The sequence below is a fragment of the Bombyx mori genome, chromosome 28 (assembly GCF_030269925.1).
Source record: "Bombyx mori chromosome 28, ASM3026992v2".
In the NCBI taxonomy this organism is placed as follows: Eukaryota; Metazoa; Arthropoda; class Insecta; order Lepidoptera; family Bombycidae; genus Bombyx; species Bombyx mori.
In genome coordinates this window covers 6,475,165-6,619,343 of record NC_085134.1, presented here as the reverse complement: position 1 = coordinate 6,619,343, position 144,179 = coordinate 6,475,165, and the positions used below count along the sequence as shown (strand labels likewise).

Sequence of the window (144,179 nt, the reverse complement as noted above, 5' to 3'; positions counted from 1 at the left end):
TGAGTCCGCACGGGTAGGTACCATCGCCCTGCCTATTTCTGCCGTGAAGCAGTAACGCGTTTCGGTTTGAAGGGTGGGACAGCCATTCTACTGTAAAAACTGAGACCTAAGAAGTCATATCTCAAGGTGGGTGGCGGTATTTACGTTGTAGATGTCTATGGGTTTCGGTAACTACTTAACACCAGGTGGGCTGTGAGCTCGATCACAAATCAAGCAATAAAAAAAAATGCCAGGTCCATATTTCGATACTCAAAGACGCAAATCAATAGATTTCGGTTCGTTTTATTAAAATTAATAGAGTTTCGTAAATTATTATAAGACTTTAGTTTGTAAATGTCTATAAATATTTCTTGTTGTTTTCGTACTGTTTAATAAGTTTAAGATTTACGTTTCAGTTTTTGGAGTCGATCCATTTTCGAAGAGGTTAATTGTTTTTATTGGTACCTACATAGATGAGCTCTTAATGCTATATGTTAGAGGAAGTCTGAAAATGGCACCTGTGACAGAGAAGCTGAGAAGTGCGCGTTTGGGATGGTATGAACATGTGATGAGACAAAATGAAAATGAGGTTGGTAAGAGAGTGTTAACTTTTTTTTTTTTTTTTTTTATGATTGAAAGATTACTGGTGGCCCGGAGGCCTTTCCAGCTTCACCAGGACAGGTGGGCGAGCAAAGGCTCAGCCAGGAGGGGCGGGATTTGGTAACAACTGCCCGAGCGCCTCCGAAGGAGACCTAACAGCTCAAGAGCAATTGCTTCGCGAATGAACCTACTACCGGATCGGAATCGCGACCCACTGAGAAGATCCGGCGAGAAACTCAGCGGGCTGATGCATGGGTTAGGTTGCACGTCGACCTCTTTGTCGAGTTCGACGAGTACGGTTACCGAGGTTCCTCAGCCTGCTCCTAGTGTTAGAGCTGAAGGTATCTAATGCAAGAGTTATTGGATCTGATGGATCCGTAAGGACGTGTCTAGGGCGACGACGGTGACTTGCTCCTGCGTGATCAGGATTCGGGGAGTAATCAGCGGCGGCAACGATAAGGCGATTATCATGACGCATAGCCTTATCGAAGTAATGTTCCGACACTAACTTCATGTGTTTGCGGATCGATTCGAGGCCCAGGTCGTCGTGAAGGTCGACGTTCCTCACGAACCACGGAGCCCCGACGGCTAACCTGCAAAAGCGGGATTGTAGGGATTGGAGGGTGTCTATGTGTGTGCGGGCCGCGTGAGCGAACACCACACTCGCGTAAGTCATGACGGGTCTTATGCAAGTTTTGTAAAGTGTCACCTTGTTCCGAAGGGACATTTTACTCCGCTTACAGATCATGGGAGTGTTAACTATGAATGTGGAAGGATATAGAGGAAGAGGTAGACCTAAGAAGAAATGGATGGATTGCGTGAAAGACGATATGGGTAAAAGGGGAGTGAGCAAAGAAATGGTATATGATAGAGGAGTATGGAAGGAGAATACATATTGCGCCGACCCCAAGCGACTGGGAGAAGGGCAGGAAAATAATGATGATGATGATAATGATGGATAAGTTCTTAATGCCGTCGAAGGCAGGTTGATGCCCCACCCAGCGGTATGTGTTTGCCATTAGCCATGGGTGTTTTACATGTCGAGGACATAGCCAGATCGTTTCCTACCAAGATGGAATATTTTTAATCCTCGTTTGAAGAACATCTCACATCGCTTGGGAAGCACCAAGGAGGGAAGATAAACTTGAAAATCTTGAAGTCCGGCTCTGAAGCCAGATGTCGTGAAAATTATATCCGAAATCGTGTTTTAGATGAACGCTGTGGTTCCAAGCAACTGGGATTAATTTTGCGGGTAGAATTTAGTGGGTAGTTCGATGGTAAAACTTAGATGGAACTTCAGACTTTTTGGCGGGAACGCGAGGAGTGCAGTTGTGTGATTTGTTTTATTTTGTCTATTTAGTGTTTCTTCGGGTTTAAATGTGTAATAATGGTGGTTTATTAACTGTTTAATATCTGTGAAATGCACAAATGTGGGAAAATGAAACAAAGCTGCTGGACGTAACTTTCGGGTTCCTCCAGGAAGTCCACTGAAAAAATCTCAGTAAATAACCACCATTTTACTGCGATTATATTTCATCCCATATCATCTCATTAAATTTCATCCCAGTTGATTAATGTCTCAAATCAATCATCTTCATTTCATTTCACTCCATATTATCATTTTCCATAAAATTAAGAATATAAATTAAAATAAGACATGACTTAAAGGTCTTAGTTACCAGGTCATAAAATATCTTAAAAAAAAAGATGGAACCTCAATATAGTAATTCACGGATCCCTAAAGTATTTTGGAGTTTTATAGTTCGTCGATCTTGGGCCCAGCGATGTCGGCGCAATAAGTCCTGAATGTATCGATTAGGATTAGACGGTATCTTCGTAGGCTAGTAAAATATGCATTTACTTTTGAAAGTAAACAACGATTTTACGTTGCATTAACTTTTCGTAATGCTTGGTGCGCTCATAAAGTGAAGTGCTCTCTGTCTAGACTTAATAGGTTTTTTAACATGGGCAAAGTGCTAGATTTTTTTTTTTCATAAAGTATAGGATTTAGGTGATGATAATAATATGTCTTTACGAATAATATTAGAGCTGCGAGCCATTAGCCGTTCTATGTATTTAATATGACACTAAGCTATTATGTATGTATATGTATATATATGTGTATGTGTGTATATTTCAATGAATAGGTTGACCGCATGTAATTTGTTTTGCAATGATTCTTGATTCTTGTACACCTGATGGTTGTTTGGAAGGATCACTCTTAGCGATAATAATTGTACATTTTTGTATTTATTTGTTTTCGCTTTTTTTATTTTGTATACAATAAGGCATACTCTCTCTCTCTCTCTCTCTCTCTCTCTCTCTCTCTCTCTCTCCCTCTCTCCCTCTCTCTCTCTAGTTTTAAGTAACTTCATATTTAGTAATTCATACAGTAGAAAATTTTAATGTTGTGTGGGTGTGTGCGTGTGTTTTTATTTTCTGATGACAGCTACTAATGAGTATGCAGTGTATTCTAGAGTCTTTAATTTTGACTTATTTAGGCAATGACATTGTTACTGCGGCATGCGCAAATCTTTATTATTACCTTCAATTCATGAAAGAAAATCCGCTCTGCCCGTTTAAATCAGGAAATTTATTAATACTAGAGGTCCCGCAGTAGTAGAAATTCGACTATAATTAATTGGAATTGTAAATTTGTACACTATTATGATTGTATTTTATACTTCTATAATCACAAATTCCACCAAGACTACACTATAAAAATATTAACAAAGACAATCAATATTTAATCTCAATTTGACAACAGACGTCAAGAACAAAATTTGACAATAAATAGTATGCATGCGTGTGTACGTCAAACACATGGTATGTAGTGTGTGTAATGTTTTCTTTATTGATTTAATGTATCTTTTATGCATTATTTAAAAAAAATATTAGCATTGTGCACTTCTTCTCTATATTCTCTATAAGTGTGGAAAATTTCATACTCCTCCGTCCGCGCAATTTTCGTAAAAAGGGATACAAAGTTTTTGCTTCACGTATTAATACATAGATACTGTATAAACTATTATATGTATGTATGTATGTATGTATGCATGTATTTGTAACTTAATATAAATTTTATTGCACCTACCACTATCCACTCTGCACTACCTTTGGTTGACCGGTAGATAATGCCTTAGGCATTAAGTTCGCCAATGTAAAATTTACATGAAGTGTAATAAATAAATAAATAACTAAATTAAATAAATCAGAACAGAAGAGTTAAAACATAATTAAAATGAATTTCAAATTCTTATAACATTGTTAGAGACAAGTTGACTTATGATCTTTTGACTTCTCGTCTACAAGAAATTTAAATTAATATTTCCTTCGGTTTTCACGACACGTGGACGTAAATTGAAGCTTAAATTTTTCGGTTTTATCTTGAATTTTTTTTGGTACCGTCAATTTATTTTCAACTTTTCGAATACTGTACAATTTTCGTGGTCACCAAAATAAGATTTAGTGACGTAAACGGTAAATGTTTTTTTTTTTTTATTGCTTAGATGGGTGGACAAGCTCACAGCCCACCTGGTGTTAAGTGGTTACTGGAGCCCATAGGCATCTATGACGTAAATACGCCACCCACGTTGAGATATAAGTTCTAAGTTCGCAGTATAGTTACAACGGCTCCCCGCCCTTCAAACCGAAACGCATTACTGCTTCACGGCAGAAATAGGCGTGGTGGTGGTACCTACCCGTGCGGATTCACAAGTGGTCCTACCACCAGTAATTACGCAAATAATAACTTTGCGGGTTTGATTTTCATTACACGATGTTATTCCTTCACCGTGGAAGTCAACCGTGAACATTTGTTAAGTACGTATTTCAGAGGCAGAAATAGGAAACGGTGGTGGTAGTCCTGATTAAAGTAAATGAGTAGACGGTCACCAGCCTGCGGGAAGACGTGGACAAGCATAGTGCGTCGAGCGATCAACTTCAAGCTAGACACGACCTTCAGCAATGAAAATACCGACGAAGATGAAAATGAGTTCTGCGAGTTCATTGCCCCTTTTTTTTATTGCCCTAGCAGGCAATACCACCTGATGGTAAGTGGTTACCGTCGCTCATGGAAGTCAGTAATGCTAGGAGCAGAGCCAAGCCACTGCCTACCGCTAAAGTGTTCTTCTTCTTCGTCGCTTTCTTCATTGCTGAAGGTTGTGTGCCTGAAACTTGACTGTGGCCTGTCTCGTGAGCTGTTTCCATCTCCTCCGGTCCTCAGCTTCTCGAATGGTGGTTGCAACCGGCAGCCCAGTTAGGGCGGTTATTTGATCACACCAACGGCCGCGGGGTCTCTTTCCTTCTACTTTGCCCGTCACAATCACTTTGTTCCAGTTACCTGACTGTCGGCGGGCAATATGACCGAAGTACCTGAGGATCCTCTGGTAACAGATTGTTGAGAGCCCGACTCGGATGCCAAGCTGATCCAGGATAGATTTATTTGTACCGCTAAAGTGTAATGAGTGCTTAAATAAACATATATGAAAACAGAACAAGAGAAGAAAACGTTTAATGATACAAAGAGAAGGAACTCGTTACGGATTTGTGCACGCCAATATCGACAGGGTCGTTGTAGACCGACGTCTTTATTATTCTTCAATGAAATGATAATATTTTTAGCAATACGATGGGTTTGATAAATTTGAATGCAACGGATAACAATGACAGTGGAATGGAAAGCTAACTCTTTCTCTCTGCCGGAAAATGTTTCAATCAGGTGTCGGAGTTCGGAAGAGTCTTTTTGAAGTTGCTGCTTCTGAGCTTATACTCTGAGGCTATTGAAAACTATGTGCTTTATAACGTGTATGGTATTAGGTGGGTAGGATGGTCGTACGAATTAAATTCAAATAAAGCAGACGTAACCAAGGCTAACGACAGAATGCCACAGCACAGCTTAAATGCTGCGATAGTGCCTTAACCCTGAATTGAAAAAGACGTGAATTTTAATACAATTCATAGCATAGAAATATCGGTTATGCATTGTTTGAATGAAGACGAACCTCTATGCAAACTAAAGTGACAATCAAAGCCAAGTTTAGTTTTGCGTGTGCGCGGCACGGCACACAATGGAACCAGCGGGCTGAGTTGTATTTAACTAGCCAGTTTATGTGGATGGGAGCAATTGCATTAATATCTACAGAATTCGGAAGCCAGCTATGATATAAGGTAACACTATAATTTAAGAACTTTCTCTTGGGCCTGGTTTACATCTAGGCCATTTTTCATGTTTTTTTTTAATTTGCATTGAAGGTTGATCATTTAGAGCAGCCTTTCCCAAAGTGGGTGATATCACCACCTTGTGGGCGCTGCCAGTCTAAAGGGGCACGGCAAGAGACCCAGAAAAAAGATGGGGGCGTTGTGTATAGGCTTGGAAGGCGATTTGTAATTTTATCTAGGATGACTTTTAGACTCATCTCTCGCTACAGTGGTTTTTAAGTAGGTGAAAAAATCGGGGCGCTAAAATAATTTATTCTCAAAGTGGGCAGTAGACAAAATGAGTTTGAGAACCCCACATATTGCATACTAGCTTTTACCCGCGACTTCGTCCGCGTGGAATAGTTCACAAATAATGCTTTATTTTAGAACAAATTTGGTTAGCATAAAAAACGTTATAGTGAGCCAACCTTAACATATCGACATATGCTGTCGCGGACTTTTTTAGATCTTTTAAAGGGGAACAATTCTGTCATACAATATTTTAGCGAAACTTTAACCGTTTCTGCAGCGCATGCAGCGGAAGCTCTCAAAAGGTAAAAATAACATCGATTTAGAAACATTATTTATTGGTGATCCGCTTGTATTGATACTATATATAGCCTTCCTCCATAAATGGGCTATCAAACACTGAAAGAATTTTTCAAATCGGACCAGTAGTTCCTGAGATTAGCGCGTTCAAACAAACAAACTCTTCAGTTTCATAAATTTAGCATAGCTTTTAGAGCACGTCACACACACTTCAACGACGCTGCGTCAAAAAAATCGCAGCTTCCAAGCCGCTCGTTTGTGGAAACCTTAAAAGTGCGTCATCGATGTTCGTTTTCGTGCAAACAAAAAAAAAGCTGCAAAGCTTTTATTGTGTTATTTTGTTTCCTTTCAATCACGCGAAATCGATAGGTGTACACATAAAAAAAGGTTTTTTTTTCGTATATACACTTTTTATATAGCGATTAAGAACGGGTGAAGTTACAACTTTGACTACAGCCCGTAGTTATGCTTCGGACTTCGCGAGTCGTAGACACAAAACTGCTTTTACGGCTTGTTATCGCGTTTATTATTTGCAGTTTTATTATTTACAATTACAGTTTTCGTGGTCACGTTAACAGACTCATGTGTTAATTGTAGACGTTTGAGTATTGTGCTAACTACCGTCTGTTTTTGTATAAAAATATTTATAGACTAATTCTTTTTTTTACAGCCTGAAGTAACATACCATTCTATTAGATATTATGTAACTTCGTGGTGCGTCTTGGTGGTAGGACGTCTTGTGAGTCTGCACGGGTGGGTACCACCATCCTGCCTATTTCTACCGTGAAGCCGTAATGCGTTTCGGTTTGCAGAGCAAAGCAGCCATTGTACTGTAAAACTGAGACCACAGAACTCATATCTATGGGCTATAGTAACCACTTAACACCAGGTGGGCCGTGAGCTTGCTATAACCCACCTAAGCAATAAAAAAATGCTATACGACATGGTATAGCTTCTTATTGACGTTTTAAGGGCAGGTTTGGAATCGTCACCAAGTAATTGTGGTAGATATATATTATATACTAAAGCTATGTTTTTTTTTAATTTTTTTTTTATTGCTTAGATGTGTGGACGAGCTCACAGCCCACCTGGTGTTAAGTGGTTACTGAAGCCCATAGACACCTACAACGTAAATGCGCCACACACCTTGATATATAGTTCTTAGGTCTCAGTATAGTCACAACGGCTGCCCCACCCTTCAAACCAAAACGCATTACTGCTTCACGGCAGAAATAGGCGGGGCGGTGGTACCTACCCGTGCGGACTCACAAGAGGTCCTACCACCAGTAATTACGCAAGTTATAATTTTGCGGGTTTGATTTTTATTGCACGAGATGCATGTACAAGATAATATGCAATGTTATAATTAAACAATCTTATCTGTGTTGCATAGACGAATGCGTGCCAACTCAGACGTAAAACTAGTGTAACTAAAGCCTAACATTAATTACTTTTCTAATAATAGTTTTCTTATTCTGTTCAACAATGCGATATTATCGTCTGACGGGCATGCGGTTCATCTGATAGTGAGTGGATACTGTCGCTCATGGGCATCGGCAGTACCAAGGGCGCAGTCAGGTCGCTGCCTATAAAGATGGAATCTTTTTGTTCATCTTTCGAAGAATATCTCATAGCGCTTAAGAAGCGGGTGGGAAGGCCATTCCGTAGCCCGATTTAGGTATTTGTTATGTTTCTGAGCAGTTTTCATACCGTTTTGTATGTACCTATAGCGCCCGTAATGCTTTTAAGTTGAGAATAATTTATTGAATACAGATGATAAACTCTGAGGAAAATAGTAGAGACAGTGTCTCTTGAGACAATGGATAAAGCGTCAGGTGTACTCGCAATAATGCGACAATACTGGGCCACAAATGCTTTGTCAACCGTACTCTTGGTACGAAGAGCTTCTAAAACTTCTTCTAAAACGAAGGAATCTATAGGAAGCGCCTTGGCTGTGTTCCTAGCATTCCTAACGTCCACGAACGACGGTGACCACTTGCCATCAACTGGGCTGTATGCACGCCTGCATATAATTGCAATAATAAAAATTAAATATCGTGTAACAACAGAGAATGGTTAAAATTTTCTAAAATTGTATTAATATTTGAGCGTATTGTCACCCGTACGGATAGGTACCAAAATCCAGCTTTTTTATGCCGCGAAGCCGTCGTGTGTTCCGGTTTGAAAACGGGGAATTCGTTAGATAATACAACAGAGGCCTCCTTTTTCAGGTCCTACTCATGAATCAAATGTTAATCTGTGTTGTGCTAAACACTAAACAGAAGGAATGTAACTCCAGCTGCTTTTGCCATTTGAGCAGCAGCAGCAACTCACGTATTTTCCTATCCAATTCCTAACTTCTTGTTACTATTTTTATATACTGGGCGCAGTATAAGTTTCTTATATTATGAACTTGACTTGAGAGAGGTGTTGTGTGTTTATAATAGAACAGTGGGGAAGTTTGAAATTAATTTCCCTTCGTCATAAACAATTGTTGAATTGCGCTGGACTTATAACAGTTATCCAACAACTTTAACATTGAGGAAACAGTTAACTCTAACCATCTTAGTTAAGGGAATAGCAGGGTTGCGGCGATATATCTATACTATAATATTATAAAGCTGTTTGTTTGTTTGAACGCGCCAATCTCAGGAACTACTAATCCGATTTGAAAAAAATCTTTCAATGTTAGATAGCCCATTTATCGAGGAAGGCTATAGGCTATATAACATCACCCTAAGACCAATGCAAGCGGAGCACCAATAAATAATGTTTCAAAATAGGGGTTTAAATAGCTCCTTAACATTCTATAATTCAAAAATATTTTAACTTTCTACGTAAATGAAGTGGTAGCTAAAATTTAGCGCTACGCCATAGTAACTATTCCATTGAGTCGCGCGCAAAAGCTAGTGTATAATATATTCCGCTTAATATTCGAAATATTCCCACAGTACACAGGGCAGACGTATGATAATAATTCCGATACAATTAGTCCGGTCGAGTGAGCAGCAATGGTATCGGGCGATAGCATTCTGTGCGGTCGTAGACTGTGAAATTTAACGGACGGGATAGAGACTTCAAAACGTTGACATCACGATTGACTCATCACGATTGGGACCGTTGATTCGTCACAGGCAATCGACATTATTGTAGATCAGACAATTGTTAATATCGAATGAAATTGTGTTGGCGCAATGAGGACTCTGTGCTGTTTTTGGAACGAAGCTCCTTACGGCAGGCTTGGAGGGGATAGGGATTTTGCTGCGCGACCGAACTGAAAAAAATGTGATAGTAAAAGCGTAAGAAAAAATCCGTGGAAAAAAGTGCGTGGAATAAAACCGTTAAATGAGACTTGCCGACAGTCGTATACACAAGCGAGTAGTGTATAATACCTTTCTCTTTCTCCCTCTTTCTTTTCGTTCTCTCATACCTTCTCTCTCTATTTTGTAATTATTTCTATTTCTATATAATTTTATGTTGTCAAACAAAAATAAAGAGACATATTTTGTTATTTTAATTGATAATTTGAATTACGATTTTATTTTTATTTTACGTAATTTATTATTTCCTAAAATACTGAATTTCCTAAATACTTTCCTGTACTTAAATAAAAACTAATCAGCAAAATTTAAGAAAAAAATTCAAGAAAACCAACATAAAATTGAGCACGATTTTTTTTTTGCAAATTGTGTCGATTCTACATTAGCCGAAGGAACTGGTGTCCCACGATACCACATTTGCTTTTTTTTATAACTAACATTATATTTTCTAACTTTATATTTCCTACTAGCGACCCGCCTTCGCTTCGCTTCGGAAACGAATTTTGATGCGGTTTTTTTTTTAATAGACAGAGTGATTGAAGAGAAAGGTTTATATGTATAATAACATCCATTAAATAGTGGAGAAATCAATAATAAATTACAGTTTCCGAAGCGAAACGAGGGCGGGTCGCTAGTTCATTATAAATATTTTGTAGTGTCGCGCATAAATCCTTTTGAAGTGAAAACTTCTTTAGAATCGTTGTGATTTCAAACCGGATGCAACGGAAAAAACGACAGGTAAGAGACACAAATACAAAAATGTGTAGGATGAAGCCAGCAAAGAATGAGACAGAAATATACATACTATTTAATACAGCGCCATCTGAGAGATTTTTTAATACTAACGTGTGTATGAAAGCTCCTGTAGTGAATTTTAATTTAGGATTATACGTGAAATTAAAATATAAATTCACAGAGGGCGCTACCTTACAGTTATTTACTAATGACAAAATTTTACATATACTTAAGACGTTTAGGATAATTGTATTTTAATTTTGGAAGGTTTCACTTCTACCACGTGTGAATTGCACACATGTTTTTTTTTTTCTAAAGAGTTCGGCCTTCTCACTTCAAACAGCGGCAAGTCAATCGGCCCACAACAAGTGACCAATGATTTCTGTATCGAATTCTGAAGCGGACAGCTGATGATACAATTCTCTCTTCAACGACGTGTGAATTTATCATAAAAAATGTATTCGTTTGTAAATAAACTCGTAAATAAACTCCATGGTTTTGGATTGAGGTCTTTTTTAATGGTAAATAGCGTGCGCGATAGCTGCTGCTAATCTGTTTTTAGGCTGCGGTAGTTGCAGATGCCTTACTGGTGGTAGGACCTCTTGTGAGTCCGCACGGGTAGGTACCACCGCCCCGCCTATTTCTGCCGTGAAGCAGTAATGCGTTTCGGTTTGAAGGGTGGGGTAGCCGTTGTGACTATACTGAGACCTTAGAACTATATCTCAAGGTGTGCGGCGCATTTACGTTGTAGATGTCTATGGGCTCCAGTAACCACTTAACACCAGGTGAGCTGTGTGCTCGTCCACACATCTAAGCATGAAAAATAAAAAAGATGCGTCTAAGATTTACGCAATTTAAATGACAAAACTTTTTTTTTATAAATGAATTTTAAAAATATTTTCGGGACAATATATAGGTAGTTAAGCCTTATACTGAACGCTGTTTGGGAAGGAGATCATGTACCGATATCTATACTAATATATAAATCTACGGTGGTTTTATAACTACTGAACCATGCATCCGATTGACTTGAAACTTGGTATCCATGTAGAAAGTACATGTACTTAATGGATAGGCTAATATTTATATGAGCGTTGGACCCCCTAATAATGATGACAATAAATGATAATGTTAATTTTAAATGCCCAGCGAAGCGGGCGAGTACGGCTAGTCTATACTAATCTATACTAATATTATAAAGAGGAAAGATTTGTTTGTTTGTTTGTATCGAATAGGCTCCGAAACTACTGAACCGATTTGAAAAATTATTTCACTGTTTGGAAGCTACACTATTTCCGAGTGACATAGGCTATATTTTTTTTTTTTTTAAAATTAGGGATCCTTACTAAAACTCCAATAATGTAATCCAAAGTGTAAAAAAAATACCTAAAATATTCTTATAAGTGTTCTTTTTAGTAAAGACCCGAGCGGAGCCGGAGCGAGCCGCTAGTTTGCTTATAAAAACAATAAATAATTTCACACGGTTCGTTAAAGATACACTCATTCTCCAACTGGATAAATCGCGGCGATAAAATAAAAGCGATACGTTAAGTCGGCGTCGTATTACCTCGTAAAATATAATTTATATCCAATGTAAGCCATTCCAGGGTGGCAAGGGTTATTGATAACCGGTAAATATTTATTATTGTCCAATAAATAAATAATAAATTTATTTAGGGCCCCGCTCGCAAATGTTAAAAGCGTTTAACATCTTTACAATTAATTCTTTGGACGCGTGTATTTTTTTAGACCGATTGAATAATCGGGTCTTTATCACGCAATTTGGGGCAGAGGATATTTCTCAGCTGACGTAGTTATGGTATCTGGACATGTTGATGTCAGGGGTAAGTGAAATGTGACGAATCAGCGAAAAATGTCTCTGAAAAAGCAATATTCGGGAACCATGTTATGGAATTGCAATGAAGATAGTTTCAATGCATTAAAAGACTTTCTTCAAAGCGTTTTTTTTATTCCTTAGATGGGTGGACGGGCTCACCTAGTGTTAAGTGTTTACTAGAGCCCATAGACATCTACAACGTAAATGCGCCAGACACCTTGAGATATAGTTCTAAGGTCTCAGTATAGCCACAACGGCTGCCCCACCCTTCAAACCGAAACACATTACTGCTTCACGGCAGACATAGGCGGGGCGGTGGTACCTACCCGTGCGGACTCACAAGAGGTCCTACCACCAGTAATTACGCAAATTATAATTTAGCGGGTTTGATTTTTATTGTACGATGTTATTCCTTCACCGTGGAAGTCAATCGTGAACATTTGTTAAGTACGTATTTCATTGGAAAAATTGGTACCCGCCTGCGGGATTCGAACACCGGTGCATCGCTCGATACGAATGCACCAGACGTCTTATCCTTTAGGTCACGACCACTTCAATCGTCGACTTTAATCGGGTCTTCATCACGCAAATTGGGGCAGCGGATACCTCTCAGCTAACGTAGTCATGGTAATTGGACATGTTAATGTCAGGGGAAGTGAAATGTGACGAATCAGCGAAAAATGTCTCTGAAAAAGCAATTATAGAGAAATGAAGATAGTTCCAATGTATTAAGAGACTTTCTTCAAACTAAGTTCACCTTGGAGCAAATTGAGATAAAGATACACCCAGCAAAACAAATACATAATTGTAGATGTACCTATGCTCATAATAATATGTTTCCTTGGGTGTCTCAAAAAAATTTAGGACTGGATAGCACCTGTCTAAAATACTCTAGGTCATGATGTAACTCGAAGATTTTGTTTGCAAGAAGTGAGAATATGACCTACTCTGTAATTAGATGGGCTAGCCCGTGAATTGACATCTTGGGCAATAGAAATCCAGACCAAGATGTCTACAGGCTCTTATTTGCAAACACTTCTAATAGTCACTAGAGCAGTCTTGAGAGGATGATGTAAAAGATACTAAAGATGACATGTTGCTCTTTGCCCAGACCCTAAAAAAGAGTAGGAAAAGATATGATGCGGCTGTGTAACTGGAAACCACTAAAATTCCATCCGTCTCTTTTTCACCTGTGCGTTACATATGCCGAGAAAATTCGATTGATATTAAAAGAATAAAGTTACATACAGTTTGAAGCTATGCGTGTGATATGTTAAAATGTTTTTTTTTTTTTGCTTATATGTGTGGACGAGCTCACAGCCCACCTGGTGTTAAGTGGTTACTGGAGTCCATGGACATCTAACCGTAAATGCGCCACCCACCTTGAGATGTAAGTTCTAAGATCTCAGTATAGTTACAACGGCTGCCCCACCCTTCACACCGAAACGCATTACTGCTTCACGGCAGAAATAGGCAGGGCGGTGGTACCTATCCGCGCGGACTCACAAGAGGTCCTACCACCGGTAAGTTTGTAGGCGTGAATATGTTATAATGTGAAAACCACTGTAAGCATCTATGATACGACATTTTTATTAAAAACGCTCCCATGCATTCGAAAACAATGATGAATGTTAAAAAAGTATAGACATGATTATACTATGAGTATATTTTACTTTGATAGTGTCACAATTTATTTAGATTCTTTTTTAATTTCATTCTTGTTTCAATCTTGTTGGCTATTTTTCTGATTGATTAGATAACTTATTCACTATGCTATTACTGGTGGTAGGACCTCTTGTGAGTCCGCACGCGTAGGTACCATCACCCTGCCTATTTCTGCCGTGAAGCAGTAATGCGTTTCGGTTTGAAGGTTGGGGCAGCCGTTATAACTATACTTGAGACTTTAGAAATTATATCTCAAGGTGGGTGGCGCATTTACGTTGTAGATGTCCATGGGCTCCAGTAACCACTTAACAACAGGTGGGCTGTTGGCTCGTCCACCCATCTAAGCATTGAAAAAAAAAAGAATTTATTTAGATTTTTTTTAAATTTCATTCTTGTTTCATTCTTGTTGGCTGTTTTTCTGATTGATTAGATAACTTATTCACTATTTTCTGTGCTTAGTAAACAATAAACAAAACAAATCCCACCACATAAATCGTACAAAACGAGGTGCAACGCTATAATATTAATAAAAGCCAATACGTCGGGATGTAAAGTCTTACAGTTGTTTGACACGCGATTTCGTGTCAAACAATGCTTTTGTTTCGCGTCAATTTGAATATTGTAAGTGGCTTTGAGCTGTTGAAGTGATTATTAATTATTAACGTGCTATCCGATCGTTTTGAGCACGCTATTTTATTTTTCTTTGTCTGTTCGGTTTTGGGGGTAGCGTTTAGGCTCTATTAAAGGTTGTAAGTTGGGCTGCGCTAATGTTGATAATTTAAAATTTAAGTGACGATATTTTTGAAACGACGTTCCTTATGGGACGATGCGGAGGGGTACACTAACCGGGAAAAAACGTCCGTAACGTAAGATTTTTATTAGTAATGCACACAGTGTACGACTTAACTTTGTAATAACGTACACATACTTTTTTAATGTACTTTTTTAAATTTTTTTTAACCTAACATATTTTTTATCATTCATTGATCATGATCTCAGAACGTTCGTTTGCGCAATGCACTAACTCTTATGCAAACAACCCTGAATGAAGTGTACCACAATAAGTTTGCACGTTATCGAATGACTGTGGGTTGTTGCGAAACCTCCAGTTTTTTTTTATACCTCGATAGAACTTAAAATTAATATTTTTAAGGTCAGGCAACGAATGTCAGGGCCCTGAAACTGCGATACTTTAAGACAAATATTTTCTTTGTATGAAAGCTAGCGACATCTTGTAGCGGATGCCCCTAAACATATAATATAACTTAAAGTTAAGGCATTTCATTATTGCACAACTAAACATAGAAAAAAAAATCATACAAGTATTTATTTGTTATAAACAAATTGTTTAAATTTTATCATTTTGTGGTTTCTGAAAATTTACAAAATCCTTCATTAAAAATAAAATATAGGATAAGTAATATGTTACTGACATCTACAAGAGTAATGAGGGACTAATCGAGGCGAAGCAATGTAGTGGCCGACGCCCGTAAAAATTTTTGTTGAGTGCTTGAGTTGCTTATCTATAACTAATTTTTGTGTCTATGTTCACTCTTCCTAATCTAGGCAACGAATGTCTCTCGGTTCCACTCGAGCGATGACATCTCTCTCTTTGCCCCAGCACTCCGCCCGAACTGAGTCGACGTTTGACGATTGAAGTCGTCGTAGCCTAACGGATAAGACGTCCGGTGCATTCGTGTTGAGCGATGCACCGGTGTTCGAATCCCGCAGGCGGGTACCAATTTTTCTAATGAAATACGTACTCAACAAATGTCCACGATTAATTTCCACGATGAAGGAATAACATCGTGTAATAAAAATGAAACCCGCAAAATTATGATTTGCGTAATTACTGGTGGTAGGACCTCTTGTGAGTCCTACCACAACACACCATCTACAACGTAAATTCCGCCACCCACCTTGAGATATGAGTTTTCAAACCGAAACGCATTCCTACTTCACGGCCAAAATAGGCAGGGTAATTAATTGCGTAATTACTGGTGGTAGGACTTCTTGTGAGTCCGCGTGGGTGGGTACCACTACCCTGCCTATTTCTGCCGTGAAGCAGTAATGCGTTTCGGTTTGAAGGGTGGGGCAGTCGTTGTAACTATCTTGAGACCTTAGAACTTATATCTCAAGGTGGGTGGCGCATTTACGTTGTGGATGTCTATGGGCTCCAGTAACCACTAAACACCAGGTGAGCTGTGAGCTCGTCCCCCCCCATCTAAGCAATAAAAATATAAAAAAGTTTCAACTAACGCCCACTAGATGGCGCGCTTTCATTTGTCGTGTCCGGCTGTGACATGTATATTAAATTTTCCCTACCTCATATTTAAAGGTGGTTAGTGGCATTCACTTGTCAATGGAACAATGTGAAATCGCTTACTCAGTGCAAAAAAAAAATATTCAAAATTATTTTGTCGATTACATCATTACAATTTCTCAGAACGGAATGGATTGGGAGCCGTTTCTTGTTGCAAGCTTTGTATAGAATGTTTCTGTTGATATTGTTTGTCTGGTAGTAAGCGGAGCGTGGAAATTCAAAGGAAAATCATTTTCTTCCTCTCAACCTTCTTAATACATTGCAATGTACTCATTGAAAACAAAATGTATACAATGATATGGAGTATTTCAGAATGAATAAACAATAAAATACTTAATTGTTTTTTCTGTGATTTAACATCAAAACAATATTTAAAGCCTTTAATCTCTTTTAAAATTAATATTCAAAATTAAACAGTATTAATAAACTATACAATACTGGATTCTCTTTTTACTGAATCACAGACTGCACTCCATGACATTGAAGAAAAATCATCATTTTTAAAAACTAAAGAGTTTTAATAATAAAGGTTTTTTATTATTTAAATATTTTTTATTTATATCTCCTTATTTTTATAAACTCAGAGCTTGTTAAAACATTACGATTCGATTCTGTGATTTATTCCGGAAACACAGATAGAGATGGAGATTAGCCAAATCAGGAGCAACATTTCACAGTCCGCCTGTTCCTAAGTAGTCTCGGACTATGCAGAAGTCACAACTGAAATACTGCCGTTCGTATTAAGAGATAAAGTTGAAATTTCTATTTCTTCAATTTTGAGGGATTCTTGGGAATCAGGGTCTTATCATCTAGGGCTGAGATACTTCACATATGACATATGATTGCGCGCATGTTATTGCTTATGCATTATGCATGTATTAGTATATGATTAGTGTGAATTTGTTATATTCATTTTTGGAACTGGAAGTAAATAGCTTTATAAAAGAACCATAGTCTATACTGAAGCGAAAGCCTATGTTAAGCCTGGCTTAAATTGTGCAGAGATAATGTATGCGAAACATGCGACTGTTATTAGCGCAGTAACTCATTGTTCGATAGATTCCGTAATAATCTTGTACCATTCAACGCTACTTTCACAATACAGGAAACATGAGTGATCTGAGGAATTATTCCAGATGATCCCCTCATCTCCTTTTTATAATCAAACCGCTCGCCACTTGAGTAGAGCTCATCCATACTACCTGGAGCCACCGGGTTCATCCACAGTGCATTTCCAGAGATCTTTTTTGTCACGTACCATCCGGCTTTGGAATAATCTCCCCTGCACGGTATTTCCCGAGCGCTATGACATACTATCCTTCTTCAAACTTCAGGCTTGTGGAGAGTACTTAATGGTAGGCAGCGGCTTGGCTCTGCCCCTGGCATTGCTGAAGTCCATGGGCGATGGTAACCACTCACCATCAAGTAGACCGTATGCCCGTCTGCCTAAAAGAGCAATAAAAAAAGCGGTATAAGTGCAGTCTAGAACCTTTGTGCGAAATACACTCTTAGTTCCTATGAGTCAGGTGATAGAAAAAGAAAATATTAATAAAAAAGAACTTGACTTTTAAATTGAATAAAGTAGGGTAGCAATAAATCAGTATGGCTGGCGTTGAGTTATCCGGGAAATTCTCGAAGTTGTCCGCGCTGCTGGTTATCCCCGGATAAAATCCCTTGCGTACACACTGGCATGTGCATTGTCGAGCATATTCGCTATTCTTTAATTGAGTTTTCTTTATTGGTATTCATATAAAAGGACACCACCCTATTTCTTCTTGGGTAAACTCCTATGACAAAGAGATTCACATGAGAATGGACAGCAGCGATCTCGAAGCATTATACCCGGGTTCTGTGTACGATGACCGGCACATACTGTTGGTAAGGTATTATAACGCTACACGGGTAGGTACCATCGTCGTGTTTGTTCCTAACATGAAATTGTCATTCCTTCTGATTCGAAGAGAGCTCTTAAATTGAAACAATTGCGACGTCTATTTGTCAGTTGTCATGATTGTTGTCGGTCATTGTAATGCGTGGATTAAATTCACGTCTATGAGGTTCGATGACCACAACAAAATCTATGCATTAAATAAATAAAAGAAACAGTTCTTGACAGTACTATCGGTGTGCTTCATTTCTCTGTGTGTTCATCTATCTAATAAAAAATAATAATAAACTCACTGGCCATTTGACTTAAACATTTTTTCCTTTCCCATTCTTGTTGTCTGTGTGTCACCCATTCGTTGCTTATAGAACTTGGCTGATTTTTCAACGCAAGTCTCAGTGAATCCGAGGCATTAGATAAAGTTGTTTCGGCGACAATGTCTTTTTATTTAATGTAAAATGTCACTTATTAAATTAGACACCTTTAGTATTTCGACTTGGCTTTTTTATGCATTCTTCTTTCTTCTTTTTTCTACCTTATCCCACTAGATGGGGTCGGCACAGCTAATTTTTATTTTCCATTCTATTTTATCAGCCGCCATCTCAACACTCATCCTCTCTCTCTCTCATATTGTCATTCATACACTCCTTCCATGTCTTCTTCGGTCGACCTCTTCCCCCTCTACCTTGCACTACTTTATGTAATGTACATCTTAAAACAGTGGTCCGGACAACAAAGAACTTTGGCAGGGTGTGTTGTCAAAATGGGTTCATAATTACTGTATGGCTATTACTGCCGCCAAATCCGTCATTCTGGACGAGGTATTATTTTAAAAAAGTTACATGAACGCGGGTTTCTTGGGCTACGGGTGGTGGTAGGTTCATCATCTAGTTTTCCTTCTGAAGTGCCGCTTATTGATTTACAGGATAGTAAGCAGGTTATGTCGGTATCGAACTAATATCTTGTCGCATCTGAATGTCGGATGGGACAGAACTTTGGGGCTTAATATGAAATGATTCGCGGTCAGCCTCACCTCAACTCTAGTCCCGTGGTCCTTCAGTCCAATCGGAATCGGCCTAATAACCCCAGCCTCCTAAGCCTGGATGCAGATAGCTCTGAGTTTCAAGCTCATTCTCCTTGATTTCAGTTGTCGGGATAAAAAAAAAATGATTTAGTTTTTTTATTAGAAGAAGTTATTCTTTAATTCCGTTAATTTATTTTTAAGCACTGGTAGCTAGGCATATAATAACTGCCTTACAGTTCACAATCTAACACAATCATACAACATATAAAACCCTCAATATTTATTATTACAGATAAGTTTGTGACATAAAGCTTCATCAAGTTCATAAAAATACTATGAAAGTGTTATCCGAGCTTTCATTTTAAAAGGTATTTACGTTGAAATTGTCGCGTACGAATGAAACTTCGATCGTGAAACATTCACAGAAGAATATAACAGTTTATTATCCTATCTGGCGGCCATGACTATTCATGGCACAATAAGAGACCTCCGTAGTATTTATTACCCCCTCTATTTAAATACTGTTAAGCACTACCACGAGGAGTTCTTCCACGTCCAAAAGGTATTTTTACAATCACACCGCCCGTCACCTGAGTAGACTTCATCCATACTACCTGGAGCTACTGCGTTCATCCACAGTGCGTTTACAGAGATCTTTTTTGTCACATACCATCCGGCTTTGGAATGAGCTCCCCTGCACGGTGTTTTCCGAGCGCTATGACATGTTCATGACATCATCAGGTAGACCGTATGTTTGTCTGACTAAAAGGACAATAAAAAAAGAACTGTCATCATTTCAGTTGAGAGTTAGCTCTTTTATCTGTAGTTGGACATTTGTGAACTTGGACCTCCGAGCCATTTGCCTACGCAGAGTTTTTTGATAGTTTGGACATTTTGCCAGAAGTGTGGATAATGCTTTGAGAAGCTCTGCGTTACGAGACAAATTAAATGAAAGATACCGCGAGAATGTCTGTACTGATGATTCAAAGATTGACCTTGTAGTTACTAAATGTTCCATTCGAACCTAACCCCCCCTGGTAGCCTAGGGCTCCGAAAAGCAGCACGAGGTGCCCGTCGAATCACGTAGTACACTTAGGATAATGGGTTTTAGGGTGAGGATGTGGTAAGAAAAGTATGGGTTGCTGAAATACCGTAGCGAAACCGACATGACATCTATTTTTCCGTTCGAGAACTGATGTATGTCAAGTTACGAATGCTCCGTCAATTCGCGACAAGTGTTGCCGTAGTAAAAACTCAAAAACCCACAAAAGAGTTTCGAATACTAACTCTACTACGGGATCTGGATGTACTTATTCTTATGTCTGTAGCGACGACTAGGACGGGTGTATACATAATGGAAAAGGAAATCTTTCGGTGAGCCGGTAAATTATGCCCAATAGAACAATGGTCCAACAAATACTGTTCCTTAGAATTTGTATGTACATGGTCCAAATATTGTTTCTCACAAATTGTTGAAGGCAAGTTTATATTGAAAAGCTATAGGGATATACAGGATTTTGTCTAATTTATTCAGTTACTTGTCAACAGGACTATATTGAAAATCTACGATCTTTCTTTTTTTTCCTTCCTATGCTGATAGCCTTGAGAGGCCATTTCAGCGTTACCCTAGCGTGTAGGTGAGCTCTCGGGGAACAAACCAGAGGTGTTGTTAACACTGGCCCTAGCAAGAGCAGTGCTTCGCAGAATCTACCTCCGGATCGGAAACGCGACCCACAGAAGATCCGGCACGAAACTCAGTGGGCAGCTATTTCTGACGTCAAATACTAATGCTTTTCATTTTGAAGGGCTGAGTTTTACTATAAAGACTGAGCATTAAAACTCGCGTCTTAGTTGGGTGGCGGTATTAACGTGATTGATGTCTATGGTTTCCGGTGACCAAAAACACCAGATGGACCCTGAGTTCGTCCAACGACCTTGGCAATAAAAAGGCGTATCAGCATCATGTTTCGTGTCGTCATGGTGAGAATTACTTTTACCTTTAACTTTAACTCTGTTATCAACGGCTGTCTTTTATACAACTTTGTTGAAGCTAGTCGCCATTGCGTTAGCTGCGTTGTTTTAGATGTGTATTGGTCTCCGATAAGAGCATTCAGTTCTTCTCTACGTTTTTTTTTTCTTGTTTAGATGTGCGGACGAGCTCACAGCCCACCTGGTATTAAGTGGTTACAGGAGCCCATAGACATCTAAAACGTAAATGCGCCACCCACCTTGAGATATAAGTTCTAAGGTCCCAAGTATAGCTACAACGGCTACCCCACCCTTCAAGCCGAAACGCATTACTGCTTCACGGCAGAAATAGGCAGGGTGGTTGTACCTACCCGCGCGGACTCACAAAAGGTCCTACCACCAGAAAAAATATTTTACCACGTAATTATTTACGCCGTATTCAGGTTCAACAAAATCAATCGTCTTCTTCTATATAAATAAAAATGAATTGCTGTTCGTTAGTCTCGCTAAAACTCGAGAACGGCCGGACCGATTTGGCTCATTTTGGTCTTGAATTATTTGTGGAAGTCCAGAGAAGGTTTAAAATGTAGGTAAATATGAAAATGCTTGGAATTAAATAAAAACAAAAAAAAATGTTTTTCCTTTGATGTGTCTCCCGTCGGACGGATTCCTTTTGTTTCTTTTAAGTTTATTTTATACAAAAGTTTAGATCTTTTATTTATTGATTGAGGCACTACAAAGTCTGCCGGGTCAGCTAGTCTATTAATAAAATAAGATGATTTTCTGTATATGTCTTACAATCAATATCCGTAAATTGAATAAGTTTCCTTTAAGCTCAAAAAAATATCTCAAAAGCTTCGATTCGTTTCGGCAATCGTTTGATTTCTTTGATGCAGACGCCCGAAAAACAGTCAAATCATTCTGGCTGCCAATCAACGCAATCAGAAACACTGCGGCCGGCCTTTGTTACATCGTCACGTAACGTAATATACAATATGTGACTATACTTGAGACCTTAGAACTTATATCTCAAGGTGGGTGGCGCATTTACGTTGTGGATGTCTATGGGCTCCAGTAACCACTTTACACCAGGTGGGCTGTGAGCTCGTCCACCTATTTAAGCAATAAAAAAAAGCACTTCTATCTTCCTTGGTCAATGTCGCGTTGTAGATTGTATTTGTATAGAGCGTGGATTGTATTTTTGTGTGCTGATTTCAATAACAATTGGATTCTTCAAAGCGAAGGCTTTTAATTTCTTGATGCACATGACGTGCATCTACGACCAGAATGTTTTGTGCAACCGCAACTATCTGTGTTGCCATGCTTATTAGTGTGTTCCCGTATTTAAAAACAATCCTATAAAATTTGATGTTTCTTCTTCGTCGCTTCGTCATTACTGAGGGTCGTGACCACCTTGGTCCAGTTTTTGCATCAGCTTCCTCCAATGTTGCCTGCACTCGGCCTGCCTAATGGCGTCCGGGATCCTGATGTTTGTGGCCTCCTTGACAATGTCCGTCCACCTGGCTGGCAATCTTCCTCGACTTCTCTTTCCTTCCTCGTGACCTACAACTATTAATTTTTCCACGTTGTTAGGATTTTGTCGGGCCACGTGTCCGAAGTATTATATAGGAATGCCCTAAACAGTATTAAAATATCTATATCACACATGGCATGAATTATTGAAGTATAGAGAAGTAATATACTGTTACGCGCTAGGGCTCGAGATAAATAAATGATCCACCAAAGTACAATTTCAAACTGCATTTATCACTTAGGGCACTCACAGAAAACTTTAAAATTCTTAATTCACTTCTTCTGCTTCGTTTCAGGTGATCCGTTCGCTGTTTCACTTCGAGTAGTTCCGATTACTGCCTGACTGCGTGCCATCTCTGCAACGCTTTTATAGTCGATACGACATCCCTAGAATCGTCGAGAATATTCCCCACAAGTCGAGTACCTTCGACGTGTGTTTCCGCTATCTGACAATAGATGGCGTTGTACTTCTTGAGCAATGTTAATAGATCCTTCGATATACGTTCGGCTATTCGACGATAGATGGCGTTACTTACCTGCGTAACAATACTTTATGCGTATACTGGTCGAAGATTCAATGACAAGGAAAATAAAAGGTATTCAATTCAATGTACTCTTCGAAACGAAAGACGAGATTGGTTCGCGGTACAAAAAAGGACAGTATGTAATACGTCCCACCATCGGTATTCCTGATTGTAAGCATAAGGGGTCATTGATAAAGTAAGATGAAGAATGAGGACACTTTATTAATATCCTAATAATGTAATATAACCTCTAATAATTTAATTGTCCGAATTATTGAACAAATTTAGTTCATTCTTTGAATGTCGTTGAAATAGGAAGCGAAGGTCGCTTCGTTCCTTGTCATCTATTTAGGTATTCGAAGAAGGGCATTAAAAAATATCCACTGCCAGTGAAGGCTCGTCTTAACGTTTTTTTGTTTTTTTTTTGTGCAGGTCTCGTCAAATCACACATGTCAAGTCTCTGTCTTAGTCTATGTCTAGTCATTTTTTGTATGTCCTGTCAAAGAGGTTGCACGCCACGACAATTATCTAACGCTGGACGTAACTTCTAGGGATCCTCGAAAAAGTCCACTGAAAAAGTCTCAGTAAATGACCACCATTTTACAGAGATTATATGTTTCATCCCATATCATCTCATTTCATTTCACTTCATATTATGATTTTAGGCTGATAGGCTAGATTAGGCCACGTCCTTACGGATCCATCAGATCCAATAACTCTTGCATTAGATACCTTCAGCTCTAACACTAGGAGCAGGATTAGGGATCCCGGTAACCGTACTCGTCGAACTCGGCAAAGACTTCGACGTGCAACCTAACCCATGCATTAGCTCGCTGAGCTTCTCGCGGGATCTTCTCAGCGGCTAGCGATTTCGATTCGGTAGTAGATTCATTCGGGCAGCTGTTAGCAAATTCCACCCTTCCTGGCTGAGCCTTGTTCGCGCACCTGTCTTGGTGAAACTGGAAAGATCTCCGAGCCACCAGTAATACTTAAATCATAAAAAAAAAATTAGGCTATATGGTATGACATCTTTGCCTTTCCAGTTCGAAAAATAAAACTACCACTACTACTACTAGCAACTATCTAAAGTTCATTTATTGTCCATACCAACGGTGTGAGAGGCGGCAACCGAGCCGCAATCAATAGAAGAGGGAAACAGAAAACAAAAGGATTCCTGGTCTGTAGCAACGCAACATAGCTGAATACCTTTTGTCATTTACATACAAGCCAGCGTAGACAAAGACGATATTAGCTCAGAAAGATATTGGCTTATGGGGCCGTAATTATTTTTGTTTAACTGTTTATTAGTAGTACTACATGGTCGTTTCGTTTATTTACAAGATAATTGTTTAAATGTGTGAAATGTGTGAAATTTAATAAATTTCCTAAACTTATCTATATATACCTATATATATAAAAATGAATTGCTGTTCGTTAGTCTCGCTAAAACTCGAGAACGGCTGGACCGATTTGGCTAATTTTGGTCTCGAATTATTTGTGGAAGTCCAGAGAAGGTTTAAAAGGTAGATAAATATGAAAATGGTCGGAATTAAATAAAAATAACAATTTTGTTTTTCCTTTGATGTGTCCTCCGTCGAACGGATTCCTTTTGTTTGTTTTAAGTTTATTTTATACAAAAGTTTAGGTCTTTTATTTATCGATTGAGGCACTACGAAGTATGCCGGGTCAGCTAGTAAAAAATAAATAATAAATTACAAAAAAAAAAAAATACACTTTTATAGAAAATCCAACTAAAAGATAGAAAGACACTTTAATAAATTTGAGTTAAAAATAGTGTAAGAATACATGATGTTGTTTTTAAAAAACGGTGGGGTGCTTTTCTGAATGTTATCAAAATATTTATAACTATTGATACGGTCTTGACGCAGACATTTCGGGTCTCAGGAAATCAAAAAAATGCTAATCCTGATTATCCTAGTAAGGACCAAATTGTTTAAAATATTGAATTGTCATCGGTCCATAATAAGTATGTCAAATTTCGAGCTAATCCGACGTTTTGTAGGGGGTCAAAACCATGTTCCAAGATTCCGTTACATACTAACATACATACTAATATACGTATGAAGCTATTAAAATATTAAAAGCGTATTAAAAACAATTATAATTGTTTAAAAAAAAAAACATTATTAAAAATCTAATTGAATATAATCAATTTGTTTATATCAATTAAATATATAATCAATGTTTACTGGTGGTAGGACGTCTTGTGAATCCGCACGGGTAAGGTACCTCCACCCCTGCCTATTTCTGCCGTGAATCAGTAATGCGTTTCGGTTTGAAGGGTGGGGCAGCCGTTCTAACTATACTGATACCTTACAACTCATATCTCAAGGTGGGTGGCGCATTTACGTTGTAGATGTCTATGGGCTCCAGTAACCACTTAACACCAGGTGGGCTGTGAGCTCGCCCACCCACTTAAGCAATAAAAAAAATGTATTTTAGATTTTAGATGCTGACGATGCTCACTTTGTGATTGATGTTCGTGGTTTTCGGTTGTAACCTACCAACACCGGATGAGCTCATCTGATTTGGATGTTGAGGTCCCCCAAGACTGTTCAGAATTAAACCACCGTTAAAAGGTAATATGACATTTCTATATTAATTTAAAATTGCGTAGACCTTTCTAATGTACAAAGTGATTTATGTATTTTTGTCTTCGATGAGTTTTTTTTGGGTACTGGGAACAGATTATGCACGATCAAATTATGATTCCCTCTGTTATGGGTATCAGAGACGGATATACATACTAATATACACATACTAGACAAAGAGCAATATTTTCCTGATGTGGGAATCGAACCCACGACCCTCATTGTCACAACAGTCATTAGCGCTATCTACTGCACCACCGAGAGTCATAAAGAATATTCCTTCAATATTCCAAATGCAATTCAGGACATTCAAGCTAATCACTCTGTATACTTATTTCGTAGTAGCGACTCATGCGATTTCATTAAATTCTTTCTTTAGTTTAATGAATGAATGATTTATTTTATTTCAGACAAAAATAAGTCCATATGTGTACATATAGGTAGTATCATTGAAACACACTCAAAATTAACAAAACCAATCAAATAAAAAAGATACATTTATTAAAAAGTAATTATCAGTTGAATACATTTCAAATATTCCCATTCAACTGTTACTTACTTCGAACCAACCATTATTATTATTCTTTATTAAACACTGCCACGCCTGGGAAGACGGCAGGACACACTCCGGCGAGGTGGGCAACAATCGGCCGGAGCGTTAGGGACTATTGGGAGAGAAACCGGCGAACTATACGGGCATTGTCGAGCAAGACTGCTTTTTGCATTTGGGCCACCACCGACTTTTTGTTGAGACCAAGCCTCTCGAGATGTTTTGAGAGGCTTTTAGGGACCAAACCATTCACCGACACAACTACCGGGATTATTTCTGTATTATTATTATTATTTAGTCCGCAAGTGAACCATGGTACAATGGTTCAAGTTAGGTAGCGGCTTGACTCTGCCCCTGGCAATGCTGAAGTCCATGGGCGACCGTAACCACTCACCATTAGGTGGGCCGTATGCTCGTCTGCCCACAAGGGCAATAAAAAAAAAAGTTTCGTTTCCAAAGAAAAAAAAAGTTTGGGAATTAAAATGAGGATTTTAGGCTCTTTCGGGTCAGTCCTCCGTCGTGTCCACAGTTGGACCAACGGAGATATCCACCAGTCCGGACGCACCCGTCGATGATCGATGACCGTGCGGCTACCTAGACTGTTGACTTGGTAACGGAATAAGCGATTTTCGTCTCTTTTTTATTTATTTTTTATTGCTTAGATGGATGGACGAGCTCACAGCCCACCTGATGTTAAGTGGTTACTGGAGCCTATAGATATCTACAACGTAAACGCGTCACCCACCTTGAGATATACGTTCTGAGGTCTCAGTATAGTTACAACGGCTACCCTACCCTTCGAACCGAAACGCATTACTGCTTCACGGCGGAAACAGGCGGAGTGGTGGTACCTACCCGTGCGGACTCACAAGAGGTCCTACACCAAGTGATTACGCAAATTATAATTTTGCGGGTTTGATTTTTATTACACGATGTTATTCCTTCACCGTGGAAGTCAATCGTGAACATTTGTTGAGTACGTATTTCATTAGAAAAATTGGTACCCGCCTGCGGGATTCGAACACCGGTGCATCGCTACACACAAATGCACCGGACGTTTTATCCTTTAGGCCACGACGACTTTGAATCTCTATAAAATATTATACATACATACGTGATTAATTAGAAACAAAACTGAAATCTATAGAGTATAGACTATTTCATATCAATGTCTACTGATTATATGTATTTCCTAGCGCCCTCGCTTCGCTTCGGAAACATTAAATTTTATTATTGATAGCTGATTCCCGCGATGTTACGTGTGACGCCGCGGGCGAAGCTAGTCTAAAAAAGTAGCCTATTTATACTGTTGCTGATATATGCAGCCTTCTTATATCATCAGCTACCTATCAGTGAAAGTCTCGTCAAAATCGGTCTAGCCGTTCCAGACATTAGCCGGAACAAACAGACAGACAAACAGACAGACAGACAGACAAACAGGCAGACAGACAGACAAAAATTGTAAAAAATGTTATTTTGTCGTATGTACCGTATATATATTAATATGCATGTAGTAAAAAGCGGTTATATCAATATTACAAACAGACACTACAATTTTATTTATATGTATAGGATATGCACTGAAAAATGACAAGTAGGGATTCCGTGCGACTTTGAATTTTTAGTGACGTTAAATTCACTCGTGCTACAAATGATTTCAGTTACTTTACATGTAATTTATATGTTGTCAAAACATTATTACTGAATATTTCAATCTTTAAAAATCATACCAACCGCAAACCGTGTTGTCTAACGGAACCTCCATAGACTTTTAGAGTAAATGTTTGGAAGTGGCTCGGCGTCTAGCTAACATCTTCTGGCAGCTATTTTCAAACTAAGAACCTTAATACATAACACAAAAGGTCGCAATTAAAATGAATTTGTTAATCTACTTGACGCTGCCATTTTTAATCCTCTTTCATTAAGCCAATTTTAAGACTTTTATTGTCATAGGTTTTTGAATTCAACGTTGTTCAAGCTTTCTTTTAATACGCTTTTATTAGCTTCGGACGCAGGTATGTTAGTATGTAACGGAATCTTTGAACATGATTTTGACCCCCTTCAAAACGTCGGATTAACTCGAAATTTGGTATACTTATTAAGGACCGATGACAATTCAATATTAAAAATAAATTGTAAAAAATATTGAATAAATTAAAATTAAACTAAAACATAAAAATAAATAATGGTTTAAAAAAAACTAAGAAAATACGCTTTTATTGAAAATCCTACTAAAAAACAGAAGAAATTTTAATAAATTTGAATTAAAAATAGTGCATTACAAAATTATTTTGTTGTAAAAAAAGCGTATTTTTTAGTTGGATTTTCTATAACAGCGTATTTTGTTAGTTTTTTTAAAACTATTATTTATTATATCTATTCTTTTTTATATCAAAACTGGCACTTTTATTTTGGATGTTTCATGATATTCGCTTTTCACATTTCATTTAAATGCTCTTTTTCGAATTAGTAAAACAGTCAAATTAGACTATGAGATGTCATGTGATAATTTAATTAAGTAATAGATGATTGACTTTTTGCTATCGCTTAGTTTCATCCATCGTGTCCTCTACCTTTCCGTACTAAGGGCTATGAATAAAGCATGTATGTCTCCCAGCTCCGACCCGTGTAGCCTCCGTATGACAAAAAGGAAAAATGCCGTTTTCTGGTTGAATTTTATCGGAATTTATCACCCAGCGAACCTATGTTTATGACTGTTTGAATTTATTTACCTTTTTATGCGAACGGGTAAGGAGCCGATGATATGTGTCTGAGAGGGAAAATAATATAATATTTTATGTTTATCTTTTTCCTGTGATGAAATTTTTTGTACGTTTTATTGTATTTAGAAATGCGAAACAATTCAATGTTTCACTAAAATAATCATAGTTTAAAAAAACGTGGGGTGTATGCTATCAGTAGTTATAAATATTTTATGAACAGATATGAGTAGAAGGGTTATTTTGATAATATCCTGAAAAGCACCCCACGCTTTTTTTACAATAAAATCATTTTTTCTTACACTATTTTTAATTCAAATTTATTATAATTTTATCAATTTTTTTTAAATATTGAATTCTCATCGTTCCTTAATAAGTATACTAAATTTCGAGTTAATCCGACGTTTTGAAGGGAGTCAAAATCATGCTCAAAGATTCCGTTACATACTAACATACATACGTCTGAAGCTGATAAAAGCGTATTAAATATATCACTACCGGCAATTCAGTTTTTAACTAATTCTATGTTATTGCGAAATATGAAAGGGGCTCATAACCGCAAAAAATCCTCTGGACATTAAAGGTTGTTTAAAGAAATTATATTTCTAATTATATTTGGATAGATGCTGCTCGAACTTAAAAAATAAATATAGTTTAAAATAATCTAATTGTAAATCTAAATAAATCTAATAATAAAATGCTAATATATTCAGAAGAATCAAATAAAATATAAGATTTAAAATAGAAATAAAATATTTGAAGTAATTATATCAAGGATCGATTACACTTTCTAACTATTGTTACCAAATTAAGGGAAATAATTAAATTAGTTATTACTTTGCTATTAAGGTTTTTTTTTTTTTTTTTTTTTAATTTTAGCTATTTTGATTTCATAATCTTTACAAAACGTCGATCAGACGTTGGGGTTAGGGCTTGGACGTAATTTTACACAAAAATTACGTTTTCGAATATTTTTTGCACATTCGCAATTTAATTTAAAAAGTTGCTATTTTGTAGTCATAATATGTCCGAATGCAATAAAATATTTTTTTTTATTACAACAATACAAAAATATTTCATTGCCATCCGTTTATTTTACATCTGCTACATTTATTTATATTTACATTTAAAAAAGTGACAACAAAAAGACGACAAAATGTTTTTGGTTTTTTTTTTAAATTAGTTAAATTCTTGGTGATTTGTTTTATTACACTAATTTGTGTACTTCATTGCCGATCATATTAATTTATGATTTAGTTGAATACTGTCAAATCTTTTTGACGCTATGTAAATGTAATTATATAGTCACAAAAAAGTCTGGACCGATCACAGATAATTTTGAAGTTGAGCTCCTCAGGACTAACTTTCAGAAATTACTAAAATAAACAATGAATTCTCTTAATACAAAAGGATCTTAAAAATATCCCTCCCGATCCAACTTTACTGACAGCCTCGAAGTTCATAATCTCCGTTTTAATTCACCGCCAACTTTTATCGCGAGTAATGAATTTACAAATCCCTCAGGATTATGTCTTGAGTTTAGGAGTTTGGTGACCTTATTCTACGGTTTAGGGTCCGTATTCGCGGCCTCTCTTAGGGTTAAGTAAATTTTACGGAGTCCCACTGAATATGGAGGCCGGGAACGAGATTGTGGACTGCGTTTCAAGTTTTACCAAGGCACTAAATCGCTCGAGGCTTTTTAGAGACGGTACCCTTTTTCATTAGATCACTTTAAAACGCGGTGAACGCAACGAGGGTACTTCAATAAAAAAAACGACAGAAAAGCAATCGAAATTCAAATTACGTATTTTTAAGTAATTTTATTTTTGTAAAACGAGATCTCAGTGGTCATTATTTCACGCAGTGATGTTAATGGGTAGTTTACTGCTATATAACTGTACTGTTAACGAGTAACGCATTCGCATTTTATAGTGAGAGGTTGAATGCTCCGATAATGTCAGGTTCCCTACTACAATCTTTGCTGAAGAGAAATAATAGGCAGGGTCGTGATGGTCGGTAATTACGGAAATGAAAATTTCTGCTGTTTACGACACGTTGCTATTCCTTCATCGCCTAAAACATAGGTATTTTATTGCAAAAAATGTAGTCCTTTTTTTTCCGGAAATTATATTGAACTTAGGCCGAGCTTCCTGCGAACTTACAGGCTTGACACCTCCAAAATTACTTCACAATCACTACTATACTTCGCATTACATTACGGGCTCACTAAACATTCAAGTTTTATTCCTTAGAAAAAATAGTTTGTATTAACTTTTAGGCTCGTAGTTCGTTTCTGCTTCGGTTCTTTAAAAACTGTTTGATATACACAAATCGGTATAATATGCGTGTCGTTAATAATTTTATAAAAGAACCTTCTTTTTTCCCCTAACTTCACTGATAGTCTGTGGGGCTATTTCAGCTACAGGGGTTGCGTAGCTGAGCTTACGGGCTCAACCTGAGAGAATTGCTAACAACCCTAGCCCTAGCCGTAACCCTAACCGCAGCCCTAGCCGTAGCCGTAGCCCTAGCCGCATCCCTAGCCGTAGCCGTAGCCCTTGCCGTAGCCATTGCCGTAACCTTTGCCGTAGCCCTTGCCGTAACCCTACCCGTAACCCCAGCCGTAGCCCTAGCCGCAGCTCTTGCCGTAGCCGGAGCCCTTGCCGTAGCCCTTGTCGTAGCCCTACACGTAACCCCAGCCGTAGCCCTAGCCGCAGCTCTTGCCGTAGCCGGAGCCCTTACCGTAGCCCTTGCCGTAGCCGGAGCCCTTGCCATAGCCCTTGCCGTAGCCCTAGGCGTAGCCGTAGTCCATGCCGTAGTCGCAGCCGCAGCTGCAGCCGTAGCCGTCGCTGTAGCAATCATCGGTGTGACTCACTGAGAAGACCCGGCAAGAAACTCAGTGAGCCAACAGAATTTTCCCCGGCAACCAAAACCATACCTATACACTGCACGAGCATTGGGTTGCAATTCATTAGACCAACCAACGCTCTAAGCCGCCGGGCTCCCATTTTCTAATCCCAAATATAGGCTAGAATTACTAACATTTTAAAGAGAAGCTTGCTACTAAGATCTGAAAAAAACACTATCTTAATGTAGAACACAAGCAAACAAAGCAACGAATACAAGCACACAAATTATATGTTAGTAGATGTAATATATCAATTGCATTATTTCTTCCAGAATATAGCGTGAGAATGAAATGTGGCTTGACCTACATTCTTAGGCAATTACATTTCTGTCGGAGAAGGTCCGAGCTTTTTATAGACTTTGATATATTGGTCATAACGATATTGGATTGAGAGAGATTGAGATATTGTTAAAAAAAAAACAATAACCTTTATTACAGAGTGAACGGACTAATGGATCGCTTACAGTAAAGTGATTACATTTGGAACTTTGAGGCCTGAGATCGAAGCCTCAATTGTATTGTTGAAAGGTTGTCCGAAACGAATGATTGCCTCACAGCAGAAATAGGCCGTATTCTTGATCTGAATGATCCATAATAAAGCTATATTAGTAGACATAAGGCGGGTAGCCATCATATAACGCAAGATAATTGACAGATGCTTGAACCTCGCTTACGACATTCTCATGATAAAGCGCATATATACAAATTCCGAACAACAACATTTGGGCCGTCGGTCTACCGAGCAATATCACCCGCTCGGTGGAAGATCTTTCCCTTCCGTCGTTAATCCCAATTGTATATTTGTATCAATATCATATTATAGTTTTTTTTTTTATTGCTTAGATGGGTGGACGAGCTCACAGCCCACCTGGTGTTAAGTGGTTACTGGAGCCCATAGACGTCTACTACGTAAATACGCCACACACCTTGAGATATAGTTCTAAGGTCTCAGTATAGTCACAACGGCTGCTCCACCCATCAAACCGAAACGCATTACTGCTTCACGGCAGAAATAGGCGGGGTGGTGGTACCTACCCGTGCGGACTCACAAGAGGTCCTACCACCAGTGAATACATAAAAATTCCATCGAGCGGATTTTCGATAGACAAACTGTCCAATATTGTCGTTTACAACTTGTGTCTATATCAGAATTCTAGAAATTTTCAATGACATGATTAACGTTGTTGTCAGATTACATGTATTTGCCTATAGCTGTATGACTATCATTTTAATCTCTGAAGTTGTTTGTGAGCACATGTCGGATATTCAATACTGTACTTAGTAAAGGGTCACGAATACCTTTAAGATAAAATCGCAGACCCTGATGCGTGGCGTAAGTTAACAGATTATTTTTCTATTATTTTTTTGCTATCTTAAATATATAGTAAGGCTTATTTAATATTGAATTGAAGTCAACATCAGAGCGCTTTGTAGGAGAATTGCTATTTGGCATAACGCAAAATTTTACCCGCCTCTTCATTTACGTAGAAAGAGAAAATATTTTTAATTAATAGAATGTTAAAGAGTCATTTCAGGTACCAAAAACACGCTTTTTAATGAACTTCAAAAGAGACTCTCATACATTAGACAGATACAGATACAGAGAAGACTCTCATACATTAGTTTAGCGAAACTTTAACCGTTTCCGCAACTTACGCAGTGGAAGTTCTCAAAAGGGATTAAAACCCCGATTTTGAAACATTCCTTATTAGTGCTCCGCTTGCATTAGTCTTACCGTGATGTTATATAGCCTATAGCTTTCCTCAATAAAGGGACTATCTAACACTGAAATAATTTTCCAAATCGGACCAGTAGCTCCTGAGATTTGCGCGTTCAAACAAACAAGCTCTTCAGCTTTATAATATTAAGTATAGATTTTATTAAATTAGTATTAGCACAGATTACTAAAGAACTAGTCTTTTCGTTTCTTATGCCCTGTACTTACACGACCTACTGATATAGATTTAATATTGTTTAGACACACATAATTAGCCACGAAGGTCGGAACCACTAGACGCGATTGACACCTTGACGACACCTTGACGCCTTCCGAATACAGAACTATATTATTTTTCCCATATTAGTTTTTCGTCTCTCATGACGTGTACCATACGCGCTCTCCGCCCAAAACCTATAGAGAACACTTAAAGATCAGATAGCTACGGAAATTGGAATCTGTCGCCACTCAAACTCGACCCGATCATCTTTTGATGAGTTTTATCGGACACAATCGCTACGTTCTTTAAGATAACAATTTAATTAACAGGACGTCTCTTCATCTCCTGTTCGTCGAATTTTCGAGACGCTACTAAATAAATAGTGGTCTTTGTTTTCGAATCTGATTGAAGTGTTCATTAGCATTATTGTTGAAGATTACAAGGGAGGTGAATAGCTTTTGTCGTTTGGTGCACGAAAACAGTTAATTATTATCAAAATTTGGATAGTCTTTAAATAAAATAGATTAATGTTTAAAATCGATATATTTATTATGTTTATCTTAGCAAAGCAGTTTGTAACACTAAAGTCTACTTTTTTTTTTTTAAGAGATTTTATGACCTGGTAACTAAGACCTTTAAGTCATGTCTTATTTTACTTTATATTCTTAATTTTATGAAACATGATAATATGGAGTGAAATGAAATGAAGATGATTAATTTGAGACATTAATCAACTGGGATGAAATTTAATGAAATGAAATGATATGGGATGAAATATTATTATAATCGCAGTAAAATGGTGGTCATTTACTGAGATTTTTTCAGTTGACTTTTTGGAGGAACCCGAGAAGTTACGTCCAGCAGCTTTGTTTCATTTTCCCACATTTGTACACTTTCACAGATATTAAACAGTTAATAAACCACCATTATTACACATTTAAACCTGAAGAAACACTAAATAGACAAAATAAAACAAATCACACAACTTCACTCCTCGCGTTCCCGCCAAAAAGTCCACTAAAGTCTACCATTAGGTTTACGCGAAGAGTAGACATAATTGTTGATATTAAAGAACATCTGTGCAATAGTTGTTCGCTCCGGGCCTTTCAATATTGTAGTAATTGTTACGTTATAATACTCATTGTAAAAAAATCATATTTAAAAAAAAATCTTATATTAAAAAATAAATAAATAATAATTTCATATTAAAAAAAAAAAGACATGCCCGCTGAGTTTCTTGCCAATTCTTCTCAATACGGAGGCTAGTTCTTGTGAATTGGCGGTAGTTCTTTTGACGTTCAACAAGTATGTACTTTCATTTATGTTGAGTAATTTTTTTTTGATTTGATTTGATTTGGTATTTTTCCAGTTTAATATCCCATTTTCACTTCACGGTTCTCCTTGACCACGAAAACTGTGGAGAATGCGAAACATCGGATACAATATAAAGAAAATAAAAATCCGAGATTAAACCCTAAAAGTAATTTTAATTAAATGTGCCACAATCCCGCCTATTAGGGCTGCGAAGCAGTCATGCGTTCCAGTTTTGGGATGAGACAACTTTATACTTACTGTAGTGATACAACAAATGGAAAATCTCTTTCCAAGAGCATGAAATAGCTTCATTGATCACGTTGCTAAATGTTGCTCTTTCGGATTTGCAGTGTATAGGCAAGCTTATTTTGAAAATGTCGTTAGCTATGACAGCTCGCTCTAACCGACGCCATCTAGGCGGGCTTCGGATAGCCTGCTGACCAAGAGGGCTGGTGGTCATGGCGCCGACGACTGCCGGTCCGGCGTCCCGAGAGGGAGGGTGATGGAAAAGATGTGCGCCATACTAAACGCTTCACTTTCCCCCCTTTGCCTTTTCATGGGTTCTGTCTCATGCGAGGTTTGGACATTGGTTGTTGAGCGACAGGAGGTTTTAGTCGGTTCGACTCCAACATGCTCCGTCCGCCAACCCCAGAAGAGGACGGAAGTCAGGCGATTTCCTTCTGACCAAAAAAAAAAAGCTATGGCAGCTAATGTTCAGTATTGTACAATAGTAATTCACCTTCGTGTTTCAGATTAAGTGGCAGTTTTCAAATGTCCGAGGCCTTTGGTAGCACCACTTATAAGTCGTGAGCACTTTGTATATATCAATAATAACTCTCTCATCAAGCTGTGGTAGGAAGGTTTCGTTATTCTATACAAAATCATATTCTAAAATTTATTTCATCTTATAATTTGGCAACCACTAAATTTGTTCAACTCAAAGATAGACAAGTTTTGATTATATGTTGATTCTACTAAGAACATTTATTTTTTTATTTTTTTATTTAGACACAAAACATTCAAGCTTAAAATTAGCAGGTATAAAATTAAGTACTAGTATGTAAGCCAGTTACAGGCATGTACAGCAATCTCTTATAACACACTATGACATGTTACAACAGTGGAAAAATAGGCTAAACTTAAACGTTAACAGTACGACAAAAAAAAATTGAAAATAACATGAAAACAAGAGATAACTACTTAACATTCTCTCATCAATTATAAACAACAACAACAACAACAACATTAAGTTTACGAAATAAAGCCATGTTCATATATAATTCTATCAGTTCAAAAAGCCCTGCACAGCTTACGATAGTATTCGGCATATTCATTACTAGCGACCCGCGCTCGCTTCGCTTCGGACACATTAAATTTTATTATTGAAGGCTAGGCCCGCCATGTTGCGCGCGGTACGACAATAAATGCGGGTGACGCCGCCGGGCGAAGCTAGTCTAAAAAAAGTAGCCTAAGTTACTCCTTATATCATCAGCTATCTATTAGTGAAAGTCTCATCAAAATCGGTCCAGCCGTTCCAGAGCTTAGCCGGAACAAACAGACAGACAGACAGAAATTGTAAAAAATGATATTTTGGTGTATGTACCGTATATATATTCATATGCACGTAGTAAAAAGCGGTTATTTCAATACTTCAAACAGACACTCTAATTTTATTTATATGTATAGATTTAGTTAAAGTCTGTAATATCTCTTCAGTGAGGCATTGAGGTTTCAGGTACCTCTTGGTAAAATATTGAAGTTGTTGTACTTTTGTTCTTCAATGAATTAGCTTCATTATGTATGCATCCGAGTATTAGTATCAGAGCTAGCATTAGTTAGTATTAGTAGACGATTCTTCTTTATGTACTTGTATTTTAGAAAAAAAAAAAATACGCTTAAGCTTAAATGCTTTTGCCTCTGTGGCGGTATCCATCATACACAACAAAGATATTTAACAGCAGCCTGAATCTCGCTTACGACCTTTTCAAGATAAGCTTGCATATATACAAATCCCGACTAACAAAATTCGGCCCGGTCATCGTTCTCGTCGAACCCGTTGCTTGCGACGAAGAGCTCGGCGAGTAAATTAACCCACAGACACAGCCCACTGAGTTTCACGCCGGATCTTCTCAGTGGGTCGTGTTTCCGATCCGGTGGTAGATTCTACGAAGCACTGCTCTTGCTAGGGTTAGTGTTAGCAACAACGTCAAGATTGAGCCCCGTGAGTTCACCTACCAGTTAAGGCTAGGCTGAAATGGTCTCTCAAGACCGTTTAGGAAAAAATAAAAATTCTCTATGTCTACCGAGTAATATATAATACCGATCGATGGAAGATCTTCCGTCCGTTGTTAAACCTTCCACACCTCCCAAAAGCTAATGTAGATTTAATGCAAATAGCATCTCCCAATTTTTGTGGTGCTTTTTTTTTTATTCCCTAGATGGGTGGACGAGCTCACAGCCCACCTGATGTTAAGTGGTTACTGGAGCCCATAGACATCTACAACGCAAGTATAGTTACAACGGCTGCCCCACCCTTCAAACCGAAACGCATTACTGCTTCAGGGCAGTGTGGACTCACAAGAGATCCTACCACCAGTTGGGATAGGCATAATACAATACATTTGAGATAAGTACCTGAAGGGTACTGGTGACGCTATTTACTTAAGAACTCTGATAAATAATGAATAATAGTTGTGTCCTCAACTCTTTTTTTGTTGAGGTAAAGCGCTTCAAAAAAAAACAGATAAAATAAACATCACAAAAAACTTCTCTTAAACATTAATTCAAGGTAGCTCTGCGAACATCGGGATCATGATTTAACATTTCAACTTGTACTCAGGAGACGTAACGCATTAGCAGCGTACATTTTGTACCCAAGAGATTGGTCGTAAGAAGACCCGAATAATAGATTGACTTACTACAAACTTTTACGTGATTCAAAAATCGTTTGTTCGCGTAATCCTAATCATTAGCAAAAGAGTAAGCCTCTTGAACGGAACTATCATTGTTTTCGATGCCACGTACTCAAAAAACAAATTTAATTTAAGATATTAAGTTTTTTTTTTATTGGCCTTGTAGGCAGAGGAACATACGGCCCACCTGATGGTGAGTGGTTACCGTCGCCCATGGACTTCAGCAATGCCAGGGGCAGAGCCAAGCCGCTTAATACTCTCACAAACCTCTTTTAAAGAAGGACATGTCATAGCGCTTAGGAAACATCGTGGAGGGGAGCTCATTCCATAGCCGGATGGTACGTGGCAAAGAAGACCTCTGGAAACGCACTGTCGATGAACGCACCGGTTCCAGATGATATGGATGAACTCTGCTCTAATGGCGGGAGGTGCAATGATAAAAAGGAGATGAGGGGATCATCTCAAACAATTCCTCAGTGACCGGCTTTATGTCAAACTTATGTACATATTATTATGTCCTCTCATACCTCCAGCTAAGCCACAAACTTATAATAGTAACGGCATGTATGGAACTAGGATCAATGCGTCAAGCACGTACCAGTTGTTTCTAATAAATACGAACATACCACGAATGGCGTCCACGTTAAGGAATACCGTCCAGGAAGAAATTCAAAGCCGCAAAGGACCTTATTAATTTTTTGAAAGGCAGTTAAGTTGCGTGTTTTTCTACCTAGCTTTTCTATTTAGACCAAAAAAGTACGACACGAATACTGCAACGAAATATTACTACAAGTAACATGCAGTTTCGCAGAATCTGGAATACAAAATATCAATGGAATGAATTTAACAATGGACGGCCTTATTGGATCTCTTACGGAGAGCATTATTTCGAACACAAGTATCTGGCTTTCAACATCTATCTTTCTAATAACTTGTTGCAGTAAAGCGATGAAGTTGTTACTGAAGGAGAACTTTAATCAATTTTGTAGTTATTTAACTTGCTATTGGCATAAATGAAAATGAGGTTGGTAAGAAAGTGTTAACTATGAATATGGAATGACATAGAAGAAGAGGTAGACCTAAGAAGAAATGGACGGATTGTGTGAAAGACGATATGGGTAAGAGGGGAGTGAGCGAAGAAATGGTATATGATAGAAGAGTATGGAAGGAGAAAACATGTTGCGCCGACCCCAGGTGACTGGGAGAAGGGCAGGATAATGATGATGGCATAAAGAAGTAGTAAATCTATTATTTGAAAAAAGATTTGTCAGGTATCAACATGTTGGTGTCCTTGGCATTGCCAATGTCCGCGAATTTCGGCTACAATGATAGTTATAGTATCGAAATCTATCAATCTAACCATCTACGCCCCACCACATTAACTACTTCATATTCCTAGAGCCCCTCATTATTAAATCAAACATCTATCTTAAGGTTCCAACAAGTACTGAAGTCCTTGATTGATGAACCGAGCCGAAAGTTAAATTGGAGTTTACGAAGTTTTATTATCCGGTTTGAATATTTGATAGGGAATCTAATTTAATGTGAACAAAGGGTAGAAATGAGACTAAGGGATTTCATTTTATTTCGATCATGTTTTTATTAGTATTAGAATTATTGGGTCCAAAGTAATGGAACTCTTCTCGAAAATAACGTAAGGTGGATAAATTCTAACCCACTGAGTTTCTCGCCGGATATTCTCAGTGGGTCGCGATTCAGATTCGGTAGTAGATTCAGCGAAGCACTGCTCTTGCTAGGACTAGCAATTCTCTCAGGTTGAGCCCATGAGCTTACCTACCTTATTATGATTATGAGTGGGCAGGTGTCTGCTACGAAGCAATCATGCACTTCAGTTTCAAGAGTGGCGCAGCCTTCGTGAGATACAATTAGGAGTTCAACCTGTTGTCTTAAGGTTGATATTCGTGTACTGTAAATATTTACTATCACGTGGTAGTTCGTCTGTCCGTATAAAGGTGCAGTATACATTATTGTTATATTTTTATTTCCCGCCTTGAGTCCATAGATATCGTAGATGAATATTTCCCTGCATTTTTTTTTGTTGCATTCAATGGAAGAAGAGTTTAACATTCAATTCTATGACGGCCAGACCGCTTCTTAGAGTTAGGTCGTAGACTCAATTGTTCTTTAATAATGGTTACCCTATCCTCCAAACAGGTACCCTCGTTGAGAATTATTCATTTTGGGTTGGGAAATGAAGGTTAGAGGCTCATTTTGAAAAGGTTAAAGTGCAAAATAAGTTGAAATCAAATTGTTAATCTCATGTTGATTGGCCGGACAAACCAATTTCTCATTTATTGTCTTAGAAAGTAGGCAAGTATACAAGTTGATAGTTGATGAGAACATTCCTCAGGGGTCTGCTAAGCTACTATTTGAGGACTCTTTTCGGGCTTTGGAAGATTGAGATTTCGAACTATTTAGGCAGTCTCATGGAAGCTTGTTCTATAGAAATAAAGCACGCGTAATATAAGTTCTCATGAAACGCTCTGTGGTAATCGTCTAAAATCGGTTTCATATATTAAAAAGCATCTCTGTTGATACTTAAAAAGTTCAAAAATGCAATGACCACGCGAACATGTCACCAATCAATCGCTTAACTGTAAAGTAAACAAAGTTGAATTCGATCAAACTAGACAAAACTGGGCCCATGGTGCTAGCCATAAAATCCGAACTCATTTTAACTTTTCCACGTAAAACACAAACCTATCTGCGTTGCCATGGAAACGATGATATTCGCTGTAATCTTATAGGCAGGGAAGATTTAGTAGGAACAATGGAAGTAATCACAGTGTGTGCCTTTTTATCAGTCAACAAGAATATTGTACATACTCAACATACACTAAAATCGAGATAATCTATTCGAAAAAAAGTTGAGAAATCGGTTTTTTTGTTTCTTATTTTAACCTCTTTGGTCTACTGGTATTGTAAGCCCGTTCAACGAATGTTTTGGCTATTTATACCGTGAAATTTATTTGTTATGGTACTGGTTATTTCAATGTATTTGGGACGTCATCTTATATTTAATGTTTGACTGTGGAATTTACGTAATAGTGTCCAATTATATAGTCAAACATGAGATCATTTTCCCATCTTTTTGCACGAACTTATATACTACTAGGTGTACCCGTCCGCTTCGCTGGGCATTTAAAATTAACATTATTAGTTCTCACCCCCCCAAAGATTATCATCATTAATGCCCCCACAACTGGTGTAGGGAGTCCAACGCTCATATAAATATTAGCCTATCCATTAAGTACATGTATTTTCTACATGGATACCAAGTTTCAAGTCAATCGGATGCACGGTTCAGTAGTTATAACGAAACATTTTTTACTGGTGGTAGGACCTCTTGTGAGTCCGCGCCGGTAGGTACCACCACCCTGCCTATTTATGCCGTGAAGCAGTAATGCGTTTCGGTTTGAAGAGTGGGGCAGCCGATGTAACTATACTGAGACCTTAGAACTTATATCTCAAGGTGGGTGGCGCATTTACGTTGTAGATGTCTATGGGCTCCCGAAACCACTTAACACCAGGTGCACTGTGAGATCGTCCACCGATCTAAGCAATAAAAAAACCGTAAAAACCACTGTAGATTTATATATTAGTATAGCTTATATTAGATACCGTAGACATAGTGTTATTTAAAGACAATAACAGTACAATATGACGTGTTAAAATGAAGCACTCTCCCAGCGACGGCGCGGATTGACGGCTTTTAACGTATCGCTGTTGCCACGGAAGGACATGATTGATCACGTTTCAACCCTACGCAGCGGCACAGTCTAAATGTATGTACGCATTCTCAGGAAATTCCGTTTTTCGCGCAACAAACAGCTCTTGAGACAAATTTAGACAGCATCAACATTTATTTAGAATCAAGCGGACGTGTGGATCACAAGACATCCTACCACCAGTAATAACAAAATCCTGAATTGCGCTAACGACATCTGCAAGAGAAGTTTTCCTATACTATTACACAAATTCTGAACAACAATATCCGGACTAACCAAGGGCGGACCCAGCTTTGGCGCCAGGAGGGGGTCACATAGTCAAATTTAGATGCGTTCGTTCCCAAACGTTTGCCATTATACAAAGTTATTATATTATATTAAATTAATTAAATATTGAAGGTATGTAGTTACATAAAATATATAAATAAAATCATTATATTCAATTAGTGGTCCACCTAAGTCCTGGACCCAGCTCAGGGGGTGGTCATGACCCCCATGACCCTCCCCCTGGATCCGCCATTGGGACTAACCATCTACCGAGCAATGACGCTTGTCCGATGTAAGACTTCCCTTTTTCACTTACTCATTACGATACCTTAGCGGTAGGTAGACTTCTTTCATGCAAGATCTTTCACTTATTACTTTGGAGCAGATTTTTTTTTTATTGCTAGATGGGTGGACGAGCTCACAGCCCACCTGGTGTTAAGTGGTTACTACATACGCAACCCACCTTGAGATATAAGTTCTAAGGTCCTAGGTATAGTTACAACGGCTGCCCCACCCTTCAAACCGAAACGCATTACTGCTTCACGGCAGAAATAGGCAGGGTGGTGGTATCTACCCGTGCGGACTCACAAGAGGTCCTACCACCAGTAAACTGAACAGAAACTGAAAGTCTTGATCTCCGAAACTCGGTGTACCAAGCTAGACATTCTAAGCTCGAATTTGTACAACTGCAAATTCTGCACTGTGTCAATGTACTTACGATTGGTTACAATTTCGAATGCTTCTGCATGGATGTCTGTTTTTGTTTGTTTCGTTCGTGTCGACGCCAACTGCAATCGATGTGGGTTCCCATCGCATTGCCTGAACAGATAAGAGAACAGTATTGATGAAACTTGTTCAGTTAAACCAATATGTGGCCACAGCTAACTGTCTATTCTATCATTGAAATTGGATTCGGATTAAATAGTATCCTCTATTTATGTTTTGAATAATCAGTCTGTTTTTTTTTTACGTGGTAACAAATTTCTGAAAATATAAGATAAATACAAAAAATCATTACACACAAAGCAACAAAATAACTAGTTGTTATAATCGAATGGAAACCGCGCGCTTTAACTAGTGATAGCATCATAACGACCATAATATAAGGTATTCGTTGGTACCAGAAATCAAATTCTTTCTAGAACATCCGATAACAAAAGCCCACAACATAGGTGCCTAGAAATTTCGAAAAAAAAAATACATTAGTGAACTACGGGGCACCTCCGAGTTCTCCACTAAGTAGTAGTGTTCTTATTTGTACCCGCAACATGTTGGGATACAGATTTTTAGTCCATATTTTATTATTGCTTAGTTGGGTGGACGAGCTCAAAGCCCACCTGGTGTTAAGTGGTTGTTCGAGCCCATAGAGATCTACAACGTAAATGCGCCATCCACCTTGAGATATAAGTTCTAAGGTCTCAGTATAGTTATAGCGGCTGCGCCACCCTTCAAGCCGAAACGCATTACTGATTCACGGCAGAAAAAGGCAGGGTGGTGTTACCTACCCATGCGGACTCATAAGAGGTCCTACCACCAGTAATTACGCAAATCATAATTTTGCGGGTTTGATTTCGGATTAGGATTTTAATTGTCAAATTTAATATTGGTCTTTGCAGTCTGGTATCCTTGTTTATGTTAGCAGAAGAGTCCACAAAAGACGCGACTTTGACTTTGCAGTATTCACGTGGTCCGGCAACGTCGTATATGTCGCAATAAAAGCTCGAATTCACAAAGCTCGAAAATTCAAAACAATAATGCACTAATTTCCGCAAAACTATGAATTTCCAACAACTTCACGATAAAGCGCGACAATTTGCGGGTTTCACGAGAAACAAGTGTTAGTGCAACCGTGTAATTAAACCGTACTCGGGTATAATCAGTGCTGCTTATGTCGTCGCAATCTCCTTGAATTACATGCCGGATACAAGTACGGGCCATGACATAAGCGTTGAGCGATTGGAATTTTTAACTGCTTATTTAGAGGGGATTTTCACGGTGTGTACAGAAAATCTGGCGCTTGAGTAGAACGCATGGGTAGACTCGAAGGGAAAGTGTGCTAATAGCTTCTTGACCACTTAACACCAGGTGGGCTGTGAGCTCGTCCACCGAACTAAGCAATAAAAAAAGGTACAATAGTTCAAAGGCAGCTGCTTCACAAGTGCATCTACCATTAGATTGGAATCTCGATTAGGTCAGAAGATCCGGCAAGAAACTGATCGGTCTCTTGGTAGGTTAAGTTTTCTTATTTTTTATTGTTTAGATGGGTGGCTTACTGGAGCCCATAGACATCTACAACGTAAATGCACCACCCACCTTGAGATATAAGTTCTGAGGTCCCAAGTGTAGTTACAACGGCTACCCCACCCTTCAAACCGAAACGCATTTCTGCTTCACGGCAGAAATTGGCAGCAGGGTGGTGGTACCTACCCGCGCGGACTCACAAGAGGTCCCACCACCAGTAAGTTCACGTTGAACTTTTCAACGTGTACGTTGGCTTTGGTGTTTGGTGTTTTGGTTGCTCATACTTGCTTACTTAGTTTGACAAGAAATCCCGTATGATGAGCACGGGACTATCCGGTACGAACGCCCATGTTGAATAGTTTGAAGATCAAACCGCTGTACCAAAGTTTGTCGAACGCTTTGGCGAAGAAAATAGAGCTCCTGTGTAGAACGGTTTTGGTCGACTAAACCCTACGAGAATGTGCTCCGTGAGGCGGTGCGGCTGTTAAACGCATGAGTGATTCGTGCGGAATCTGAATTGTTCATCGATGAGAATGCTCTTGGGTGAGACGCAGTCTTTGAGATCGAGTGGCTATTACTTTACTAGGAATAGGCAGTGGCATCTACCTGTACCGACCTACAGCACGCCCTATTACCAGCAGAGCTTCTTTGGAATCATTTTCGAAAGTATGACTAGGTAGTCGCATTCAAAATAATGGCTTGATCACTGCATTGTCGTATCACTCGATATTAACGCGCCAGGCATCTTACTTGTAAGTCTGTGGATGCTTCAATATGCGTTATTATTATCAGAGTTAAAGTTTATCTCTTGCACCACTCGCCTAGCTAATCGCAAGGCAATCAAGTGCATATGATCGGTGCATTTCTCTGATCGCTTCGCTGAGCCTCACCTGCCCTATATTTTATGGTATTGGCTAAACAGTATGGGCATTTAATTGCTTGGACGAAAAGGAAATGGTCTGGAATAATTCCTTAAATTTATCATGTGTGGTTTTAGCGTTCACAGTCACAAGTCTGTGATCAGGCAAGTACCAGTTTCAATCGATTCTACCTACAGTTCTATCTTCGATCTACCTATTTCATTCTAGAGATTGAATTCGTAAGGCATAGAGATAAAACAACGAAGAAATTCATTTAGAACTATTGAACTATTTGAAGATGCGAATTTTTTTTTCTTATTTTCAAATACAGAGTTAGCTAGTCGATTAGATCCTGAAAAAACATTCCAATTAAAATTATTTAACCTACCGAATGAGTGAAAATTGTCAAACACTTCAAGTCCGGCACACACGGAGGATCGGTCGGAAAATTTTTCATAATTGGCTTAACGCAATGTAAATTCTATGTCGTTCGGGAAACTCAATTATGAAATTTTCGTTTGCACAAAAAGGGCTTTTTTTGTTTGTTCTCACACCTTGTTTTCGGATTCAAAAGAGGATAAAACTCTTTAATGGCCTAAATATGATTTGGTGCCTTAATTTAATAACTGTTTTGCTTAAGCGGGTTAATTTCATTGTTCTTTTTAAGCTCGAGCTAAACGAATTGAAGTACTTTGGGGCTTTGGATTTATAAGTGTCATGCGAATGCAGCTTATTTCACAATGGCTACCGTTGTTTTTGGTAATCAAATTATGAGTTTTAGCTTTTAAATACGGTATCAAACGATTTCTATGAGTTTCGATGGAATATACCAAATAATGAGGATTATAATTGTTGCTACGTACCTATGCGAGCTTTATAAATTTCCTTTAAGCCATCACTAACTTAAAGTTACTGTTTCAAGTAAATTACTATAGCTCAATTCAGTGAGAGAGTTACTTGGTTGAAGGGCATTGAACGTAGTACCATCGGAAATTCCACAAATCTGAAATTATTAAATCCGCAGCCTTTCATTCCTGAAATATCTCAATAATATCTTCGTACAATGCCTTTTCAATAACCCTTGTTACACACGGTTGTTTAGAGCTCGAAGTCACTATGAATTGTGTGTTACTTTTCAAGATACTGACTCGGTGGTGCAGTGGTTAGCGGCCCTGACTATTTGCCGCGGGTTGTGGGTTCGACTCCCACATCGGGCAAACATTCGTGTGATAAACATGTGTGCTAGCTCTTTGTCTGGGTGTTTATTATCTATAAATGTATATATTTGAACGTATATAAGTATCAGTTAGTCTCTGGTACCCAGATTACAGGGAATCCTAACTTCGGGTCGGATGACCGTGCCAGATTTGTTTTCAATTATTATTTATTTATTACTTAAAAAAAAAAGGAATAGTGGATTCCATACAAAAGTATTTTTACGTGCATCTTTATATCGTAGTTATGAAGGCGCCTCAGCTTCGCCATATAAGTTCCGGCTGAAAATCAACGCTGCATCATAACGATAAGTCAACCGCCCATTTAGTGCCAAAGTTTTTGTGCGTCTTTTTGTGCGCAACTAAAACCCATACACATGTTATATGAATATCGGCCCACTTAAGGTCTGAAGAGTTGCGTATCTTCCAAAGCAGAATGAGAGATTAATTCAGAGACAGGATGGCAAAAGTCGCATGCCGAAACAGGTAAGTTAATTGTATATTTAACAGATATTTCTGCCGTGAAGCAGTAATGAGTTTCGGTTTGAAGGGTGGGGCAGCCGTTGTAGCTATACTTGAGACCTTAGAACTTATATCTCAAGGTGGGTGGCGCATTTACGTTGTAGATGTCTATGGGCTCGAGTAACCACTTAACACCAGGTGGGCTGTGAGCTCGTCCACCCATCTAAGCAATAAATAAAAGATTACGTTACAAGATTACAAGGCAAGGTTTTGGTGCGAAAATATATTTGTGTCCTTATCAGGTTCCTGGCCGAATTTGCGGACCGTGTGTTAGTACAGCATAGCATACCTATAAATCGAGTAGCCCTCCGACCTTTCCCTTAAATGAGATTTCTAGCGGCTTTCAAACGACGCAAGGCTCGATTCAAATATCCTGTATGTGTCACGCGCGTTATTCACGGCATATTAGGGTTTGTGTCGACATTGGATTGTCAGTGGAAATATGGTTTGAAATCTTAAGCTTTTGATTGATTGGTGCACTGGTAGGTCAGATTCCTACTTCCTATAACCATTAACTGTCTATTGGCTGATATAAGAAGACCCGTTCTCCGTTGAATCTTTCAGTTGCCTTTCACGTCATTTACATGAATAATTTGAATATCATTATCATTATTATTTATTATGCTCTATAGGATTTTATTTTGGAATATAGAAATCTCACAAGTTGTGTTAGTGGCAAGCTTATATATTTAAAATGTTAGCAAATCTAGTCTGTGGTTGGGGTTAGAAACGACTGCGGCGTCTTTGAGCGTTGGTTGGTCTAATGCAGCCCAATAGGTATCAAATATACTGTAATTTTTTTGCAATAATGCCGCCAGAATATTCTGGGCTTCGTTGGCGCAGTCCATTTCCTCGTTATGCCATAGAAGTCATTGACGTGAGCTTCTATGAACACTAGTAATGCGCTACTGTAGCGAGAAAGTACTAAAGGCATCATTATATTTTATGTTGAACTGTAACCGTCCGCTTCGCTGGGCATTTAAAATTAACATTATCATTTCTCACCCCCACCAAGATTCTCATCAGTAGGATGGTGCGGTCCTGTAATACTCTTCTTGCTTATTTCATCAGTTGTTATTGCATTTTTCATAGCACTTTTTCTAAAGTTTTTAACAAAAGTTTTATTGAGATTTTTATACCGAGAAAAATCTATCTGTATGTTGTCTATTTAAGTTCATTTGCTTATAGACTTTTTAAGTATCTTTTTCATCAGTGATACCAATTTGAAGTGTCAACTAGGAATGAACAAAGGTCTGTATTGTAATTGTGGAGACAACGTTGTTCTAAGTTGACTAATAGCTGCGAAACTATTCTATTCAAGTCGGGGCCCACTTAAGCATTCTGTTTTAGCTAAGTTCAGAACTCTCGAGATGCCACTTGCTTAGTTGTGACTTACAATTGCGCGGTGCAGGGAATCATGTTCTGTGATTACGACGAAACATTAAGTATTTTAGTTTGTAACTCTTTTGTTTAACATTTACGTATTCGATTTATTTTATTGCGTCGATGGGCGAACAAGCTCACCGCTCACCTTGCGTTAAGTCAAAGTGAACTTCCCTCTTGTGACACAAGAACGAAGTACATTGTATTATGTCTAATCTAATATCAATTGTATTAAATAATGGCTGATATAACTTTCAAACGTGTAACCACCAATAAAATTTCTAAGTAACATAACTTTTGAAGATCTATCGAATAGTAGTAGTTAGGATCTAATAGATCTATCTAATATTTGACAAACATGGCTTAGTATTTAAGAAAGAAGAGTTTAGAGAAGAATTTGATAGATTATTGTGTTTAGAATCAGATAATGATGCTGCTAAGCAATTGACTTGTTGACTGCCGTTGCTAATGAACTGTCTCCAATGTGTTCTTAAAATCATTATCAGTAAGCATTTTAGTTAGAACTTGTCAATGATAGTGAAACAAACAAAACAGTTTTTGTTTTTATCGGTTTGATAGAAGCCGAAGTGATGCGGTCATTTCTCAAACGAGGTAGCCGAGAATACATAAATAATGGTATCGACTCGATGCGGTTTTGCAAGTCATTCTGCGGCTACATAGATGCATAGCTAATAGATAGGTCTATTTTATTAACAAAGTTATAGGAAATCGTAATTCTAACTTTATCATCGTGATATTTTTTAAATTTAATGTAAGCTAGGAAAAATACGACGCTTGAAAGGCAAACGTGACTAAGCGACAATAACTGGTTTATACATAAATGATAGGCAATAACCATATTCGATGCGCAAAAAATATATATTTCTAGGTCTATTAAAATTATTTCAATCCTACAGCTAGATTCGTTAAAATGTAATTTTTTCCAGGTATTTCAACTTCAAATTAGTCTACTGTAAAGTTCACGCATTGTCGCTTAGTCAAGTTTGCATTTCAAGCGTCGAATTATTGTTACGCGCTGGGGCTGGGGATAAATAAAATTTTCACCAAAGTACAAATTAAAACTTAGAACACTTAAGGAGCACTTTATAATTCGCAATTCACTTCTTCTGCTTCGCTTCAGGTGATCCGTTCGCAGTTTCGCTTCGAGTAAGTCTGAGCGAGCATCAGCAGTTTTTGATTTACTGGATCATTGCTGGTTTTCTTTTTAGTAATGTATTTTTTATGAAACTATCGATCCATTTAGCTGATGGAACGTATATAAGCTAATAAAACGTTTTTAATATATGATTTTTTTTTAAATCAGTATCCTTTTTTTTCCTTCTCATCATCAAAGGTGTCATTAGTAGGTACTATCTTCGTTCTGTCTTCGTTTTAGGTTTTTGATTTTTTTTATTGTTGAGTAACGCAAGCATATGCCAAATTTTCCTTTGATATTTAAGCAAAACATAACTTGTTTCTAGTACCCTAATGTAACAAAACCCAAATTACTAGGATCATAATGTCGGTAGCTATTGTGTAGCGTCAGAACGACAGATGGCCTTAATAATACGCTCATATAATTTATTACTGTACCATCCGTGAATGTATAGACCGTGTTTACTGTAAATACAACACTACGTACCAAAATTGGATAACTTTTTTTAGGACAAACAATTTTTAGGTATCGGACAAACGGGCCAATATGACTTATTGTTAAAGTTATTGCCGTGTCTGTATTTTGTGCTACTAAGCTAATTAATCTGTAATCTAATTTAAGCTGACTACTAACAAATTTTACGAGAGAAATATTTCCTCCTTATTAGTTCTTTTTACTAAAATACAAAATAATAACAAGCATCTCTAAATAAATTATTGTTACGCCGGTAAGAGCATCGCCACCTGTTGTCGAATAGCAGAAACGAATATCAAAAAGACTCGTAAAATCGAGAACGCTCGAGAAGTACAACGCCATCTATTATCAAATAGCAATAACACATATCGAAACTACTCGATCTGTCTCCTGACATTATCGAGAGCACAGCAATGTTCTCGATTCCAGGGATGTCGTATCGACTATAAAACCGTTGCTAAAGTAAGTAAGCTAAATTAATAGAAGCGAAACAGCGAACGGATCACCTGAAGCGAAGCGGAAGAAGTGAATTACGAATTGTAAAGTGTTCTGTAAGTCTTAAATTTTAATAGAGTTTTAATTTATACTTCGGTGAAAAAAAACGGGAGTTTATTGTACCATTAGAGATACATTTATTATTATGTATACTATCGAAAGCTTGTGAAAGTATTATTAAGGTATGTGTTTATTTTATCAATAAAGACAGAGAGCCCGTTATGTACAAGATGGCGATGAAGTCATTTTGTGAATTTTGTTCTAGACCACTCAAACCTCACCACAAATTGTCTCGACACGAAAGAAGTATTTCATCTTCTTCTGACAAAGAATCTAATTCAGATTTCAAACGTGTTTTCGGTTTTATCGTTTTTAATATAACTAGAGGTCCCGCAGTAGTCGAAATTCGACTATAATTAATTGGAATTGTAAGTTTGTACACTATTATGATTGTATTTTATACTTCTATAATCACAATTTCGCCAAGACTACACTATAAAAAATAAAACATTAACAAAGACAAACAATATTTAATCTATTCTCAATTTGACAACAGACGTCAAGAACAAAAGTTTGACAATAAATAGTATGCATGCGTGTGTGCGTCAAATACATGGTATGTAGTGTGTGTAATGTTTTCTTTATTGATTTAATGTATCTTTTATGCAATCTTTTAAAAAAAGATTAGCATTGTGCACTTCTTCTCTATATTCTCTATAAGTATGGAAAATTTCATACTCCTCCGTCCGCGCAATTTTCGTAAAAAGGGAGACAAAGGTTTTGCTTCACGTATTAATATATAGATAGTTAAAAACATTTACGATCGTTTCGTGAAACTATCGAAATTCAGCGATTACGATTACGTCACTAAATCCAGGTTAGAGTTATAGTCGGAGTCAGTGTGTGTTAAAGTTTTGAGTAAAAGCTATGAAAGTTTTTTCTATTTATGACCCATTTTATTCAGAGGTAATTGAGCCTTTTTTTTTTATTGCTTAGATGGGTGGACGAGCTCACAGCCCACCTGGTGTTAAGTGGTTACTGGAGCCCATAGACATCTACAATGTAAATGCGCCACCCACCTTGAGATATAAGTTCTAAGCTCTCAGTATAGTTACAACGGCTACCCCACACTTCAAATCGAAACGCATTACTGCTTCACGGCAGAAATAGGCGGGGTGGTGGTACCTACTCGTGCAGACTCACAAGAGGTCCTACCACCAGTGACTTCACTTCACTCTGATGTTTTACTTTAAATGATAAAATTTATTGTAAGCCCACAAAAAATGTCAATTCATGAATAAAATTTAATCCTTTTATTGCTGAGCTTATTTTCACATATTTTGCAAAAATTGCTATTGGATTTTAAAAAAAGTGCCTTAATGAAAACATTAACATAAAAAAATCATAGTAAAGTAATTTTAAACGGTTATTTGTAAATATTACTAGCTTATTTAAAACGTTAGACATGCGTGCGCTAAGGCACATCTGTACAGGTCGACACCTGATACATTTATAATCAAACCACACATATAGTCTGTATTCCGACGCTCCGAAATCTATAGGCATTAATAAAGAGTCGATATATCGACGGTTCGCACTAAAAATAAAGTAATGCCTGTTCTAGTCGAATATAATCCGCGAATCGGGCAGATCATGAGAGTTCAGAATTAAAGTTTCCAGCTAAGTCATTACAAGACATTGTTTGTGGTAATAGATAAAAGATAGGCAACGGGTATCTTACGAAGATTATTTTCTCAGGGGATAATTGGATAATAGCCCGTTTTGTTTTTGCCGAAGGTTAAAATTAATAATCGTCAACGCCTTGCTTTATGAAATGATTTAATATTATTTTGCTGTTGAGACAGAGTATGAGATGAAAGCTAAGCGCAACAGTAATCAGTCTACCGGGTATAGCCAATCTAATGGGTAGTAGGTATATCAAGCCGAAACGTGGCTACAGTATCAACAATGTAGATGATGATATAATTGAAAAAAAAAACTCAAAATCCTAATTCTTAGTTGAATACAAAAACTAATTTATTAATAGTTTCAACTGTTTGATGACAGCCCTAAATAAATACAACAAATGTACTGTTAGCCGTTCCTTCGGTTAAGCGCGTCAGAAAGAGATAGACAATAACAAATTCGTTTAACTCATTTCAAATAATGAATACGACCATATTACTAGATCTATAAAGTTCAAAAACTCAAAATAAATTTATAACTTATTACGAGGAATGTAAATTTCACCTTTATTGCCATGACAAAAGAAGCTGTTTGATGTGGTTCCCCGGGTGGATTCCTTTCGACTTTTTATTAGTATTTTCGTTTGATAAAAGTTTCTATATTTTATCGTAATAAATCGACGTGTCCAGGACTGTCTTTCTCCTCTTGTGCGTGAAGATGAAAATTCAAGTCAAATAAGCGGCCAGAATTGGAAACTGCCAGATAACAAATTGGCACTAGTTAGCACAATGTTCAAATATCGTCCTCCGATCTATATCGACGTGGTAAATAATATAAAAACAATAAGAAAGTAGATATTATATCTTGATTTATACTTTAACGATTTTATTTCGCGTTTTATTAAAATAGAATAATCTACATCTACACTAATATTATAAAGCTGAAGAGTTTGTTTGTTTGAACGCGCTAATCTCAGGAACTACTGGTCCGATTTGAAAAATTTATTTCAGAGTTAGATAGCCTATTTATTGAGGAAGGCTATAGGCTATATAACATCACGGTAAGAATTTTCTTTTTTTTTTATATTGCTTAGATGGTGGACGAGCTCACAGCCCACCTGGTGTTAGATCAATACAAGTGGAGCACCAATAAAGAATTTTTCAAAATAGGGGTTTAAAAAGCTTCCTTAACATTCCCTAATTCAAAAACTTTTTCACTCTCTACGTAAATGAAGTGGGTGGTAAAATTTAGAGTTATGCCAAAGTAACTATTCCACGCGGACGGAGTCGCGGGCAAAGGCTTGTTTTCTATAAAATTTGACGATAGTCATCACAATATCCAAAAGGTCGACGAATAATCCCTTCCTAATCGTTGGTGGTTTAAAGGGCTATTCCAACTTCGCGACGACCGGTATATGAGCTCGCGGACTCACCTGAGAGAATAACACTAGCTATAGTAAGAGCAGTGCTTGGCTGAATCTATTACTGGATCAGAATCGCGACCCATTATGAAGATCTGGCGCGAAACTCAATGGGCTGGGTCTATGGGAAATAACAATCTCAGCCGACCGTGACCACGAAAACTGAAAAGTATTCAAGACATCGGAAATAATACCACGAAATTTAACTATAAAAATTTACAGTTTTAAGTATATGTACGACTCGCGAAAAACTAAGAAATTACTACGCAAAATTAATATGTTGACGTAATTTTAGAAGGGGTTGCAAGCGTTTTGAGGGCGCAGACGTACCACCATCCTGTCTTATTCTTCTTTAAGGCGGTATACTACCATTCGAAGAGTAATATCGGCATTGTATAGTTATACTAAAACAGTTTTATAAAACTACTAGCTGGCCCGGCAAACGATGTTTTGCCATAAATTATGTTCGCGACGGACATAAATAAATGCAGCTTAATAGATATTGTTCGCGACGGACATTGATAGTTTAATAGATAAATAGTTAAAATAGAAAATATAGTCATAGGTTGGCTGTAAAATAATAGAAATGTCCGTAACAAATAAATAGATAATATGTTAAAAATAGGTTAACATAAATAGAGAACGATGTAAATAGAAATAAGTAATTTGTAAATATTTGTTTGAAAATAAAGATTGGTCCTCGTGGTCTTTAATTTGGCGTGGGAACGCAGGAGCGAGTCACAATACGGGCGACTTTTTTTTTTTTTTTTTTTTTTTTTTTTTTTTTTTTTTTTTTTTTTTTTTTTTTTTTTTTTTTTTTTTTTTTTCCTACCTATGCTGATAGCCTTGAGAGGCTATTTCAGCTTCGCCCTAACTTTAGTAGGTGAGCTCGCGGGGCTCAACCGGAGAGTTGCTAACACTGACCCTAGCAAGAGCAGTGCTTCGCAGAATCTACCACCGGATCGGAAACGCGACCCACTGAGAAGATCCGGCGAGAAACTCAGTGGGCTGTGTCTATGGGTTAGTTCGCTCGTCGAGCCCTTCGTCGCAAGCGACGGGTTCGACGAGGACGGTGACCGGTGCTTGTGGTGCCTAAAAGCACCGTTAATGGATCAGGAGGATCCGTAATGACGTGCTTTGGGCGACGTCGACGGTTTACCATTCGGTCTACTGGGTCGGGTATGTAATTTCCAGCGGCTACGATGAGAGGGTTCTCATGTCGTGCCGCCTTCTCAAAATGGCGCAGCGATGCCGACTGTAGATACTTACTAAAAGAGTCGAGCTCCAGGTCGTCGTGGAGATCCACATTCCTAAGGAACCAAGGCGCTCCGACGGCTATCCTGCAGAATCGTGATTGAATAACCTGAAGGGATTTCAAGTTGGTGCGGGCTGCGTGAGCGAACACTACGCTTGCATACGTCATGACGGGGCGTATACAAGTTTTGTAGAGAGTTACCTTATTACGGAGGGACAGTTTGCTTCGACTACAAAGCATTGGATAGAGTCGTCCTAGAATAAACGCGGCGCGGTCGCGTACCGTTTTTATATGGGGACGGAATGTCATCCCTCTGTCGAGGGTGACGCCTAGATATTTGACCTTCGAGACCCACGGAATGGGCTGGCCAAAGAGAGTGATGGGACTAACGGCGGAGGTGTTTGCGCGCCTACTACGGAGTGGGATGCTCGAAGTGATGTTCGGAGGGCGACCCCTTTTGAAGAGCACCGCTGCGCTTTTCGTGGGGTTGATGTCTATTCGCCACTTCCGGAACCACTGTCCCAGGGTGGCTACTGCGATCTGGAGTCGCCGATGAAGCAGCGACATCTTCCTACACGAGTAGTAGATAGCCGTGTCATCGGCGAAGAGCGCTAGATGGGTCTCCGGAGACCGGGGTATATCATTGATATACAAACTAAATAATAACGGGGAGAGCGCGGAGCCTTGCGGGACTCCGGCGGTCAGTTGACGGGGACGAGAACGAGTTCCCTCTACTCGATATCGAAACGAACGGTTCGACAAGAAGTCTCGTATGATGAGCACGAGTCTGTCTGGCACTCCCATGTTGTACAGTTTATAAATTAAACCGTTGTGCCAGACTTTGTCGAACGCCTTCGCGATGTCGAAGAAGAGGGCGCCGGTCGGGATTTGTTTACGCCTATTTAGTCCTATCAGAATGTGCTCCGTGAGGCGGTGCACTTGTTGTACGCACGAGTGTTTTGAGCGGAATCCGAACTGTTCGTCTATGAGAATTTTGTTCGCGGTAACAAAATCCCAGAGGCGTTTTCTAAGGAGACGTTCGTAAATTTTTCCTATCGTCGAGAGGAGACTAATCGGACGGTAACTAGAAGTTTCGTTTCTCGGTTTGCCCGGCTTATGTATACCGATAACGTCCGCTTCTTTCCACACCGCGGGAAAGATGCAGTGCGTCATAGCGGCATTTAAAATTGTAGCCAACATTGCTATCAGTTGGACTGGCAAGAGTTTAAGCGCGCGGTTGTGGATGCCGTCGGAGCCGGGTGCCTTCCTAGGTTGTAGGTTGTGGATCGCGTCTCTAACTTCGTCGGTGGTAATGGGGGGTAACGCGTCCGAGGGCGGCAGGGAAGCTCTGCGCTCGACCTCCCTGTCGACTAACTCGGTGTGTTCGGGGTCCGCGTGTTGAGTGCTGGTGGTGCACTGCTCTTGCAGTGCATCGGCCAGCAGCTCAGCCTTGTCTTCGTCATCGAATGCCGGTGGTTGGCCTGAAGGGCGTACGAGGGGAGGCATAGTAGCGGTAGTTTCGGATTTGAGAGTCCTAGCTAGTCGCCAGTATGCTTGGTGGGAGGGCGCGAGTTGTTCTAAATAACTATGCCAATTATCGTTACGCGCGTCGCTTAAGCGGGAGTGGACTTCGCGTTGTAGGCGACGCATCTGAATCCGGTTTGAATGCGTGGGAAGACGATCGTAGGCCCGGATTGCCGCGTTCCTAACTCTTAAGAGATTCCTAAGATCGGGAGACAGTCTGATGCGGTGGAAGCTGTCCTCCACATCGACTTCTTTAGAAGATCTAATGATCGCGGAAGAGATGTGATCGGTAATGATGTTTACGGATTCGACGGTGTCCTCGGGGGATAGATTCGAATCCGGGCCGTAAGGGAGGATTGGCGGAGCGGTGTCGGCTAGGCACGTGCCCAGCTTATTCCAATCCACCATGGTCCTCGTAACAGTGACTGGGTTGTGGGGGCGACCGAGCTGCATAACGACAGGTCGGTGGTCTGAGTCGAGCTCTGACATTGCTTCGATGGAACGCAAGCGCAGAGTTACGTTCCTAAGCAATGCCAGGTCTATAGTGCTCGGACGGAGCGCGATGTTATACGGATAACATGTTGGAGTTGGGGGACCGACTATTTCAAAGGTGAGGTCGTCTATAAACGCGTCGAGACGCCTACCGTTAACGTTAGTACGATGGCAGTTCCACCTAGTGTGGTGGCAATTTAAATCGCCTGCCAGGATGACGGAGTCTCCCATGCCGAACAGTGACTCGATGTCACTGCTCAGAAGGGGCTTGTCCGGGGGGAGATAAACGGATGCGATGACGATCGGCTGGTGTCCCGTCAGCGAGATACGGCACACTGACGCCTCGATATGTGAGAGCGAGGGAGTATCGAGAGGGACAACGTGCAGGGCCCGCCTATAGTAAATGGCAGTCCCGCCTTTGGAGGCGGTGAGTCTGTCATTCCTAACCATGACGTAGTTCGCGACTTTCGGGTCGCGACGCGAGGGCTTCAGACAGGTTTCCTGCACTAATAGAATATCTACAAGATTATCGCGGAGGAATTCAAAAATTTGATCGCGTTGCCGCGCGAGTCCGTTAGCATTATAGAATGCTAACGTAAGGGAATACGGTTTTTCTCTACCTTTTTGCGCCATTGATTACCGGTAAAGATTTTATAACGTACGCGACACGGACTCGTAAACGTCCATGTGATCGAACGCGGCCGCGAGCCGCTGTTCGGGGGTTGTCGACCTACGGATAGCGTCAGCGAACGATCGCAGACGGTCGAAGTTCACCGCGGTGACGAAGTCGCGCACGAGCGCGAAGTCGTTGGCGGCAGAGGGTTGCGGGGGACGGAACGCGGGCGCGGGGCGAGGTGCGAGCAGGGGCTGAGGCGCGGGGCGTGTCGCGAGCGGGGGCGGGGGTGCGGTTTCCGTTCCCGCCTTCGTATACGGCAGCGGCTTTTTCCACGCCGAGACCGTGGGAACTGCAGCCGGCACGAAGGCGGGTTTCGGCACTGAAGGTGCCGAAGTCTTTGGGCCGACGGTTCGCGGAGCTGGGTGGGTTGGACGTTTCCGCGGAGCCCTGGGACATCCACGGTAGTTCGCGGGGTGCCCTTGCTTAAGGCATAGGACACAGCTGGGAGGTTCGGTCGCGGTTTCCCTATCTCTAACGCAATCTAACGTAGCGTGATCGCCGAGGCATTTCACGCAGCGGGGGCGCGCGTGGCAATTACGCGCTGAGTGGCCATAGAGTTGGCACCTGTAGCACTGCCCGGGAGTGCCACGCTTATGGGGGGCTTCGATCGAGATCCCGGATAGGCCGCAAATTGTCGTGAGACATGCGATCTTCTTTTTGGCCTCCGGGGTGGGTTCTAACGCCACGAGTATCATATTATAGGGCTGTTTGCCCCGCCCGCTGTGCATCCGGTGCACACTAACTATCGGGAGGGCCTGAGCGGTCAGATCCTCCTTAATGTAGTCTATTTCTAGCTCCTTAGGGACTCCGCGTATTACTACGCGGAGCTCGCGGTCCTCCTGAAGAGCATAGGTGTGGAAACCTATGTTCTCCTTTCGGAGGTATGCTGAGAGGGCCCTATGGTCGCCCGGCGTTGCGACCTTGATCTGAATCCCATGCGCGACGTTACGCGCATGGGTGTAGTTAATTTTATTTGCCTGAAGGGCCTGGGACACGCGATTCCACGCTGTCTTCTCTTGAAGTATCAGCGGGGGCGGGGCAGCTACTTTGGGAGCGGGCGCGGGCTTGGGACGCGGCGGTGGGGTTACGCGGCGCGCGGAGTCCGACTCCGGTGTAACTACTACTTTTGGTCGAGAGGCGGTCGCGGATTTAGTCTGTTTCGTCGTGGAGCTCCGGGACTCCACGGCGCGAGTACGCTTTTTGCCGCGCGCTACGGTTTGGAACCCATCCGAAGTTCCAGGCTGAGGGCTTGACGCGGATTCGAAATCCATCTCCGATTCGGTATCGGAGCCTGAACTCGAAACGATCGAGGTCGCGACGGACGAAGCGCGCGATGACGTAAACGACGCGGGCGCGGGGGTGGGGGTAGCGTTAGGCGCTATGTGAGCCGCATCGTGGGAACGTGCGCTCGAACTTGACGCGGCGGCGGGGGGCGCGCGGCGTGCCTCCGAGGCACGGTTAAGAAACGCGGCGACGGACGCGGGGGGGGAGGGATTGCCACGAGCGGCCCTATAGCTGAGATACTCGGCCCTAATTGACGGGTACCTATCCCGGAGGAACCCGACAATGTCCCTAGCACTTTCACTGTCACACACAAAATCTTCGCTCATCTTCGGTCTTCTTGCCCGGGGGGGGCGGCCCCGGGACTTTTGTTGAACTCGCCGAAAGGCGAGGCCCCGGATAGGATTTGTAACCCCCCTGTGCTGCAGGACAGCAAGGAGCAGGGGGGGGGAATGCCTATGCCGTGAAAACGGCAATCGGCGGGGAAAAGGAAAGGAACCCGCTCGGGCTGTATAGTGCTACAGCAGGCAGAATCGCGAGCGGGGGTCTAGTCTTGAAAAAGACTGTTGTTTTTGGGAAGGGTTAGGAAATCGCTAGCCTGTGAGTGCCACAGGAAGCTGAACGTAGCGATTGGTTTTGCCTTGAAAAAGGCAGTTGGTAAGGGTGGGTTCGCGGTTACAAAACTTTAGCGCACAAAAATGGACCTCGATACGCAGATCGCAAGCGACCAACGGATCGGCACGTCCGCACTACCGAATTGTACGCACGATGTATTCACGATCACTACACTGTCGAGCACAACTGTGAGTTCAGAGACGCGGCTCGCAAGCGGGCCACGGATCGGAAAGCACGTCCGCGCACGACCGAGTCGTGAGCGAGAATGACGGGCGACTAATAGAGCGACTAGGCAAACAATAGGCGAGCGAGGCGGCCGAGAGAACAATAGACGCCCACCGTGCTCGGACTCATAATAGCGCTGGCCGAGTGCGTGTGGGCGACCATAAATAAGGGGCCTACCTCGCTGCAAATTCAGTTCGAGACAGCGAGCCGACGAGTCCAGACCTCTCCAAAGAAGAGGAGAGCGCCAACCGAAGAAGAAGAGACTCGCTCCTACGCCCTGCGCCGGTCAAGCCACGAGGACCGTGTGAACGCCATACTTGAAGCCTTCGTTATTTTCCTCGAACCAATCCCAGCACCCGTTCCGCGACAGCCACTGCGGCAATACTCGAGCCACCACGTTTCAACGAGAGTAAGAAGTCTAAAAATCACACGTGGTGGCCGAAACCTGAGCGGTGGCCGTCCGGAATATTGGTCCTTCGAGAGCCGGATTCATTTGAGGAAGATCGAAGAAAATTGAAGATTGAAGATTGAAGAAATGGTGCTCACACGGTCCGAGAAGATGAGGTCGTCACGCCTTGACCGGCCCGGCAACGAAGCTGTCTCGGGCTCAACATCGCAAGACGCACAGCAACGAGCTGTGTCGGCCGCGCCACGTTCGGGAGTGACGCAGGGACCGCCACCGATGGCGGCAACCTCCTCCCAGTCAACCGCGCCGCGTTCGGGAGTGACGCAGGGACCGCCACCGATGGCGGCACCCTCCTCCCAAGTGGAAAAGTGTCCGGGAGTGCCGCGGGGCTCACAAGCGATGCCCCCCTCCCGCCAAATATTGCCTACGCAATACTCGCCGGCGTCGCCAACGGGACCGAACAGCGGGGTCTGTCGTCGAGTGGTCAGACCTCCCAGCACCGCGACACCGGCAACAACTTCAGGCGACGCAGCAACGGAGAGCGTCGTATCCGCGAGCCAGAACAGAAAAGAGTCAGCGCTCACGGCCAATCCAATTGTACACGGGTCCCACATCACGGACGCCGCTGCCAAAATCTCGACGACAGAAGAAGGCTCCACACTCCGCGACGGGATGGCGCCACCAGTGCGAGGATCTTCGAGAAAGTCGAGTCAACAGTCACAACGGCTGTTGCTTATGGCGCGCCTCAAGGAAGAGCATCTTCGCGCCAAAGAAGAACAAGCCCGACTCCAAGCAGAGCTCGCCGCCGCCCGCATCTCAACGTTAGAAGCCGAAGCGCTCGTTGAAGAGGAGGAAGATGCGCGCACAACACTCACGGAGGACGAGAACGAGCAAACACAGCGCGTCGATACATGGCTCAGTCAGCAACGATCGATCGCGCTACAGGGAGTCGAAGAAAGAGTAATGCAGTCAACACACGGATCACCAGCCACCATCGAGCAACCGCAACTGGAACTTCCCGCACCAATAGAACAGCTGAAGCTACCGGCCCCTGCCGCGGCACCGATTGCCGTACCTGTCGCACCGAAGAGCGACATCGCCGAACTAGCAGCTGCCATCGCGACGGCCGCCCGCCAAGCCAGGCCCGGACCATCGCATCGGTACTACGGGGAGCTTCCAGTGTACAGTGGATCGCATCAAGAATGGCTCTCCTTCAAGGTCGCCTACGCCGAATCAGCGGACAGCTTCAGCGCCGCAGAGAACACTGCAAGACTTCGGCGTACGCTGAGAGGAAGAGCAAGAGAAGCGGTCGAAAACTTGTTGCTGCATTACACCGAGCCCGCCGAGATCATGCGGACTCTAGAATCGCGCTTCGGACGTCCAGAAGCAATCGCCGCAACGGAGCTGGAACGACTGCGCGCGCTGCCACGCTGCACGGACACACCGAGGGACATCTGCGTATTCGCGAATAAGGTGAACAACGTCGTCGCCGCTCTGAGGGCCCTCGACCGCGTACATTATATGTACAACCCGGAGCTCACCAACATCACATCGGAGAAGCTGCCGTCCACTCTACGCCACCGCTGGTTCGAATTCTCAGCGACTCAACCGGCGGGAGAACCGGACCTCGTCAAGCTGTCGCGCTTCCTGCAACGCGAGGCGGACCTGTGCAGCCCATACGCACAGCCGGAGCCAGAGACGAGAGTGGAGAACACCAGCGGTCGGCGGAAGATGGTGAATACGCCTCAGAGGACGCACACCACGCAAGCGAAGGAAGAGAGGAAATGCGCAGCATGTCAGAAGCCGGGGCACATCCTACAAGATTGTCCCGAATTCAAGAGAGCAGCCGTCAGCGAGCGCTGGGATACGGCGAAGCGCGAGAATTTGTGTTTCCGGTGCCTACGGTTCCGGTCCCGGGGACACGTGTGTAAAAAGAAGAAGTGCGGCGTCGACAGCTGTGAACGCACGCACCACGAGCTGTTGCATAAGAAGCCAGCATGGCAGAAGCCGAAGGAAAAAGAAGAGGCGGTCACCTCGACGTGGGCCGCAAGAAGTGCGACAGCCTACCTAAAGATGGCGCCAATTACTGTTATCGGACCGGCGGGAGAAGCAGATACATGGGCCCTGCTGGACGACGGGTCAACGATCTCGCTGATTGACGAGGACTTCGCGAGACGAGTGGGCGCCAAAGGACCGATCGAACCCCTCTTCATCACTGCCATCGGAGACAACAAGATAGACGCAACACGCTCACGACGCGTCCCGCTGAAGCTATGCGGACGCACGGGGGAACCGCAAGAACTGAATCTACGGACAGTCAACGGCTTAAAATTAACACCACAGCGACTGAACATCGAAGTCCTCGCGTCGTGCCATCACCTGACCGACCTCCGGCATCACTTCAAAACGAGCTACGCCTCGCCGAAGATCCTGATCGGCCAAGACAACTGGCACCTGCTGGTGACGGAGGAGATGCGGACGGGACGACGCGATCAACCAGTGGCGTCTCGTACTCCGCTCGGGTGGGTCGTGCACGGAGCACATCCGGGAGGCAAGAGACAGCGCGTCAACTTCGTCGGACACGCGACGACGGTCGACACGAACATGGACGAAGCCCTCAATCACTACTTCGCGATCGAGGGACTCACCGTCGCCGCCAAAACGCCGAAGAACGATCCGGACGAGCGCGCGCTGAAGATCCTGCGAGAGACCACTCAACAACAACCCGACGGCCGCTACGAGACCGCACTGCTGTGGCGTGAGGAGAGCCTGAAGATGCCCAACAATTTTGAAGCCGCAATGAATCGCCTGACGTCCGTAGAAAAGAAACTGGAGAAGGATCCAAGTTCGAAAGAGCGCTACAAGCAACAAATGGACGCACTGGTAGCGAAAGGATACGCCGAAGTAACTCCGTCGACGGGTACGAAGAAGCGAACCCGGTACTTGCCACACTTCGACGTAACACATCCGATGAAGCAGGAGAAGCCTCGCGTCGTGCACGACACCGATGCGAAAAATAGAGGGAAGAAGCCCAAACGACATCCTGCTCACCGACCCGGACCTGCTGCAGTCGCTGCCCGGAGCGATGATGCGCTTCAGGCGGCACGCCGTTGCCGTCTCCGCGGACATCGCGGAGATGTTCATCCAGATAGGCGTCCGAAGCGAGGACCGCGACGCGCTCCGGTACTTGTGGAGGGAGAACCCTTCACGAGAACCTATAGAATACCGGATGAGGTCCATCGTCTTTGGCGCGACAAGCTCGCCTGCAACCACCATCTGCGTGAAGAACCGACTGCAGTACCCGGACGCCGCCGACCTCAAGCTCCACACGTAAGTGGACACCAACAAGTACGCCCACGACGCCGCGTTGTACTGGCGCGTGGAGACGCCCGACGGGGAGATGAGGACCTCCCTAGCCAAAGACTGAGTCACAACCGTGAAGCTAACTTCGATACTGCGTCTCGAGCTACAAGCCGCCGTGATGAGCAGCCGCATGGCCGCGGCCGTCACGGAAGAACACAATAGAAAGCCAGACACGAGTGTTCTGGATCGACAGCGCCACCATAGAAGAAAACTGCACTGTGGAGGAATGGCGCTGGGTCCCCACAAGAGAGAATGTCGCCGACGACGCCACTAGAGAACTACCCGTCGGCTTTGAAAGAAACCACCGCTGGTTCATAGGCCCGGAATACCTAAGACGGCATCCGGATGATTGGCCCGTACAACGGACTGCAAGAAGGGCAGAAGAGACGGGTGAAGAGAAGTGCGCAATGCTCGCCGTGAGCAGAGAGAGCCTCGGCGAAGCGATCCCGGACCCAAGACGCTTCTCCAAGTGGGAGAAGTACCTGCGTGCAACGGGGCGAATACTACAATTCGTCAGCCTATGCCGCAGGAGTCGCGAGCGCACTCATTACAAGAGGACCAGACGGAACCCGCGTTCGGACCCGACGTGGGAGAAGAATAGAAAGAAGACGACTTCGAAGACCCCGCTGAACACACCGCGGACGCCAGAGCAAGCAGTCATTCAATGGAAGACTTTAGACGCCGACACGCTTCGACGCGCCGAGACGCTCATTTGGCAACAGAGCCAGCGGGCGGCCTTCGAGGAAGAGATTTTGACGCTCCAGCGAGGGAAACAAATATCCCCAGCGAGCCGACTGCGAAACTTGTCCGTAACTTACGCGGACGGGATACTGAAAATAAACGGACGCATCGGCAACATAGAGGGAGCTGACGTCATCACCTCGCCTCTCGTGCTAGACGGATCCCGACGCGAAACGAGACTGATGATAGACTTCATCCATAGAAAGATGCACCACGCCGGAACCGAAGCTACGATCGCCGAGTGCCGACAGTCGTACTGGGTCTTACGCCTACGCCCAGTGACACGGAGCGTGATCCACAATTGTCTTCCGTGTCGTATCCGCAAGGACACTCCACCGCGTCCAGCCACAGGCGACCACCCACCGAGCAGACTGGCACACCATCGGCGACCATTCACATACGTGGGCCTCGATTACTTCGGGCCCTATCAAGTTACCACCGGCAGAAGCACCCAGAAGCACTACGTGGCCATCTTCACATGTCTCACTACGCGTGCGGTGCATTTAGAACCGGCAGCGAGCCTCAGCACGGACTCAGCGGTGATGGCACTCCGGCGCATGATCGCGCGCCGGGGAGCCCCGACGGAGATATGGAGCGACAACGGCACCAATTTACGAGGTGCCGACAAGGAGCTGCGCCAAGCTATGGACAAGGCGACTGAGCATGAAGCGAGCTTAAGACTTATCCAATGGCGCTTCATCCCACCGGGCGCGCCTTTCATGGGCGGCGCCTGGGAAAGAATGGTGCGGGCGGTAAAGGCCGCGCTCTCGGCCACGGAACAGCCGAGGCACCCGACGCCCGAAATATTTCACACTCTGCTAGCGGAGGCAGAGTTCACAGTGAACAGCCGACCTCTCACCCACGTATCGGTGAGCGCCGACGATCCCGACCCTCTAACGCCAAACCACTTCCTGCTAGGAGGCCCGGCGCGGGTCCCCGTGCCGGGCAAGTTCGACGACGCCGACCTCATAGGGCGCGCACACTGGCGCGCAGCTCAACGTCTGGCAGATGTGTTCTGGAGTCGCTGGCTCCGGGAGTACCTGCCCGACCTGCAGAACCGGCGGGAGCCCCACAGCCGCGGGCCCGCCCTGAAGATAGGCGACGTCGTGATAATAGCAGACGGAACGCTCCCACGGAACACCTGGCCACGTGGGATCATCCAGGAGGTTTACCCGGGGGCCGACGGCATCACTCGAGTGGTCGACGTGCGCACCGCCGGCGGTATATTGCGACGCCCGGCAAAGAAGATTATCGTGCTGCCCACGATGTCCGCCGCTCACCAAGGAGGATGCAGCGACGTGAACGACGCTGCACGGCGGGAGGATGTTCGCGACGGACATAAATAAATGCAGCTTAATAGATATTGTTCGCGACGGACATTGATAGTTTAATAGATAAATAGTTAAAATAGAAAATATAGTCATAGGTTGGCTGTAAAATAATAGAAATGTCCGTAACAAATAAATAGATAATATGTTAAAAATAGGTTAACATAAATAGAGAACGATGTAAATAGAAATAAGTAATTTGTAAATATTTGTTTGAAAATAAAGATTGGTCCTCGTGGTCTTTAATTTGGCGTGGGAACGCAGGAGCGAGTCACAATACGGGCGACTAATAGAGCGACTAGGCAAACAATAGGCGAGCGAGGCGGCCGAGAGAACAATAGACGCCCACCGTGCTCGGACTCATAATAGCGCTGGCCGAGTGCGTGTGGGCGACCATAAATAAGGGGCCTACCTCGCTGCAAATTCCTTCCCGGGGTACCAGTGCGAGTGACGGACGTGTGAACTAAGGCTGTGCTGACTTGGATGCTCTCCTCATCGCGAGTGTACAAAATTCTTGAAGTTCTGTGTAGGCGCGCTGTCAACGCTCCGAACAGAACAAATTCGGGACCCGGGACCAGGTAAGTCGAACGACACTTTATTCTTTAACATTTGTTAATTGCGGGTGGGTGTCGTTCATACCTGTGTAAGCTGCGTACTCACTTTATTCTAAAGAATAAAACCGAGTCACGTTAGCGCCACTGAGTCTGGCCACCCGTGTCCGTTCCCAGTCCTCCCCTACCCTTCGGGGTTAGGAGGGGCTGCAAACTAAACCCGAATTGGCAGTCGGATCGGAGCTAGTTAGGGTGTAGGTGTCAGTGCCTAGGTTAGTTAGTCCAATAGTTAGTTTAGTTAGTAAGTTGTTACATTTAATCTTAATCCAGTTTTGTAGTATTAGTCTCAGTATATAGTAGTTTAGTCCATTCAATTTATATTAGTTCACAATTATTTTATCAAATTCATCAACTTTATCCTCAAGACTGTAGTAATAACGTAATAGATTTCTTTATCGTTGATTCTTATCGTACCAGCTGTTCATTCTCACCGATCTCGACCAATAGAATTTGTTGTTGTAATTTAGATCGTAGAAACAAAATTTTATATTCGAAATAACAAAATTTTTTCAGAACAACCCTCGTTTGGTATTACATTTTCAAATTCATAGTATAAATTCTACAATATTAATACATTCCGACTGACAACTGCCCCTATTACATTAAGTTATCCTTCACATTATTATTATATTATTTAGACAAACTATCACTTAGCATACTTTATTCATTACATTCATCTAATTAACCGATTATTATAGCATAATTAAAATTAATTGTATTGTTTTGTTTGTTTGTACGAAAAGGCTGTCTCAACTTTGTTGAGAACAGATATTTCCCTATATTCATTCTTGTTTTGTGGGTCGCATTGGATCGGCGAGTGAGTTTGGTGAGGGTGTGGCGACCGTGGCTGTGTGGCCGTGGGTCTCGGATTCTGATATCGGAACTCTTGGAGATTCGGGTATTGGACCCGGGGCACTCAGTCGGGTTAGCGTTGGTGGCCCGCGCCTGCCGACTACTCGTTGTCCCAATATAGGACCTTCTTATTGTGTACTGTTTTGTCCCTAGTTTATAGTTTTCTTTCCCTTATTGATGATTATTGTTCTTATAAATTAAAGTTTCTATCAGTAGACTAGACTTGTACATATATGTATATAATACTACTTTAATTATTAGCAGGATATCTATTATTATTATTAAAAATTAAATATTAACATCTGTCGGTCGGTATTACAGTTATCCCTGTGGGTCGATCGGGATTGCGGTGCTTTTGTTATATATCACACCACCACTATTCGCCTACAAGGCACAGATGTCCAAGGACCCTGCTACCCCCATCTAGTACGGCCAAAATCATGTCTGGGGGTTCATCTCCCCCCATCATCAGCACGCCCGGCCCGTCTCACAGGGGACGTCAAGCGATGGCGGGAATTTTCGCCCATCGCTCCCAACCTATCGGCCTGGAACCGGACTCCGGAAAGGACGATCGGCCCGGGCCTTCGGTCGCGGCCCAGGGGGTTCCGAGGATTCGTCCGGAGGAAGCTTCGTCTCCCCCTTTGACGGATCGCACTGGGCCCCCTCGGCCGCGGAAGAAGGCCAGGTCCGAGTCCGACCGGAGTTCTTCCGAGGCTATAGACAAACGGCCACGTATTGGACCTTCGTACAAATCTATTAACGAGGACGATGAGGACGAGGACACTGAGGAGACGCCCTCCTCCCATGAAACGTCCGACTCAGAATCCGAGACCGATTCAACCAAATCCTCTCATTCTTCCTCATCGAGGGCGAAGTCCCTTACACCCCCCAAACCAACTCCCAAGCCGAGGAAGCGTACAGGGACGGCGGAAGTCTATGCAGCCAAACAGCTGCGTACGCCTCCTCGGTCTCCTTCTCCTACCATCTCCCCCATCCTGACGGACAGGCCCAGGGGTGCCCCCACCACAGGCTGCACGGTGGGCAACCTGGAGTCAACCAGGTACATGGACCTAGAGCCAACAGTCTCCAACCCTCAACCCAACTCCATCCCCAATCCCCCCCCCTCCCCAGTGCCCTCGACTTCATACGCAACCATTGCAGCAACGCGACCGGCGCCTACACTGCGCCCACAATTGAATGCCTCTGCTTCAACAAAACCGCGCGCCGGGGACGAGCCACGCCGCCATCCACCCATTGTAGTGGAAACGCTCCCCAATTGGTCCCGCCACATGGCGGCCATCAGGGAGCGCTTAGGGCGGGCCCCCTCTGTGCGCCCTTACGGGTCAGGCTTCAGATTTCTGCCGGCGTCGGCAGAGGAGTATAGGGTGGTCCAAGCCTATCTCGCGGGAGCCTCCTCCGCTGACAGTGCCATTAAATGGTACTGTTACGCATTGGAGGAGGATATTCCCGCGAGAGTGGCAATTCGAGGCCTACCTGCCGACACCGACGCGGCAGAAATCGTAGACTCTTTAAAGGAGTTAGGGTTTCCGGCTCGTTATGCTCGGTGTATACGGGCCAAGAGAGGGCGGCCGGGTTGCGTCTTTTACGTAACCCTGGACCACCTCTCCAAGGATGACCTCGCCCGCTTGTACGCAGTTGAAGAACTGCTGTACTTGCCGGGGGTGTCAGTTGAGGGATGGCGTCCAAGCCGAGGACCTGCGCAGTGTCATCGCTGCCAGGCCTTCGGACACGCCTCCAACAACTGCCACCGAGCGGTCCGCTGCGTGCGATGTGCGGGTGAGCACATTGTGGCGGACTGCCCGAGGCCAAGGGAGGGACCCTTCATCTGCGCCAACTGCGGGAAGGGCCACGCCGCTGTTGACAAGCGGTGTGTGTTCTACCGCAGGAGGGCGCGGATGATGGGGGTCACTATTCCTCCCCCCGTACCGCCAGCGAGGCGCGCCGGTCAAGCCCCTACCCCTGCTCCACGTCCCGCACCAAGTCCATCTCGGAAGGGCAAGGGCAAGGGAAAGAGTTCACAAGCCCTCCCTTTCCCTCCGGTTAATACCCAACCTGCCACTGTGGAGGCCAGCGCAACAGCGGCTACCCTGATGGCAGAGGCGAACCCTCAACGACAGGCCATAAAGCCCCGCCCGGCCCCCCGTTCAATCAACAAGGCAGGGACTGATCTCCAACTCACTGTACTGACCAAATCTCAAAAAAAAAACAAAAAGAAAAAAATGAAAGCCAGAGAGAAGAAAAAAAAAGAAAAGGAAGAAGCAGCCGCCATGGGTGAAGGACAAGCTGCCCAGACGATCCAACCTCCATCTCCCATGGAGATAACAGTCACCGACCCGCCCCAGAACACGAATACTCTGGGCGACTCGCAGCCCCCACTTCCTCCCCGCCCGCAGCGGGAGAGGCGCAGAGATCGGCAGGACACGCAGCCTGTCGGCCTCGCTGCCTGGCTCCTCTCCCTGTGGGAGAAACTGTCCGAGGTGATCTCTGGAGTAATCCGTGAGATCGCCTCGGGAGCCAGTCCCTTCGGGGCCTTGCTCGCGGGGTTCTACCGGATGTTAGCGCAGCTCAATGGCTAGCCAAGAGCTGCGCATCATCTACTGGAACCCCGACGGGATAGGGTCCCGGAGGCCGGAGCTCATCCGACTCGCCCAAGAGTATGACCCGCAGGTCATCCTCTTGGGCGAGACCAAACTCAAACCTCGACAAGATTTTAGGATGCCCAACTACTTCGTGTACCGACGGGACGAACTGACCTCCAACGGGCGCCCGTTCAGGGGCACTGCGGCGCTCGTCAGGAGGGACGTGGTGCACGAGGAGCTTGAGCTACTGACCTTCACCTCTACCAGAACGGTCGGGGTGAGGGTCCACGTACCGGGGGCCGAATTGCGGATTTATGCCGCGTATCGACCCCCGGGTCCTGATTTTGTCGAGGACGATATTAGACGGGCCTTGAACCATGATCGCCATCCGGCCTTGGTGGTCGGGGACCTCAATGCGAAACATGTCGCTTGGGGCTCCCGAATCATCACGGCGCCCGGAAGGCGATTGTACGAGGATGCCGAAAGGGGGGACTACTGCGTGGTCGGCCCCAACGAACCCACCCACGTTCCAACGTTGGCCCGGTACCAACCGGACGTCTTGGACGTGTGTGTTCACAAGGGGCTACGGTGCCCTCTAGCGATAGAGGCACTGTACGACCTGAGTACCCCTCACCTACCGATCTTGGTCACGGTGGGTTTGGGGCTCACTCGGGTCGCGACATCCCCTCTCAGGCCTAGGGTCGACTGGCAGTCCTTTACGGGACTGCTGGCCGACCAATCCTTGTTTCAAGACCCGTCTACCCCTGATGAGGTCGACACGGCGGCTTCCCGTCTCGTCGACACCATCAGGGGAGCCCTGGACCAAGCGACGACTCTGGTACCCAGCGGGGGGCCCAGAGCGGAACTCCCGGTGCACCTCAAGACGTTAATTCGTCGGAAGAGGGCACTGAGGAGGCTCTGGGCGACATCTAGGTGTCCCAGGATTAAGCGCGAGCTAAACCGACTTGAGGATGAGCTGGTGACTAAGATGCGGACTTACCGGGGTGACACCTGGGAGGGGAGACTGTCGGACGCGTCCGACGACCGTACGATGGCCCCCCTTCACCGCATCTGTCGCCGGCTCACGAACGAGCCTTTCCCCACTTGCCCCTTGGAGGACGAGGGGGGAAGACGGTGTTTTACACCGTTGGCTCGTGCTGAAGTCCTGGCCAACTCGCTGGAGCGGCAGTTCACTCCGAATGTCTCTGCACCCTCGATGGTTGCATTCCATCGGGAGGTGTCAGAGGGCGTAATCCAACTCCTCAAACCGGAATCGCCGGGAGTCGAGCTGGGAGGTGACGATCTAGTCACTCCCAGGGAGGTGCGCCTCCTCATCAAGCTGATGAAGAGGCGCAAAGCCCCCGGCGAGGACGGTATTCCCCCCCTCGCCCTACAAAATCTCCCTCCTTCAATCGTGTCAGCAATGACACGATTGTTTAATTCCATTCTCAGGGTAGGACACTTCCCTGGAACTTGGAAATTGGGCAAGATTATCGTCTTGCCCAAACCCGGCAAGGACAGGAGAAAGCCCTCCAGTTACCGACCGATTACCTTGCTGTCGCACGTGGGCAAGTTGTTCGAGCGGCTGCTCCTGAGGAGAATATCGCCGTATATTCTCCTCAGGCCGGAGCAATTCGGCTTTAGAAGCGGCCACTCGACGACTCTGCAACTGACCCGTGTCCTGCATCACTTGGCGGACCGGCGAAACTCGCGCCAATACACGGTCGCGGTCCTTCTCGATATCGAGAAGGCCTTCGACCGTGTGTGGCACGAGGGGCTGGTCCACAAGCTGCGGGACGCGGGCCTACCGCACGCCCACGTGCGACTGCTCGGGTCGTATCTGGAGGGCAGAACCTTTTTTGTCGCGGTCGAGGGCGCACGGTCTTCCGTGCGTCCCATTACGGCCGGGGTTCCCCAGGGTAGTGTCCTATCACCTATCCTATACGCCCTCTACACTAATGACATCCCCACACTGGAGGGTCACCTTCGGGCGTGGGAGGAGGACGTGAAGTTGGCCTTGTTCGCTGACGACTCGGCCTACTTCTCGTCCTCTCCGTTCCCCTCTGCAGCCATTATGAGGATGCAGAGGCTTTTGGATTTACTGCCCCAGTGGCTGGACCGTTGGAGAGTCGCGGTCAATGTGGGAAAGACCGCGGCCTTACTCTACGGTCCGGTCCGTATCAGAGTCGTCCCAAAGAAACTCAGCCTCCGAGGTGTGAATGTCGAGTTCAGGACCACGGTCCGGTATCTCGGATGCGACATCGACCGCTCCTTGAGCATGGTCGCGCACGTCAACCGAGTCATCGGTCAGACTCGCGCGGCCAGGTTCTTGTTGCGGCCGGTGCTTGCGTCCGGGCTTCCGACCAGGACCAAACTCGCCATTTACAAGACATACGTCCGTTCCCGCCTCACATACGCTGCTGAGGCCTGGTATCACCTGTTGTCGCCGTCCCAGCGATCTAGGTTGCAGGCCCAACAGAGTCTTTCCCTCCGCATTATCGTCGGGGCCGGGCAGTACGTCAGAAATGACGTTATTGCCCGGGACCTAGGTGTGGAGTCGCTCGTGGAGTTTGTGACTAGGCTCGCCCGTAATATGTACGAGCGAGCCGAAAATGGGCCCCATGAGCATCTCCACAACATAGCCCCGCTGCACGCCAGACCGCCGGATGGTACGGCGTTGCCGCGGGAGCTATTGGTACCCCCGACGATCATTCGGAGTTAAAGCTCCTCGCCGGCTGTGAGGCCGGGGAGGACCTATGAGCGCCCCTCTCGGAGCTGAGTTTCATCAGCCTCTAGTCCCACGCCTCTTGCCCGTTTGGCGGGTCTCCCGTATGGGGACCGCGGCTGCAGGTGCAGCCTCATTTCCATTAGGGGCTTTGACCCTACCCCCCACCCCCTTTTGGGATGGGGTGTTCATACCCGCTACAGTCCTCCCTCCCATCAAAATTGTAACAATGGGGAGAGGAGGGGGAGGACTCTAGCGAGGAGTGCGGCTTGCTCTCTCCCCCATGCTAGGTTAGATTAGGTTATGTTAGGTTAAGTTAGATTAGGTTTAGGTTTAGGTGTGACGGCGCGCGCTGCCCCGGCACTCCACGGAGTGCAGGAACGGCGCGCTGCTGTCACTTAGATGTAAGTTAGGTTAAGTTAGGTTTACTTTAGCTTAAGTTAGGTTAATATTAAATTGTAAAAAAAAAAAAAAAAAACCATGGTGAAGAGAAGCGGCCGCCCCCTGCTGACGACGAAGAAGATAGAAGAGAAGGAAGAAAGAAGAAAAAGCGATCCCACCCAACATCACAACTCCAAGCCTGCTTCACTCAGTCCTGCAGCGCACCACCCCTGCCTCGATAGGCGGGGAGTTATATGCCCGGGCAAAGGGGTTTCCCCGAGGCCCGCTCCGTGCCCCCGCAAGGGGGTACGACGACCCCGACTGCTACTGCTGCAAATTCAGTTCGAGACAGCGAGCCGACGAGTCAAGACCTCTCCAGAAGAAGAGGAGAGAGCCGTCAAACAAGAAGAGACTCGCTCCTACGCCCTGCGCCGGTCAAGCCACGAGGACCGTGTGAACGCCATACTTGAAGACTTCGTTATTTTCCTCGAACCAATCCCAGCACCCGTTCCGCGACAGCCACTGCGGCAATACTCGAGCCACCACGTTTGCCACGAGTAAGAAGTCTAAAAATCACACGTGGTGGCCGAAACCTGAGCGGTGGCCGTCCGGAATAAATTATTTCTAGGAAAGATAAATAATCTAGATAACGATTGCAGTGCCATCTGCCGGGCTGATTTGTAAACCATTCTCGAATCCACCTGAACGTACACAGAAAATTTCATTAAAATCGGTCCAGCCGTTTAGGAGTTCAGTGACAAACACACACACAGAAGAAATATATATATATATATATATACAGATACTACATATATCCGAGCGCTATGACATGTCCTTCTTCAAACGAGACTTATGGAGAGAACTTAATACGCAGCGGCTTGGCTCTGCCCCTGGCATTGCTGACGTCCACGGACAACGGTAACCATTCACCATCAAGTAGGTGGTATGTTCGTCTGCCTACAAGGCCTAAGGCTATATATATGTGTTATGTATATATTATTTATAGTACAATACAAGATAGTTTTATAAAAATGGTACATTAATTTCATGTCTCAAAATATGTACCCTCAAAATGTACAAAGGTTCGATTTTCTTGTTATAGCGGCCGAAACAGCTCAAAAACAAATTTCCATATTTAATAAATACGAACAAACTTTAAAGGAATCAATCCGCTTATGCGCGACATTAAATATTTCTCATAGTAAATTTGTGAAGTCAATAGTAAATCAGGCGACATCGCCACCTGTCCTCGGAGGCTTTATTAAAAAACTTCCCATTGTTCAAGAGAATTTTATTCAAGGGTCCTGACATTAAGGAATTCGGGAATTAATTCTTCTATCTAAAATTTTCAGTCATCGGCATTATATCCTTCAATGAGATTATGATTTTATGAGATTTTTTCCCGCAAAGTCTTGGATTGCGCGAAATGAAATATTTATTGTGTTTTTGTGAAGCGATAAGTCCCGTTTTGGTGTTTTCCTGTTGAAGATTTAATTCTACTAGAGGTCCCGCAGTAGTCGAAATTCGACTATAATTAATTGGAATTGTAAGTTTGTACACTATTGTGATTGTATTTTATACTTCTGTAATCACAAATTTCGCCAAGACTACACTATAAAAAATATTAACAAAGACAAACCATATTCTATTCTCAATTTGACAACAGACGTCAAGAACAAAAGTTTGATAATAAAAAGTATGCATGCGTGTGTGCGTCAAATACATGGTATGTAATGTGTGTAATGTTTTCTTTGTTGACTTAATGTATCTTTTATGCATTATTTAAAAAATATATTAACATTGTGCACTTCTTCTCTATATTCTCTATAAGTGTGGAAAATTTCATACTCCTCCGTCCGCGCAATTTTCTTAAAAAGGGATACAAAGTTTTTGCTTCACGTATTAATATATATAGGTAGATTACAAAACCTGATGACTGATTTACAACAGCCAAGACAGTTGGCACGATAAATATAAAGTTCTCCATTTCAAACCTCGCGACCTACTGACCCCAAATGGGTTATTAGCACGATATGTTCAAGAGTCATTTGTTATAAAATACGTTTCTTTTTTGACTTTGTACGGAGCGTCGTTTTTTCTCAAAAGAAAGCATGGAGTGCTTCCTGAAAAGCAGTATTACGGAAACATCGCCTAAGGTATAAAGTACTTTAATAACTTAATTTCAGCTAATTAATTTCAATATTTACGATCGTGAGCGATTTTATAAGCGCTCCGAGTTCACTTTTTTTTTTAAATTCGTTTTATTGGCTATTTTAATGAAGAATTAAGTTGGCCCAAGTTTTTCAAATATCAGAAGACCAATGGTTCAGTCATTACAAAAATTAGCGTCTATGTAAGTACAGAAAAAACGATGATTGGGTATGATGCTTTGAAAAAGTTTTCGGTTTGGCTTAGACATAATATGCACAGCAACTTTTGAACAATTTTTTTTTATTGCCTAGGTATGTGGACGAGCTCACAGCCCACCTGGTGTTAAGTGGTTACTGGAACCCATAGACATCTACAACGTAAATGCGCCACACACCTTGAGATATAAGTTCTAAGGACTCAGTATAGTTACGACGGCTGCCCCACCCTTCAAACCGAAACGCATTACTGCTTCACGGTAGAAATAGGTGGGGTGGTGCGGACTCACAAGAGGTCCTACCACCAGTAATTACGCAAATTATAATTTTGCGAGTTTGATTTTTATTACACGATGTTATTCCTTCATCGTGGAAGTCAATCGTGAACAATTGTCAAGTACGTATTTCATTAGAAAAATTGGTACCCGCCTGCGGGATTCGAACACCGGTGCATCGCTACATACGAATGCACCGGACGTCTTATCCTTTAGGCCACGACGACTTCATTCAATTCAATTCAAACGACAATTCCTTTTTATCTAATGGTATACAGATATGATTTTTTTAGTAGTTACATTTAATTTTATATAGTCACTTACTTACTCATTACCATTAATATTAGCGGCTATATATCCATTAGTTAGATATAATTTGGTACAAAATGCAAAGGAACTTAGACCATTTGGTTTTAGAACCGCAATGATCTTGGTAATAGGTGAAGTTACCAAACATATAGATAAGATCCAATATACATTAATGTTGCACATTGATTTTCTTATATTTTGTTGAGTCGTATGATTGCTTTTTTAAGTACTCTCTTACATCATTGTTTTAAAAGGAATGAAACCATTTGCGCAGTCATAATGAGCAGAATTTAGGCTCATGAAATTTGAACCATGCACAGCTTAGATTTAATTTTGGGCATATTGGTTAATACGGAAACGCTTACAACTATTATTCGTAATGTATTAAAATTTCAACACCTAATGTATTATGAAACTGTACATTGTAACAAGATATTATTTTTAGAGCAGCATCAACTTTGAGTCCTTTCTCTCAAATATTTTACGGCATCAGACAATCTAGTAATTTCATTCACAAAATTATTTACTAATCTAAACCAGGCAAAATATACATTATCTGGGAATAGAGAGGATTCCCAACACGACCGCAGTGTCGTATCGTCACAGAGTCATGTAGATGCAGTACGTTTATTTTAGTTTTAGTTGGACGTGCTTGATAAAGAGAATTAATAGTTAACTTTAAAAAAAAACGCCCTTCGTAAAGGGAATTTATTGTTAACAAAAAAAACCCAGTAAGATGCGATCGTGGTCCGGTTCTCTCCGCTGTCGAAAGATTAGGTAAATAATTAGTCTTTTTTTTATTGCCCTTGTAGACGCAGACGAGCATACGGCTCACCTGATGATGAGTGGTTACCGTCGCCCATGAACTTCAGCAATGCCAGGGGCAGAGTCAAGTCGCTGCCTACCGTTCAGTACAGTAGGGCGGTAGTTAGGTAGTTACCGGAGCCATAGGATGAAGAATATAATATATTGTAAGGTTAAATTCTAAATTGAAATAACAGCAACGAATAATATTGGGGGTTTCAGCAGCTACTTCCAAAACTCTTCTAGAAACTTCAGGATCTAACACCCACAATACCTATCGGCCTGTCTTAGTGTCAATGGATATCACATTGATTTTTCTTATCCACGACAAAAAAGATTGATTAAGATTGATTTATACTATGCTCAGTTTTGGTAGTTGTATCAATAGCTATATACATTTTAGTTGGTTTTTGGCGGCCTGTTCATGTTTGCCACAGATTAAATAACTTTAAGGTAGTGATCGTTACTAGTGGCTGTAAAATCTGCTACAAAGGTATTACAAATACTATATTAATTAGTTTCAAATGTTAAGAATCAGCTGAAGTTATGTAGTTACAGGAAAAATATTCGAACGTGACGGGTACATAAAAATAATATAATTTTTTTTTTATTGCTTAGATGGGTGGACGAGCTCACAGCCCACCTGGTGCTAAGTGATTACTGGAGCCCATAGACATCCACAATGTAAATGCGTCACCCACCTTGAGATATAAGTTCTAAGGTCTCAGTATAGTTACAACGGCTACCCCACCCTTCAAACCGAAACGCATTACTGCTTCACGACAGAAATAGGCGGGGTGGTGGTACCCACCCGCGCGGACTCACAAGAGGTCCTACCACCAGTAAGAATTATAAATCTTTAACTTTGGACTACTGGTATTTAAATAAGCTGTGTCCGCTTAACCGCAAGCCCGTTCCTAAGTTCGCCAATTCCTGTGTGTGTCGTTAACTTAGGATCAAATTGTTGAATGTCTACCTTCTAGGGTATCTAAAGAGAACTTGGAATACGTGTCTGGAAACTTTCCACGTGTTTTATGGTGATTAATCTTGCGTTCGGGGAACGGTCAAGATGCATTTAACCAATAAGTGTGTTTATTTATAGCCAACAAGAGGATTTTGAGAATTCTTAATTTGGGACATTTGTTGCGTAAATGTTATTATACTTATATTATTATGAACTAGACGATATTCTTTTTTTTGATAAATTGTGTTTTTTAGAAATTATATTTAAATACGAATTTCATATTGATAAAACGATGGAATATTCCAAGATCCTTTAAGCATTTTTAAGTGAACACGTGAGTTAAAAAGACACAAATAATATTAATAAACAATTCATTTTCTTGGTCTAACCTTAAACCAAACACTCTTTGGCTTCGGGTGGCTTAACAACGCCATCTGCTGAAATAGCTATAGTGTTATTATGCCTTGCTCTCAATTATGAAAAATAGTATTATTATTCGCCAATAGATGTCGGGAAGAGTCATAAAGTTGATTATTGAAAACACGAATAAAACAACATTTTCTGAAAATAAATCGTTGCTAGATCGATTTATCGCCCCCGGAATCCCCTGTATACTAAATTTTATGAAAATCGTTGGAGCCGTTTCCGAGATTCAGATTATATATATATATTAATACACAAGAATTGCTCGTTTAAAGGTATAAGATAACAATTTTGTTTTCCTTTTTTTTGTTTTAAGTTTATTTTATACAAAAGTTTTATTTATTTATTTATCGATTGAGGCACTGCGAAGTCTGCCGGCTCAGCTAGTCAATAATAAGATTTAATGTTTGCGAAGCGAAGCGAGGGCGGATCGCTAGTTTATTATAAGGTTGGCCAGTTTTGCCAACCCTGGCCGGTTATGTATCTTGTATTGAATCAGCTTCAAACACAATTGGTCAAAACAATTATAAGGTGTAAGCTAGTTATGCTTGGATTTTATCAATAATAATACAATTATGGGAACAGCCTTTTTTATCAAAAATAAATCGTAGATTTAAAGTGAATTAAGAACTTTTAAGTGCTAGTAATTATAATTGAGTTTCGATTCTGGGCGAACACTAGCTTAACATAAAAATACAATAGTATTTTTTTTTTATTGCTTAGATGGTTGGACGAGCTCACAGCCCACCTGGTGTTAAGTGGTTACTGGAGCCCGTAGACATCCACAACGTAAATGCGCCACCCACCTAGTAATAACAATAATAATATTTTGCATAATTAACATTACAGAAATACGCGCAATGTATATTAATATGATTTAACACGCGTCCTGGATGCGTGACTGGAGTTGTTAATGTGATACAGTAAAAGCCGGGAGCGCAGCGCCAATAAAAAGCGTTAAATACCCGGTTTAAAATCCGGTTTCACCCAGTTCGGAACCGGTTAACTGAACGATTCCGCACCGTTTTCGTGACGGTTCGAACATTATTACTTAACCGTAATTAAAATTTTAAATTTCTTATTTTAGATTTGAACATTTGCAGATTTGTATAGTTTTTTTATTGCCCTTGTAGGCAGACGAGCACACGGCCCACCTGATGGTGAGTGGTTACCGTCGCCCATTTACTTCACAATGCTAGGGGCAGAGCCGAGCCGCTGCCTATCGCTTAATACTCTTCACAAGCTTCGCTTGAAGAAGGACATGTCATAGCGCTCGGGAAACACCGTGGAGGGGAGCTCATTCCATAGCCGGATGGTACGTGTCAAAAAAGACCTCTGGAAACGCACTGTGGATGATCGCAGTGGCTCCAGGTAGTATGGATGAACTCTACTCCGGTGGCGGGCGGTGCGGTGGTAAAAACGAGATGACGGTATCATCTCGAACAATTCCTCAGATCACTCCCCATGGAACATGTTTTTTACTTTTCAAAGCTCATGTCATTATGTATGTACGTTTGTAATGATATATTTTTCGGATTATACATATACATATTTGTTTTATTTTTAAGTAAAACAGGAGACTACCAGAATGCTTACCAAATATTACTGCGTCCAACAAATCCGAATCCAAATGTCATATAGTTTCTATCACGCACTATCCAGCTTTGAAACGTATTATTCAAGCAATATGAGATGTACTCCTTCAAATTAGATTTGAAAAGAGTTCTTACCAATATACATATGCTACTGTGACTGCTACTGCACTTTGACTTACTGGCCATCTCTCATCAAAACCAACAAAAAATATAGGAAATATTGTGTGATTAGTACGTGATCCGGTTACCGTCCTCGTCGAACCCGTCGCTTGCGACGAAGGGCTCGACGAGCGAATTAACCCATAGACACAGCCCATTGAGTTTCTCGCCGGATGTTCTCAGTGGGTCGCGTTTCCGATCCGGTGGTAGATTCTGCGAAGCACTGCTCTTGCTAGGGTCAGTGCTAGCAACACTCCGGTTTGAGCCCCGTGAGCTCACCTACACACGATAGGGCGAAGCTGAAATAGCCTCTCAAGGTTATCAGCATAGCTAGAAAAAAAACCAAAAAGTACTTGATCTGAGTAGATTCAGATATACCCTAACCTGATATAAAGGTCAAATCAAGTAAAAACCTCTTTATAAAATTGTCATTCAGACCTAATGTGTCAAAATGAGCTATGGCATCCTCATCTGAGCTGACACATCTATCCTGGTGCTGTAAAAAAATCCTACTCTCATGAGACCAGTAAAGCGCTATACCATCAAATTACCCGTGAGAATACTCAAAACTCAAGAACTCTTCTTGCGCTTAATCCGCGCGGGCTTCATATCAAAGAGGGAAGTGGGCCACGTTTTATATTCTTGTAAATTACACCCGAAGTCTCATTAGCGAAACTCGAAGCTTATCTTTGGGGTAAGCACTATTACGGTTTGCGCAGTTTTCCACTTGAATACGACGTTTGAAGTTGTCGGTTTTTATATGAGCTTTATAAACGGGTATAGTTGAATTTTTTTCAAACACCTTGTTACCATAGCTGATACGAACAGACATGAACTCAATTTTTTTAATGGCTTAGATGTGTGCACGATCTCACAGCCCATCTGGTGTTAAGTGGTTACTGGAGCCCATAGATATCTACAACGTAAATGCGCCACCCATCTTGAGATATAACTTCTAAGATTTGAGTATAGTCACAACGGCTGCCCCCCCTTTAAACCGAAACGCATTATTGCTTCACGGCAGAAATAGGCAGGGCGGTGGTACCTACCCGTGCGGACTCACAAGAGCCCTACCACCTGTAATTACGCAAATTATAATTTTGCGGGTTTGATTTTTATTACACGATGTTATTCCTTTACCGTGGAAGTCAATCTTGAATATTTTTTTAGTACGTATTTCATTAGAAAAATTGGTACCCGCCTGAGATTCGCACACCTGTGGTACCTACCCTTGCTGACTTTCTTCTTTGTTTTCACCTTTCCTTCACTGCTGAGGATCGCGACCACATGTGACTTTCCTCCACAGTCCTGACTTACTAGAGCTCAAAAGTAATAACGCCAAAATTTTACGATACAGGAAATTATTCCGTCATGGCAATAAAAAATATTATAGACACAGCCCACTGAGTTTTTGGTTGGATTTTCTCAGTGGGTCGCGATTCCGATCCGGTGGTAGATTCTGCGAAGCACTGCTCTTGCTAGGGCTAGCGTAAGCAAATTCTCTCAGGTTGAGTCCGTGAGGTCACTTACCTGTCCGGCCGTAGCTGGAATAGCCCCTTAGGCTACCAGCGAATCATCATCATCATCATCAGCTGCCCACTGCTGGACATAGGCCTCCGCCTTCCGCATTCAACGACTTCCCACCGTGCGCACTAAGTCGTCGGTCCACCTGACTGGAGGACGCCCCACGCTCCTGGTACCCATCCGTGGCCTCCATTCGAGGACTTTCTTCCCCCACCTGGCGTGGCTGACTCGACAGATGTGAATAGTCAGGGAAAAAAAAGAAAAAAAAATAACATTAATATGAAAATATAGAATAACGAATGAAATGTGTTTTTTTTTTGCGTATCTACAATTTAAATTTTAGTGTGAAAGATTATAATAATAAAATGCTAATCATACAATCAAAAAGAGTTGAAGTAAAAGAAATTAAAATTTCTTTTAATACTGTGTAAACTATTGTATGTATGTATATGTTATATATATGTGTATGTATTTATAACTTAATATAACTTTTATTTTCATTTTCATTACACCTACCACTATTTACTCTGCACTACCTTTGGTTGACTGATAGAGAATGCCTTAGGCATTAAGTCCTCCAATGTAAATTTCACATGAAGTGTAATAAATAAATAAATAAATTAATTAATTAAAACAAGAATCAGAAAAATATCTTTGATGTCTGCGTGATTTGAACCCCGGTACGGTTGCATCGCTCGACATGTCTTATCCTTTAGGCCACGACGACTTTAATACATATAGTTCTCAAATATCGAAAGAATATGGAGATGACATTGATAGAGATATGAGCGATCACGATTATGGGGGCTACATCAATACCTAAGTTTAGTTCAAAATATTAAAACGCATTTTACTGGTGGTAGGACCTCTTGTGAGTCCACACGGGTAGGTACCACCGCCCAGCCTATTTCTGCCGTGAAGCAGTAATGCGTTTCGGTTTGAAGGGTGGGACAGCCGTTGTGACTATACTGAGACCTTAGAACTATATCTCAAGATGTGTGGCGCATTTACGTTGTAGATGTCTATGGGCTCCAGTAACCACTTAACACCAGGTGGGCTGTGAGCTCGTCCACACATTTAAGCAATAAAAAAAAAAAAAAAAAAAACATGTTTCGGGTATTTTCGAACTGGTGGTCTATCTATACTAATATTATAAAGAGAAAAGATTTCTTTGTTTGTATTGAATAGGCTCCGGAACTACTGAACCGATTTGCAAAATTCTTTCACTGTTTGAAAGCTACCTTATTCCTGAGTGACATAGGCAATAATCTTTTTTGATAAAATTAGGGATTCTTACTAAAACTCCAATAATATAACCCAAGGTAAAAAAAATACCTAAAATATTCTTTACATCGCGTGCCCTGCGAAAACTATTGATGATAGAATAAAATAATGTATCAAGACTTTGTAGAACACATTATTATTTACAAAAAGTGTCGCAACAACATATGTCTAACTATTATAGTTATGCCGCAATAAGTGTTCTTTTATTTTAAAAAATAAAACATAGTCAAATATCGTTGAAATTTTTGTTAAAGACCCGAGCGGAGCCGGAGAGAGCCACTAGTCAAATATAAAAGGATTATTATGAACGTATGGTATATAAAGACTAATGTTAACATGAAGTTTCTAATGCAGTGTTCATTCAAACAGCTTATGTCGAGCATAAATACATTTATTATTGATATCAAAATTGATCCCCAAGCTGCTTCGACAGAAAATATACAAATGTGCTACAGTTATCGGCAATGCTGGAAGCGACTGTCCTCTGAATAATGAATATTATATAATACTAGCTGACCCACCAAACGTTGTGTTGCTTTAAATAAGATTTCTAGGGAAATTCTACTGTAGAAAAAAAAACCTCATTTAACCACATAATACCTCATTATAAACAAAAAATATATATCCAAAAAATTAAAATAAAAAATAAATGTTTGAGGTGGACAACCCTTTTCACTTAGGGGTATGAAAAATAGATAGTAGCCGATTCTCAGACCTACTGACCATACTATTGATACACAAATAAAACCAAAAACACATGGCTGAAAAATGTATAGTATTGTATAGCTCTCAAATATATTAAGTGTATAATCTATGATGTATAATGAGTAAGTAAGACAGGAGACAGCTCGTCCTCATCCCTACTACGTGATGTTTGCTGGATGAGTTGATAGTTGATCAGTAGTCGACCGGCGAGGGCGGTAGATCAAATTCAATTTAAAAAAAATCATAATTAAAGGAAATTGAAATTATAAACTCTGAATAAAATTTTATCGTACTACAATTATAATATTTGATTGCCATCTTGCAACCTTATTGCGGATCTGTGCATAGATTAAAAAAAATATTAATCGGGATGGAAAAATAAGGGTTGATCATATAAGAGTGAAAATTGAGAGTAATATGATTTTTTTTATTTTATGTCATGACAAAACAAAATAAAAAACTTGCCAAAAAAATTTAAGTTTATAATTAACAAATAAGAAATAGGGGTTGATCATAGAGGGATGAAAAATTGAGAGTAACATCAGATTTTTTATTTTAATTCATGACAAAATAAAAATAAAAATGAAAATCTTGCCAAAAAAATTAAAGTTTATAATTAACAAATAAAAAATAGGGGTTGATCGTAGAGGGGTGAAAATTTCAGAGTAATATGATTTTTTTATTCTACGTCATGACAAAATAAAAAAAAAATTCTCGCAAAAAATTTTAGTTTTTAATTAGCAAATAAAAAATAAGGGTTGGTCGTAGAGGGGTGAAAATTTAGGGTTGTATGTATTTTTGTATGTTGTATCATAAAAAAATAAAAACAAAAATTTTTGTCTAAAAAATAACAAATAAAATTTAGGGGTATACCACCCTTAACATTTAAGGGGATGAAAAATAGATGTTGTTCGATTCTCAACCCTGACCGATATGCACGCTAAGATTCACGAAAATCGGTCGAGTCGTTTCAGAGGAGTATGGGAACGAACATTGTGACACGAGAATTTTATATATTAGATTATAAATAAATGAGTGATTAACTTGATTGTGATGAAGCATTTTTTATTCTAAACATACCTAAATACGAAAATTGGAAAATTAGAGATAGTTTAAATTCATGAAATCGTTACTTTTTTTGGCAGCAAAATTGAAAACGATCCGTTAACATTATCAATGTAAATGTATCAAGTTCGTTCGTGTAATACGAACTTGATTGGGGGGTGGTGGTACCTACGTCTTTGTGGGGGTGAGAAATAATAATGTTAATTTTAAATGCCCAGCGAAGTGGACGGCTACAGCTAGTATTATATAATATGCATTTATATTTTTCATTTTACGCATTTGATAACGCCAACACGGATGACAATTTAAATAGGAACTTTTTTAAAGAGCTTAAAAATCGTACTTCTTTTGTTTTTAATTATGTTCTAATATCCAGTTAGTTTTCTGGGATGGTATGGACATGTGATGAGACGAAATGAAAATGAGGTTGTTAAGAGAGTGTTAACTATGAATGTGGAAGGATTTAGAGGAAGAGGTAGACCTAAGAAGAAATGGATGGATTGTGAGAAAGACGATATGGGTAGGAGGGGAGTGAGCGAAGAAATGGTATATGATAGAAGAGTATGGAAGGAGAAAACATGTTGCGCCGAACCCAGGTGACTGGGAGAAGGGCAGGATAATGATGATGATGATGATCCAGTTAGTTTTCTTTTATTATTGTATTATATACAGATAAAATAAAATTGCCGAATCTCAACACCCATTACTGGAAAAATAGCAAACAAGTTAGAATTTGAATTTCAAACCAGCGATACGAATGAGGTTTGGGGTAGTTTTTAATGTATAACTCTTAATTAAGTAGTGTTTACGAATATAATATACTTAGTTATAGGACCACGTGCCTGTTGTCATGACGACAAATTTTCTGTACTTATTATTACGGTCACATCAAGGCTATGAGAATTAAGTCGTCGTGGCCTAACGGATAAGACGTCCGATGCGTTCGTATGTAGCGATGCACCGGTGTTCGAATCACGCAGGCGGGTACCAATTTTTCTAATGAAATACGTATTTAACAAGTGTTCACGATTGACTTCCACGGTGAAGGAATAACATCGTGTAATAAAAATCAAACCCGCAAAATTATAATTTGCGTAATTACTGGTGGTAGGACCTTTTGTGAGTCCGCACTGGTAGGTACCACCACCCTGCCTATTTCTGCGGTGAAGCAGTAATGCGTTTCGGTTTGAAGGGTGGGGCAGCCGTTGTAACTATACTGAGATCTTAGAACTTATATCTCAAGGTGGGTGGCGCATTTACGTTGTGGATGTCTACGGGCTCCAGTAACCACTTAACACCAGGTGGGCTATGAGCTCGTGCACACATATTATAAGCAATAAAAAAAAAAAAAAAAGTAGCTCTCTTTAGGCCCCAAATTTGAAAACGATCCTAACCTTTAAAAGTATGACTCTTAGCCTTCAGAATTGCAACTTCTCGGACAAGAAAAAATAAGACTGAAGAATAATGAATACGAAGGAGGTTCTCAAAGTGCTACGGAAATAAAGTTTTTTGCTACTTATTTGAGAAAGTTAGTGTCAGGTAATGTAGCCCGAGATTCAGGGAGGAGCTGTTTTAAAATTTCAACAAGCCGTAAGGTACTTGCCAAATTGAATCTATTATCTCTTTTCTAGTCGTCGTGGACGAAGCGAATGTGATGATTCTATTTGCGATATAGATAATATGAATGAGAAAATATTTGTGTTTAGGTACTGGAGGTAGGTGTTTAGATAGGTATTTAAAAGAAGTAGTGGTCTCCCATTAGTCGAAATTCGACTATAATTAATTGAAATTCTAAGCTTGAACATCATTATAGTTCTATTGTCAAAGACTATTTTAATTCTAATCACAGATTTCGTCAAAACTACACTATAGACAAATAATATTAAAGACAAACAATTTTAATCTATTCTCAATTTGACCACAGACTGTAAATAAAATTTTGACAATAAACACATATATAGTTATATATATTGTATCAAATACATGGTAGTGTGTGTAATGTTTTTTTTTTGATTTGGAGTATATTTTATGCATAATAAAAATAAAAATAAAAACATTCTGCACTCCTTCTCTATATTCTCCATAAGTGTGGGAAATTTCATACTCCCCCGTCCGTTGAGTAGTGTGAAGTTACAGTGTAGTAATTAGTTTGATATCCTCATAGAATAAGAATAAGACACCTGGCGTCTCGTATGTTAGTCGTATCGAGAGATGTGTTCAAAACCCGTAGATAGGTACAATTAAAAATGATAATGAAATATATACTAGATATGCTATAGTTCAGAAATGACATCCACGATGAATGAATTACATTGTTTAATAAAAACCCCCGTGTTTGGTAATACTTAACAAATTATTTTAATTAAACAATTCATTGAATAGTAGGTCAATCTTCTCAGTTATGACAAATTATTTATCATTAAAAATAAAGTCAAGGGAATATCATTGTATTTTCCAATTTCCTCTTTACATTTAAATGTAAAATCATTTTTGTTAATAAAACGTTCAAGTGAATTTGAGGCACTCGTGAAAGTTACATTTTCAATTCGTTAAATATTATTTTAACATTATAATGGATTCAGCTTTCTCATTTTAAAATCCGAAATGTGTTTTAATAAAACGAATTGTTTACTACATACAGTAGAATCTATGTATTAATACGTGAAGCAAAAACTTTGTATCCCTTTTTACGAAAATTGTGCGGACGGAGGAGTATGAAATTTTCCACACTTATAGAGAATATAGAGAAGAAGTGCACAATGCTAATTTTTTTTAAAAATAATGTATAAATGATACATTAAGTCAATAAAGAAAACATTACACACACTACATACCATGTATTTGACGCACACACGCATGCATACTATTTATTGTCAATATTTTGTTCTTGACGTCTGTTGTCAAATTAACAATAGATTAAATAGTGTTTTTCTTTGTTAATATTTTTATAGTGTAGCCTTGGCGAAATTTGTGATTATAGAAGTATAAAATACAATCTTCATAGTGTACAAACTTACAATTCCAATTAATTATAGTCGAATTTCGACTACTGCGGGACCTCTACTTAAAAATATATCATTCAATCGACCGGTACAGGATTTCGGGCGCGCATCGTGTAACATAGCTATCATAGGTTCCAATCTGTAAGGTGGAATAACAGTCAAAGCATTGAAACTGTATAACTCAACTAGCTATTGCCCGCAACTTCATCAGCGTGGAATAGTTCACAAATAATGTTTTATTTTAGAAAAAAAAATGGTTAGCATAAAATACGTTATAGTGAGCCAACCTTATCATACAGACATATTATTTATGCTGTCGCGGACTTTTTTTAGATCTTTTAAAGGGGAAACAATTCTGTCATACATTATTTTAGCGAAACTTTAACCGTTTCTGCAGCGCACTTTTTCGAAGAGCTCACTTAGCGGAAGCTCTCAAAAGGTAAAAATTACCCCGATTTTGAAACATTCTTTATTGGTGCTCTACTTGTATTGATCTTGGCGTGATATTATAATATAGCCTATAGCCTTTCTCTATAAATGGGCTATCTAACACTGAAATAAGTTTTCAAATCTGACCAGTAGTTCTTGAGATTAGCGCGTTCAAACAAACAAACTCTTCAGCTTTATAATATTAGTATAGAAGTGGGTGGATGTGACGACCTAAAACCACCCACGAAGCCGTACTCCAAACTAATGAAATGAAAAAAAAAACTAGAATACCTACGTTCAATTCTCAATATTTTCGACTTAATTCATAAAATGATGAATTTTGGCGGATCTTTAATTTAAAAGGAAACTAAAGTTTATTCAGATCAGACTAGATCGCGTCGGCAGTTGGCGGCTGTTTGCATGAGTGCACCAGGCTCACCACAAACCAGGAGGATTGGCGATTGCTCGTGAGGCGCATAGCATCTGCCCACAGCAATGATTCTGAATGACGACCACGACCGCTCTGCAAAGAGTGATACGACATACGAATACTTTTTTTCGTTATTGCTTAGATGGCTGGACGAGCTCACGGCCCACCTGGTGTTAAGTGGTTACTGGAGCCCATAGACATCTACAACGTAAATGCGCCACCCACCTTGAGATATAAGTTCTAAGGTTACACTAGTTACAACAGCTGCCCCACCCTTCAAACCGAAACGCATTACTGGTTCACGGCAGAATCTTGAAATCTTTTTGAAATCTTAAAAACAATTCAACGTGCCCCCCTATTTCTTAGATCCACTTGAATGTTGGCCATTAGCCGGTTCTTTATAGGCGACAGAAGCGTTTTACAAATCATTAAGTGCTTAATTCATCATGAGAATCCGCTTATGATCCGTAAAGGGATTTTCTTTTGATATTTTTTTTTGTGTTTTTGTTGATCCCGTTGTCATACGGATAGGATTCTATGAATTTTGTATGAACGAAGGCTTTACTTTAGTTTGGTTATCGGATTTAGTGAGCGGTTCTGTGAATGCCTTTTTTAACTTTAGTAGACTAATAGTAATTTCCTACCTATACATTTATTGCTTAGATGCGTGAACGAGATCACAGCCCACCTGGTGTTAAGAGGTTACTGGAGCCCATAGACATCTACTACGTAAATGCGCCACCTACCTTGAGATATAAGTTGTAAGGTTTATAATTATAACGGCTGCCCTACCCTTCAAGCCGAAACGCATTACTGCTTCACGGCAGAAATTGCCGGGGTGTACCTACCCGTGCTGACTCACAAGAGGCCCTGCCACCATTAATTACGCAAATTATAATTTTGCGGGTTTTATTTTTATTACATGACGTTATTCCTTCACCGTGAAAGTCAATCGTGAATATTTGTTAAGTACGTATTTCATTAGAAAAGAAGGATTACTCGTGGCCCGGAGGCCTTTCCAGTTTCACCAGGACAGGGAAGTTGGTAGATTAAGGCGCTATTCCAGCGACGTCCGGATGGGTAGGGGAGCTCACGGGTTTAACCTGAGAGAATTTGCTAACACTGGCCCTAGCAAGAGCAGTACCTCGCAGAATCTACCACCCAATCGGAATCGCGACCCACTGAGAACATCCAACGAGGAACTGGGTGGGATATAACGAAGACATAATTAAAACTACTATAAACGGATCCTCAGGGTGGCGGCGACAATTGAGACAATCTACATCCACACGAAATATTATATTCTCTTTAGTACACGTTACGGTGGGTAGAATACGAATGCTAATAGAGATATGCTAACCGCCGGTATTTATACAATCATCTTGACCTATTTAAATACAAACTTAGTAGGTAATATTAAACATTGTTCATCTTAATTATTCTGCTGATTATTATTTACGTACAATTATTATTTAATAATACCGAATTATGTAACATAAATAGCATTAAGGCTTATTGCGCCGTAAGGTTTATTGCGCCGGAAGCTGTCAAGCGGTAGGCGCCAATAAAATATTATAAGTATAAAGAAATATGAATGAACTATTTACTTGATTATGAAATTACTAATTATATTATAAGACAATAATAAGATCTATATATTTCCTAAGTTCGTAAATAATTAATTATGTGAGGCCGCAAGTGTTGCTCGATAACACTACTTATACGCTTATTAGTAGTACGTGACCAAGAAAACTGTGAATAATCCGAAACATCAGAAATGATTGAATGAGAAAAAAAAACTCGGGACTAAACCGTAAGAATAGTTTAATTATGTTAGTAGACTTATTTACTTTTCCTATTACTCGGCTTTAAGTGACGTCTCGGCAAGAGGCAAAATTAGTATTTGATAAAACAATTTATCTAGTTAGTTACTTTTTGTTATTCACTTGGGTTTCGACCCGTTTTGTAATTTTTAAATGATTCATTTAAATGATTCATTTAAAATATTACTCTTACAAATTATTGCATCTATAATACTTAAGAAGACATTAGAATCAATCTCATGGTTCAGAGAAAGAGAGAGAGAGAGAGAGAGAATACACTTTATTGCACAATAAAACACAATTTACATTAAAAAAAACCGTCAAAAAGCAGATACATTTGTACAATAGGCGGTCTTATCGATCTCTTCCAGACAACCGTTTAATTTGCAGAAATTCTGGAAAATATAAAAATATAGCAGGTACGTTGGGGTGTACTAAAGACAATACATTATTATAGAAAATATATACATACAATAAAGAGATGTACCGTTTACAAATCTATATATTAATACGTGAAGCAAAAACTTTGTATCCCTTTTTACGAAAATTGCGCGGACGGAGGAGTATGAAATTTTCCACACTTATAGAGAATATAGAGAAGAAGTGCACAATGTTAATATTTTTTTTAAATAATGCATAAAAGATACATTTAATCAATAAAGAAAACATTATACACACTACCATGTATTTAACGCACACACACATACATACTATTTATTTATTGTCAAACTTTTGTTCTTGAAGTCTGTTGTCAAATTGAGAATAGATTAAATATTGTTTGTCTTTGTTAATATTTTTTATAGTGTAGTATTGGCGAAATTTGTGATTATAGAAATATAAAATACAATCATAGTAGTGTACAAACTTACAATTCCAATTGATTATAGTCGAATTTCGACTACTGCGGGACCTCTAGTAATATGAGATACATATAGCTAACTGATTTATATACCAATATACATACTTACATACAATACATACTAATATACTTACATGCACATAATAAATCACACATTTTTTTTGGTTTACGAACGGTTAACACGGTTTAGAATTTAAAAACAGAAAAACTATTAAAGTTCGATAACTGGATTCAAAGGTATCATTCAATTCGAATCTCAAGAGCTGTTTGCTAATTTGAGAAATAATCTTTTTCTGAAAACATATTACAGAATTTCAATTTCATTTCGCCCAAGTCATATTACCAAGTCAAAGTCGTATTAAAGACTAAAATAAACAGTACAATACTTTTAAAGGAAGTTTCTGAATATTTATAGTTGGTGAGTGTCCTTGTAATTTGCAAGATATTAAACCGTCGAGATTGAAAAGGCTATTAAGGGACTTTTCACAGTTAATTTTATATCATTTGAGTTTTCGGGAGTTACTCTTTAAGCAGACTTTTTGGAAAATAGGTCGAGTCGGTTTGCAATTAGAACGAATTACAATTCTGTGAAAGTGTTTAACTTGAGGTAAGATTCTTAAATTGGTTACTTTAGGGTGTTTTAAAGTAGTTTGCCTCGAATGTGGAATTAGTTGGTTTTGACTGGTTGTAGGAAGTCTTGTGAGTTCGCGCGGGTAGGTACTACCACCCTGCCTATTTCTGCCGTGACGCAGTAATGCGTTTCAATTTGAAGGGTGGGGCAGCCGTTGTAGCTATACTTGAGATTTTAGAACTTATATCTCAAGGTGGGTGGCGCATTTACGGTGTAGATGTCTATGGGTTCCAGTAACCACTTAACAACAGGTGGGCTGTGAGCTCGTCCACACATCTAAGCAATAAAAAACAAAAAAAAGAAGTATACGAATCAGCAGTGGCGCTTTGGAGGGTCTCCCAGATAAATCGTGGATCGAGAGGTCAGTTGACCGTAGGTGGGCGAGTTTTATCTCATCCAAACCAGGATAACAAAAAAAAAAGCAAAAAATACCTAACATGATTTTTTATTTTGGCTTGTTGTTGAAGCGTGTTTTTCTTTTGATTTTTTTCTATAGTTACAGTTACAATGAGTTAAATAAAATCGAATATCGCTATCTTAATCCGTGGACATGTGTTAAAGGTGTCCATTCGAAAGATAAATCGGAAATAGTCATAAGTTTGCGCTGCAGTGGATCAAAAAATGATAAATCAAAGACAAATTTTCATAGTGCTCGTTTTAAAATTCCTTTCCTCAAATAAACGCTAATCCGCAAGACTTTTTTATCCTCGAAGTAGTTCCTAGGAACACCTTTCAATACGTTACGGTCTCCGCCTGTATCTAGCTCTCAGCAAAGTTTAAGACAACTTTAACTCCTTAGAGTCTTTGGTTGTTTAGTGATGTTCGAAATCGTATCGATTCATTTTATATATAATTTTTTTTCCTCTTTTGAATTTGGTTTTAGAATTCTTTATTAAATTTTACTTGTAATGCTGCACGTGCATAATTCTTAATAATCTATGCTAATCTATGCTAATATTATAAACAGGAAAGATTTGTTTGTTTGTTTGTATTGAATAGGCTCCGAAGCTACTGAACCGATTTGAAAAATTCTTTTACTGTTTGGAAGCTACACTATTCCCGAGTGAAAAAAATTAGGGATCCTTACTAAAACTCCAATAATGTAACCCGAGGTGTAAAAAAATTACCTAAAATATTCTTTACATCGCGTGCCCTGCGAAAACTATTGATAATAGAATAAAATAACGTACTACGATTTTGTAGAACACATTATTATTTACAAAAAGTGTCGCGACAGCATATGTCCAACTATTATAGTTATGCCGCAATAAGTGTAAGAGGACGGTAGCCGGCGCTTGAGGTACCTAAAAGCACCACGAGGCTTCGAGGTGAAACGGATACTCTGGAATGTTGGCCATCACAGTTTCCGCGATCCGTCCGACCGCCTAAGCGGTGCCGCTGGTTATCCCGGAATACTCCGCTGGTCCAGAACCAGCCTATCGGGTCGGAGCCTCGAGTCACGTCGATCGTGACGTTCACGGTGATCCTACTAGGCCGATATAATTAAAATCAATGTACTATCATAAAGACTGGTACGGGCGCACTAATAAAACCCCGTCAAAGACAACAGAACCATGTATGTGTTTAAAAGCGATTTGACAAACAAAAATCAAAGTATCCTGTGGTTAATAACTAGAATTACCGCTGTTAACATGTTTTTTTACGTGCCACGCAATGATTCAGTCGAACCGCTACTATTCCCATCACTAATGTAGTGCAGAAAAACATCATCCAATAGTGTCAGAGACATCTTAATGGAATCCGAGTTCGTCGCTTCGTCCCGAAACAGCGGGCCTTCGATCGTTTATCTGGGACTTTAACTTTTTATTTCAACGCTGCCTTCGATTCTATACTTAACCGTTCCGAATGGTTTTTCTTCGCTGAGGTATTTAATGAATACAGAATACAAAGGTCGTTGTCCATGTTTCGTGATCTAATGAAAGATCTTCAATGGGCCGTTGTGTTTCTGAATTAGTTGCAGATATGCATGTGTGGATGAAAGGTCAGCTTTTTTAATTTTTAATTTTTTATTGCTTAGGTTGGTGGACGAGCTCACAGCCCACCTGGTGTTAAGTGGTTACTGAGCCCATAGACATCTACAATGTAAATGCGCCACCCACCTTGAGATATAAGTTCTAAGGTATCAGTATAGTTACAACGGCTACCTCACCCTTCAGACCGAAACGCATGCTTCACGGCAGAAATAGGCGAGGTGGTGGTACCTACCCGTGCGTTGTGAGTCCCACAAGAGGTCCTACCACCAGCTTAATAGTGATCTTGGAGGAACATAGCCCCAAACATTGGTCCGACCAGATCTCTGAGCAAACCAGCGGACCACTTAGCGCTGCACTACACCAGGCATCTGACCGCAACCGATGGAGGCAGGCAGTCGATAAGCTGAAACGGAGTCACGATCCTCAGTGATGAGGGAGCGATGGAGAAGAAGGAGAAAATACAGAGACTGCAAGGTCCAAAAATAATGTGTGATTTATAAGTTTAGGTGGCAGAGTTAAAAAATAAAATCCTGTCAATCACAGAGGTTTTAATTTCTGCTTCAGAGTCCACATAGGCCGGTCTTACTTTATGTTAAGCAATTGCTAGAGTGCATAGATATATTATCCACGACTACCATCATCCACCATGGAACACAGGTTGAAGTCTCAATTATAATTCATATCTAAACCCGCCCCCTCCCAGCGATACAGTGGTTATTAGAAATTCTATTTTAATATTTAAAAAAAAAATGTGTGGTGTCGTGGGACACCGGATAGGAACGAAGTTCCTTATTATAAAAATATTAATTTTAAGTTCTATCCGAGGTACAAAGAAAATAAAACTGGAGGTTTCGCAACAACCCACGGTCATTTGGTAACGAGCGAACTTATTGTGGTACACTTCATTCACGGTTGTTTGCATAAGAGTTAGTGTATTGCGCAAACGAACGCTCTGAGATCATGGTCAATAAATATGTTATTTTTTGTACGTTAATACAGAGTTAAGTCGTACACTGTGTGCATTACTAATAAAAATCTTATGTTACGGACATTTTTTCCCGGTTAGGAACTTCGTTCCAAAAATGTATAATTAATAAGATTTTAAATAAATATTATTATAGTAGATAACAATAATGGAACAAAAATGTTTTTTCTTGAGGTATCACTGATTTGATTTCTACCAGTCTTCGTTATTGGATTCCGATGAACCTAAAATATTACTTGAAGCTAGAACCTTCAAAACTATGTGCTTTTTCAGAGGTTTTCGTTCTCTATCCCTGAGTATACAGTTAGAGTTTCTTAAGTAACGGCTTACAATACACTTCACAGAGCGCGTACAAACCGCAGCCCGAATTTCGGAACATTAATCAAAACGCCACAAACAAACAGTAAAGACTTCTTCTCAAACTAATTAAAATCATCAGCGTCGCTTCTTCATTTATTTACAGAGCCGTTTTAAAATTCAAGATTCGTTACGTATTTTTGTGTGGAAGGTTCTCACTGCATCGCTTGCAGTATTGGTATTTTTTTAAGTTCCATTTCTAATACCGCATTTCTTTTAACTATGTCCTTAAAAACAAAACAGAATAATCTTAGATAAGTACATAAAATTTAAAATCCATTTATTACCAAAACCACTTTTTTGACGGGACAACGTCTTATAATTCGATGGAGCCGGCTGCGCGCACGAAAAAACATGACTCATGCGGCGTTACCTCGCTCTGAGGCGTTCCATTTAAGGCTTGAAGTGCAAGCGAGAGCGCGCATTGAGCGACAAAGAGGCACAATCGGCCTCCGCGTTCGGCAGCGTTCGACATCTGTCTCTCTCCTACTTGAGTGAGCGATGCATCCGCGTGGACAGCTGCTATACAATAATACTTTTACATGTTTTCCTCAAGTATGAAGTTCAGTGAAAAGTGAATGTGGTGTCAATTGTCCATACAAAATATCTATCAAACAAATGAAATTAAAATTTTCTTTTGAAAAATGAAACCATTCCATCAGTATTTTCTTATGACGTTCTCACGTTCAACTATCGTCAGTAAACCGACTTTACAGACAACTGTTTTTTTTTCTTTCTCCTACCTATGATGATAGCCTTGAGAAGCTATTTCAGCTTCGCCCTAACATGTAGGTGAGCTCGCGGTGCTCGAACCGGAGTGTCGCTAACGCTGGCCCTAGCAAGAGCAGTGCTTCGCAGAATCTACTACCGGATCGGAAACGCGACCCAATGCGAAAATCCGGCGAGAAACTCAGTGGGCCGTGTCTAAGGGTTAATTCACTCGTCGAGCCCTTCGTCGCAAGCGACGGGTTCGACGAGGACAGTGACCGTATAAAACCACATTATAGTTTCAACATCAAAGTACCTTATAATAGGCATGTCAAGCCAATTCCAACCATATTCAACTTACCAGTGGCAAAAATAAGCCCGGTAGTATCTACCCGAGCGGACTCACAAGACAACGAGCACTATAAACTACTTTACGAACGAAATTACTTTATGAATTTAAATTTTTTACACGATGTTATTCATTCATTGTGGAAGTTCGTTGTGCGGAAATTGATGTGGGATATAAATACTGGTATAGCCACATCGACTGATATTAGTACAACAGGCATCTTATTCTTTAGGCTATAACGATTTCAAATCAACGTTTGATCATTGATGGACTATATTTTTTGATAATATTAAACCAGTTGTTATGTTTTAAGGCTTCAAAATTTAATGAAATTCATAGTTTAGTCTATTTTGCTGTTAGAACGTAAACTTAGCATTCAAATTATATTTTGAAACTATATCACTGGCTTGTGTTTTAATAAAACTGTATATTTGAATGCATATATTCTGAGATCGTGTAGAATTCTCGTCAGTATTACTAGCTCAGATTGCACATGGCCTGTATTCGCCTCCGCCAATTTGCGTCTAAGTCGAGACCATTGTCTTACACTCGACTGCATTGAAGTGCTGTAGTGTTGGGTAATGAGTCGATAAAATATATCATATTTTCGATAAAACTAAAAATTAAGAATGAAACATAATATTTACAATCTATTTATTTTTATTACAAATATTTTGTGTACAAATTCAGCACTATCTTGTTTGGTCGTGCGCACATGGCTTATGTTGCAAGCCAGATTTTGTTTCTTTTTACTTGTGATGTGTGTTGTGTGCCTAATAAATAAATAAATAAATTAACATTTTTATAAATACACAATATTTACAAATAAAAAAAATATTTTTGGAATACTTGTTTGTTAATACTCGTAGTTGTTGTGGTATGGACATGTGATGCGTAGAGAGAAGATGCATGTGACTAGAAGGTGTATGGAATTGGTAGTGCAAGGTAGAGGTCGACCGAAGAAGACATGGATGGAGAGTGTGTATGATGATATGAGAGAGAGAGAGAGAGAGAGAGAGAGGAGTGAGTGCTGAGATGACGGCTGATAGAAGAGAATGGAAGAGAAAAATTAGCTGTGTCGAACCCACCTAGTGGGTTAAGGTGGAGAAAGAAGAAGAAGCTGTTTGTTAAATAGTGCGTGTCAGCTTCAACGCACAACTGAAGTTTACTCTATATAAGCGATTGTTATTGAATATACAACAGACAATGGGGGTATATAAGCTCATTCACATATATGTAAGGAAGATTGATTGTAAGGTCGGAAAATCTTGATATTGTTACGCGCTGAGGGTTTGGGATAAATAAAATTTCACCAAACTCTCAATTCGCTTGTTTCACTTCGCTTCAGGTGATCCGATCGCTGTTTCGCTTCGAGTAGTTCCGATTACTAACTGACTGCGTGCCATCCCTACAACGCTTTTGTAACCGATACCTCATCCCTAGAATTATCGAGAACATTCCACACCTCTCTAGTAGTAGTTTCCGTTATCTGTCAATAGATGGCGTTGTAATTCTCGAGCATTCTGGATTCTTCGATTTTCGTTCGACTATTCGACGATAGATGGCGTTACTCTTACCGGCGTAACAATATGTCTCTTGTTCATGGGGTCATAAACCTTTATAATGATAAGCTTATTAAATTCCTCCAACAAATTTGAGAGGAACGAAAACCTGTTTTTTTGTTATTTTAAATCACGTATGACATGTTTTATTGATGGAAACACTAAGAACATATTGATTCAACGTCCATATACGATCAAGCGCAATCCTTTGTGAAATGAAAAATGTGATCGACCAAAATGTAAAATATGTGTCCATAATCCAAAACTACATTAAAGAATAACAGTATACTAGGTAGAGATATTTAATAAACTACCGAAGGAATTAAGAGACTTAGACGATTTTCATTTTTTTTTTTAAACTAAAAGATAATTTATTTGTGAAAATTATTATCACATAAATTATTTTCTTAGGGACGACATTGAAAATAAATTGATTATTATTAGTTGAATTATGGATGAATGAATGGTATATTATATAATACTAGAGGTCCCGCAGTAGTCGAAATTCGACTATAATTAATTGGAATTGTAAGTTTGTACACTATTATGATTGTATTTTATACTTCTATAATCACAAATTTCGCCAAGACTACACTTTAAAAAATATTAACAAAGACAAACAACATTTAATCTATTCTCAATTTGACAACAGACGTCAAGAACAAAAGTTTGACAATAAATAGTATGCATGCGTGTGTGCGTCAAATACATGGTATTTAGTGTGTGTAATGTTTTCTTTATTGATTTAATGTATCTTTTACGCATTATTTTTAAAAAATATTAGCATTGTGCACTTCTTCTCTACATTCTCTATAAGTGCGAAAAATTTCATACTCCTCAGTCCGCACAATTTTCGTAAAAAGGGATACAAAGTTTTTGCTTCACGTATTAATATATAGATTATCTAGCACTGCACTAAAATTCGCATGTCAAATAATGACAAAGCATACACGCTGCTTTTAATTTACGTAATAACTCATTTTCACTATGCTTGGCGAATAAATGATTTCTTTCTTCTTTCTTTCTTCTATATTTCTAATTCGTGTATTTGTGACGTGTTGTCACAATCGATACGTTAATTTAGGGTTTTGAATATTATTTATTTTGTGTTGAAATGGGTTTTTTTAACGCGAAGACAGAGATACAGGTATATCCGATCACCTTCCTTCACATAAGCCGCAGTCTACGGTGAATACTTTTTAATATCAACTAGATCATTTTATGAATCAAAGATTGTGTAATGTTGTTATCAATAATGTTGTAGTCAGTACATTAGCAGCTTTATTTATTAGTTCACGTCATTTTAAGAACTGATTCTCTATTTTTTTTTGTTTATTGCATAAAATAAACATTTTTTATTAACTTTTTATTGCTTAGATGGGTGGACGAGCTCACAGCCCACTTGGTGTTAAGTGGTTACTGGAGCCCAAAGACATTTACAACGCAAATGCGCCACCCACACTGAGATATAAGTTCTAAGGTCTCAGTATAGTTACAACAAGAGGTCCTACCAACAGTAAAAAACAAGAGTTTTGTTTGGATTTGTTACTTCTAGCGGCAATTTGCTGTCTCTGTTTATGTTTTATCGACTTTTGCCCGGTCCCTCACTACTTAAGCTGCAGCTAGCGTGCCTACAGACACCTTAATGGTCGGCCACTCCGCTCATTTTCCACAGCGGTCGCGTTATTTTATCATCGTGTCAAGTGCCATTGTCGGTTTTATTTTTATTTTACTGTCGGACGCGTTTGAAATGCGAACTTTTTTTTTTTGTATGTCTACACTCTCCCGTATTTATTTGTCGATTCAAAATGTTACGATCGTACCTTATTGTGTGTTTTAACGGTTTTAGCGGATTTAAATTTTCGATGAGTGTTTTTTGTTTTCCGATCCCTTTATTTAAATGCTCTGTTTAAAATATATTTCGTCCATGTTGTTGTTTAGTGTGCTGTTATTGTTGTAGCAGAAACTATTTCTTTTTTGTTTTTTTGATAAATGAAAGACAGCTTTTGGTTCTATGTATAATATGTTGTAGGATATTTTTAGTACTGGTTTTTACTGGGTATTTTTAATGCTGGTTTAATACTGATTTTATTTTTATTTACTGGTGGTAGGACCTCTTGTGCGACCGCGCTAGTAGATACTACCACCCTGACTATTTGTACCGTGAAGCAGTATTACGTTTCGGTTTGAAGGGTGGGGCAGCCGTTGTAACTATACTTGAGACCTTAGAACTTATATCTCAAGGTGGGTGGCGCATTTACGTCGTAGATGTATATAGGCTCCAGTAACCACTTAACACTAGGGGGGCTGTGAGCTCTTCCACCCATCTAAGCAATAAAAAAGTTTCTAATTATTTAGTTCCTTATCTAGTTTTATGCACAAAAACCAGAATACCCACACTTTGTACAAGAGTGAGCTGATGATAATGGTCTATTGCATTAAGCTCTACTTTGTTTTTTTTTTTTTTTTATGATTGAAAGTTTACTGGTGGCCCGAAGGCCTTTCCAGTTTCACCAGGACAGGTGGGCGAGCAAAGGCTCAGCCAAGAGGGGTGGGATTTGCTAACAACTGCCCGAGCGCCTCCGAAGGAGACCTAACAACTCAAGAGCAATTGTTTCGCGAATGAATCTACTACCGGATCGGAATCGCGACCCGCTGAGAAGATCCGGCAAGAAACTCAGCGGGCTGATGCATGGGTTAGGTTGCACGTCGACCTCTTTGTCGAGTTCGACGAGTACGGTTACCGGGGTCCCTAAGCCTGCCCCTAGTATTAGAGCTGAAGGCATCTAATGCAAAGGTTATTGGATCTGATGGATCCGTAAGGACGTGTATCTACTTTGTATTCACTTATGTATGTATTGTTTCTGACATAAAGACGTCTTATCTATATATTTGTTAGATATTTTGGAATTTAAAGGAACTTTAGTCGAATAAGATAAATTTCGCGATAGAATTTTTTATTTAATTGGAAACCTGGAAGCTAGATGCGACTGTGTCGGTGTTCGAATTCCGTAAGTCAGATACCAAGTTTTCTCATGAAATACGGACTTAAAACTTGTTCACTTCTTGACTTCCACGCTGACGGTATAACATCGTGTAATAAAAATCGAACTCGCAAAAATTGCAATTCTCGTGATTGTGATAATAATTATTACTATACCTCGTATCAATCACGGTATGCGGCGATGACCACTATCCATCAGATGGAACTCATGCACACCTTTAATGAAGGTAAAAAGGGTAAAAAGTGTTTTTTTTTTAAATTAAATTGCAGGTAGATGGGTATGTTACCCGTGGTAAGTGGTTACCGTCGCTGTATAGGACACAACAAACCTTCTGGCTACTGTAGAACTAATAATGATGCGTGGAATTCATTGAACAGAAATGTATTTTCGATTTCATGTTAGATTAAATTTTTCACTGGTGGAGGACCTCTTGTACCACGGGTACTACGGTAATGCGTTTCGGCTTGAAAGGTGGGGGCAGCCGTTGTAACTATACTGAGACCTTATAACTTACATCTCAAGGTGGGTGGCGCATTTACGTTGTAAATGTCTATGGGCTTCTGTAACCACTTAACACCAGGTGGGCTGTGAGCTCGTGCACCCATCAAGGCAATAATTTTATTTTATACATTTCCCATTAGGATTCTATCTTTACGTGCAAATAATGTATTTCCAATTTAAATAAAGGTCTGATTTCTATCAATTGACATGCAAATAGAATGAAGCTTGCATTAAGCGAGACGGAAATACAATGTCTTTCAATGTTAATACAAAGTTCTATGCAAACGAATGCAAGTTTTGCACAGTGTAAAATAATTAGAGTAGGTTAAGTAATTAGTTCCTGAGTGGAGAGACGGCGGATTGGCAAACGTGCAGGATGACTTCAGGCTCAGTGGATTGAAGCACAATTTTTTAAAAAATTTTTAATTGCCGGATAGACAGATGAACATACGAATAGGTGGTCCACCTGATGGCGAATGGTTACTGTCACTCATGGACGTCAGCAATGCCAGGGGCAGAGCCAAGCCGCTACCTATCGTTTAATACTCTCCACAAGCCACGTATCAGAGGTACCACGTACCACGTAAGTGGAGAGTATTAAGCGATAGGCAGTGGCTTGGCTCTGCCCCTGGCATTGCTGAAGTCCATGGGCGACGGTAACCACTCACCATCAGGTGGGCCGTATGCTCGTCTGCCTACAAGGGCAATAAAAAAAAAAAAAAAAAAAACAAGCCTCGTTTGAAGAAGGACATGTCATAGCGCTCGGAAAACACCGTGGAGGGGAGGTCATTCCATAGCCGGATGGTACGTGGCATAAAAGATCTCTGGGAACGCACTGTGGATGAACGTAGTGGCTCCAGGTAGTATGGATGAACTGTACTTCGGTGGCGGGCGGTGCGATGGTAAAAATGAGACGTTGCCAGAGTTGGATAAAGAAGCCGAGGATCGTGCTTAATGGCGTGCATTTGAAGAAGCCAATTTCCAGCAGTGAACTGCTATAGGCTGATGATGATGATGATGATGAAGTTTTTCTTAGCAAAATTGAAATCAAACGCTTACAGCCTATCTACTTATAAGCCGGTACTAATAGATACGTGATGTTAAGGCGTATTCCCGCTCGGGTAGGTACCACCAACCTGACTTTTTCTGCCCTGAACCAATAATGCGTTTCGGTTTGAAGGGTGAGGCATCCGTTATACCATAAAAACTGAGACATAGAACTCGTGTATCAAAATGGGTGATGGCATTGACGTATTTGACGTCTATAGGCTCTGTTGTCCACTGAACATCACGTAGGCCGTCAGATCGTCCACCCATGTTAGAAATAAAAAAAATAAAAACACCACCACGTGAATGCGGTCAACCGTTTTAAGACGTGAGATCGATCCGATTAGCTTTTTAATTATCAAATCGAAGCACATGGTTGTTTACGTCAAGCCGGGTATGTTCGCATATTCGCTGAACACATTTTTGCGATATTCTTCATTAAATAGTTACCTAAAACTTTTAGCCTATACCAGAATTGAACCAATGCCTTAAATGACCACACTATGACCAAGAAAGAAGCATTCTATTAATTAGTTACGAGAGCAGAAACAAAACCGAAGTGGCAATATTGTGTTACTTAACCGACTGATATATATCTACACTACGTATCCAATATGAAATTTAAATGAATAATGTTCGGATAAAGGTATTTTCTTAAGCACTCATTTCGATTGAAGCTACGAACGAATTAATTCCTGTCTGAATTATGGATTTTGTTAATGAATTTTTCGATCCTGATTCCAAATCAAATCAAATCAAATCAAAAAAAAATTATTCAAAAGAAATGAAAGTACATACTTGTTGAACGTCAAAAGAACTACCGCCAATTCACTAGAACTAGCCTCCGTCTTGATAAGAATTGGCAAGAAACTCAGCGGGCATGTCTTTTTTTTTTTAAATATTAGATACATTTTTTTAATTTTAGATTTTTTTTAAATGTTCATTTTTACATAAGTATTACAACATAACAATTATTACAATATTTAAATGCCCGGAGCGAGCAACTCATTCCCATTTTGTGCAATCTTCTAGTTAATTCCAGTTTTCGAGACAAAAGAAAAGCATTCTAAATGTACTTTTATGGTTTCATTTGATTTTTTTTATCATAATACTAGCGACCCGTCGCCCATGGACTTCTACGTTACTACGGGATCGGAATCATTTAATTCATTACTAATTTCAATTTTTTTTTTCTTACCTAAGCTGATGGTCTAGAGAGACTATATCAGCGTCCCCGGGCTAGAGCAATTATCAATACGCTTAGATTTATATAGACGTCAGTATGACGTTAGTTCAAAATTCAAAGCGATCGTATTAGGCACGAAGAATTAGTTAGGTAATGTACTTTAGCTGTAAATATCAATGTTACACGTAAAGACTTAACCCATTTGAGGTAATCCACATGAATTAACCTTATTTGATCGACCGTCAAAGAGGTCCGGTATAAATAATAAGCTCTCAACAAAAATCATATCACTGAGTGATTTTAGGCCCATTCCTTTATCCTGAATACGAGTGATTCACTTACCAGGACCTCGAGCCAAGCAGCACCCAAAACGATCGTTAAGTTAGGGTCGAAAATCTGCGATTTCTGGCTCCAAGTATTTCATTATTTCTTCTTCTTCTCAGTCGGTACTCTTGGCAGAGTGGTCGTGGTCATTATTTCGGGTGGTGGTGCGCTTCACCAGACGTCGACATTCCTAGCCTACCGCCGCCTTCCTTGTTTTATTAATTTTACCTTATCGTAAGGACATATAAAAAAATGCTATTATCAGTTTCCTCACCCAAATCGGTTTCATCGGGTATTTAATTGGCGGCGACGAGAATCCATTAAAGATAAAACGAAAATACTGCAGCCAAATTTGAAAACAATTTTCAATCATAACCACATAAAATTTTACTGCTTCTGAAATTAGGTTCACTTCCCTGCCCAGCTTTAAAGCTTATGAATAGTTCAAATACGAAGCGGTAAAAAAAGAATTTGTCTTTGCACTCACGAAGCCGAGAGTAACAAACTAAAACAGCGCTTGTAATCCATTAAGCTTTGCGTTTGATGAAGTTCAAGCAAGGAGCAACTTCCGAGCAATTTGCTCACGCCACGCTCCGTCCGGACGGAGGCACGCGCGCGTCAACTACCATGGACTGAGTTAAAAAATATAGCGAGTTGAATGTATATAAACAACAACAAACATATTGTTGCGCCGGTAAAAGTAACGCCAACTATCGTTCTGAAGTCGAAGTATTCTAAGTGTTCTAAGTATTAAATACAGTGTTAACTTGTAATTCTGTAGAATTTTTATTTATCCCGAACCCTAGCGCGTCACAATATATTTGGCCATTAATGAGAATATATATATCTGCCTCTCACTCTTTGATATATTAAGTGGTTACCTGTGTCCATCCTTATTGGCTTAGTACGAAAACCCGTGGCCCGTTCTTGGGGGCTATGCTGGAGTAAAGTCGACTAAAATCCCTTGTCGCTAAATCACCGACATCCAAATCTCAGATGAGACTGAGCACAACCGAGGCAGGCGAAGTGCTGGACTCACCTTTACCATAATTATCATATATAGCATATAGTTAGACCGTAATGTTAAAACCGCCGAACATTTCCAGATATGAAGCATAAATCTTATTTAAGTTCTGAGATATCCTCCTAAATCATAATGTATGAATGTTTTATGGGAGAAAAAGGTAGTATAGATGGTTATTATGAAAGTCGTGAGAGATACTCTAGTTCTTTCAGTGTAGGTGTAGCGTGGATAGGTCGAAGACGGCCTATTGAATTTGCTGGATGCAGATAGGGTATAACCCGTCGTTGTGACGAACCGTGAAGCCCCTGGGTCCAGTATTAAACGTCTGTGGATTCATAGTACTAAAATACTTTTAGATTCAATGATCAGTATCAATTATAAATCGATTCGTTTTTAGATACAACCCTACAAAATTGTTTCACTTGCGCCAACTTCGTAGCAACCAGCAGATAAGTTAATATTTGACCCGACTCCGAAGCAAGGGTTTGTTTACAAATGTCATAGGCAGAAATTCAGATGACGTGATCGCACGTTCCTATTAATTACTAGGTATTACAGAATGCGTGCTTTGTTAAACTTAAGTGGGTAAGTGTGATTTGGCAACGGTTTAACAGTTTAAATATCTCGTTGAAATGTAAATGGTTGTTCGGTAGGACTTTTAGTGCAAATTGTGGAAGATATAAGATCAGATTCAAGGTTATTTAGATTGATTCTTGGTCGCTATATAATTAAAAGCACAACGTTATCCATCGCTATCCGAATATAGTTAGAAATAACTTGTTTCAGATTATTAATATGTTTGTTAGTTTGTTCTCGTTGTTTCAATTTGACTTTTATAATTTATTGTATATTCTAATTGTGACTAGAATTTGTAGTCATTGCAACGTGAATATTCTGCTATCTACCTTGAGACAAATATCGATGTCGCAATTGTATTTTCTTACGGCTCTTCTACCGTTCTACTCGGAACGCATGCTAGTAGAAACAGGCTCGAACATAACATCTAATAGGTGGTACCTAGCTGTAGGTGTGTATATGTTCTAAAGCTCTTCACACTTATGTTGGATCATTAAAAGTGAAATAATTTTAATCCGAGTTCTTGTATAGCAGATAGAAACCGCACACATAAATGGCACATAAATCAATAAATACGGCTATAGTGGACAACAATGGTGTAGTGTTGCTGGAAATTCTATTCTGGAAGGTTATTTCGATGACAAAATAAAATCTGTGATTGGAAATTCTATTGTGGAAGATTATTTTGATGACGAACTAAAAACCGTGATCATAAAGACCCTACTACTTATATATATCTGGTTGTATTGCCGTGAGAGATGCCAGGGCAGCTTATGTCCTATAAAACCACGCACCTATTTTTTGTTACCTGATATATGGCGGAAACGGCAGCGGAGCAATTTGGTGTCGAACTAATTGTCTTATCATAAAACTCTTACTAATTGCTTTTCAAAAACAGACTTTTTCAAAATACTGACATAGTCCTCGGGTATTTTGCGAAACAAGTTATCAATATATGAGCACTAGCCTTCGACACTTATATTTTGACAAAGATGGTGTTATACCAATACGACCTAACAATATAATCCAAACATCAAGTCTCATTCAGTCCTGTTTTATATCCAAGTGAAAGTCTAACAAGAGTCACTAACAGCGTGCATCGACTTTAGTTTTATCTACTTCTCTGTTGAGGAAGAGATTAAATTATTTATCCGTTTTACTCTTTCGACGAAGTTGGAAATGTTATTAGTTTCATTACAGAAAAAATTATCACTGTTTTTACTGGTTATGTAAGGTGTGTTGTGAACCCACATGGATCCATTTTTTCCTGGCTATTTCTGCCAAAAAGCAATTCTGCGTTGAAGGATTGGACAATTGTTTCCAGTTTTTTTGCCAGCGGCGGTTGAGTACGTAACAACCCTATACATAATTTCCAAAATATTATTGAACTAGCCATGTGTAAATAAACTTATTGCATTATTGTTGATCAATAATTTAAAGATTTGTAATTATGAATTCTCAACGACCGAAGTTTTCATTCATTAAGTTCGAAGCTAGGCGAGCTTCGGATCCGGCCGTTTGGAGTTAGTCTGTTTATTCAAAGCACTTTCGTGAACTTTTAAGTCTATGACTGCTGTAAATTTTACGATAGGTATAACCAGTTTGAGGAGAACCCGACGGGAATGGTCGGTTTCTTTTGACTTATTAAGAATTCACTCACCGCGATTGAAAATAGGTGTGCTTTCGTAGTTACGCGTTTTTTGACGTAGTTCGTTTTTTAAATGTTGGTTCTCAGTGGAATTATTATTGTCTCTGATGATAGAAGCTTTACAGCCGCCGGACATCGCTTCACTGTATTGCTGGAGGAGGTCGGTTAATTGTTGGAGCGCGTTTGTATAGTCCTGCATCGTTCAATATCTCAGTATCTGGGATGGAACAGACTCGATCTATCAGCGGACAACACAGGTTTTGAGAGAACCACTCAAGCGCGAACGATCTTTCGAGGGTGGCCCCTCTTGGAAGAAGGTCTCGTTGGACGAGCTGACTTTCGCAGTGTTGGTCAATATTATCAATGTATTCCAAATCTAGCCCTTGTCGTAACAGGAGAGTATTAGGAAGATGCAGACACCTTCACTGACCAATCGGACCTTGTTTGGAGAACATTTTGACAGCGTCCACCGCATAGGATGGAACCATGTACCGATTTCGAACCATGTGTGATGTTGCAACACAACAACAGTGGCAAAAAGATAGACTCGCGAAAATTTACCCTGCTCGGTCATGAACAATGTTTTGTCCGCATTGCCAATATCGCAGGTCCCGGCAGGAGGGAGTTTCTCAGCACTAAGTTATAGAAAAGGATAAAAATTGTATTCTCGTAATCTATGCGTCACGTTAGCATCAGGTAAGGTGATGAGCTCATATTTTCAGCTTAAAAAAGAACATCAAGACTGTGTTATAATCTCAATGTGACTTTGCTAAACACCCTACCGCTAGTTATTTTTCGTTCACAGTTCTCACACACTGTTTAATATAGTAAGATGATTCAGTCCCATTTTCCATCACAACACCCAAACGGAAGTGCTCAGAGATTTCGGGGCCTAAGTAAGTCGGTCTCAAAGATACAGTTTCCAGATTGTTCGTGTTTCAGCGGTTTATGGAAGCAGATAATGGGGGTGTAGTAACGGCAGATGCGTCTTCGGGAAGTCCACGGAACGGGCGGTTTTATGCGCTATTTATTGCCTGTTTTAATGCCAGCAGTTCAGTTTTAATGGCCTTTTCAAGATGACTAAACACTGGTGCTAATTTCCAGGAAGTCGTCAAAGTCTAAACTATATTGCACGTATTTTTCTGACTCAGTAGTTAAAAACATAAAGTTTAATTTTAACAGACTAAGGTGTTTCACACATGTCTTTTAATTAAATGATTAGAAAGTAGGATCTTTTGGAATTGCAAATGAACTATTTCATAATAAAAGGTGTTTAACTTTTTGATGTTAGTATTTCGCTTTGTTCGTAATTAGTGTTCGTAATTCGTTTTGTTACTAATAATGGTAACCACAAATAAGTTACATGAAATAAAACAGTTCAAATAAGTCATTAAATTTCAAACATATAAGATTTTGTTTCGTGCTTTAACAAATTCAATACATTCCCAATGCTATGAATTTGGTAGATTTTGCCAAGCACTGCTCTTGCTAGGGCCAGTGTTAGCAAATTCGCTCAAGTTAAGGCCGTGAACTCATCTACCCGTCTGCGCGTAGCTGCAGTAGCCTAGGAGCTATTCTAGCTAGGTAGAGAAACCAAAAAGTCGCCAGAATTTAGTCAAAACTCGCATTCTTTGTTGCCACAACACACAGATGAATCAGTACGGGATGTTATTCCGTTGTTCTTTGTTTAAAAGTTTCTTGTTTCACATCACCAACAAATCCAAGAGCTTGCGTTAATGTCAATGTTATACGAAAATAGCTCGTATTGCTATATTATAACGTCGCTTCTTTTGCAAATAAGTGGTAAAATAAGCAGTACCAGCAGTGAGCATAACGTAATTGCGACTTCAGTTTAAAGCCTCAATCTAATCGATTAAGAGTAGTTTGTTCGTCCGTTCGCTTTGAAACCAGAAGGTCGTAATGTATCAGTCTATTTGATTTTTGATTAGAATAAACGAGTATGAAGGTTCATTCTCCACCTCCCTGAGTTGCATTCCTCATGTCTGAGGGTCGTGACAACATTTTCCCATTATCCTTCTCTGGATGATGTTTCGCCATACTCCTTTATTCTTGGCGCTATGTATGGCATCGTAGACTGTGGGTATCCAGACCGGTGCGGATTTGGTCGGACCAGCGCATTGGATTGCGGTCACGAGATCTTTTGCCTTCGTCCAAACTAAAACATATTTAGTTGGCCTTTACGTCCGTATAGTTTCACAAGTATGCAGTGCAGCTACAGTATATACGGTGTTAGGGGAAAACGCTATTGTAAACGAGGGCAGACCATACTAATACTAATTCAGATAGAAAAAAAGACTAATCCGATGAAGAAAAAACTACTTTTTACGCTTTATTAGCATTATTGCAGGCAAATTAAATTTTACGTTTTTTTTTTTTTTTTATTGCTTAGATGTGTGGACGAGCCCATAGACATCTACAACGTAAATGCGCCACACACCTTGAGATATAGTTCTAAGGTCTCAGTATAGTCACAACGGCTGCCCCACCCTTCAAATCGAAACGCATTACTGCTTCACGGCAGAAATAGGCGGGGCGGTGGTACCTACCCGTGCGGACTCACAAGAGGTCCTACCCACATTCCGATAGAGGCACCCGTCACGTGCGGACGTGCTCATCGACCACTCGATCGCCCGGTCTTTGTTCGCCCGGCTTTTGTTAGCCCGGCCATTGTTCGCGCGGCCTGTGTTCGTGGTACATCTGCCGACTAAGTGCTCTTTCTGGAAGTTTTTATTTTTTTTTGTTTCCTTTTGTTGTTTCTGTGTCGTGGTACATCTGCCGACAAACTGTTTTCCTGGAAGTGTTTAATTGTTCTGTTTCTTTTTGTTATTTCCGTTTTCTTGTGTTTTTTCTTTGTCCTGTAGTAATCGTGCCGCATCGCCACCTGTGTTCAATAGAACCGCTCAGGTCCGAGAAGTTGGGGCCTCGCCGCAAGGCGAGTGTTTTCAAGACCCGGGGCCGCCCCACCTGGGCACTCAGCGATCATGGACGCTGTATTCGCGGAATTCCTCCGACTTCGCCACCCACAGCTCGCCTCAGAGTTTCTGGCCTTCAAGGCCGATCACACCGCGAGCCCTCTCGTGGACTCCGCCGAGCTCGCTGCTCCTGCGTCGCCTGTACCTGCGTGCAAAGCTTCTGCATCGAGCACCGCAGCCTCCGTCGTGCCTGCCGTTCCCGCGTCGCCTATACTGGCGAGTAAAACTGCTGCGTCGTCCGCCGTGGCCACCGTTCCAGCAGCGCGATCATCCGCAGCCTCCGTCGTGCCCTCCAAAACACCTGCTCGTAGGTCACCTGCGCCCGCCTCCTCGTCCTCCGACTCTGACTCGGAGATGGAGGTCGACCTCGCTCCCGCCTCATCGACGGATGGATTCACCCTGGTACAAAAGGGTAAGAAGCGTGCCGCGGAGTCTCGAGCTCCCGCGGCCGCTAAAATTAGCAAAGCCGCGAACGCGTCGCGCCCCCGCCCTCAGACTCCCGTTGCGCCTCCAGCCCGTGCCACTCCGTCGCCGCGTCCGGTGGCACAAAATAAAACCCAGACCCCTCCCCCGGTAATCCTCCAAGAGAAGGCAGCTTGGGATCGAGTTTCCCTGGCCCTTAAGGCCAAAAATATCAACTTCACGAATGCCCGTAACCTCGCGAACGGCATTCAAATTAAGGTTCGAACACCCGACGACCATAGGGCCCTCACCTCTTACCTCCGTAAGGAGCGTATAAGTTTCCACACGTATACGCTCCAGGAGGAGCGCGAACTCCGTGCCGTCATACGTGGCATCCCTAAAGAGTTGGATGCCGAGCTAGTCAAGGCCGACCTTCTCGAACAAGGCCTACCGGTTAACTCCGTACACCGCATGCACACAGGTCGCGGAAGGGAGCCATATAACATGGTTCTCGTCGCCCTCCAGCCTACCCCCGAGGGTAAGCAAATATTCAACATCCGAACGGTCTGTAGCCTTTCCGGAATCGCCGTCGAAACCCCACACAAGAAAGGCACACCTAGCCAGTGCCATAACTGCCAATTATACGGGCATTCTTCCCGTAACTGTCACGCGCGCCCCCGATGCGTCAAGTGTTTAGGAGATCACGCCACGGCCCTCTGCACTCGCGATCAAAAAACCGCGACGGAACCGCCTAGCTGCGTCCTGTGTCGTACACAGGGTCACCCCGCAAATTACCGCGGATGCCCCCGAGCCCCGAAAACAAATCGCCGCGTCGCCCGCCAAAACCGCCTCCGAGCTTCCGGCCCAGACATCAAAGCCTCGGCACCCTCTGTGTCGCAGGCTAAGCCAGCGTTCGTTCCGGCGCCGGTGCCCAGTGTCTCGGCTTGGGCGAAACCGCTGCCGTACACGAACACGGTTACAACTCCCTCCTCCGCGATTTGTCCCGCCCCCGCAACTCGTCCCTCTCCCGCGACTTGCCCTCCGACCGCGTCCGACAATCTCGCTTTAGCGATCGACTTCTTTCAGTCGATCAACTTTGAGCGCGTTAACGCTTTGGGCGACGCCATTCGCGCTGCCTCCACTGCACAACACTTTATCGCCGTTGTGCAAGAATACGCCGACGTATACGCGTCATTAAATACGTACGTCCTCCCCTCACTCCGCCGGTAATCAATGGCGTATATAAGTAGAATAAAGCCCCTATCCGTAACGATAGGATTCTTTAACGCTTACGGTCTCGCAAATCAACGTGATCAGGTTTCTGATTTTTTGCGTGACCATCAAATTGATATCTTTTTAGTGCAGGAGACCCTACTTAAGCCCGCGCGCCGTGACCCTAAAATCGCGAACTATAACATGGTCAGGAACGACAGGCTCTCTGCTCGTGGTGGTGGTACCGTCATTTACTATAGAAGAGCCCTGCATTGCGTCCCGCTCGATCCTCCCGCGCTCGCTAATATCGAAGCATCAGTGTGCCGAATCTCACTGACGGGACACGCGCCGATCGTTATCGCGTCCGTTTATCTTCCACCGGATAAGATCGTTCTAAGCAGTGATATCGAGGCGCTGCTCGGCATGGGGAGCTCTGTCATTCTGGCGGGCGACCTAAATTGTAAACACATCAGGTGGAACTCACACACCACAACCCCGAATGGCAGGCGGCTTGATGCGTTAGTCGATGATCTCACCTTCGATGTCGTCGCTCCGCTAACACCGACTCACTACCCGCTAAATATCGCGCATCGCCCGGATATACTCGACATAGCGTTATTAAAAAACGTAACTCTGAGCTTACACTCGATCGAAGTAGTTTCAGAGTTAGATTCAGACCACCGTCCCGTCGTTATGAAGCTTGGTCGCGCTCCCGACTCCGTTCCCGTCACGAGGACTGTGGTGGATTGGCACACGCTGGGCATCAGCCTGGCTGAATCTGATCCACCATCCCTCCCGTTTAACCCGGACTCTACCCCGGCTCCTCAGGATACCGCTGAAGCCATAGACATCTTAACGTCACACATCACCTCAACATTAGATAGATCATCGAAACAAGTTGTAGCGGAGGACTTCCTTCACCGCTTCAAATAGTCCGATGATATTAGGGAACTCCTTAGAGCTAAGAACGCCTCGATACGCGCCTATGACAGGTATCCTACCGCGGAAAATCGTATTCGAATGCGTGCCCTACAACGCGACGTAAAGTCTCGCATCGCCGAAGTCCGAGATGCCAGATGGTCTGATTTCTTAGAAGGACTCGCGCCCTCCCAAAGGTCTTACTACCGCTTAGCTCGTACTCTCAAATCGGATACGGTAGTAACTATGCCCCCCTCGTAGGCCCCTCAGGCCGACTCGCGGCGTTTGATGATGACGAAAAAGCAGAGTTGCTGGCCGATACATTGCAAACCCAGTGCACGCCCAGCACTCAATCCGTGGACCCTGTTCATGTAGAATTAGTAGACAGTGAGGTAGAACGCAGAGTCTCCTTGCCACCCTCGGATGCGTTACCACCCGTCACCCCGATGGAAGTTAAAGACTTGATCAAAGACCTACGTCCTCGCAAGGCTCCCGGTTCCGACGGTATATCCAACCGCGTTATTAAACTTCTACCCGTCCAACTCATCGTGATGTTGGCATCTATTTTCAATGCCGCTATGGCGAACTGTATCTTTCCCGCGGTGTGGAAAGAAGCAGACGTTATCGGCATACATAAACCCGGTAAACCAAAAAATCATCCGACGAGCTACCGCCCGATTAGCCTCCTCATGTCTCTAGGCAAACTGTATGAGCGTCTGCTCTACAAACGCCTCAGAGACTTCGTCTCATCCAAGGGCATTCTCATCGATGAACAATTCGGATTCCGTACAAATCACTCATGCGTTCAACAGGTGCACCGCCTCACGGAGCACATCCTTGTGGGGCTTAATCGACCAAAACCGTTATACACGGGAGCTCTCTTCTTCGACGTCGCAAAAGCGTTCGACAAAGTCTGGCACAACGGTTTGATTTTCAAACTATTCAACATGGGTGTCCCGGATAGTCTCGTGCTCATCATACGGGACTTCTTGTCGAACCGCTCTTTTCGATATCGAGTCGAGGGAACCCGCTCCTCCCCACGACCTCTCACAGCTGGAGTCCCGCAAGGCTCTGTCCTTTCACCCCTCCTATTTAGCTTATTCGTTAACGATATTCCCCGGTCGCCGCCGACCCATTTAGCTTTATTCGCCAACGACACGACTGTTTACTATTCCAGTAGAAACAAGTCCCTAATCGCGAAGAAGCTTCAGAGCGCAGCCCTAGCCCTAGGACAGTGGTTCCGAAAATGGCGCATAGACATCAACCCAGCGAAAAGTACTGCGGTGCTATTTCAGAGGGGAAGCTCCACACGGATTTCCTCCCGTATTAGGAGGAGGAATCTCACACCCCCGATTACTCTCTTTAGTCAATCCATACCCTGGGCCAGGAAGGTCAAGTACCTGGGCGTTACCCTGGATGCATCGATGACATTCCGCCCGCATATAAAATCAGTCCGTGACCGTGCCGCGTTTATTCTCGGTAGACTCTACCCCATGATCTGTAAGCGGAGTAAAATGTCCCTTCGGAACAAGGTGACACTTTACAAAACTTGCATAAGGCCCGTCATGACTTACGCGAGTGTGGTGTTCGCTCACGCGGCCCGCACACACATAGACACCCTCCAATCCCTACAATCCCGCTTTTGCAGGTTAGCTGTCGGGGCTCCGTGGTTCGTGAGGAACGTTGACCTACACGACGACCTGGGCCTCGAATCAATTCGGAAATACATGAAGTCAGCGTCGGAACGATACTTCGATAAGGCTATACGTCATGATAATCGCCTTATCGTAGCCGCCGCTGACTACTCCCCGAATCCTGATCATGCAGGAGCCAGTCACCGTCGACGCCCTAGACACGTCCTTACGGATCCATCAGATCCAATAACCTTTGCACTAGACGCCTTCAGCTCTAGGAGCAGGCTTAGGGACCTCGGTAACCGTACTCGTCGAACTCGACAAAGAGTTCGCCGTGCAACCTAACCCATGAATCAGCTCGCTGAGTTTCTCGCCGGATCTTCTCAGCGGGTCGCGATTCCGATCCGGTAGTAGATTCATTCGCGAAGCAGCTACTCTTGAGTTGTTAGGTCTCCTTTGGAGGCGCTCGGGCAGCTGTTAGCAAATCCCACCCCTCCTGGCTGAGCCTTTGCTCGCCCACCTGTCCTGGTGAAACTGGAAAGGCCTCCGGGCCACCAGTAATCCTTCAATCATAAAAAAAAAAAAAAAAAAAAAAAAAAAGGTCCTACCCAGTAATTACGCAAATTATAATTTTGCGGGTTTCATTTTTATTACACGATGTTATTCCTTCACCGTGGAAGTCAATCGTGAACATTTGTTGAGTACGTATTTCATTAGAAAAATTGGTACCCGCCTGCGGGATTCGAACACCGGTGCATCGCTTCAACACGAATGCACCGGACGTCTTATCCGTTAGGCCACGACGACTTCAAAGATCAACTTATAGTGGTTGAAACCCCTAATTACTCTTAGATTTCTTTGTTGTTAGTTTATTTCCTCGTATATTCTTAATGTTTACCTACATATTTGAATCGATGCGATGACCTTATTTATTCTAGATACTAATCGCATCATACAATAAACCTGTATAAGTACCTGTAGCAACAAATATTTGCAAGTGCTCTTTACAACAAAATGAACTGTATGTTAATAATTCATGTCAACAGAGTCTTTAAATACACAATGCGATTTTTCTTTTATTAATGTATCATTCTAAAACAAATATTGAAAAAAAATATATATATATTTATATTTTTTTACAAAGAAATTTCTAGAAATCACAAGTAGATGTAGTTCTTTGTTTGTATTATATTAATCTTACAAAAATGGAGAATATTAAAGTCGAATGTAATAAAAATAAAAATGTTTTATTTTATTTTTAAGGTACACATTCCAATATTTACATCCAAACTAATGAACTTTTCTCATGAGCCTTTACGATAAAATAATCATACTGAAATTTCACAAATATATATTATACTTATGAACTATACAATAAACCCTAAATAAACTTAAATATTTACGTCAACCATTCTTCCTTTATCATATCGCATGCTTTTTCAGCTATCATGATAGTTGGTGCATTTGTATTACCTCTAACAATCAATGGCATAATCGAAGCATCAACGACTCTTAAATTTCTTATACCGTATACTTTTAATCTCGGATCAACAACTGCTTCTCTATCCCATTTAGGACCCATCTTACACGTACCGACTGGATGGAATATAGTTGAAGTGTAATGCGTTAATAGACAAATAAAATATTCATCTGAGCCCCAGTCAAACCCAGAGCACGCTTGTACAGGTATTTTTACATAGCTTGCACCGCTGATTTTGAATGCTTCTGTATTTTCTAAGCTTACAGCGAATCTTAAACCAGCTATTAGGACATCTAAATCTTCTCTGATCGTAAAGAATTTGGAATAAATCAAAGGTGGTCCAAATACCGGATCTGTTTGATTTAAAAGTATGTACCCTCTGCTTTTTGGGGTTAGTAACAGCGGCCTAGCTGACAAGCTGTCGTAAAATGATAGAGGGAATATATTCGTTGCTAAATATGTCGTAGGATCAGAATAAAACTCTTTAAAGTTTCGACCGTCAAAATGAAATTGAATATCTGGTGCTTGGTCATATGAAAATTGGGTTTTTATAAAAGCTGTTCCGCTCAGGGTCCCAGTGGCTGCTAATGGACCATTTTTCCTTGGATGTTGTGAGTAATAGTCGTATATTTCATTAACAAGTTGCCGTCCGTTAACCATCGTAGACGTTTTGTTAGATAAAGCTAGCACCAGAGCGTCTGTTGTTACATGATCTTGAAGGTTATGACCCACGTCTAAATCTGAAATAACTGGAATATTTAGGCTTTCTAGATGAAATCTAGGTCCGATTCCTGATAACATTAGTAACTTAGGCGAATTTATAGTACCACTACTAACAATAATTTCTTTTTTGGCATGTACCGTGAATAACAGGCCGTTTTTGAAATATTGCACCCCAAAAGCTGTTTTGCTAATTGGATCAATCAACACTTTTGTTACAAAAGCTTCACTGACAACATTCAAGTTTGGCCGCTTGTGACGTATGGGTCTAATAAAAGCCACGTTTGTAGACATCCTACGGCCCTCCTTAGATGTAGATTGAGCTATATCAGTTCCCAATTGGTTTTCAGCATTAAAATCTGTTACTGGAAGACCCTTTTCTTTGAAAGCTTCAACCAGCATCATAGTATTGATATCTATGTACGGGAATCTTTCAACGTTTAGTGGCCCTCTAGTGGAATGAAAATATTTATCCCGAGATTCGATATCTTGGTTATTTTCTGACTTCTTGAAATATGGTAAGACCTGGAAATAAATTAATACATGTATAAGTAGTGTTTAATTGTAAGTTGTACTGATATAAATTAAAAAAAAACACAGAGAAAACATTAATTATATAGTTTCACACTTATTCATAATATATTGTTTTGTATTCGTCTTCAATAACTTTTTAAACTAGTAGAAAGCATAAGACACATAATAAAGAATATTCGACATCGTTTATGGTCATTAACAATTCTAAGCCAAGCTGCTGCCTACTTCTGGGTATTTAGCCAAAATCTGGTATGATGAAATCATTATTATAGGGCCCATTAAAGTCTTATCTATTTATTTATCTTCAGCCCACAGTGGCCACTGGTGGACATAGACCTCTCTCAAGCTTCGCTACAACAACCAGTCATGGGCTGCCCGCATCCAGCGAATTCCTACGAGCCCCAATAAGTCGCAGGTCACCTTGTGGGAGGCCTACCCACGCTACATCATCCGGTACGCGGTTGCCACTCGAGAATTTTTCGGCCCTATCTGTTCTGCGTCGCAAACCTTTGGGCTATGTTGGATACGATGGTTTCCTGCGAATCTCCTTATTACTAAGTTGCCATCAGAGGAAAACTCCGAGCTTAGCCCTGTTCGTTGCTCTTTGGGTGACTTTTTGAGCCATCTGATACGGCCCATTGTGAGCGACCACGTCTCAGTGCCATAAGTCATCATCATTATCACTATATCTAAACTGAATTATAAAGATTTAATCCTTAACAGTGTTGTAAGTTAATCAATCAGTGATTAAAACGAGTCTCACGAACTGATTATAAAAAAATGGGTATACGTATTCTCATACCTCCCGGTAACTCCACCCAAGGTTTCCTAGTTCTGCCCATGCATCATAATCTCTTTTGTTTCCTCTCATGTAGACCATATAGTTCAATGCGCTGGAACCACCCATTGTTTTACCCCTGAAAACGAATTAAATACATTAAATAAAAAATCTTCCACCAATTTTATTATTATTATATTTATGTAGCTGTTCTTAAAAAATTAGGTTTGAAAACATTTAACCGTTTTATCATGTTATAATTTTTATGATTTAATGAAAGTTTTTACGATCCATTTAATATCTCGTTAACTTTTGTATCCGTGATTCATAAAAATCGTAGTAAAAACTTCTACATAGTTTCTCGAACAGCCAAATAAATGAAAATCAGGTTCGTATGTAGCGAATTATGTTATATTATATGTGCGTTATCAATAAACCCAAAACAAAACAAAAAATATTGTGCAAAATACAACATTAAATGTGAATCATAGAATATAAATGTCTGCAAATTAATGAAACTAAATCATTGACTAAGTAATATAGATTAGATCTAAATTTGAGGATTTTTTAATGTTATTCGAGTTGAGAACATTTAGGGGTTACGACAAAAAAAAAATCTTCCACCGAGCCGGTAAATGTGTAAGGTTGTTCTTGATAAAACTGTTCAGAACTTATACACTGTAAACTAATCTTGTAATTGTCTTTTAGCAAGATTTGGGCATCTGTCAAATATATTATGTCCTATAACGACTACCGCCACAAATCCTGTAATTAGGACAAGAGTGCTTTCAATGAGTATCTATGACATTTTGGATAGATAAACTCACGACTTGCTCAATTTCAATCAGTTATGGAATCTCACCGAAGGTAAAAGACGATGTGAAAATAAGTAAGGGAGTATGGGATGCACGAGTTTCTAGTCGAATAAATTGAACTAACGATACCCAAGAAAGGTCAGATGAGTCTCTGAGTTCACTAATGTTATAAGTCTACTAACAGGGAATACGATTTGAAAAGGACGTAATTCAAAAAGAATTTGAAATATTTAAAACATCCCATACTAATAGGTAGATATAATGAAAATGGAACAACGTCTTCCGTTTTTAGAGGATTTAATTAAAATCATATTAATTTCTAAGTTAATTACCGACGACAAATCGTGCTCAAATAAAGTGTAATACGTGCATTTTATTATTCATAAAATAAAATTTAGTTTTAAGATGTAGTGTTGTGATTTCTATGATGTTATCATTGTGCTGTGTCTTAATGACAGTTTTATGCTAGGTGACACAATAAAGTTCTTTTTTCAAAATTTTGATTGGCTACGATGAATTCCATTGTTGTTTCTGTTAGGATTTCGAAGAAATGTTGTTATAAGACATCCACTATGAAATGTGTCACTTGCAAAACTTCCAGGCAGTGTGCTAAGTAATGTAGTGTTAATTCACTCTGTGAGGTGTATTCTCATACACTTGCATTTAAACGTGAATGTAAACACGCATCCAGGTACACGTAATAGTGCTTATCGTCAAAGAGTGGTAGTTAATTGAAGCAAAGAGTGTCTTGTAGCTAATTTAATCTCAGAACGCACTAAAATAAAGTTACCTTTGCATCTGTAAGATATACAGAATGGCACACGATCCGGAAGCACTATGAGAGAATTATCTCTAGAGTCGGTTACCTGAATACTTAAAATTTTACTGTAGATCTAAATAAAATCATCTGAAGTGAATAGTTTTTACATTTGTGGCGATTATTTTAAGTTATGTATCGATGGCTTATGGATTTTATAAATATTGGTACAAGTAATTGTAATGTTTGTGTAAGCTCACCAATTGCGATTGTTTGTAATATAAACACGTCTAAATATTATGCTGACTATGTCGTCTGTCCTAAAGTAATGATATGTATTTTACAGTGTGGCCAAAATGATGTAATAGGTAATATGGCATGTTGATTTATTTGATCCTTGATATTATTGAGAAATTCTTGGTAAAAGGATCATTATTATAGTGAATGATAAAATTGAGATCTTCAAAAATTAGCACCGATAGTGAAACAACCATAGATAGTAAGATAGTTTTATTAAAATCCTAATAAGATTAAATTAAGAAACAGCGTCGTTTTTTAATTTTAATCCGTACAATCTTTCCATCTGTCTTTAATTAGATCAGATATTTTTTCACCGATCATTATAACCGGTGCATTTGTATTTCCACGAACTATTCTCGGCATTATAGAAGCATCAGCCACTCTTAAATGCTTAATACCATACACTTCCAGTTTAGGATTTACAACTGCTTCTAAATCATCACTCGGTCCCATTTTACATGTTCCCGATGGGTGAAATATCGTCGAGGTATATCTTGTAAATAAACACGCAAAATATTTATAACTTCCCCATTTATATGGTTTGCACGCACTGACTGTATTCCTTATAAATTTAACGCCCTTTTCTCGAAAGGATTTGGTTCTTTTCAATTCTGTAATAGATTTTAAGGCCGCTACTAAAGTGTCCATATCTTTTTTTACGGTGAAAAACCTTGAATATATCAAAGGTTGACCGAAAACAGGATGGGTTTTATTCAAAGTCAAATATCCTTTGCTTTCTGGCACCAACAGTATTGGTCTGACGTTTATACTGTCGTAATAGGAGAATGGTAATACATTTGTTTCTAAATAATTTGTTGGATCTGAATAGAACTCTTTAGAATTACGTCCGTCGAAATGTACTTGAATGTCTGGTAAGGATTCGTCTTTGTCGGCAAACTTAGTTCTTATAAAAGCAGTTAGCTGTAACGGTCCAGTAGCTGAAAGTGGGTGGTTTCTATTTCTAGTTTTATAATATTCTTTTACCTGGTCTATAATCTGGTTAGCCGGTATCATAGTAGAAGTTTTGTTTGTCAGTGACATTAACATGGCATTGGTGGTTACGTGATCTTGTAAATTGTGACCAACTTTTAAATCTTTAATCACAAATATATTTAATGCTTCTAATACGTCTTTCGGTCCAATGCCAGACAGCATTAGAATTTTAGGGGAATTCAGTGCACCAGCACTTAGTATCACCTCTTTTCTTGCATATACTTTATACCAGACGTTGTTTTTAATATATTTAACTCCATTAGCCGTTTTCTTGTAGCGTTCAATTAAAATTTTAGTCACCCGAGCGTTAGTACGTACTGTGAGATTGGTTCTTTTCTTTCTTATTGGCTTTATGAAGGCAGTATTCGTTGAGACTCTCTTCCCGTTTGCTGAAGTCGTTTGTGCTGTCATTGTACCTATTTGTTGCTGACCATTGAAGTCAACCAAAGGTAGACCAGTTTCATTGAATGCGTTTACTAACATTACGACATTGTCATCGACGTATGAAAAACGTTCAACATTAAGAGGGCCGTTGACGCCGTGATATTTTTTATCTATTGCTTCAATATCTTTGTTGTTTTCGGATTTCTTGAAGTAAGGCAGTACCTGAAATGAATATTCTTTAAACATTAATATTTCACTATGTATATAATATATAACATTTTCATGCAGCAACGAAAGCAATAACTTGGCAGAATTATATACAAAATTAATTTATTTAATAACGTCATAATTGGGTAAATATTAAGTAAATATTTAAGTTACTTTAAATTAGTCGAATTTGATCATAACATTAATTTAGCCACATTTAAAACTAGCTGTTCCATGTACAATGTTTTATATGATCGGAATAAAAAAGCATAATTAGAAAGTAAAAGTAATCAGGGGAGGGAGGAAATTAAAATGCATTTTTAGTGAATCAGCTATTCACGAACTTACCTCTTCATAGGTCCAACCTGAGTTACCTAAGGCGGCCCAATCGTCGTAATCTTTTTTATTACCTCGCATATATACAAGATAATTTATAGCACTTGACCCTCCCATAACACGTCCACTGCAAATCAGAATCAAATATGTACGCTATTATATATTAAACAATTCTACAATTTTCTCTAAGCATTTGATGATGGAACACAGAGGTTTTGTTAACAATAATGTGCTTTTCTTATATTTCAAGATTAAACGACTTGTCATCGGAGTACACAGGAAACACGTAAATCCTTTGTTAAAATTAACAATTGAAATGTGACATGCCTGTACATTTATAGAACGGAGAATTAAATAGTTTAACACCCAATCTCTGGTGTAGGTAATAGTTTGTACAATCACTGTTTTGTTGATAAATTAAGCACTAAAATCGCGTAAAGCTTTGAAGATTTTTCAATTTATCACTTCATCTTCTATCAGTTCTACCTCTATCTTATGAGTCATCGGAGAACACAAAGCACTGAGTAATTGGAACCAGTAAGTTTTCAGAGATCCGTCGTGGTCTAAAAGAATTATGTACTGTAGAGCAGTCTTGCGTTCTTGTTTGAAAGCCTTTTGCTCATGAAGTGATTGCTTCATTAGGGTAGCAGAGTAAGTAGAGTTCGTCTACTGCCAAATAGAAATCGTGACCCACTGCCAAGATCAGGTGGGTCTATCAAGACAAGCCTAAAGTGGCGATGGTCCTTAGCCTTGAGCGGAATCAGGGATCTAGCAGTCACGGTATACAGGTTATTGTGTTGTATTGCTGTCAATATATAGCATTCTGATGTATTGACCTGAAATTTGGCTGGATTGTGGCATTCAGATTATAATGCCTATGGGATTTCCTTCGACAGTCTCCCCTTTGATATTTCTAAATATTTCGCTTCCAAAGGTTGTCAAGATCTCAAGTATATAATTCAAGTTGACATCATTACGACGCGGTTACGTTCCAAGAAGTCTTTGTGGAACGTCGGGTCGTTGACATTGGATGTGTCGTTTGGAAGTAATCTACTCGGTACGCTTCATAAACATTCCTGGTTAATGTGTGAACACGTGTACGAGGAATTTTATGAGATATTCAGAAATACTGACAAAATGGGTTTTTCTTTCGAAAATCTTCATGGAAATATCGAGAAATTCAGTGCGTTCAGTTGTAAAAAACTTCAGAAAAATGAGGCGATATTTTTTTTGTTAGTAAATACTCGTAAATTGTTGAATTTGCTAGCTACGATTACAGTTCATGTGAGAGTAATGGAGTGTAATACGTAAACGGGATCGATCGGCCAAAGTCATGTCCAAATCAGGAACAAAATCTATCAAATTAAATAAGAACCATAAGCGTTTGTGAAATCATGCTAACACATTCTGTATTATACAGGGTGTCCAAAACGTAATGAAGAAGATATTTTTACTAGCTTATCATAAGAGGATTCGCCCGATGCTAGGTTATCGTTACCTTGTAGGACACCCTGTATACATAATTTATAAAATACAAATGAATTGTATCCTTTGTCTAATGGAATTGAGTAAGATTGTTTCAAGTGGGCATTCATTGAGTGTCATTTAATGAATCGGTAATGATATTTTTTTTATTCACCATAAAATATGAATCTGTTTTGTTACACTCTATCTTACCTGTACCAAGCACAAGTTTGCCCTCGCTGTGCTCTGCACGTCAACTCCTCGGGTTGAGTTCGATAATTCCAGTCGATGTTTGACCTAGCCAGTGCTGGAGCAAAACCTGGCACGCTGGTAACGTCTGGCTCTTCTGGACCGGCTTCAAGTAGCAAAACCTGCAGGTAGATTAATTTTTTTAATTTAGAAACAGCTGACAAACTATCATTAGCAATCTTATTTACAACAATAATGCCTTGTTAACAGACGATATTTCAGCATCCGTGAACATACTGTACTTCTTCCGCTTCGTATTATGTTTCCGCTATCTGACAATAGATGGCGTTGTACTTCTCGAGCGTTCTAGGTGCTATTCGATCGTGATATTCGTTCGACTATTCGGCGATAGATGGCGTAATAGTACTTAATAATCTACAGCACGAGTTTTGCTTTTTCTTACAAATTTCAAATCCATATTTAATTTTGATCAATATTATATCACTGTGGCTCCTATAAAAAAATGCTTAATTTACTGTTATTTAATACAATCAAAATAAGTTTGCTCTAAATAAAATAAAATTAATGCCAGCATTCAGGTTGCAACACACTCAAAAACTATTCAAAACGTAATACCAACATTGCGAAAACAGTTTTTGAAGCGAAAAAATAATGAGTGCACCTATGTATACTCCGCGCGCGAGCTCCGAGGATTCGGGGGCTGAGGAGGCGGGCGGGCGTGCACCGCGCCCGACCGTCGCTTCATACCCCGCACTCTCCCAGTACTAGTGTTGACCTTAACGTGAGAGTACGCTTACCGACTCGTTGTTTTTAATTTTGCGTTAGCAGTGTTAATTACGTGTGATTTTTAATATAAATAGTCTTATACTTATAAGTCTTTTTGTTTGTACAAATAGCTATTTAATTTGATGAAAAAGGAATGGCGAGCACTAGCATAATAAACATGTTTTAGCATTAGAGGAATATTACTAGCAAAAGGAGGACGTTGTCGAATCATTTATTATTGAAGTATGTGAGGAGAGTGACATCAAGAGGAGAGTACATGAAATTCTTCAACTACTGATTAATCTGATTGCGAGAGTAATTCATAAGATTTCAGGTTCATTTTGTTCAATAAAAATCAGTTCATTAAATGAAATTCATACGTGATCAATGGTTTTTTTTTTCAAGTATATAATACATTTTTCACTGGTGGTAGGACCTCTTGTGAGTCCGCACGGGTAGGTACCACCACCCCGCCTATTTCTGCCGTGAAGCAGTAATGCGTTTCGGTTTGAAGGGTGGCGTAGCCGTCGTAACTATACTGAGACCTTAGAACTTATATCTCAAGGTGGGTGGCGCATTTAGATTGTAGATGTCTATGAGCTCCAGTAACCACTTAACACCAGGTGGGCTGTGAGCTCGTCCACCAATCTAAGCAATAAAAAATAACAATAATAATAATACCCTCATAAAACTATTTTATAATTTACACTCGCACGGAAGCTTAAGATGTGTTAGTATCGATAGCGCAATATCGACTAATTACAACACTAGCTCATTACGTCAACATTCCTTAAAAATCCTCGGAGCTCGCGCGCGGACAGTACGTACATTCTCTCGGTCGCAGTTGCAAAGTTTGATTGAGTATAAACTATGAAAATTGAATTAACTGTACGAGTCCATAGTGAGCCGTTATGTTGATATATGGTAGTTGTTTTCATACACTACGCCACATCCCCTACCACTGTTTTGTACAATTATTATTTTTCAGATTGTTCTCTTCTTTGTCTCCACTTTTATCCCACTAGGTGGGGTCGGCATAGCGGATTTTTATATTCCATCCTCCTCTTTCAGCCGTCATCTCAATACTCACTCCTTTTTCTCTCATATCATCATTCACACACACACCATCCATGTCCTCTTCGGTTAACCTCTTCTCCCTTTCAGATTGTTAATAAAAAAAAAGTGATTTAAATTTTAACATTTTTGCTACTTCTTCCATTCAGAACTCATTCTAGAAGTTGTTTCTAAGCCTTTTTTTTTGGATGGAAGGGCGGCGTCTTATATAGAGCCCTTGTCGCTTGGCTAGGACGAATAGGCAAACTCAAAGGTTCTCAGCTAGAAGATATCGATCGACATCTCAAAGGCAGCTGGTTCGCGAGGGCATAATTTACTACCAAATCGGAATAACCTTAAACTAAGCGAATGTACAGTTATAAATATTAAATTATTTTTACAAGTACATTTGTTAAAGATATATCCCGAAATCTAATATAGATATTGATCAATAAACTACTTGAACTTGATTGGATCACTATACTAGAAGCCTTTGAAATTTATTTGTCAAAATAATTATTAAGGTGTCACATTCATGACTTCTGATTGATGTGAGTGTGCGAAAGAGACACCAAGATATTCCTATCACACTCGCACTCTTCTTTATATCTTTTTTCGTACAAAAATAATTAAGTGCGTTATACTTTCTTGTGCCCTCAAAATAATTTAAAACTTCATAAATTTCTTGCAGTTCTTTATTTAGATAGATAAAGATTCACTTTGAGAGTTCAGAATTAAAGAATGCGATCCCGAAGATTTGGTCAAACCTCTATTACTATGAAAAAAAATTAATTAGTACATGTGGCCGAATGTTCACTCGAACGTTAAATTATAATCTATATAATAATATTAATACGTGAAGCAAAAACTTTGTATCCCTTTTTACGAAAATTGCGCAGACGGAGGAGTATGAAATTTTCCACATTTATAGAGAATATAGAGAGGAAGTGCACAATGCCAATATTATTTTTAAAAAATGCATAAAAGATACATTAAATCAATAAAGAAAACACTACACACACTACATACCATGTATTTGACGCACGCACGCATGCATACTATTTATTGTCAAACTTTTGTTCTTGACGTCTGTTGTCAAATTGAGAATAGATTAAATATTGTTTGTCTTTGTTAATATTTTTTTATAGTGTAAGTCTTGGCGAAATTTGTGATTATAGAAGTATAAAATACAATCATAATAGTGTACAAACTTGCAATTCCAATTAATTATACTCGAGTTTCGACTACTGCGGGACCTCTAGTAAATAATTAATTCATTGTTTACTTTGAACAAATTAAACTTTAAAATAATTTTACCGTATAATATGTGCATACGTTTTAAACATTGTCGTATTTCATGAAAATTATTTAAATATTATTATTTTCCAATGGAAAACGTACTTGATAATGCATCAGAATATTAATTGAGCACGTTGTTTGTATCAAGCTTGTTTTAAAATGAAATATATTCCTTTGACTGCGTTGTAGGTCACCGGTGCCCTACGCGGCGCTCTGAAGTAATGTCGATTTCCGTTACTAAGGCGTCTGGATTGCCTATCTTTGCCTTTTTAATACGCTTTTATTAGCTTCAGATGTTATTATGTAACGGAATCTTTGAACATGATTTTTGGCCCCCCTCAAAACGTCGGATTAACTCGAAATTTGGTATCCTTATTAAGGACCGATGACAATTCAATATTAAAAAAAAAATGAAAAAAAAATCAACTAAAAAATTAAAAATAAATAATAGTTTAAAAAAACAAATAAAATACGCTTTTAGAGAAAATTCCACTAAAAAATAGAAAATAAATTTTAATAGTTGAGAATGTTATCAAAATAACCCTTCTACTCATATCTGTTCATAAAATATTTATAACTACTGATACCGTGCACCCCACGTTTTTTTACAATAAAATCATTTTTTCATACACTATTTTTAATTCTAATTTATTTTTTCTTTTTAATGTATATTTTAGTCTTTCAGGTCTCTTAGAAATAAAATAGAATTAATAAAAAAAATAGTATATGAAAGTATTTCGTAAATAGCTTTTGCGGTTGAATAAGATCAAGCGAATGTGTATACCTATATCGATTGGTGAAAGGCTATTACGTTTAAGCAATATTTTACTTAATACGCGACCTTTATTCCATTTTATATGGTACTAGGTGTACCCGTCCGCTTCGCTGGGCATTTAAAATTAACATTATTATTTCTCACCCCCACAAAGATTCTCATTACCAACGCCCCCGTAACTGATGTAGGGAGTCCAAAACTCATATAAATATTAGCCTATCCATTAAGTACATTTATTTTCTATATGGATACCAAGTTTCAAGTCAATCGGATGCACGGTTCAGTAGTTATAACGGAACATCCGTAAAAACCACTGTAAATTTATATATTAGTGTAGATTACGTCCAATGTCGCGTGGTTAGTGAAGTCCGTGGACATCACAGCATGATTACCGCTACCCGCTTTGACTTGTGAGGTCGAATCCTCAATGATATAGCAGTCCAAACTTTCGTCTCATTAGCTTTTATCAAGCGATTAATTTGGAATGTACCTACCTAATTTATTATATTGTATTTCCTACATATATTGTATATATTTACGATAAATTTTATTACGAAATATCCTCTTAGGCGTTCGTGTATTGAAGCCGTTATAAATTGAGGTTAACGATTTTATATTTTCTGATCACGTGATACGCGATGGATGCAGTCAAAATGGCCTTGAATTATTTTCTTATTTAATTTAATTACGTTTGAAATACCTTTGCGTCTCGGAGGGTATAATAATAAGTGCTCGTAGTGTGGTGGAACTTTGTACCCGTCAGACCGTGACCCAAATGTATATATTGCCGCTGTCCCAGAGTATTAAATATTCAGGTCCAAGTCTAGCATAGGACAGAGTTTCTTCACCTCTTCAGAGAGGGAGGACAATTAGTGGCACACGAGCTTAGTTAGGTGAACGAGCTCACAGCCCACCTGGTATTAAGTGGTTACTGGAGCCCATAGACATTCACAACGTAAATGCGCCACCCACCTTGAAATATAAGTTGTAAGGTCTCAAGTATAGTTACAACGGCTGCCCCACCCTTCAAACCGAAACGCATTACTGCTTCACGGCAGAAATAGGCAGGGCGGTGGTACCTAGCCGTGCGGACTCACAAGAGGTCCTACCACCAGTAAGTGTGTTTTTTGAGTGGTTGTGAGACTTTTTTTGTCCCTACACGATCATGGCTTTTTCAACTCTAGCCTACCCGAGATATGACATCTATTTGATATAACGCAACTACATATTTCGCGGCAGAAATGACCAAAGTGGTGTTATAGTCGTGTGGGCTCACTTTACGCACCACCACAACTAAATGAAGTGTAAATATGAGCACGGTTAATTAGCTAGTTAGGTCTTCAATTATGTTACGTCAATGTGTAAAGCAGGTCTACCGTATAAGAAGTTCTATTGTTCGGTTTTTATAGAAACCGCCATATGAAAGTGTGTGTATGTAATCTGTTTCCGTGGTTGCAACGCTCTAATTTGATATAAAAGTTGTTTGTGAAAAAAACATACTGTGAATTTTATATGTTTGTTGGATAAACCGAAAAAAGAAAAACTTTTTTAGTTTATAAATCTATATATACTAGAGGTCCCGCGGTAGTCGAAATTCGACTATAATTAATTGGAATTGTAAGTTTGTACACTATTATGATTGTATTTTATACTTCTATAATCACAAATTTCGCCAAGACTACACTATAAAAAATATTAACAAAGACAAACAATATTTAATCTATTCTCAATTTGACAACAGACGTCAAGAACAAAAGTTTGACAATAAATAGTATGCATGCGTGTGTGCGTCAAATACATGGTATGTAGTGTGTGTAATGTTTTCTTTATCGATTTAATGTATCTTTTATGCATTATTAAAAAAAAATATTAGCTTTGTGCACTTCTTCTCTATATTCTCTACTAGCGACCCGCCCTCGCTTCGCTTCGGAAACATTAAAACACACATGAAACCAAAAAAATAAAATAAAAAATAAATAAAAAAAAGTAGCCTATGTTCATCAGGGACAATGTCGGCTTCTAATGGAAAAAGAATTTTTCAAATCGGTCCAGTAGTTTCGGAGCCTATTCGAAACAAACAAACAAACAAATCTTTCCTCTTTATAATATTAGTATAGATAAGTGTGGAAAATTTCATACTCCTCCGTCCGCGCAATTTTCGTAAAAAGGGATACAAAGTTTTTGCTTCACGTATTAATATATACCTATAGATAAAAATGAATTGCTGTTCATTAGTCTCGCTAAAACTCGAGAACGGCTGGATCGATTTGGCTAATTTTGGTCTTGAATTATTTGCGGAAGTCCAGAGAAGGTTTAAAAGGTAGATAAATATGAAAATGCTCGGAATTAAATAAAAATAACAATTTTGTTTTTCCTTTGATGTGTTTATTTTATACAAAAGCTTAGGTCTTTTATTTATCGATTGAGGCACCACGAAGTCTGCCGGGTCGACTAGTATTGTAATAAAACTCATATTGATTCGATTTAGAATACAAAAACTCTTGTTGTAGGTACAAATTGTTGAACAACATATTTTTAGATTTTACTTTATTCTCGCAATGACGCATTTAGATTCAAATGACTATTAAACTGTCTGGTTGACATATTTGTTGTTCATTGTCTTAAAAACAACAAAAGTTTCTATAACATAATAGAACATAAACTATATTTATTAGCTTAGACAATATTATCTAAGCGACAGCAATCAGCATATTAATTTCACGTATATACATAGGTGATTATTTTTAAGACGCTTTTATTAGCTTCAGACGTATGTATGTTAGTATGTAACGGAATCTTTGAACATGATTTTGACCCCCTTCAAAACGTCGGATTAACTCTAAATTTGGAATACTTATTAAGGCTTATTTTGGCTTGCTTATTAAGCATGGGGTGCATGGTATCAGCAGTTATAAATGTTTTATGAACAGATATGAGTAGAAGGGTTATTTTGATAATATCCTGAAAAGCTCCCCACGCTTTTTTTACAATAAAAAAAAATTGTCTTACACTATTTTTAATTACTATTACCTGTTACTGGTGGTAGGACCTATTATGAGTCCGCACGGGTAGGACCACCACTCCGCCTAGTTTTGCCGTGAAACAGCAATGCGTTTCGGTTTGAAGGGTGGGGTAGACGTTGTAACTATACTGAGACCTTAGAACTTATATCTCAAGGTGGGTGGTGCATTTACGTTGTAGATGTCTATGGGCTCCAGTGACCACTTAACACCAGGTGAGCTGTGAGCTCGTGCACCAATCTAAGCAATAAAAAAATATTAAAAAAATTTAAATTTATTAAAATTTATTTTCTATTTTGTAGTTGGATTTTCTATAAAAGTTTTTTTTTTTTAACTGTTATTTATTTGTTTTGAATTCAAAGTGAAATAAAGAATGTGTAACGCACACTAACTAACCTTCCACTTCTTGACTTCAGAGAGACGATTAGCGACGACACAGCCCGCAGATCCAGCTCCGACAACAATAAAATCATATTCTTCTACTCTTGCTTCTCTTTTCTTCCGGTTCTCCTTCTTCGTGACTTTCTTTTCTCGAACACTCACTTTGCTGTCAGCTGCTTCGGCATCCGCGAAACGTTTGGAAACGTAATTAAAATCGAAAACCGGCGAATCGAAGGAGGAAAATTTAAAATCCGGCTTTTGGAAATCGAATACATCCGGCTTCGAGTGGAACGGTGATCCCGAATACGCGTGACTGTCTTCGGGTTCGCGACTGTGTATCTCACTGTTGTGATCGATGGAGAAGTCCATTGTCAGCAACGGCCCCACAGCCGTGTGTGATTTATCGATACCCGAATCCACGACCGGCCCTAATGGAATTCCCCGAGCGTAATCCGAACTCCGCGACCCACCGTAATCCCTGTACGGGTTTTTGTATATTTGTCGGTCATACGAATTCCCGAATAATTGAGCCAGCAACGATAAGTACATGAAGCCGATTTGCGAGCACTGGGTCAGAGGCGCGATCTGATCGGGACATACTTCGGATATGTCCGGCGGGGTCCAGGTTTGGGAGGCCATTTCGATTTTAGGTGTAATCTAGGCACGCGGCGCGCATAACAGTATTGTCTGCGTCTATCAACGACTTGGATTGTAATGAATCGTAAGAGCGGAGCGAGTGGTGTAATTTCTTAATAGTACTGTGTCCTTAACCGTTCGATATGCTTGTGGTTCCATTCATTGCTTGATAAAAATTTAATAAGAAATCAATTGTTTCGTAATTTCTTTTATGTGGACTTTGTAAATGGTTTCGAATTTAAGAGTTTTATGTCTAGTTTACTGGTGGTAGGACCTCTTGTGAGTCCGCACGGGTAGGTACCACTACCCTGCCTATTTTTGCCGTGAAGCAGTAATGCATTTCGGTTTGAAGGGTCGGGAAGCCGTTGTACTGTACAAACGGGAACTCAGAACCCATGTCTCAAGAAGGTCATTGACGTGGTTGATATCTATTGGCTCAGGTGATCAGTTGGCACCAGGTGGGCTGTAAAATCGTCCACCCATCTTAGCACTTTAAAACAAACGGGAGCTCTGGTATGATGGGCTCATAGCCCACTTGTTGTTAAGCGGCTACCGGAGCCTTTGTATATAACAAACTAAATACTGCCCCCTACCATTAGAATACCAGAGACCCTGGTTGTAACACGATAAATACTGCCGCCCGCCACTATAAAGCAGCTGTGTATTCTGGATAACAAAAATGAGCGATACCACCTACCCAGGCAGGTTTGGATCATGCTTCTGGTTTAAACTTATAGGCATATCTACTATTTGCTTTGCGTTAAAACTAAAGTAACGACTTGCCATTAACAGTAATTATTATTACGACATGTGTTGCTAACGGCTAACTAAACTTTCACTGCGGTTGATCGCAGTGCCAATGGCCACAATTCCGGCATTCCGTCGCTGTAGGGGGCAAGGAGAATTAGACTCTGCGCCGAACACGTCGTCTTGCCCCCCGCCTTGGGTCCGTTGGGTCCTCGTGCCCCCGATAAGTACACCGTGTGTAATTGGTTTCCAAATGATTCTTCTCCACCTGATAATTGATCGGTCTAAGCGATAAGACCGCCAAAATTATACTTTTTTTAACGTTTTCATTTTTTTGGTGTACAATAAAGAATACTATCACTCTCTCACTCTCTCGCTATTTCTCTATCTCTTTAATATAATGGTATAGTTAGTGATTACATAATAAGATAGTTGAATTTGATGCAGGATTTGACTTCCGCTGGTTGGCAGCTGAGTTGGACTTTCTTCGCAGCCTCCAGTGTATTCTTTATTATCTTCGTTCTTGCACATGCCTCGGTTGGGTTTTGTCTCTTTGTTAAACGACTAGGCGATTTGATCGGTTCGCGTCCAACACACCCCATCTGTAGTCACCGACGCGTATACAAAGACCCAATTTTGGGTAAGGACCCCAAAAGAAATGCGTTTTTACGTAATGTCATGCCGGTAAGAGTAACGCCATCTATCGCCGAATAGTCGAAACGAATATCAAACGAACTCGTAATGCCAAGAAAGCTCAAAAACTACAACGCCATCTATTGTTAGATAGCGGAATCACACATCGAGGCTACTCGACTTGCCCAGAATGTTGTCGATAAATCTAGGGATGTTGTTTCGAAAATAAAAGCGTTGCAGAGATGGCACGAAGCAGTTAGTAATCGGAACTACTCGAAGCGAAACAGCGAACGGATCACCTGAAGCGAAGCGGAAGAAGTGAATTGAGAATTTTAAAGTGTTCGTTAAGTGTTCTAAGTATTGAATACAGTTTTAATTTGTACTTCAGTAGAATTTTTATTTATCCCGAAGCCCAAACGCGTAGCAGTTACGACTTCTATTTCATTATTAACTCTGAATTAACCGGAGTATCAATTTTGCGATTACAGATAGAACTTCCGATTTGTTAATAATTAAACATTTAATTACTTACGTTCATTGATAAACATTACTCTCATAGAGCAATAAACTGATTTATAATATCAATAAAGCACTCACGATTCGCAAATTTGCATTGTGTTTTCGTGTTTGTGTTGATCAGCTAATTGAAGTAATCACGAATTGAGAATTATTTTAGCTGTAGTTTGGAGATGAGTGTTGATTCAAAGACCGCGCTATTAGATTATCCAAAATCGGAACTGTCGATTACTAATTGTTTATTCCCATTGAAGGCACATAAGCTTATCTGTCACTAGGTGATAAGTGATTTTAGTTGCTTGTGAATTTCGACAAATCTTATACCTTTAAACGAGTGATTCTTGTATATTTATAGATATATATAATCTAAATCTCGGAAACGGCTTCAACGATTATCATAAAATTTAGTATACAGGGGATTTCGGGGGCGATAAATCGATCTAGCTACGATTTATTTTCAGAAAATGTTGTTTTATTCGGGTTTTCAATAATCAACTCTTCCCGACATCTATTGGCGAATAATAATACTATTTTTCTTAATTGAGGGCAACTGACCGCTTTAAAGACACAACGAGATGGTGTTATCAAAAAAAAAACCAGCAAAGCTCGGTCATCATCTAGTTAATCTTTAAGTAAGATTCTGTTCTGTGGATTTTCTGTGGATGAATGTAGTAGTAGAAATTGGATAGATAATCCAGTCATCGAAAACATTTGGACCATACAATGCAAAACGTAAAGTAAATATTATGTAGGTTTCTCAACTGGCCCAGACGTTTGCCCAAACGATATTATGTCAATGTTCACTACAAAATGTTATTTCCTATATGTCTATACGCAGGTAGTTGCCACCATCATTTCCATGTTTTCTCGCAGATATCTCATTGTACGATGCTACATTATAATATAACAGCGCCTATCAACATCCTCTAGTTTTGTTTTTACCATCGCACCGCCCGCTACTGGAGTAGAGTTCATCCATACTGCTTGGAGCCACTGCGTTCATCCACAGTTCGTCTCCAGAGATATTTTTTGCCACGTACCATCCAGCTTTGGAATGAGCTCCCCTCGACGGTGTTTCGAGCGCTATGACATATCCTTCTTCAAATGAGGTTTGTGGAGAGTACTTAACGGTAGGCAGCGGCTTGGCTCTGCCTCTGCCAGCTTTTTTGAAGTCCATAGGCGACGGTAACCACTCACCATCAGGTGGACCGTATACTGCTCTGCCTAAAAGGGCAATAAAAAAAAACCTCTAGACAAGAAAACCAAAATTCTCTGCGGTGGAAACAGATAAAATCACGATTTACATGTAAAATATTACTTATTAGGAGATCGCGGTGCTTACCCCATACAGTTTAAAAAAACATCTTAATGACATCACAGATTCGAATTTAAATTTTTTCACAATCAGAGGCGTTACTATTTTGGTCCGTCGACGTATTTTTTTTCGGTCCCTGAACTAATAAAAAATAAAATCAAAGCAGTCTTGCTTTCAAATTCTCAGAATATTCTAGATCATTCTAGCGTGTCTTTAACGAATCGTAAATTCTATATAATACAACCTATGCAATCAAACACAATAGGTATGATTGTAATGCCGTAATTTCGAAGTTAATTTATATTCTATGTATTTACAAAATACAATTTTTCACAGATAAGAAAACCGAAGTAACAAAAACAAAATAACAATATCGTTAATGTAGTCAAAGTCTAAGATACGCTATGAAGGGTAAATCAAAAACTATTGGTCAGACCTTGAAATAATATAAATAGTATATAAGAAGCAACAGCTTTCAAATAAAACAAAACTATTGTTAAAATCAGTTCAACTAATAAAGGTCTGAAGTGACACGCATAAAAAATACACTCGAATTAAGAAACTCTTCCTTTTTGAGTCGGTTAAAATATACTAAAAATAATGTTTAACCCTATGACGGCCGTGTGGGTCACCGGTGTTCTATGCGGCGCTCGGCGAATTGTCGAAAATCCTGTGGCCTAACATTGCCTTCTTTTGTTTGTTACTGTATGTTTTAGTATTTTAGGACCCTTACAAAAAGGTTTGTTCTCAGTATTTTCGGTTTCGTTTTTCCCAGAGTCTAGTAGATATTCCGGCGCCTTAGTAACAGAGATCGACATAATATATCGATTATATTCATATCGATTATCTCTTCTTTCTTTCTGGTCGTTCCCTCAATGCTGAGGATCGTGACTGTATGTCAATCTTCTCCACTCGGTCAGGTTCTGCGCTATACGTATCGCTCCCGGTACGCCTCCAGTCACTTCCTTGAGTTGGTCCACCCATCTAGATGGCGCTCTTCCTCTAGTGCGCTTCCCCTCCATTTGTCCGAGAATTATGAGTTTCTCCAGGCTGTCCAATGGGGATCACATTATGTGCCCAAAGAAACTCCGGATCCTTTTCTGGCACGTAGTCAACAGGCGCTTGGTGTCCTTCAGCTCTTCGAGGATGGAGACATTGGTTCTCATAGCTGTCCAAGGAATGCGTAGCAGCTTATCGATTATATTATATTCATAATCGATAAGGGCACCGGTAACCTACGTGGCATTGAAAGGATTAAAAATATAAATTTAAATGTGTATGTAGAAAAAGGAAAGTCGTTGAATAACAAAGTTTGAATTGCGACCCCATGTTTCAAGCAGTGTGGCCATTGTTATGTTCTTATTACTATAACTCCCAGTGACATAAGCGGTTACTAGGTGGGCAGAAAAACTATTTACGCGTCTAGTGTTTAAAAAGTCACCCAATTTACAGTCACAGACTCTTGGACGTTTTTGTTAACTACTTTAGAAATTTCACCACTAACGCTTTGAGAAGACAATTTGTTTTTTTTTTTTTTTTCACTCGATCACACCCAACGAATTTCCGAAAATCGAACGTGACTGTTTGATTCTAGTGCATTAAGAAACAGCTATTTAAGTCAAATTGGTGTGTTTATTGCATTTTTTTTTTCTTTCGCAAATCGAAAACTATTGACACGTTTTTGAAGTTTCAAATTGTATCACGTTCAGCGAACAAACAAATCATTGACGTAATCGCGAAGACAAGTTTTGTGACTTGTGTGCATTTTTTAAGTCAATAAATTTGTCTTTTTTTATTGCTTCGACGGTTGGACGACCTCACAGCCCACCTGATTTTAAGTGGTTACTGGAGCCCATGGACGTCTACAACGTAAATGCGCCACCCACCTTGAGATATAAGTTTTAAGATATCAGTATAGTTACAACGGCTGCCCCACCCTTCAAACCGAAACGCATTACTGCTTCACGGCAGAAATAGGCAGGGCGGTGGTACCTACCCGCGCGGACTCACAAGAAGTCCTACCACCAGTAATTACGCAAATTATAATTTTGCGGGTTTCACTTTTATTACACGATGTTATTTCTTCACCGTGGAAGTCAATCGTGAACATTATGTTCATATGCTCCTTATAATAGTGTAGTGATGTGTAGTTTTTTCGAATTTAGCAAAATTGTAGACACGTAGGCAGAACGGTGGTTGGTTACCTACCCGTGCGGATTCAGAAGACTTCCTGCCACCAGTAATAACGGAAATTACAATTTTGCGTGTTTGATCTTTAATACACGATGATCGTACATGATTGATAAAAATATGAGTATATTAAAATTACTTTTAAGGTTTCATTATGCTTTTTGAAGTGAAACTTCTTTAGGGTATGAGGGTAAAAAATTTACAGATGTAACGTCACGCAGGTATGCAACGGAAGTGTCGAAAAATTTTAATACAGCGCCATCTATGAGATTTTTTAATACTAACGTGCGTATGAAACCTCTTGTAGTGAATTTCAATTTAGGATTATACGTGACGTTAAATTATCGATTCACAGAGGGCGCTACCTCATACTATAAAAGATGATTTACAATTATTTACTAATAACAAAATTTTACATATACTTAGACATTTAGGATAATTGTATTTTAATTTTTGAAGGTTTCCCTTCTAACACGTGTGAATTGCACACATCTTTTTTTTACTCTTTGCTATTGTGTAAAGTCAACTTTTAATTTGCTTCATTTCCGTGCGATTGACATTATAAAAAGGCACATATTATAATATTACTAGCTGACCCGGCAAACATTGTTTTGCCATATATAAGATTTCTAGGGAATTTCTAGTGTAGAAAAAAAAAACTAACTTATTGTAAGTGTGTAAGGATGTGGTAAATGAGTGAAAGAGGTATGTAGTGCTGTGAACGATGAGGGAATATATAATAAAAATAACAAAACCTCATTCAACCACATAATACCTCATTATAACAAAAAAAAAAGGCCAAATAAAAAAAAATATGTTAGGGGTGGACAATCCTAATCACTTAGGGGTATGAAAAATAGATAGTAGCCGATTCTCAGGCTTACTGAATATGCATAAAAAATTTCATGAGAATCGGTCAAGCGGTTTCGGAGGAGTATGGGAACGAACATTGTGACACGAGAATTTTATATATTAGATATTAGATGTTTTGTAGTTAAAACTGCTTTTACTTTTCGAACTCGTGTTTTTTCATTAGCATTATTTTGTCTACGAATATAGAAGACGAAATATAGTTTAAATAAATAATAGTTAAAAAAAAACTAAAAATATACGCTTTTATAGAAAATCCTACTAAAAGATAAAAATAAATCTTAATAAATTTGAATTAAAAACAGTGTAACAAAAGATGATTTTATTATAAAAAAAAGCGTGGGGTGCATGGTATCAGTAGTTATAAATGTTTTGTGTGTAGAATGTGTAGAAGGGTTATTCTGATAATATCCTGAAAAGCACGCCAAGCTTTCAAGGGGTCAGAGGGGTTCAAGGGGGTCAAAACCATGTTCAAAGACTCCGTTACAAACATACATACGTCTGAAGCTAATAAAAGCGTATTAAAATGCAGCAAAAGCAGTGTTTTATACGTTAATTATACTCTATATTTTGATGCTATGACAAGGGAAGTTCTTAATGATTAATGATCTGTGGAGAGAGCTGTGTTTTACATTTTTGAAGTCGTTATGGCCTATTGTATTGAACGCCCAGTGAACGGTGGTGATATTCGCGCCACTGAGTCTACGTAACAAAAGAAATACTTTCACAAACCGTATAAACTATATGGCCTAGCCTTTACCTACCCTACCCTAAAAAAATATTCAAATATACTCATATCAATCATCTACGATCATCGTGTAATAATAATCAAACACGCAAAATTATAATTTGCGTTATTACTGGTGGTAGGAAGTCTTGTGAGTCCGCACGGGTAGGTAACCACTACTCTGCCTATTTCTGCCGTGAAGCAGTAATGCGTTTCGGTTTGAAGGGCGGGGCAGCCGTTGTGACTATCCTTGAGACCTTAGAACTTGTATCTCAAGGTGGGTGGCGCATTTACGTTGTGGATGTCTATGGGCTCCAGTAACCACTTAACACCAGGTGGGCTGTGAGCTCGTCCACCCATCTAAGCAAAAAAAAAAAACAAATATACTCATATATTTATCAATCCTCTACGATCATCGTATAATAAAAATCAAAATAAAAATCAAACACGCAAAATTATAAGTAGGAAGTCTTGTAAATCCGCACGGGTAGGTACCCAACCACCATTCTGCCTATTTCAGCCGTGAACCAGTAATGCGTTTCAATTTAAAGTTTGGGGTAGCCGTTGTACTGTAAAAACGGGGACTTAGAACTCATGTCTCAAGAAGAGCATTGTCGTGGTTGATATCTGTTGGCTCCGATCATCAAATTATCCTGGTGGTAGGAGCTCTTGTGAGTCCGCACGGGTAGGTATTACCACTCTGCCTGTTTCTGCCGTGAAGCAGTAATGCGTTTCGGTTTGAAGGACGGAGCAGCCGTTGTAACTATACTGAGACCTTAGAACTCGTATCTCAAGGTGGGCGGCGGTATCTTCGTTGTAGATGTCTATGGGCTTCGGTAACAACTTAACACCAGGTGGGCTGTGAGCTCGTCCATCCATTTAAGCAATAAAAAATAAATAAATAAAAAACTGTGTAACGTCTCGCCACCGCGATTCAGGAATTGTTGAATGTACGTGCAGCGACATCTGTTGATAACAAACTAAATAGAAAAAATCTTACGTTACGGACGTTTTTTCCCGGTTAGGATACCCCTCCGCATCGTCCTATAAGGAACTTCGTTCCAAAAAAGACTCACAATATTCGATGACTATAATCTATTTATAAATGTTATCATAATATATAAAATGTTTTCAAGCAAGCGGCCTCAAAGAGACGACAAGTAAAAATATCGAGCACTTTTCTTCTATTATGATTCGAGTTTCATTTATGTCAACGAGTTAGACGCTTAAGAATTACGTAATAATACAATGGATACAATTGAGGTTTTCACTCAATATCTCAAGGTGGCGGCATTCACGTGATTTTCGAACTCCAATAACCACTAAATAGGCAATGCAGCAGTGTCATATTATAACTAGCGAACCGCTCCGGCTCCGCTCGGGTCTTTAATAAAAATTTCAACGATATTTGACCTTGTTTTATTTTTTTAAATACAAGAACACTTATTGCGACATAACTATAATAGTTAGACATATGCTGTCGCGACACTTTTTGTAAATAATAACGTGTTCTACAAAGTTGTAGCACATTATTTTATATTATCATGAATAGTTTTCACAGGGCACGTGATTTAATGAATATTTTAGGTAATTTTTTTACACCTTGGGTTACATTATTAGAGTTTTAGTAGGGACCCGTATTTTTTTTTCAAAAAAGATTATCGCCTATGTCTCTTGGGAATAGTGTAGCTTCCAAACAGTGAAAGAATTTTTCAAATCTGTTCAGTAGTTTCGGACCCTATTCAATACAAACAAACAAACAAATCTTTCCTCTTTATAATATTAGTATAGATATAGATAGTATAGACGAACAAAACTTTATAACAATGTTGATTTTAATTTAAAAAAACTGCAGTGTATTTCCAATTTAAAACATTTCGTGAAATTGAATCCTAACAAGTCCGATTCACGGTATTACGACCCGCGTTTTATTTTCAATATCAAAAACGAAATATTATGTTACCAATGTTTGAATTTAACTTTGTATTTTATGATTTTTCAATTTAACAAGTACAAACTGTAAACTATGATGCCGGTTACTGATATTATTGTTTTAACATTCGGAGCGCGGCTCCACGATTTACTATCATTCTTATTTTAACAGGAAGTCTTCAGGAAGGTAGAAGCGGCTTTTTTTCCCTACCTATGCTGATAGCCTTGAGAGGGTATTTCAGCTTCTCCTTGACGTGTAGATGAGCTCACGGGGCTCAAACCGGGAGTGGTGCTAGCACTGGCCCTAGCAAGAACAGTGCTTCGCAGAATCTACCACCGGATCAGAAACGCGACCCACTGAGAAGTTTTTTTATTTTTTTTATTGCCCTTGTAGGCAGACGAGCATACGGCCCACCTGATGGTGAGTGGTTACCGTCGCCCATGGACTTCAGCAATGCCAGGGGCAGAGCCAAGCCGCTGCCTACCAAATCCGGCGAGAAACTCAGTGGGCTGTGTCTATGGGTTAATTCACTCGTCGAGCCCTTCGTCGCAAGCGACGGCTTCGACGAGGACGGTGACCGGTGCTTGTGGTACCTGAAAACACCGTTAATGGATCGGGAGGATCCGTAATGACGTGAAAAGCGGCGTTGAGACAAACCGGTTCAGGGCTTACCAAGTTTTTTTGTTCTTGATAAGAAGATTCCTCTTACGCTTATTGATATATGAGTCAAAATCGGAAATGTATTGTAGAACTAGTTTAAAAACCTTTAAGGCGCAATGCCTGATTTCGCTACAAAAACAGATAGAACAGTGTTGTATTGTGTGATATCACAATACGCCTTACCACTAATCTATTTATACTCTTCTTCTTCTTCGTCGCTTTCTTCATTGCTGAAGGTCGTGTCCCTGAAACTTGACCGTGGCCTGTCTCGTGAGCTGTTTCCATCTCGTCCGGTCCTCAGCTTCTCGAATGGCGGTTGCGACTGTGGCAACCCAGTTATAGCGGTTACTTGATCACACCAACGGCTAGGTAATCGGCCGCGGGGTCTCTTTCCTTCTACTTTGCCCGTCACATACATTTTGTCCAAGTTATCTGACTGTCGGCGGGCAATATGACCGAAGTAGCTGAGGATCCTCTGGTAACAGATTGTTGAGAGCCTGACTCGGATGCGAAGCTGATCCAGGATAGATTTATTAAACTAAAGCTACCAATACTATAAACGATTTATAGCGTTAAACGCTAAGTAAGCAACTAGAGTGTTGCTGTTTGTAATAGGATTTAAAAGCGACGTATTTTTTCGAGAGACTAGCGCTGATGGCGTCACATTCACATCTTTTGACAGAGCTCAGATTTGATCATTTTTTATTCCATAAAGTTTATTGCAATACTAGTCCGGTGAGCCAGGACGATTTGGTATCGCCACATTTATTCACTTTATGCATGTCAGAGAAGCATCGCATGATCCAATTCAAGTTATGTATGTTTTTAAGCGGTCGAGACGTGAAGTACGCTCGTGATTTTGCTATAGTTCTAGTTGTATAATACAGTAAAAGCTCGCGAGGTATCATCATTATCCTGCCCTTCTCCCAGTCACCTGGGGTCGGCGCAACATGTTTTCTCCTTCCATACTCTTCTATCATATACCATTTCTTCGCTCACTCCCCTCTTACCCATATCGTCTTTCACACGATCCATCCATTTCTTCTTAGGTCTACCTCTTCCTCTATATCCTTCCACATTCATAGTTAATACTCTCTTACCAACCTCATTTTCATTTCGTCTCATCACATGTCCATACCATCCCAAACGCGCACTCCTCAGCTTCTCTGTCACAGGTGCCACTTTCAGACTTCGCGACTTTTAAAAGCTCGCGAGGTATATGTTCCGTAAATATGCCGCGAACACAGAAACCGTGAATATGGAATGGTAATTTATATATTAAAAAAAATGAATTAACGACGACACGTTTACAAAGGATATTCGGTTGGATACCTACGAACATAATGGAATTCCTTTTATAAATGCGTATATACCGATGTACCTATTAGATCGACGAATAAAGAAATCTTAGCCGCGTATATAGAAATTGGATCGTATTTTTTTTATCCGCAAATTATATAATAATATAAGTATTATAAGAAGCATGATTAAGGAGCTTTTACTGTATTGTTTTGACAAACGATTGTCACTTTGTAAATAAAAATCAAAACAGAGAAATAACAGAATTGCAAATCTTATTATACGGTATAATCTGAGTCTATACTGGTTATCATCTCGATTAAATCAAAATGGAGATTAATTAGTCGAGAAGGGTTCTGAAAACTCAAGGATACAGTCTGAGCCGTCCATACATAAGAATTCCAATAAGAAGGTCCATACATTGAGGGTGTGACCTAAAATCTAATCCAGCCCGGAATCAAATGGCACTTCGGGGTCACAAAAAAGTATATAATATATTTGAAACTAACACAGCTAAAATCAGGTTTTATAGAATTCAACTCAGACGGTTATTTGGGGTCCTCGCTGGGGATTTCGACGGTAGAGAGTGTGTCCCTGATAGCTCTCAGTAACTCTATTATTTATTGTCATGGTCTAGACTAGACCTATAGTTACTAGTGGTCTCCCGGTAGTTGAAATTCGACTATAATTAATGAAAATTTTATGTTTGTACACTATCATGATTCTATTGTCAAAGACTATACTTCTATAATCACAGATTTCGCCAAGATTACGTTTTAGACGATATTCATAAAGATAAACAATATTTAATCTATTCTCAATTTGACTGCAACTGTAAGCAATAAAAAAAGTTTCGTCTCGAGCTCGTCCACCGCTGTAAGCAATTTTTTATATTTTTTTTATTGCTTTTTGCTTTGATGGGTGGACGAGCTCACAGCCCACCTGGTGTTAAGTGATTACTGTAGCCCATAGACATCTACAACGTAAATGCGCCACCCACCTTGAGATATAAGTTCTAAGGTCTTAAGTATAGTTACAACGGCTGCCCCACCTTTCAAACCGAAATGCATTACTGCTTCACGGCAGAAGTAGGCAGAGTGGTGGTACCTACCCGAGCGGATTCACTACGGAGGTCCTACAACAAGTAATTAAAAAAAAAGCCACTGAAATTGGTAAAAATGTCACTAACTCCACACACCGTTTATCCAGACTTAATCTCCTTCATGATCCTCTTGAGGCGATATTAGGAGCTCATGTTTATTTAAACGAAGGATAGAAAACAAAGCCACCCGACGATTGCATAGAAAACTGGCTTGCTGAAATTCGCTTCTTGCGAAAAAGTGCGCTGCAGAGAAAAACAAACACTACTAGGGTTTCTCGAAAATAAAGTCACTTTTTAGTTTATTTTATAGTTTTTCGTTTATTGTTTTTCATATTTAACGAAAATTAGTTTGAAAATTGTGCATTTGGAGTATATACGGAATTTATTTTAGGACGAAGATAGGTGTTAGTGACGGTCTAAATTAACCCATAGACATAGCCCACTGAGTTTCTCGCCGGATCTTCTCAGTGGGTCGCGTTTCCGATCCGGTGGTAGATTCTGCGAAGGACTGCTCTTGCTAGGGTTCGTGTTGGCAACGTTGTCAGGTTTGAGCCCCGTGAACTTACTAGTTAAGGTTACGCTGAAATAGCCTCTCAAGGCTATCAGGTTAGGTAGGAAAAAAAATTATTTTTACGGTTTATTTTCACGTTTCTTATATTATTATCTTTATATTTTGTCTGATGTTTCCAATACTTTATAGTTTTCCCGGACGCACAGACGACTAACGTGTTGTCTAATTTTCAATAAATAACATATTCACTGACTGTTTTATTTGAAAGAAAATGAAATATATAACTAGTCTTAATAATACAGTTCACACTACGTTGGACTATTATCAGTAAAATTAGTCTGGCTACTTGCTAATTTGAACATTAATTTACACAGATGGTCATGTTCTATCGAAATTTAAAACACTAAACACAATTCCCTGCAAAAAAGTCAACTTGCAAGATTAATAATTATTATTTCTCTACACGGACCCTGGTTTCAAGCAATCTGTATAATTTCAAACCACTAAACAGAATGCCACAGATAATTATCTCGTCAGGGAAAAAGTACTGCAAAAACACGCTTAAAATCCGGTACGACTGGTTCCCGGCTGTCCAATATATTTCCGCGATATTAAAAACAAAAAAAAAGAAGCTCCCACCACATTCACGTTTGCAACACAATACGTATCTTTCACAGAACACGACACATTGTGACGTTTTATTTAAGTTTTTGCATGCGAGCGGTATGAACGCGCTAATGACCTCTCCATTGTGGCATGGTCTTGTAGTGGACACGGTTTTTTTGGCCGCAATGTGATTTGATGTATGTTCACGTGAATATTTTCATGTAGAGGTAGCAAGGTGGCAAGGTGGTGTTGTTTTGGGCGCAATATTATTTGTTGTTTGTTCACGTGAATATATGAATATAGGCGAAATGGTAATCTTTTTTATGTATGTTTACGTGAATGCAATGGAAATGGTGGTCTTATTTTGCCCGCAACGCTATTACATATTTGTTCGATCCTTTTAAACACTAGGGAAGGTGTTAGATGTTAGCTGACATTAAATAATACTTTGGGCCGTG

The 144,179-nt window shown here is 40.3% G+C and overlaps 2 protein-coding genes and 1 long non-coding RNA gene across 3 annotated transcripts in view; 1 reads left to right on the top strand and 2 right to left on the bottom strand.

Annotated features, from left to right (window-relative positions):
* The window catches only part of LOC134201616 (uncharacterized), a 45,355-nt gene extending 1,468 nt beyond the window's left edge, over positions 1-43,887 (bottom strand). Inside the window, exons 1-2 of the long non-coding RNA XR_009976980.1 lie at positions 43,613-43,887; positions 42,826-42,926 (exon numbers count right to left, since the gene is read on the bottom strand). This is a non-coding gene — a long non-coding RNA (uncharacterized LOC134201616). The remainder of the gene's footprint in view (positions 1-42,825; positions 42,927-43,612) is intronic.
* A 23,480-nt stretch (positions 43,888-67,367) lies between these two features.
* Positions 67,368-107,668, top strand: LOC134201576 (nascent polypeptide-associated complex subunit alpha, muscle-specific form-like). The gene is made up of 6 exons (XM_062676712.1): positions 67,368-68,057; positions 68,667-69,128; positions 69,201-69,425; positions 70,765-70,848; positions 106,942-107,034; positions 107,651-107,668. Exons 1-6 carry the CDS (start codon positions 67,368-67,370, stop codon positions 107,666-107,668), a joined length of 1,572 nt encoding a protein of 523 aa, XP_062532696.1.
* A 7,265-nt stretch (positions 107,669-114,933) lies between these two features.
* LOC101739772 (glucose dehydrogenase [FAD, quinone]) lies at positions 114,934-130,687 on the bottom strand. The gene is made up of 4 exons (XM_012697693.4): positions 129,992-130,687; positions 122,687-122,844; positions 117,242-117,356; positions 114,934-116,430 (listed from the first exon to the last, which is right to left on the bottom strand). Exons 1-4 carry the CDS (start codon positions 130,613-130,615, stop codon positions 115,105-115,107), a joined length of 2,223 nt encoding a protein of 740 aa, XP_012553147.2. The 5' UTR covers positions 130,616-130,687; the 3' UTR covers positions 114,934-115,104.
* Between the last annotated feature and the right edge of the window lie 13,492 nt (positions 130,688-144,179).

What these genes read in the sequence shown, in the direction of transcription:
- LOC134201576 (XM_062676712.1), top strand. Translation starts at nt 67,368, where the DNA reads ATGTCTGGGGGTTCATCTCCCCCCATCATCAGCACGCCCGGCCCGTCT. An exon ending in TGTGGGAGAAACTGTCCGAG is followed by an intron (nt 69,426 to 70,764) that starts GTGATCTCTGGA and finishes TTCCATCGGGAG; the next exon opens with GTGTCAGAGGGCGTAATCCA. An exon ending in ATCTAGTCACTCCCAGGGAG is followed by an intron (nt 70,849 to 106,941) that starts GTGCGCCTCCTC and finishes TTGTCGTAACAG; the next exon opens with GAGAGTATTAGGAAGATGCA.
- LOC101739772 (XM_012697693.4), bottom strand. Translation starts at nt 130,615, where the DNA reads ATGGCCTCCCAAACCTGGACCCCGCCGGACATATCCGAAGTATGTCCC. An exon ending in CTGAAGTCAAGAAGTGGAAG is followed by an intron (nt 122,845 to 129,991) that starts GTTAGTTAGTGT and finishes ATCTACCTGCAG; the next exon opens with GTTTTGCTACTTGAAGCCGG. An exon ending in CAAACTTGTGCTTGGTACAG is followed by an intron (nt 117,357 to 122,686) that starts GTAAGATAGAGT and finishes ATTCGTTTTCAG; the next exon opens with GGGTAAAACAATGGGTGGTT.